Genomic DNA, 142,792 nt, shown 5'->3' with positions numbered 1-142,792 from the left:
ACTGAGGAGCTGTGGGATGCTGCAGCCCCTGTAAAGTGAAGGCCTCCAAGAGTGAAGGCAAAGTGGTTTGTTTGCAAAACTTTTGGGTATGGGCGGATCAGGCAGGCTTTTCCCAAATCCCTGAAACTGAAACAGCACCAAAATGACCTTACAAGGGGTCAAGGGATGCAAGGGATGGGGCTGAGCCCTCCTGTCCTGCCAGGCTCCTGTCAGGGCCAGTTAAGGTGCAGGAGCTGCCTCTCCTCCCTTCAATCCCTCTGTTCTCAGCTGCCAAGGGTTTTCTTTTGGGTAATGCAATAGTGCATGGAAGAGCCCATTATTTGCCAGTAGCAAGAGACTCAGCAAGCACTAATTGGACAAACGAGGCTCCAGGGATTTACAAACTAAGCAGATGAATATGCAGCTGAGGAAAAAAGGCAAATAAGGCTCTGAGCCTCCCTGAAGGGCACCTGGGACAGCGCTTTGCTCTGGAGGCAGAGGCATGCTGTGTGAGCTGTGAGTGGGATCCTGCCCAGAGAGCTCCTTCCTGCCCCATAAACCATCCCCCAGTGCTGTTTTCCTGGGAGCAGCTCTGAGGAGCAGATTTGTTTTCCCTCAGGGATGCAGTGACTGCACTCTGTGGCTGGTATTTGGAAATGTTTCCAGGTTCTTGGCATCCTTCCCAGCCCACGTTGCCCACAGGGACAGGCTGCCATCAGATCTCTGTGTTGGGGACTGTGCTGGGGTGAAGACTTTATAGCTCTTCACCTGTTCCCAGCCCAAAATCTTCCCTATGAAAAAGAAGAAGGGAAACATAACTCTTTATGGGAGAATTAAAAAAAAAAAAAATTTCCTCAAATATTCCCTTTGAAAGGATATCCTGAGCTGTGCCACACTCCAGGATATCTTTTGGAAGTCTTTCTTTGTGTCCCCTCATTCTCTGGGGTTACAGCTTCATCATCTCTGTGTCCCCACTTTGGTGTGTACAGGAGAACAGCTCAGACTGTGATTTCCAATACACAACCAAAGTCAGGGAAATGGCTTGAAAACATTGCTTTTTGACTGCTCCCAGACAGAACTCATGACCAGGTCACTTTTCCCTCCATTTCTGCTTCCCTTTTCAGGAACTCCCCCGTAGGGAGGAGCGTTTGTCACACCACCATCAAACCATGGCACATCCTCAAACCACAAAGTTTCTGGGAATGAGAGCTGCTGCTCTCCACATCTGGGTCTTGCTCCACGACCTGGGTACCAAGCTGCTGCCACAAAATGAGTAATAAGGTGTTGTGTTCAATCAGTGTCGGGGCTGAAGGCTCCTGCTCCTGGAGTCACACGGGGGATGTCCCTGAGAGGACGGCCAAGAGATGACTGATGGTGTCGAGTGAGTTACTGCAAGCCCTTCTCCCAGGAAAAAAAAGTGGTGCTGGCTGGGGTTTGGATGATAGATCACTGCCTTTTCCTGTAGTGCATTAGCACTTGATCTCAGAGGTCGAGGCAGAAAACAACCTTCTCCCTCTAATTGACATGCAAAGCTGCTGCTCTGTATTAACTGGGATTGGGGCTGAACTCCGAGCCCTGGCGCTGAGAGCAGGAAAATGGAGAGTGGGAAACCTGCAATAAATTGCTTGGGTATTTATAGGCTCTCAAACATGACATGTTTATTAAAAATAAAAAATAAAAATTGCAGTCTATAGGACGGCTTGGCTTTCTGTAAGTGGCCAGGGTCAAAAAGTCCCCAGCCCAGCGTGGTGGGAGCAGGAAATATCTCATGGCTTTAAGGACCTGCAGAGCTTTCCAGGGTGGAATCATGGATGTCCTCTGTGTTTTCATGGCTTTACAAATGAATGGCTTGGTTTCACTTGTTACACTGGGTGGTAGATGGGGGACCCCCAAAAATCTCCACCTTCTGGTGGTTAAAGAGCAGAAATTAGCCAGGTGAGGGGTTGCTTTAAAAGGAGAAAACAGCAATGAAGGGAATTATTTTCTACCATTTTATCCTTTTATTTTATTTTATTTTATTTTTTTTTGCTTTCAGTTAATGCTTTCATGCTTCCTCTGCAGTCCTGTGTCCAAAAATATGTTAGAAAAAACCTCTTATACAAAGAAACCACGAGAGCTGGTGTGGGACTGAGGGGTACAGACACTCAGTTTTTGGGACCATCACAGTTTTTGTGGTATCCAAACCTGGGAGACCTGCTATCAGTGACATCTCCTGCATTGGGGTTTTCACCATAAATAGGGCCTGGCAGCTAACCCAAAGTGCAAAAATGCCTGCTGAAGAGGCAACACAGAGTGATGAAAAAAAAAGTGATGTTAACACACCTTTCCTTTAGTCTGCCTTCAGAATTACCCAGTCTTATAAAGAAAAACCTTCCAGGCCCTCTCTGTGCTGTCTGGCTTCATTTTTTGCATGTCTGAAGCAGCTTTTCTTTACGTCCTCCAGAAATAATGAGAGAAGTCAAAATGAGAAAAACATAATGAAAAGGGCTGCTGTAAACAGAGCTGCATCTTCCTACAGGTCTCTGCAGTTAGAGGCCCTCATTAACCATCGTGTATCCAAGGGCTTATGAACTCCAATTATTATTTTCTCTGTGTGCTGTTCTTGCAAGGAGGACAACAATTAATTAAGTGGTCCTGGCCTTCATTAAGGCTCCTGGGTCTGGCAGGACTGAGCAAGGTGCCCGTGGCAGGCTGAGTGTGGGCAGTGGGTGGCCCACACACAGAGCTCTTGTGAGGAGAGGGGAGAGGACCCTCACCCCTGGGGTTGTGCTTCAGCCAGGAATCTGGGAGATTTCTGCCTTTTTGGGGGCAGGAATATTCTGGAGCTGATCTGGAGGGATGGATGTCATGGGTCCTCCTTTAGAGAAGCCATTTCCACCCAGGGACATCCGTGCATGTCCAAGACCTGAAGTGTGGCTCTGCTTGACCTATTTTTTAATTTATGACCTATTTTTTTTAATTTATGACCTATTTTTTTTAATTTATGACCTATTTTGCTCTTTTTCTCACCTGGCTGCCACTCTGATCACAGTGAAACAGGGGTGAGCACAGCTGGGACTGCCCCACACTGCAACACCACCACCATTCCCAGGGCTTTTCTCTCCCCTTCCCCTTTCACAATGCAAGCACCGAGCCTGGCTGTGCTGTGTGCTCTCACACAGCTCTCCTGCAGCCTGCTCGTGTTGGTAAACAAGGCTGCTCGAGCAGCTTTTCCCAACAGGCATGAGGTGAAAGCAGCCTGGATGCTTTTCCCTGCCTGGGTGCAATCTGTGCAGCGTGAGGAGTGCAGCTCAGGTGTCTCCAGCTCTGCTGCAGCAGGCACATCACCAGCCTGATTAATTGTAATAATAATGAGTATAACAACAACAGCAACAACAACACCTATTAAAATTATTATTATAACAACAATAATAATTACTACTATTACTACTACTACTATTATTATAATTATTATTATACCACCTTTCCTGAGCTCAGGAGCAGCTGCAGCCTGTTCAGACCTGAGCCCAGACCAGAGCCAGGCTGCTGCAGCACTGAGCAGATGCCAGGGCTGGCAGAGGGTGCATCAGGCTGCTCCCTCATTTCTGAATCCTGGGATGACTCCATGTCCTGCTGCCTGTGATTAATGAGCCCTGACTCCAGGGCAGCCAAGAGCGTGGGGTGGACAATCCATTGTGTCCCACCCCAGTCCCAAGGGATGCCTGGTCTTGCAAGAAACCCCAGGGTTGAATTTTTAGGGTCACTGTGGCTCCCAGCAGGTTCTGCTGCCCTCTGGAGCTCCCAGTTCCTCGTGGGTGAGGTCAGGGGGTGCAGCTGGGCTGGATGTGGTGTTCCAGGACCTGATGTGCATTGATTGTCACTCATGGGGGGCAATTCAGATGACGAATTGGCTCACGTTGAAAGGAGTCCACACTCGACCCCAGTAAATCAAGATTTTATCCAGGAGCCATTCACCAGCTTGCTCTGACCAGCTGAACCTAAGTTCAGACATTTGTATAAATTTGTGCCAATTTAGGCAGTTGCATAAGTGAGCAGTGGGCAGGCAACTCTCTCCACGTTCACATTGCAGCCTTGCTCTCACCCACACCTCGTTTTTCAAGGTGATACCACAGCAAAATAATTCCTGTAGGTGTTCCTCAGCCTCTGCCAACATCTGCTGCTTCCACCCCCAAACTGGGTAAATTTTGGATCTGAACTTCCAGGCTGAGGTGAGTTTGTGCATGGAGTTCCTGTTGTTGTCTGACTTGCTCAAGGAACAAGGATTCCACCCTTTTCCCTTTGTGAATCCTGCTGGGACATGACAGAGTATTTTAGAAAATGCTGTTTAATTAAAACACTAACAACAGGAATTTCTGGAAAAACATCAGAGGTTCTCATAAATTATCCCAGTCTCCCGTGTTTCACACTCCTAATCTTCTACCTTTTCTTTACTCCATATAATTTTGGCCTGTGTTCCAGGGGAATATTTATGGGTGAAGCATGTTCCTGGCTATGACTGGCATACTTACAAATTCCCCTTTAATCAACAGATTTGATATTAATTAATAATTCATAGTCTGCTCTTAGGATGAAATTGCATAATAATGTCTTTGATGCAGCCCAAAGTGTCCATTGTAGATGGCATAAAATGTTAATTAGCAGCAAAATGCAGTTAGGAGAAAACACTTTTAATTATGTAATAGGCCTCATTACAATGGGTAATCAACAGTGCTTCCAAATTAGCCCACTGACAGCATTTATCTATACGTGGCAAATAAACTTCTGTTTGCAGAAAATGCATTTGAATAGTCAGCCCAGGAATTGCTTCCAGGCAGTTTTTTAAGTCACTGCAGTCCCCAGAAGTATTTTAACAAGGGCCACGCTTCTCTCAGGCGGGCCATATGTAAAGCTTAGAGAATAATGGGGGAAATTGTTCACAAATATTTGCTCAGATATGCAAGCAAATTTCAGTTTGACCTTTTGCAAGACCCTCATCTGAATACTGGAGCGTTTTGCTGACGGTGGTGCCCAGAGAAAAATGTAAAGCACTGGTGCATGAATATCCCCTGAATTTCACATTGTGCCTGAGGTCGTGTGGCCCTCACTGGCTGCTTTGTTGGTGAGGGGCATAAATCACCCAGTCCAACAACTCCAAAGTGTGGGCAGGATGGCCCAAGGGGGTGTGTGCACAAAGACCTGGGTGGAAGGCACTCATAAATCCAGCTTTTCCTTGTGAAGGGACACAGGAGGAGCTCAGCAGATGCCTCATGGTGATCTCTGTCCCAGCTGATTTGTTTAAGCCAGACTGAAATTAAGGGTTTGGCTGAAATGAGCCAATTGACCCAAAGTCAATGACACAGGGTGGGTGTTTTTTTTTTTTTTGCACCCTGGAACATTTTGCTGTTTCTGCCTGGATTTTTAAAGCTATCCAGGCTTCTTCAATCCTGATTTCTCTTCCAACTCAACCTTTACGAGGTTCCATACAGAGATGTGTTTCAGCTCAGACACTTTGGGGTAGGGATGATGCATTTCTCACATCCTCTGTCCAGCCCAAGAAACCTTTCTGCCTCACTCCAAGTCATTAGTGGTGCTAATAACACCCTGCAGCCAGAGCTGCTAATGGCTGCTGGTCATCCTCAAAGGGACACTGTGAATCCTTGGGATACCAAGACCTTCACGTGTTGTCTGCTTGTAATTGTCCTTTTAATATTGTCCAGCCCTGATAACCCAAGTTTATCCATATTGTGGAACAGACGGACGCTCTGTTATTAGATTTGCTCTTGCAGACACCTCGCTGGATTGTCTGAATGTAATTTGGAGCCTCTAAAATCTGCGGGAACAGATCTCTGCCTCCTTCGCTGTCTGGTCATCTCTATTCATTTCATCTCTGGAATCTAATGTAATAAAATTATAAAAGGCTCTAACTCTTCAGCATTTAATCAGCTTAGTATGAGAGAATTACATCAGCAGCCCTTAGGTGTACTTTACCCAGCAAAGGAAATCTCACATTAGGAGGCAATCGCATTATTCTCACTACTGAGGATTGCAGGAATTCCCGAAGAGTTGCCAGGAATACAGAAGACTCGAGGCAAGCTGTGTCTTTATTTACAGCAGGTAAAAAGCAGGAGGGTTTTGCTCTGCCAGCGAGGCCAGCCAGAGCTGGGCCCTGCACCCAGAGCCCTCTGGATCCTCCACTAAGATCCAGAGTTCTACATCAGACAGGATTTAGGGGTAGGAGAAACTTGGTAGATTCATCCTCTTCTCTGGTCAAGCCAGTTTCCTGATTGCTGTAGATCAAATCTGTGTCCAGCAGAGGAGCTGGCAGGGAATCTGGTCCCTATTAATTTAGAGAGCTTTTTTTCCTGGCTAAAAGGATGTTGGTGCCTCCTCTCTCCTTTGTTTCTTGATCTCAGTTTCCAGCAATCCTGCTCCTGGGTTATATCTCACCCACACACCTGGGTTACTCACCCTGGCAGCACCAAGGAATTTACAGAAATTCCCTTCCCAGAAAGGTCCTGATGCCCTGACAGGTCCGTGTGTTGCTCCTTCCCAGAGCCCAGATTAGTTCAGTGGATTGGCTTGTAGGGCATTGGTGGGGTGATTCTTTGCTTGCATCAGGTCTGGAGAAAGCAGAAGCTTTATTTTCTTGGCTCTTTTCCTAGAATTATTGAATGGTTTGTGATGGAAGGGACCTTAAGGACCATCCAGTTCCAACCCCCTGCCATGGCAGAGACACCTTCCACAATTCCAGGTTTCTCCAAGCCCCATCCAACCTAGGCTGGGACACTTCCAGGGATGGAGCAGCCACAGCTTCTCTGTGCCAGGGCCTCACCTCCCTCACAGCCAAGAATTCCTTCCCAATATCCCATCCATCCCTACCCTCTGGCAGTCTGAAGCCATTCCCTGTATCCTGTCACTCAATTTTTTGTCTTAAGTCCCTTTCCAGCTGTTTTGGAGCCCCTTTAGGTACTGGAAGGACCTCTATGGCTTCCCTGGAGCCCTCTCCAGGTGAACACCCCCAGCTGTCCCAGCCTGGCTCCAGAGCAGAGGAAATCCAGCTCTCAGAACATCTCTGTGGCCCCTTCTGAAATTGCTCCAGCAGCTCCATGTCCTTGTGATGCTGGAGGCCTCAGAGCTGGCTGCAGCACTGCAGGTGGGATCTCACCAGAGCAGAGCATCCATTTTATTTATTTCAGCCTGAAAATTTCCAGCAATGGGTGTCATAAAGTGAATAAAGGGATGGTGTGAGGAAAGAGATGCTCCAAAGATTGATGTGTCCCACTCACCCACCTGCGGTTGCACAGAAGCTCTGGGAGGTGAAGGAGGAGATTAAACCCATGTCTTCTCTGGGTTATGCCTCTGCAAAGCCACAGTGTCCCACATCTGTTCCCCATCCCTGCCCATGGGAGGCTGGTATTGGAACAAAACAGGATTTCCAAGGTTATTTTTGGTGCATCCTGACGTAGGCTTGGCTGAGAAGCAGAGAAAGGAGAGGCAGACAGGGAGAGAAAGGAGCTGTTTGATGTAGCACAGGGACTGCACTTCTCTGGGTGTGCTGAGGCCAGGGCTGTCCTTCTCTCCTGCCTCACGGATCCATGCTCTCCTGACCCCTGAGATGGCATTTCTGCTCCTCTGGGCACCAGGGTTATTTTAAAGGAAAGCAGCTTGCTTGTTTTCCAGCCCAAGCTGGCTCAGCCAAGCTCAGCCCCTCTAACCACAGTCTGGGCATTTATTTTTGTCCTCCAGACTTTCCAAGCCATTTCTTGGGGTTGTTTGTCTGGTTCTTGCTGGGAGTGATGGAACATGATAAAAATAGAGAGGAGTCCCAGATCTGGGTTCTTTCTCCTGAAAAATTCACAGCAAAATTTAACACAAAGCTCAGGAAAGCCAGGCAGGGTCTCAAAGCCAGAGCAGGACATTTGATGTGTCTTGGAGCCATCCATGTGATCTGGGTGAACACAACTCACTAGGGTGGCTTCCAGCTTCCCTTGGGCATGTGTTCAAAACATTGATTTGCTAAAATATTCCTGTGTCTCCAGCTTCAGTGAAGGCATCAGGGCTAAAATTGGTCAAAATATAAATGAGTGGAGCCACCTCCACCACCACGTCGACTTCAGAACCTGAGGCTTTAATTGAAATACCAACTTGCACCTCAGCTGGAGGGTGGGCAGCACTGGGTGCTGTCCCCACCACACCTTTGGTGCTGTCAGTGTTTGGGGGAAGCAGTGCAGCCCAGGTTTTGCTCTGCCTGGAGCCAGGTGTCCGGCACCTGCAGCGTTGTGCTGTCCCCAGGGAGCGCGGGCGGCAGCTGCCCGTGCTGTGGTGTCTCTGCTGATTTCAGGATGTGTTGTTGTGCCTCAGCAGGTGCTCCCTGCATGCCACAGGGAGCTCTGTGATGGCTCCTGCAGGAGCTCATCCCTGTCACTTGCCTGGGAAAGCACCGCTAATGCCCAGCTGACCGCTGCCCCTCTCCCAGCAACGCCGCTGGACACTGGTCCAGCTGCTCACTGGTTTGCTCAGCTGCTCTGGAGCCTGACCATGGGCTGCTTCAAAGGTTTAAGTGGTTTCCCTCAATCCCCAGGGAGGACAGGCTGGGATTGAGGACAGGAGTTCAAACATCCTCAGCTCCCTGGGGTTTCCAAATTGATGAGGGCTCGGGCTTGGCTCTGTGCCTCAGCTGCGTTTCAGCCCTGAGCTGAGTTGTCTGTCATCATCTGTCTGTCTGGGCAGGGTGGTGTCTCCTCAGGGTGATGGGAACCATCACAGGGTGCTGCCAGGGTGGCTGAGCTCATCACGGATGGGAAATCAGGAATCTGGGAATATCCTGACTATGCAAACAGCAGCAGACTCCTCCTCCTCAGGAACTGCTCTGTTAAGGGCTACGTGGTGCCAACATTTTCCTTTTCCAGAACTTATCTGGGCAGGTTTTGAGCATTTCTAATATTCAGCTACAGCCTTTGGTGTTTGTGGAGTTTTGCATTAGGACTGACAACCCACACAGCACTGACCCAGCACTGCAGTGTTCACCACCAAACCATGTTCACAGCAGCCACATCCACACAGGTTTTGAACACTTCCAGGGATAATGATTCCACCACTGCCCTGAGCAGCCTGTTCTGATGCCAGACGAACATTTCAGGGAAGAAATTTTTCCTAATATCCAATCAAAACATCTCCTGGCATCATTTTTACCTGGGAGAAGAGACTGAACCCCACTCTCCTACAGCCTCCTTTCAGGGAGTTGTAGAAACAATCTCTGCACCTCAGTTTTGCTTTCACACAAATATTCTTTACACAGGGAATGAGCTGCTCCAAACTGGGTGCCTCAGTGGTAATGATGTCAGCAGTGGTGGTGAGCAGCTCAAGCACTGGAATAAGCTGAACTTTTCATCTGGAATCATGGGAACCCCTTCAGCACAATGCCTGGAAAAAAAAAAAAAGCACTGGGACACGCAGAGCTACTTAACCATGGATGTGTGGGGGAAGATTTCTCTTCCTGTTTGGCAGGAGGCAGCCAGGATACAACCAGTTGTGCTGCTGGGGAGCTGTGAAAGGAGCTCTTGGGAGGCAGGTTTGGGGCAGGTTTGGGACAGGTCTTTGGGCTCTGCCCTCCCTGGGACCTCACCACTGCCTCGGGGCTGTTCATCCTGCACCTCTTCTTGCTCCTGTGCAGGTTCTGCAGAGCCACGATTCAAACCAGAATTAACAGGACCTGTTTCCTCCTGGGAAGTGGCAGCACAGCCCCAGTGCCATTATTTTTGAATGTCCTTTAAGCAGAACTGTTCACACCTCTGGATTCAAATCACCGAGTGCCTCTCAGCATTCTCACCGCTTATCTAAACAGATCGTATTTAAAGGTTTATTTTGTGGTCATAAAAATTTGCTGTTGGCACTCAAAAGAAAGCTCTCTGCTGGATCTCAGCCTAGAAACAAATGTGTTGGATTGGCTTAGGCTGGAAGGAAAGAGACTTCAGGAGTTTATGAGAAATGGGTCTCCAAACTGGAATGCTTTAAGCTGATTTCCCAGATTTACCAGTTCAGACAAAACAAATGCAGCATTTCTCCTGGCAAACACCTCCTGTGCAGCTGGCAAGGCTGTGCAGCACCAGCCCAGGGCTTCGAGGAGCCTCTGAGGAAGATGTTTGAGGCACTGATTGAAAGCTGATTTTTGTTCAGCTCTGCAAAAAGGGGACACCAAACACAAGTGATCACCACCTGCGCTGACCCTGCACCCACGTCGTGTGCAGCTCCCTGTGTGCCAGGGAGTCCTGGATTTTGGTTTAAAATCACTCCCAGAGGCTGTGAATGGAGAGCAGAGAGATCTTTGCAGAGGGACTGAGTGGTCCCAGGGCTGGGGAGGGTGCAGGTTGTCCCAGGCTGTGCTGGTCCCATCCTGTCTCCTTGTTGGCCACAGAAAGTCACCTTGGGATGGGCTAGAAAGCCCCCAGCCTTCACATAGAAAAGGGAGTTGATGGCAGGAGAGCCTCATTTTGTTGAAATCAGGTTTTTTTCTCTCCATCCACTTGGTTTATCTTTATTCCTGCCTTCCTGCACTGCTGTTGTGCAGCCAATCCCCTGTGCCCCAAGCACACTGTGCTGAGTGTGGGCTAATGAACATCACTGGCTGTGGAGAAATATTCCCCTTCTGCTTATAGCTCCCTCAGCCTCTTCATTTTTTGAATTTTTTGAATTTTAAATTTTTTTATTTTTAAAAATTTTTAAATTTTTTTTAATTTTTTGAATTTGACTGATATTTTCCTCAGCCTGGACTTTCGTTGCCATGAGAAGTCAGAGCAGCACTGATTTGCCTGTTTTGTGGTAAGGGAACAAGAAAGGTAAGGAAAAGTTTGCAGAGCAGGTTGTACACTCTGCAGTGCCTCCAGGATGGGTGGAAGAAGCTCCAGGTGTGGTGAGGTGTTCTCCTTATCCTGGAAAGGTTCCTTTGAATGGGCTGCAAAAGATGAACTTCCAGTTACAGGGGAGAGAGTGGGAACAAGGGGAGATCTGCACAGACTCTCATCTCTGGGAGAGACAGAAGGGTGGAAAACAGCACCAGGATGAGGAGACTGAATGAAATGGGAAACAAACCTCCAGGAATGATGTTCTAAACAAACAAAGGGTGTTCTAACCAATTGGTTAAGGGATCTCTTCCCTTTCTTTGATAAATCTGGGTGCTTGGCATCTTGGCTGGCAGGATATTGTGAATTCCAGCCTGAACGCCAGGGAATTCTCTTTGTGCAGGGGGGCAGCCTCTTGCCAGGCTGGAGATCAGGTTCCCCACTGGTTTTCCAGTCAGGATCTGGGTGAAATGCAGCCATTGCTCAGATAAATATCGAACAAACCAAAGCTGCCCTGCCAGGTCAGGGCCCTGCAGTACAACCCCAGCTCCCAGTTCTCCTTACAGATTAATCCCCGCTTGGAAAGGCTCTGCTGTTAGCCTGCAGACTGCCCCTTAGGATTCCCAGAGTGTAGCTGGCCTGGGTTCTGCCTGGAGTCAATGGAAAATCCTCTGGACTCCAGTGGATGTGGATCAAGCCTGCCCCAGTGCTGATGCTCACACTTTAAATACCCTTTTATCCCTCTCTCATTCCCAAAGGAGTCAGTGGTGATGAGTTTGTAGACAGTAAGTCTTTACCAGATGGATCTTAGGCATGTCTCTCTCACCAGGAATGTTTTCCACCAGGGGTATTCCTTTTCCATAGTGAAATTGTTGATATAAACCCAAAGCCTAGCTTGTCTAAGTATCTCACTTGCAGAAATGATTCTGATGTTGCTGGTGGCAATCTAAGCTGTTGGCTCCTGTTTATCCCATTGGCTCTGGAACCATTCCTGGAGCATCCTGGCTGCTCAGGAAGGATCATTTCTTCCTGACAGCCCAGGAGGGAAGAGGAATGGGGATGGGGCAGAGCCATGGGAAGGGACCTGCCATCCACAACCTGCTTCAGAGGGAGAATTTTATTTATTTGCAACTTTCTGCCCATCCATGCGAGGCTGCCCAGTTTCTGCCTCCAAGCCCTGCATGTAAGGACAAGAGGTTTTCTCTTGTCTTGGAGCCACAAATCCAGGAAAGGGCAGGAGGAGAGAGGAGATGATCTTTGATGTCTCTGCATCCTGCAAAGACAATGATTCACAGCTGCCCTTGTTACCTGGGAATCTGTAAGACATTCGGGTGATTAATTTTAGATTTGCTCACATAAGCCTTTTTTCATCCAGGCTGTGAAAGGCAAAGCAAAGGAGTGAGAGCCCTTTTTGGAGATGCATTAATGATCAGGGATGTATCATTTTGCTTTTACAGCCTGGCTTTTAAATTGTGCAATGACAAGAGTTTCAGCCTGCTGCTGCACTAAGAAAATCTCTAATAAAAGACCATTTTATTTTAAGACAACATCGTGAAACTTTACCAGACAATGAGGCCTCTGCTATAAAGTGGCTGAGGTCACCTATTTTTTTTTCTGGCCCCTCTGGTTTCCCTCTGGGAACTTGAGGTTACAGTCCTTTCATCCTCCCTGCAGCAAGGTCTTCAGTCCAGGGGCCAGCCCTCTCCAGCATGGCTGGACACCAATTTTTGAGCCTCTGAATAGTTCTGTGGTGTGAAAACGTGCAAGGAACAGCTCAGAGATCTGGTTTAGCACATAGTGCAGATGTGCAGATGTTGTGCTGCAGATGTTTTCGCAATAGATGCCGTGAGGGCTTTGAATTTCACACATTTTCTCTGATTTTCTCAGCTCCACCAGCAGAGATGAGTATGGGAGGGAAGGGATAAAATGGGGTAGACAACCCTGGGGCTTCTGCCTTGAAAATCAGAGTGGACCAGACACCAAAGGCTCCTAATCCTCAGCAATGCACGAGATGGTTTCTTTTCCAGCCAGCTGGCTGTGAGGACAGTTTGGAGATCACTGTGGGGCTCTCCTTGGATAAGTCCTTGTCCTTAAATAACTTTTACCCTGGAGCTGAAGGAAATGATGCTTGTTCTTCTCAGGCTTTCACCCGCTGAGCTGTGTCTGTCTGACTCAGTCATATTTCACATCCAGCCCTGAGCAGGTTATTTAAACCCCAGTGGTGAATAAATGGCAGATCAGGAGCACTGTGGTAGGCTGCTTAACCCGTGCCCCATTCCCTCCAAAACAGGGAGGGAATTGTTTTTCATCATTGGGTGGGAGCAAAAATCCTCTCCTCTTTGGAGAGAAAATCTCCTCTGGTAGAACACAGCTGGCAGGTCCCTGCAGCAGCTCCATGAGCAGCTCCTGCATCCCTGCAGCCCTTCCCTGCTCCAGAGGTGCTTCAGGATCAGCTGCTCGTGTCTCCCCATCCATCATCCCTCTCCCTGCCTGTCACTTCCCATTCTGGTGCTGACTCACGGTGCTGAGCTCCTTCCCCTGCCAAGCAGCTTCCCCTGCCCCGTGGGTCACTTCCCATCAGCAGCAGGGACATCTCTGAGCTGTCAGCCAAGATGTCTCGGGCTGGCAGCCTCTGGTGACATCTGGTTCCTGGGAGTCTCAAAGGGCTGGACGTGCTTCTCTCTGGGAGGTTGGCTCAGGGTCAGTGAGAAGCCCGGAGGTGGAACTGCAGCCAGAGGTCCCCTCCAGCTGGCACGACCTCCCAAGGGGGCAAATCAGGGCAGGAGAGGATGGGCTCTTCATCCAGAGGCAAGGTTATTTTCAGAAGGCCAGATTTAAAGGGGATTGGTCTGAAAAAAATATATGAAGGCAACCAAAATAAAGTCACACAGCACGAGCAGAGAGACACTGCAAGGCTGATTGAATGGCTGAATGTTGATGCACACAGAGGAGACTTTCCTCTTGATCTGCCCCTGTGTCCCTTGTGGAGATGCATCTGTGACTCCTGGATGGGAATCTATGATGGCAGAAGCAAGATTGTAAAGGAAAGGGAGGAAATGGGTTGGTCTGGCTGCTGAGCACTGGTAACTTTGAGCTCTGATCATGTGGTAGAAAATGAGTGTTTTGGTGATGTGGGACAGCAGCTTTAGCCATTATAGTGGAGGAGATGACCCATTTCCCAGGGAACAAGTGGCAGGATGAGAGGAAACAGCCTCAAGTTGCAGCAAGGGAGGTTTAAGTTGGATATTAGGAAAGAATTCTTCACAGAAAGAGTGGGCAGGCATTGGCACAGCTGCCCAGGGCAAGGGTAGAGTCCCCATCCCTGGAGGGATTTGAAAGCCCTGTGGATGTGGCCCTTGGGGACAGGGGTCAGTGGTGGCCTTGGCAATCCTGTGGTAACGATTGGACCCAATGATCTTAGAGGTCCTTTCCAACCTAAATGATTTGTGATCATTTTTGGAGGTAAGAGAATGAAGGAATGCTCTCCTGTTCAGGTAAAATTTGCTTTTGCTAGCGTTCCCCAAAACCAGGGAAAAGGGCTGGCGATGCACAGGAGTATCCAGGGTGCAGAGCAGGGTCCAGGTGCTTTTTCTTGGTCTTCTTTGGGATACTGAGAGGGGCCACGGGGCCTTCCCTGCCTGGAACACCTTCGAGAGCTGATGGGTGCTCATCTCCTCCCAGCTCATGCTCTGGATGTTTCTGAAAGGGCCTGTGAGGGATATGAGGCCTGCTCCCACTACCTCTGATTCTTAAACAGACACAAAATGTGAAAGGCTAATCAGCCAGCCCTGTCTGCAGCTGATGGAGGATGTAATTTCAGCCCTATCTGCACTTGAGAACATTTAAACATTGCATTTAATCTAGGCAGAGGTGGTCTGAGGTAGACAAAAAGCCCATCCAAGCAAAAAAACCCCTACTAACTCCTCCACTGTCAAAAGGCTGAAACAGATCATTGCTTCTCCTCTGAGGCAAACCCAACCCTCCCAGACCTCACAGAGAGGAGGAGGAGGACGGAGCCCTGTCGGGGGCAGAGCAAATGACAAGCTGGCACACGAATGCTGTTCTGTGGTGGCAAAAAATAGATGGTTCCAGCCAGCAGCTGCCCCCGAGGAGGAGCTCTGAGCGGGCCTGGGCTGTGCTAATTACAGCCACACACTCTTAATGAGGAGCACTGCGGGAGAGCCAGGGCCAGGCAGATGGGGGCTGATTGCCCAAACCTTACAGTGTGGGGCATGGCCGAGCAGAGAAAAGAGGAAAACAGGCAGAAAAAAGAAAGAAAACAGGACCTCATCACCTCTGCAATTCTCTCCAGCCTCTGAAGCTGCTGCATCTCAATGAGCTCCCCACAGCTCATCCCATTAACTCTGTTTAAGGGTTGGGAAGTGATATGTTTATCCAGACACTGGGAGCAAAACATGCTCACTTTTTTTTTTTTTTTTTTGTTCCAGTCTGGGGCATCTTATTTTAGGTTAAAGAAAACAGCAAGGAAAGGCAGAGTAAATATAACTCCCCGGGAGACAGCAAGCCCACTGTGTCTGCAAAACTCAAGTCCTGCTGAGGGGAGAAGTCCACAACTACCCATGGCTATGTCACCTCCAAGGAGGGAGAGTTTAAAAGAAGCATTAAGCATAAAACAGGTCCCTGGACTGGGAACCAGGAGGTCTGACACTGCTTCTCCAACCCTGAGCAGAGCTGTGGGGTCACTGGGAACAAGCCCAGCTCCCTTCCAGGGTGGTGGCTCCTCATCCTGCTCTTTCTCTGGGCTGGCACTGCCTCCCTGAATGTTCCTCTATGTCTTAAGTTTGAGCTTTCATGTTTTTCAGATTTTGTCTGCCTAGGGATGTAGTTTTGAGCTCATATTAAGTGTTAGTGAGCTCTCTTCACAGAGTAGGCAGACAAAATAAATCCTTTTCCAGATGGAGACCAAAGACAACTTTCAGACCCAAAAGCATAAACAATGGTGGGCTGAAGGGAGGAACAAGAGGGATGGGACCTCACAACCTGGAGCTGTAATTGGACAATTAAACCCCAGTATGCAAATGAACCAAAATTTATAAAAGTGAATAAAATTTATTAAGACTTTGTGACGGGTTGTCCATTTTGTGACCATTCTTAGTCCACCTTGGGTGCAGCCCTGGCCAGGCTCTTGTCCTTCCCAAGGTGTATCCTAAAGGCCTTTCAATAAATCCCTACTTCAGCTCTGTCCAGTCTCTGTTTCAGGTCAGCCTTCCCAAGGCATCACCTCCACACACCTAAAATGCAAAGAATCCCCAGATCCAGCCATTTCCACCTGCTGTGAAGTGACCCTAGGCTGGGAAAGCCCCTGCTCAGCTCCACAGGTTCAGGGGCTGCTCTTGGAGCTGCAGCCACTTAGCACTTGTAGGAAAGTGGGGGAAATCTGTCGTCCCTTTGAAATTAGGTCATTGTTTTAGCCATCTCTAATGAGGCTGGTGGAGAACTCTGGATGTGGGTGAGGATGCACAGAGCTCCTTTTTCCCTACTTGAAAGGGTAACTGAGTAGATATCAGGAATAAATTCTCCCCTGTGAGGGTGGGGAGGCCCTGGCACAGGGTGCCCAGAGAAGCTGTGGCTGTCCCTGGATCCCTGGAGGTGTCCAAGGCCAGGTTGGATGGGGCTTGGAACAACCTGGGATGGTGGGAGGTGTCCTTTGGCAGGGAGTGGGACTAAACATGCTTTAATGCCCCTTCCAACCCAAGCCTTTCCTTGGCTCCATGATTCTGTGGAAGTGAGTGGCAGGATTTGTCCCCTGGCACCAAGGATTGCTGCTCAGGGGAAGAAAGTCTGCCAAGCACAGCTCCCCTCTGCCCTCCCTGCTCTGCTCCCTGATTCTTGCTGATGGACATGGCTGGGATTCTCCCGAGGGCAGGCTTGCTGTGGTTTCCCATGCTCATACAATGTCTAAAGTAATCAACAAGATTTTTGACGCTCCTCAGGGCTGGATTTTCAAGTATCTGGTGCTCACTGACATTTCACAGAAGTCTGTCTCTCATATAAGCACCTAATAAGGCTCAGAGGGAAGAGGGCAATAACACTAATAGCAATCACTGCTGCTGCTCTCCTCAGTAATTGCCTCTCCCCCGTTCTGTTTATCCAGCATTGACAAACCAATTGGTTTAAAAATGTCAACAGCAAAAACCAAGGGAATGCATCACTTGCAGTGCTGGGCTGGGTTTCCTTGTCCACCAGGAGGTGTCCAGCAGTGTCTGACAGCCCAGGGACTCCATGGGTCTGCCCACCCAGAATGTTTTCCTCTCTGGCTCCAGGTTTGGTTCCCAGAGGAGACAGAAATATTTGGGATGGTGGTGACCAAACACCCAGCACCTCCTGCCCACTGAGCCTGTGCTGTGCTGCTGCCTGGGGCTCTGAGCCTGCCCCCAGCTCTGGGAATGCCCTGGGCTATATCCATGAAAACCAGACTGATTGCTGGCAAAAAGGCTGCTGGGTGCTGGGAAAAGGGCATGGGAAAAGTGTGTTTAACAGGCACCTCTGCCACAATGCCTGTCCCAAAGCCACAGCGGTCCCAGAGCCTTAATCTGGGGGAAGAACAGGCAGGACCAGTGACAAAGATCTGAATTATTTCTTAAATTTCTTTCAGTGTCCATGACTTCCCTGACCCCCTGCTCCAGCCCCAGGCTTTGCAGGAATCAGTCCTGACTCTCCTCCAGCTCCATGGGGGTTTCAGACCCTTGCACATCTGCTCCCGGGGATCCGAGCATCCAGAGGGGATCAGAGGGTGGCTGTGCCACCCTGGGCCAGGGGAGCCAGCACAAGAGGGAGCCTGGGGTGTCACACACAGAGGTGCCACTGTGAACTGCAACAGAGCCTTCATTCAGCTGCAAAGGGCTCTCCCAGGGTGGCACTCGTGTCCCTGCCGACCCCAGGGTGGGGTTTGCATGGTTAAATAAATTCTGGTGGGAAAAACCCCCCACAACAATCCCCCCATGATTTATCCAGACCCAGGGACTCGATGCTCTCTGGTTGGAGTCAGAGGAGGTGTGTGGCCACTCTGTGCTCTCTGTGACAGCTGATCTGTGCATTTATGGCAGCAATGTGAGAAATGCAGAGTCTTGCAAGTGAGCTGCTGGATCTGGGATGAACCTGCTGGAAGTCATTAGAGAGGAGTCAGAACCTGCTGAGAACAGGCAGGAACTCAGCCCAGGGGCGGGAAGTCAGCTCTGTGATTCAGGAAAAAAAAAAAAAAAAAGAGGAATGAGAAGAGGAAAGGCTGCAACGGGTTCACCACTGAACCATCCTTCCAAGGGTAACATGCACAACCTTTTTGGAAACTTCCAGGGATGGCGATTCCACCAGATGTTCAACTCTAAGCAAGGGAAAGTCCCTTGGGCTCCACCTACCCTGTGGAGAAGAAGAGATTCCCAAGGTTCCAGATCAGAGTGGACAACATTCCAGATGTCACCTACCTCCTACAGGGCAGCTGCCCTGGGTGAAGTAGAGCAGCTTGGAAGCTGAGAAGCCCCGAGAGGCCTTTGCAGTGGCAGATGACATAAATCAAGGTCCCAGCTTGCTGCTGAAACCCCAAGGGTGTGTCTGTGCTGGGTTGATCTCCACTGGTACTGCTGCTTATCCCTGAATCCCCCAAAATGTTGAACTTGTGTTGTAAAAAAGTATCTCCCAAATGTGTAACTCGAGTTCACCTTTGGGTTCCAGCCCCCTGGGGTTTTTAATGCCCTGGCCTCTGGCCCCTGGTTTGGCCTGTGATGGGTCCAGGCTCCTTTTCTGGGCACAAACCCCTCATAGTTCTACAAGGAGCAAAGGCAATGCAACAGAGAAGGCAAAAATAAGGGGAAACAAGTTTCCCTTTGCTAGTTTTCCCCACTCCCAGCTCCACTTCCAGAAGTTTTCCAGGCTTGCATGAGTCTCTGAAGCTTTTTGACCTCCTTTTCTCTGCCTCTGTGGCAGCTTATACTTTATTCTCTGCCTTCAGAACTCTTCATAGCTGTGCAGGGAATGTTTTTTTAGCAGCAACTTCTTCCCTGGAAGCAGAGAGCTGCTGCTTGGCCGTAGCAGACACAGAAAATGTTTACAAACACTTGGAAAGAAACAATTTCAAGCCACAAGATCAACCCAAGTGTGAGGAAGTGAGGTTTTCATGAAGGAACCGTTGTGCAATTGAAAGTCCCCAATGTAAACAACAGCGCTCAGGAAAAGCTACAAAACCTGAGACACGGTGATTGAAGCCTTTGAATGATCCATCAAAGCATGAGATATAAAAATGTTCTTAGGCTCAAAACTGGGGGAGCTGGGAAAGGCTGCACATCAGAGGAAGGTGGTCATGAGGGGCCTGGAGGAGCTCTGTGAATTGGGAAGGAAGGCAGGGAGGTGTGGAGGCTGATTTGGGACAGCGATGCTGCCGCTTTCCCTGAGCATAATTAACAAAGAGAACATGTGGGTTAAAACCTGGTGACATGCAGGGAAATCACCTGCTGTGTGGACAGGTGAGAGGTGATAAAGTGCAGGTGTGAATGCAGATTTAGCTGTTTGAGGATGGAAAAAGAGCTGCAAAGCTCCCAGGCACGTTTGGGCATCCCAATCGTGTCCCACTCCTATCCTGGGGTTTGTCCACCAGCAACCAGAGTGTCTCTTTCTGCTGCCAGGAACTCTGTTGAGGTCAAGGAAGATTTGTTTCTATTGGAGTCACTAAACATGATCCATGGTATGGCTCCCAGTAAGTATTAATGCCTGCAGTGAACACAAAGTGGGTTGCAGAATTTAAGGTGTCCAACACCCCAAGGATTCGGGCTGGGCCCTTGGAGATGCACCCTCAGCTCTCAGTCTGCTCCCAGGAGTGCTGGTCACAGACTCAGGGAATCGTTAAGGTTGGGAAGGATCTCCAAGATCATTGAGTCCAACCTTTGTCATGTGAGGAAAAGAAGAATTTAAACTGGCTGCTCCAGGTGGAAGGGTCTGAGGCCAATTGTTCAGATCACCAATTCCTGTGGTCATCTCTCACCTCTGAGCTCTGTATCCTAAGGACAGTGGAAAGCATTGTCAGCCCTATGGAGAAATTGATGGACAAGATTGGTTATGTTTGAGCCCATTTAGGAGTCTTTCTGCCCCACCACAGATCTCTCCTACTGGAGGTTGAAGAGTGAACAAAATCATGAAAGTTTTCCCTGGATATCCACCATCTGAGCTTCACAGAAGAGTCAATTTAAATTCATCCCCTCTCCGTGCCCTTGTCTGATGGCTCCAGCCCTACTGAACCAGAAAGGGACCATGATTAGTGCTCTAAGCTGCTGCTGTGATATTAACACTGAGAACTGATGGTGACAATAAGCAATAAACCCAGCACTGAGGACAGGACAGGTCTCCTGGGGGGACCTGGAAAGGCAGCAGATGGCAGGAGGAGATGGGATCCTGGGAGGGCCTCCTTTGGAAAGCACCTTTCCTACCGTGTTTCCCAGCTGAGGAGCACAGGAGGATTTAACAATATTAACTCATTAAGGCTGATAATGTCCTGGGGGGTGCAAAAGCAGCGAGGGCATAATTTCATTTACATCTGCACCCCTGTTTTCCCTGAGGACTGCAGGTGATGGAGGCGGGAGAGGTGTCTGGGAGCAGTTGTGTCACCTCCTCCGAGGTTTTCCCTTCAGCCAGGGGAGCTTTGTGTTGGTGCTGGGTGTTGTGTGGCTGCAGCACACATCCCTGAGAGGGGAGATAAAACACCCACTGGCTGGAGACTCATTAGCTCTCCTTCGTGGGCATTAGTGGTTAACTGCATAATTAGTTTCGGTGGTAAAAGGAGGTTTTGCAGACCCCAGGAGAGAGAGGCTGGTAATCTCCTGGCATTTCACACAACATCAAATGTAGCAAGGTCTGTGTTAGAAAAAAAGGGCACAAATATCGTTTGCTGTTAAGTAACTTACAACTAAAACACTGACCTGAGGTGGTTTTGTTTTGTTTGTGAGTAATCCTACAGAACAGTGATTTTAATGGTGTGAAATGCCTTGTAATGGCAGTGAGCAGGCAGCAAAATATCCACCAGGATGCTGGGGTTCCTTCCCACCTGTGAATATCTGCAAAATCCTCTGTCCAGGCTCAGCCCCCGAGTCATCTCCCTGCTGTGGGCAGGAGGCAGAGTTTATAATGAGGATAAAGAGGCAGCTTTTGTTTGGTTAGGAAACTTTGACCACTTTCTGTGCCTTGGCTCTCAAGGGCTCCAGCAAGAACAGGCAGAGGAACACCTGAAGTCCATGTCCACATCGTTGGAAGCTGTCCAAACACTGTCTGGCGTTTGTCTATGACCCAGAGCCCTTCTGGTGCTGCTCAGCAGCTGAAGCCAAGCATCAAATGAATACTTCAAGGAAAGTGGGGTTTTTTTGCTGGTGGTGCTGCAGACTTTTCCAGATTCATGATGTGCTGGTAAAATCACGAGGAACAGCGGCTGCCTCGCATTTCCAGACTGGAGGAGGTCACTCACAGTTCAGACAAGCTTTGGGGAAACAGCTGAACTTCAGGATGTTTGTACGAACCCAACCCCTGACCTCCCCAGCCTCACATTTTACTGATTCACAAGTACAGATGGAATATTTACATGGACATCTGTGCGTGTGTTTGTGTGCGCCGTGGAAAGACACCCAAACTGTTAGAGAGAATGAACTTTCAGGGCTGTGAACACACTGCTGTTGTGTCCCAGCACTTGGCAGAAGGAGGAGAAGCACCTGGGATCTGGATGATGCCTCCAGAAACACATCCATCCCCGAACAAAGTGGGGTTTGTTACTGGTAGGGCTCGAATACCTCAACCCCTTTGAGGAAATGGTATGTACACCCCATTTGTGTCTGAGCACCCCTGTGCACCCCAGAGCAATTTAGGCACTGTGTGGAACACTGTGCACAATATTCCTGAAAACACATGGAAAGCAGGCTAGTTGTTTGAAGGAAGAAAGTGGATTTTATTCCTGTAGCAATGAGCTGTGCATGCAAGCACCAGAATGCAAAGGTGGCCTCGGGATTCAGCAAGGGCTCCAAGGGGTGCTGCTGGATTTTGAGAGGTTGTGACTCTCCTCTGGCCCTTTTCCTTCTCTTCTGAGGGCTGGATTCCCTTGAAAACAGAAAGCAGAATTACAAGTGGTTTAAAGGTTCTCCACTGCATGTTCATTTATATGTAAACCCCAAAGCATTGATGGATCAGGGAAAAGGAGTTAAAATGGAGTGAGATTTGCATTTCTGCAGGGTCCTTGCAGGGCACAGAGGGATGCTCAGCAGCAGGCAACATCCATGCCCAGGACCTGGAAACCTGAGGGCTGGGGACAAACCCCTCTGGCAGCATCCCCTGCCCAGCCTGGCTCTGCTTCCCAGCGGATTTCGGGATTCTTGGCCACCATCACTCAGCTCTGCAGGAAAACCGTGCTGCATCTGGCCCTGCAATCTGATTGCTGAGCTCGGTGAAGCATCACCAAATGTGCTCTTCCATCCCAGAAAGGGCTATGGGGCTGAGAGGAAGAGAGGTGCTGAAATACGGGAAGCTACAACAATTTCCGACGGGCCCCCTTTCCTGCTTTTCCACTCCAAAGCAGCGTGTGGAGAAGGGAGCAGCAGCATTTCCTGACAAGTCTCTTCTGGTAGCTATAGAAACTTAAAGCAGAGCCACAGTAACAAAAATACACCTCTTTGCTGGAGCTTCCTTCCTCTGTGGGTTGTGACTTTTCCCTGACACGAGCTGCCCAAACCCTGCCGGGCCCCAGGGAGCCTCAGCCCGGAGGCTGAAATGTTTTTTTTTTTTTCCCTCAGCTGGAATTGAGCAATGTCATTTTATTGCCTGGAAATGGAGAGATGCAAAGTCAAAGCAGGGAATATCAGGGACCACCAGGGATTAACTCAGGGCAGAGATCCTGAACATTGCATTTGTGATAGCAATGATGTCAGTGCAGCTATGGGTTTGCAGAGAGGGCTATACTGGAGCAGAAAGGCTGTGGGGAGGGCAGGGGTGCTGGGGAGCAGTGGATGCCAGGAGCAGTTTGTTGGCAGAGCCCTGGTGGCACCCTCCTGCCTGCAGGTCTGCCAGCCTGGGCTGTGGCTCGGAGCCACTCGGCTTCCTGCCATTCCATGGGCATCCAAATGGCTTTGGAGCCCAGCACGAGGCCTGGGGGCCTGCTGGGACAAGGAGGGGTTCCCCCCACCACTCCTGATGGGCTGAGACATCCACTGAGCTGATTAACAAGGACACAGGTGGAAGGGAAGGGCTTCTTTTTTTTTTTTTTTTTTTAGTTTTTTTTCCTGGCTTTTCAGGAAATGTGCACCCATGGTGTGTGGCAGAACCTCCAGAGACATCCATCCCAACACACATTTCCATGCTCAGATGTGTCCTACAGCTCAGCACCCCACAGTTTTTATCCCAGATTAGGGACAGGGAGACATCTGAGAAGTGTCAAGTGCCAACAGATTGCACTGCTTGATTTTTCTGCCCCCTAACAAATAAAAAAATAAGCAAAACCCACCAGACATGAGATTTATGAGCCAGTAGCTGACTCTGCTCTTGGTGTTGGCTGCTGCCATGTGCCAAGCCATGGTGGCTGTGGCTACTTGGGCTGCCTCTGCTTTATTTTCTCCCCTTGAATATTGTTCAGGGGGAATGATTTGGTTAAAAGGCAGCTTGCAGCTCTTTGGGGTTTTTGGTTGCTCAGCGAGGGCTAGCAGAAGAAAACTGGATTTTGTTTTTTGGTGGTTTTGAGGGAATAACAGGTGCCTTTCCCATTAGCAGGGACCTCCTTGGGTGGGCTCCAGAGCAGCACATTCCTGCACAGTGCCAGTGGCAGGGGGCTTCAGTGGATACCACCAGGCACCTCCCCCTGCCAAACGCTGCTCTTGAGAGGAGATGAAACCCCCACCCTCGCCCCCATCCACCTCAGTGCCTTGTAAAAACCCTGACCTTCTCCCAGCCCTGCAGGAAGGTGGAATCTTCTCAACCTCATACGGGGTGCTCAGTGTGAGAGGGTGAGACCCTGGAGCAGAGGAGGGATGCAGGGACCCCAGAAAAGTGATATCATGGGGTAGGGAGAGAGGGAACCCTTTGGAGAGGATCAGGTGTGTCCCCTCCCTGTGTATGGACAGCATCTCCTGCCAGGCTGCTCCTTAAAACCACGGCTGTTTCCTCCCTTGCCTGCGGTGTCTGTTCCCATACATTGCTCTGCTACTGCCAGGAAGTTTTTCCCAATGATTTTCCTCATGGATGTCTTTCTTTGCTTCAGATAAAGCCGATTTCCTCCCCTGGTAGCCTCGGCGGATGCAGAGAACAATGGGTGCCATGTCTGCTCTGCCCACCCCGTGTGAGGGGGACTCTTATCCCACTTCCTTAGGATGCCCAGACCTCCACTGGGAATCAAAAAAATTCAGAGAACCCACCCAAGGGAAAAAAAAACCCAACAACCAAAAAAGCACTACTGCAAAGAAATGCTTTGGGAAACAGCTGTGCAAAAAAAAAGGTGGAAAGCAGAAATTTAAAGAAAAATGTTTGTGGCTGTTCCAGGACACTTCCAGTGAAACTCACACGGGTGTGTGCAACTTTCCACAGTGCAACTTCTGTAAAATTACTAAAAATTAAAGAATCTCGTCACTGTGAGCTTCAGGGGTCAAGAAGCAGCCACGGGTGACCAGCACGATGGAGGAAAATTGTGACCAGGCTTTGTGTGCTGCGTTGCATTGCTGCAAAGGGAAGGTGCTGCCTGGGAAACCTCAGCCTAGGAGCCAGAGACCCACTTTGGGAGCCAACCACTGCTGTGAAGCTGCTCATTGCAAAATAGGCAGCTGAATGTATCCAATTATCACCCTGTCTCCGGGTAAAGCAGACAAAACCTGAGCTTGTTTTCTCTCTCTCTTTTTCTTTTTTTTTTTTTTTTAAATAGCAGATGGTAAAAAGTCTGCAGCCCCCAATTCTTTAATCCCTTCTGCGTTGGCTGTTGTTTCCAGACCATGTCAGGTTGCTCTTTCCTGGACCAGCTCCAGCTCATCTGTATTATCCCTAAGCCTTGTGGAGCATTGCCTCGTGCCCAGGGAGAGCTGTCACCTCTGTCACCTCCCATGGGTGCACCCAAAGGTGGCCCTTGCCCTGCCCTTTTCCATCCTGAGCATCGTCCCCAGCTGGGGCCCACCACAACCTCCTCAGCTATTTTATGGTGTTTTAGACCTGTCCAAATGCTATTCTCCAGTCTAGACTTGGGTGTTATTTATCCATCAAAAACACAGCTCCTTTCCCTCTTTGCTCTTACTGAATCTTGTGTAGCTCACTCAAAAGAAATGAGATGAATTTATTGTTTCGAATTATCTGCCTTCCAAAAAGCTGGCACTCCTCACAGCCCAGGGTTGTCCACACACTTTCTAACACACTCTATCATTGAGTTGCTAATGCAAAAATTTTGTATCTCTGGGGATTAGGTGCCCCTTGCAGCCTGGCAAGGATCTTACCTGGATCAGGTTTCCTTTCTTTGTTTACAAAGTCGTGCCAGGAGCCTCCCCTGAGTGAGGCTCTGTCACAGCTACAGCCTCCCTGCATCCTCCCCTTCCTCCATCCTCCTCTTCCTCCATCCTCCCTTCCTCCATCCTCCCTTCCCTCCATCCTCCTGGCCATTTTTCCTGTCAAAGAGTGGGAATGATTGGCAGGAATTTGCTCTGACAAGATCCCTGTTGGCAGTTTCTCTTCCCTTGCTTTCCCTCTGATCTAATATTTCTAAATTCCTTAACAATTTGCACCCGTAGCTTTCCAGCCGCAGAGATCCAGGCCGTGGCTGGGATGCCCTGGGCACTGCCTGGCCACTCCACTTTGTTTCTGTCCTGTCCTCTCATTGCTGACCCCAAACTGGGACCAGTTTGGCACATCTGATTTGCCAGTTCTTTGGTGGGTGAAGGCTGGGTGGCACCAAGTCCTTGCTCCCAGTGCACCCATGGATTTGTCCAGCTCTGGAGAGCAATCCTCCAGGTGAACACTCCAGGGATGTTTGGGAGCAGCTCCCTGTTCTTTGAGGCTGTTGCAGAGCCCTTCAATGTGCTGTCAGAGGTTAATTGTGTTTAGGTAGTTGGCGCTTGGCAACATTTAGGAAGGACAGAGAAAACATAAGGGACCGGCGTATGTTCCCAAATGCTCCGTAATGATGTCAGCCGAGGAAGATTTCCATAGGAGCTGGAGCATATGGCAAGCTTTAGCACTGCAATCATCTGCCAGGACATGTGCTGTCACCTAATTACACACCCACATTTGGTCTCCTCTGCTTTACATTTCTCCTGATTCCCTGCAGAGGCATCAGCCACGGGGTTTTCAGGCAGAGCGCCGGGTGCTGCTCCCTCAGAGCAGTGGGACATCCCAGACAAGGACAGTGGTGTCCCTGTGGGCATCCCCTGGCCTCTGACTCCTCTTGTGCTGGTTGATGTCTGAGAGCTTGCTGAGGAGCTAATGCACCTCTTAGCTCCCATGTGGCTGAAATCCAGCTGGACAGACTCCTGTGGAGATAAAATGCAGGGGATAAGAGGAATCAGAGCAAAGGGAGGTGCGTTTGACACATCAGCAGTTCCAAGGTGACACTCTGCTCCACATCATTCCAACTTGTTCTTGAAGATTTCCAGTGACGTGGACTCCTGTGCTTCTCCAGCTAATCTAGACCCCTGCTTAATTAACCTTTTAATCGGAAAGATTTCCTTAAGCCTTCCTCGAATGTGCTGCACTTTAATTCACCCCTCCTTGTCCTGCCTGCAGTGGCTGTGGAGAACTGTCTCTGAAGGACTATTGTACCTCTGAGGGCTGGTGGAAGCCCTTCCCTCAGCCTTTTTTCCCCCAATTCCTTCAGACCTCAGGTTTTCCTGACCTCTGATCACCTTTGTCTCACCCCTTCAGGCTCTGATCAGTTGGTTTGCACCCTTCTCCTATGGTTGCACTTCCAGTGGTGAGCCTTGCTGAAGGAAGACCTTAAACCCAACAATTATCTCAACTCCTCCCTTTTTAAAATGGCTTTTTCAGGTAAGGAAATACCAGTGGCTCTCACAGCTCTGTCACAGCAGTGAAGAGAGGGGACAGACATTGTGATGGAGGAGATGATGGGATTTCACAGAACCCAGAATGGAACCCCAGAGTGGTTTGTGTTGGAAGGGACCTCAAAGCCCATCCAGTCCCACCTCCTGCCATGGGCAGGGACACCTTCCACTAGCCCAGGCTGCTCCAAACCCATCCAGTCTGGTCTGGAACACTTCCAGGGATGGGGCAGGCACAGCTCCTCTGTGCCAGGCCCTCCCCACCCTCACAGGGAAGAATTTCTTCCCAATATCCCATCTAAACCCACCCTCCTTCTTAATTTATGACTCTCTACAACTGTGTCCTTCTAGTATGGAAAACAGCCTTTCCAAAGTGGGGGAAAAATCTCTAATGATCCGAATGTTTTGCACTTGGAGTTGGATTTCAATGATATTTTCAGGGCAGCTTTGTTTTTAGTGTGCCTTGTTTTGAAAGGACGAGAACATTCTGTGCTGATGAAATTGTTTGGCTTAATTGCATGCTAAAAGCATGTTGATGTTTATGTTGTGTGAGTATTAATTTTAATCTCCAGTATTAATCAGCAGCAATGTAAACAATGTATCAAGTATTATCTTTGCCAGGTTGTATTTGTATATAATTTAATATTTACAACAGGTGTTTAATATTTTATATTATGTGATAATGTTTCTCTGTTATTACTCATCAGGGACATGAAAAGAAATAAAGGCTCTAAATGGCAGCCAGGGAGTTTGGATTAAACATCTGGAGCATTTTTTCTTATGGGAAGGGCAGTGAAGCACTTGGGCACATTTTTAGGGGTGGGGAGAACTTGGTGTGACCTCAGTTGTCACAGCAGTTGGTTGTGCCCATCTGCCCATCACTCCAAAACCCTTTTAACCCCATTTTCCCAATGGGAAACTCTAGAAGCCTGTGGGATGGACTTATGACAAAATAGCTCTGAAAACTCATAAATTTGATTGTCCTGATGGAACTATTATTTTGCAGGAAACAAAGAAGATTAAAGGCAAGATCTGGTCTGGCCAAATTTTGCTTTGATTGGGAAAATTGGGGTCCTTGAAGTAGCTTATAAATGAACTGCTCAGAAAATCATGGTCTAATTTCTCCTGCTGCCAGAGTCAGATAAAATTTAGCCATTTAGTGAAGGCCACAAATCCAACTTGATTCCAGATCAAGGCTGAAAACCTCTGCTTAAGAAATTATTTTTTACCTGTAAAACTGGTATTTATCCCTCAGGTCTGCTCTGTGCCTGCCACACCCAGCACAGGCACAGCGTGGCATTTTTACCCCAGATTTCTAAGGCAGAAAGACCTGCTGTGATCCAAAATACAAAATAACCTGTCTCTAGTAGATTTAGTGGAGATGTGCTCTTCAAGACACGGCTCTTGATTCCCAGCACTAGGGAAGACCAATCTACACTACTTCCTTCCAAAATTATTTTGAGGTCTCATGGAAAGATTTATGTAAGAGCTAAACAGCATTTTTATTTTTCATGCATGAACCACTTTGACGTTTTTTGACTTTTAAACTAGAAAGGGCTTTTTCTATTGTTATTATTTTCCAGGAAGCCATTTAGTTAAATTATATTTTAATAGTGTTTCAACAGACTCTAGTACAGGAAATAAAGTAGTCACAAGTTATGCATCTAAGCATTGATTTGCATTATATTTCCTCACCAAAAAAAATATATTTGTTGTTGCTATGAAACCAGAAGTTTTGCTGACATCAGATGATTTTGTTCTCATGTCATGGATAGAGGGGCTGCATGAACAATGTGCTCCTAATGGTGCTCATGTTAAATCTCATTAAAGGAAACTTTCACTTCCCACACTTCCCAAACAAATAAGGTCTTTTTAGAATGGTTTTGGGTAAGTTCAGTGCTCCTGAAAGTTCCTCCTGAGAGAGGCAGTGAGAGGAGGGCTGGGCTGTGTGTTGGTGAGGCAATCTGAGTTTTGCAGTGATTTATGTCTTGGTTAAGTTGAGGTGTGGTTTTTGCTGATGCATCAGTTCCCTCCTTCAGTAGAAGGGGGTCCCTTGAGAATCCTCCTGCTCCTGTTGGGAGTCCAGAGTGGCACCAGGATGCTGATGGTGAGACGTTGATGATGAAAGAATGGTAATGAGAATATAATTTTTGATTAAAGAGCTTTTTCCAATTGCCTTTTGGAAGAAAACTGTGGTTAGAAAAGATTCACTCGATTCCTGGAGCTGGGTCTTTAAGGGGAAAAAAAAGAGGTGAAATTCTGGGATAAAACCTCCTTTGGGTGATGATATGTCAGACCTTGGGCAGGGCAAGCAGGTTCTCTGTTTCTTTTGGCTGCTTGTGTGTATGTACAGCGTGCAGGTATCTATAGAATCTATATATCCACATCTATATCTAAAAAAAAGATTTATGCATTATATATATGTAAATGTATACTTATAGTGCATAGCTTAAATTTTAACAACATTTCTTGGATATATGAATATACATGTGTGTGTATATATATGTCTGCCTGTGTCTGTAGATATATTTATATTTACAATAGCACAGAAACCCATATATATTTTTATATATATATAATAGCATATATAGCTATATAGATATGCATATAATGGCATGCATATTTATATATACAAATAACATACACACAGAGACATATATATATAAAAATATATATAAATATATATATATGTACATAGTTCTGGAAAAGGACTCAAAGACAGAAACTTTCTCTTGCCCCTGCCCTCATTTATTCCTAATTGTGCATGATGGATTGCATTTATGTGGCTCTCTCTAATCTCTTTTCTCAAATACAAATATATCTCTGTAAGAATTCCTTGGGAAGAGCTGTGGGCAGAAAGCTAATTCATCCTTCGTGCTGATTCATATTCCTTGCTCGCCTCAGCCACAACAGTGATGGGCTTGTGGAAGTTGGTGCTTGCAGAAACCCCCACCTGTTTGAGGAGCAGCCCTGGGGTGTCTCGTCCTTCCCCCCTTATCAGCACGGGGTGGCTGCAAGAATAGAGCCTGTGTAACAGCCCGGGAATGGGAAACCAGGCACAGCAGCCAAAATGGGAATGAAAGTCTCTTTTTAGCTGCTGAACACAAGATAGGAGCTAAAATATGCAAGTCCATGAGGGAGCCAGGAGAATGTGTGCTTTGTTAAAATTAACTGGTGAGGGCTGCTCCCCATCCTTCCTCCTCAGCCACTGAGGGAACACCGTGGCTCTTCTCCAAACAGGGGCTCAGTTTTGGGTTCACCTCGTGCCAGCTTCCACCCTTGGGCTGGAGGCAATGGGTGCTGTAAGCTGCAAAAACCTAAAAATTCCCTTGAATATCCATCCTGAAGATACACATTTATATGTGTGTGCATGCACATATATAAATATATATACACACACGCACACACATGTAAAAATAAATACATATATATATACATTTACAAGTCCTCAGCTGCTCTGTTTGCAAAATAAACTTCCAGTCCAACTAAAAAAAAAGAGCATAAAGATCAACAATGAGTAAAGCTGGAGCTGCTTGGAGGGAAGTGATGCTGCCTGGAAAATCAGTATGTTTTTAGGGTTTTTAGGGCTGCCTTTGCTGGTGTGGCCATAAGCCATGACAGGAGTTACCCTCCAGCACCCGTGGCAAATTCACTCTCTTGTCTTGGACTGAATTTGCAGAGAGCCTGAGGGAACAGCCCCGAATTTTAACCTGGTTCCTACCCCTGTTGCATTGAAGAGGAGAATCGTTAACTACAACTTAGCTCATTAAAGGAGGGATGAAAGGAGAGGGCAGCTCAGAGCGAGGGGAATTAACTCAGCAGGGAGCAAGGCAAGGGGTAGAGATGGAGGGGGATGGAAAATCCCACATGTGGGGCTCCAGGAGCTGGCTGGGATGGCACATTCATAGGAAGCCTTTAAAATTTGGGGAAATGCTTTTTCTACTCTGGCTGCAGGATTTTCCATAGTGGAGGGATACCTGAGAGTAACTTGGGTAAGCTTCATGCCACAAACCCACAAATCCAAATGGGTTTCTTTGAGGCTCTTCAGAAACTCTGGCATTGAGCTTCCAGTAGTTTTACTGGTTAAACTGGTGATCTTGTACAGATACTGAGCAGACAGCTAAGGATGAGGTGCTCCCCTTCCCTTTTGCATCCTTGAAGAAAACCCCCTGTAAGAAAATGTCCTCAGCTTTTGGGGTGGGAAAGGAGCAAGATCCATGTTTTTCCTGTGAGACCAATGCTAATTCCTGGCTGCTTTGGATGGGTGCAGGAGAGGGATTCAGGGATGCATGAAGTGTAGTTTTGTGATCTAAGTGAACTTTTGGGTTTGTTGCACTGGGCTGTGACACAAAGGGTGGCTGTTTATACCTCCACTAGGTTAAATCAGCTTCATTATCCCTTTAGGAATCCCTTTCAACACACTGCCTCTTAAAAAAAAGCAATTACTGCATCCATTGGGCAGTTCATAAATTGACACCTTTTAATTACAGACTAATTTATCTCTGAGTGAAATACATTTAAAATTTCCAGTGTATTATTCCATTCAATTGCTGAAAATCTCTGTCCATTTGCTGCCACAGACGAGCTGGGTTGGCAAAGCTGGGCATACACACCAGCAAACACTCAGTTTTTACCCCTCTCTTTCCTGGGGAATCAGCTCCAAACTCAGCCTCAGCAGCCTGAGCTCTGCCTCAGAAATTCTTTTTTCAAGGATTTTCCAAGCTTTAGTGGAGGTGGGATGTTTTCCAGCCATTCCCAGGGCCAGGGAGGTCAGGCCTGGGGCCAGCAAGTGAATCTCAAATCAAGCTGATGTAGAATTTGGGAAGGGGCTGAAACATCTTTATGGGATGTGGGATGATCTCCCAGCCTTACTGAGGTCAGAGAGGAGTTGATGACCGTGGTCCTGGGATTGGGGTTTCTCCTGGAGCCTCTGGTGAGGTCTCCAGGGTAAACCTGGAGTGAAGCCAAGCTGAAATCCAACCATGGCCCATCCTTTTAGTCCTTCCAGCAGAGCTGCATCATTAATCCCAGAAATGGAAGGGACCTTACAGACCCTCTTGTTCCACCCCCCTGCCATGGGCAGGGACACCTTCCACTATCTCAGGCTGCTCCAAGCCCCATCCAATGTTGCCTGGCCCCAAAAGCTTACATTTCACAAAATTCCTCGTGTTTGCAGCCACAGAAGCTCAACAAATGAAATAATCATGGGAGGATTTGCCAATCTGGCATAAACTTGGGCAGAGAGAGCTTTCCAGCCAAGGACAATTCTCTGTCCGTGCTGCCAGCCAGTCACAAGAAACGTGACTGTTTGATGAGTCTGTGACTAAAGACCACTAAAATAGGACTTTAAAACAAACAAAAAACCAAATTAATTAATTAATAAGTAAATGAACAAACAAATATGGCCATATGCTCTCTAAGCCCATCCCATTCCAGTCTTGCAAAGTGCAGTGGGAGAGGAGGTTTTATTTTGTTATTATAATTGTTTTCTGTTATATTGGCATTTTCTGAGCAGCCTGAAATTGGGCAGGAAGCTCAGGGGAGTCTGGGAAACAACACAGGCAAAATTCCTGCTGCTTTTGCTCTAAGCTACAAATCTCTCTGTGTTAAATATGTTTTCTTTAAACACAGATGCCCTCACTACTTCATCCTGGGGCTATGAAATATTCAGGCATTGAGAAGAGAAGGAAGACAACCCCTTTTCCAGGGACTCTCCAGCTCTGTGGCAGTAGAAGCTCTGGCTCTAGAGCATGGATTGGAGCACATGCTGAAGTCCCAGTGATTTCAGCTTTACTAAACAGGTTTTCCTTAAATATATGTTTAAGGTTAGGCATTTTCTAACCAGAGATCTAAAAGATAACTTTGTCCCAATCCCTTTTGATGGGCAAGGACATTTTCACCTATTCCCAGGTTGCTCCAAGCTGTGTCCAACCTGGTCTTGGACACTTCCAGGGATGGGGCAGCCACAGCTTCTCTGGGCAACCTGTGCCAGGGCCTCCCCACCCTCACAGACAAGAATTCCTTCTCAATCTTTAATGTCTTTGCACTACTCGCCAAGTGTGCTTCCCTGCAGAGAAAAATGACTTTTCATTCCAGGTTAAGCAACACAGTTCCTTTTTTTCCTTCAGCCCTGCAGTTTCTTTTTCATTATGTCTGGGAGAAGGGAACACAAATAGAGACACAGGAGAAACCTGACAGTATTCAGCCTAATAGGGAATATGGGACAGCATTTTGCTTTCAGATCTGTAGCGAGCCTCTCATCTTTATTAGAGAATTTGACAACTGAGCTTATTTCTCTGTGTGATAAATCCAGTGTAGTAAAAGGCTGTTTCCAGATGGCAATAGCTGGCACATAGGAGTAAACACAGATATAAGCAAAACATCAATACTCCCAACCAAAACTGTTGGCTGGTCAAAAATTCTTCAGTTTTAATGGTGTGCGAAATGCCACATGAAACACATTCCCTCGATAAAAATCGTGGGGGATGTTATTTTCAAACGAGCTCTTTAATGAGGAATTTTTTCTTTAGCCTCAAAAGTTTTCACTCCGTCCTGGATCAGCAGAAAAAAATCCAACACGGCTGATTTATCGGGATGGCACGGGAGTATTGGAAAGCTGGGGGTGGGTGGCGGCAGGGATAATTCAGGTTGTAAAGTGCTAATTACCTGCTGGGATCATCAGAGCGTTTGTCTGGGTTCCTTTGTGGAGGAGGTGTGGGGGGAGCAGCACTTTGACCCCCGAGGTAGGGACAGGGAGCTTTCACAGCTGGAACAAGTTTTTCAAAGCGAGTTAAATCTCCTGCTCTTTGTTCCCGTAGCATCCGTGGTTTTGTTTCACGCTGGGATGGTGATCATTCCCTGCCTGGATGGGAGGTGGGCAGGTTTGGGGATTTGAGCTGTGTCCTCCCCTTCTTCCCTCTTGCCACGACTTTCTCCCGCTTCTGGCTGCAAGTCTAATAAAACACAAACCCCGTGCATTATGCAAAGCCTTTAATTTAAAATGCTGTCCATAAATCCGGTCAGTTTTATTTTGCCACGGATGGGGTTTTAGCTATATTTGCTGTTTTGCCTTTTTTTTTTTTTTTTTTCCTGGGATTTCTGCTCTGAATCCTCTCAGACCTGTGGTTGGGGTTTGCTCTAGGGAATGTCTGCCCTCACCCTCCAGCCTTCAAACTCCTTCCCTGTGTAAATCCTCCCACGCAGCCACAGAAATTTGCTATATATTATGAGCTATATATTGTTTTTGTGCTATGTATAGTTTTTGTGCTATATATTGCCTCTGTGTTGTATATGTTCTGTCTGCTGTACACTGCCTGTGTGCTGTGTAGCCATATATTAGCATCCCAAACACATTTACATTCCCTAATTGTTATATAGACTCCTACAATGGAAAGGGAATTTAAAGCTCATCTTGTTCCAACACCCTTGCCATGGGCAGGGACACTTCTCACCAGAGCAGGCTGCTCCAAAATTCATCCCCCTGGCCTTGGACACTTGCAGGGATGCCAATTTTTGCTTAGAACCCCCAAGTTTGGTTTATTTTATGAAGGAATCCCACCAGGCCTGTCCTTGGGCACAGCCCAGCCTCCCGCCTGCAGCAGGCCGGTTTTTCCAAGGAGAACACTCCAATATCGGCCCTGGCTCCCGCTCAGAGCGTATTAGTGTGTGGATTACATGTAATGCAACCCATTATGCAAGGCAGCCGGGATGGCAGCCGGGATTACAGCCCGCTAACCCCCTGGAAATACAGGTTTGGCAGCCCTGGCTGAGAGCCGGCCCTGAGGCCGCTCACGCCTCAGCCCTCAGGGTTCAGCTGCCACCGAAAATAAAGGAGGGAGCTGAGGCTCCAGAATTCCCTCCCCAGGATACCCCTCAGAGGCATCTCATGGGATCACAGAATATCCCGAGCTGGAAGGGACCCACAAGGGTCAGGGTGCAATTCCCAGCCCTGCACGGACACCCCAGCAATCCCTCCCTGTCCATTCCTGGTGTCCAAACCCTCGTGGAGCTCTGGCAGCCTTGGGGCTGTGACCATTCCTGTTCAGTGCCCAGCCACCCTCTGGATGAGGAATATTTTCCTAACATCCAGCCTAAACTTTCCCTGACCCAGCTCCTGACCCATTCCCTGGGGTCCTGTCACTTGTGAGAGCGAAGAGCTGGTGCTGCCCCTCTGCCTCCCCTTGAGAAGAGGTTGAAGGCTGCAATGAGGTCTCCCCTCAGTTGGTGTTTCAGCTCCTGGTGCACATCCCGGCAGGAATGACGTGGGATTCATCCCTGCCATGGGAGGCAGAGCCTTTTTACAGCGTCCTCGGGTCCTTGGTGAATACTCTCTCTGCTCAGCCCAAAATTACGCAGCTGGGACAAGGTCTGCCAAAAGGTTATGGTGTCTGTGGGCCTTTTTTCCCCTCCAATCCAAATCCACTAACTATTTTTATCCCTGAGCTATCATAGCTTTGTCCTTTGCCTTTTTGGAGTATCATGCTAATTGGGTTGGAACAGAGGCTTTCATTACCAAAAGCAAGAGCTCACAAACAGAGCGGCACCAATTATCTCTCAACCAAATGAAGGATTATTTAATCCAAGGGTGGATTTTGAAGCCAGTGGCACAGAGGGATGGGGATACCCCACTGACCTGGCTATGGAGTCACAGGGATGGTGATAATTATCTGAGAGAGGGACATAGGCAGGGCACTGAACGCTTGTCAGGTCGGATTTTGGGGGTTGAGGAGGTGTCAGATTTGATGAAAGGTGACTAGCTGAAGAATCCAGCTGATGTCAGGATTTCCTGAGGCTGAGGTATGACCTGTTCAAACCTGTGTGAGTCTGTAGTGGAAAATTAGAGAACCTGGAACTGCAATGGTTATAGGTAATGGAAGAGCTGGTGGGGATATTATTCTTCTTGCTTTCATAGAATCATAGAATCCTGGAATGGTTAAGGAAGACCTTAAAGCTCATCCAGTCCCACTCCTCTGCCATGGGCAGGGACAATTTCCACTATTCCAGGGTGCTCCAAGCCCTGTCCAACCTGGTCTTGGACACTTCCAGGGATCCAGGGGCAGCCAGAGCTTCTCTGGGCACCCTATGCCAGGGCCTTACCACCCTCACAGCCAAGAATTCCTGTCTAATATCCCATCTAACCCTGCCCTCTGGCAGTGGGAAGCCATTCCCTGTGTCCTGTCCCTCCAGCCCTTGTCCCCAGTCCCTCTCCAGCTCTCCTGGAGCCCCTTTAGTTCCTGGCAGGGGCTCTGAGCTCTCCCTGGAGCCTTCTCCTCTCCAGGTGAGCACCCCCAGCTCTCCCAGCCTGGCTCCAGAGCAGAGGGGCTCCAGCCCTGGGAGTTTTTCCATGGCCTCCTCTGGACTGGCTCCAGCAGCTCCATGTCCCTCTTGTATCTGAGGCCATGGAGTTAAGCTTAAGGGTAAGCTTAATTACATCTCTCTGCTAAATGTCAGGATGAAACCTCTCAGGAGGGATGGAGCACCTGAAGGCTGATGATCTCCAGCTCCAAAAGCTGGAGAATGGGGATTTTTTCCAGCCTGCCCAGTCAGCCCAGCAGCACTCGGCCCTTCTGTCTCCCCTCCCAAACTGGGACCAGAGGGTGCACATGGTACAGTCACTAATGCAGAGAGGAGAACCAAAATATCCTGAGGAGGAAGGATTTGGGTTGCCAGCACCTCTCCAGGTTGGCACAGAGGAGTGGAAGCTGCGGAGCAAAGGCTGTAAAATATCCTTGATCCAGGGGAAACACTGTTCTGAGCTGCTGTGGGCATTAGGAGAGTACAAAGCCAGGCTGTGGGGTAGGGATGGAAACCTCTGGGCTGCCTGGCCCCTGCAGAGCCTGACCTTGGCTAAACCCTGACCCCTGTGCAGCTCCTGCAGGTAATCCAGGGGGCAAGGACAGATGCTCTGCTCCTGCCGGAACACCTGACACGTTGGGTTTTGTCCTCCCAGAGAGCTGCTCTTGGAGATGGGGAGAGAAGGAAAGCAGTGAGGAATCATCTGTGACTGATGAAATCAGAGCACACACGTCCACAGGGATCAGATCAGCCCTGGACAGGGATTGAGCCCCTGTCTCAAGCCTCCAGCACCTTGCACTGATGCTGGCCACAGCCAGATGTTTCTGAGGAAGGGGTAAGAAAACTGGGAGCAGGCAGACCCCCCCACCCCCAGGTTTTTCCCTCCTCTGCTCTATTTCACTGCCAAGCAAAGGGAACTGTGATGGGTGCTGTGCTCTGGGCTGCGGGGTGAGCTCTGTGCTGGAGGCTTTCATTATTTCTTTTTGTCTCTGAGCAGCCAGAAGATGCTGCCTTTGGGGCTGGTGGCTGAGGTTGCAATATGACCCATGACACTGGGGACATGGTGGGGACAGTGGGCCCTGAGACCCTGGCTGTGCTGCTCACTCTTGGGGGCACCACATTGGCCCAACCTCCTGTCCACGAGCATGGACATAGACTTACAAAGTCCAGCCAGCTCAAGGAGGGGATCAAGGCAGGGAATAGAAGCACTTTTCTGCATTTACTTTGTGTTTGAAATTCTCCCTGGTAGCTCATACTTGGCAGGTTAAATCCCTTTCCCTCTTTCCCTTGGCACTGAGCCCACTGGAGGCAGAGCTGCAGCCCCAGCCCTGTCCCCAGCCGTGGTCTCAGAGGACATGGATTTTTCCGAGTCGTTCCCTCCAGCAAAGGCAAATGACGGGTGAAGCCCAGGCTGGGGACAGGCACGGGGTCTGCCCTGTGTGCTCCTGCCTCCACAGATAACCTGAACACTTTCCCAGCCCCAGGGCAGGATCTTGGCTCCATCTGCCCCTGTTCCCCCCTTATTGCCCTCCTTGGCCCCGGGACCCTGCCACTCTCTTGAGGGCAAAGAGCTGCTGCTGTTGAGCCTCCTCCACTGCAGCTTTGCTGTAGAAATGCTGGGTTTCTTTTTCCCTAGAAAAAAGATTCATATTTTCTTAGATCTGCAAGGCTAATTGAGCAGAGGAATTGATTACCATGGCCATGAAAAATGTCTTATCACTTTAAGTCTGTAAAGGACTCACGCTGATGTAGTTATGAAATACCCGTGAAGTCCCTGAGGTGTGTTCTGCCAGAGACCAGAGCTACTGGTGGGGTCCCTTTCCTTGAGAAACACAAAATCCAGGGAGCTCTTCCCATTGCCTGATGCCTCTCCAGCAGGCAGCCGTGATTTCTGTCTCATGTTGCTCCAATCAGCAGGACTTGTCCACAGTGGTGGAGAACACAGAGGCAGCTTTTAAATTGCTGGGGTGAGGCTGATGCTGATGTGCCTCAGCTCACCAGTGCTACAAAATTATCCTTGTTTCACCTCTGCCCCTTGCCTGAAAATGTGGAACTTTCCAATCCTAAACATGCTGGAAGCACTGAGGTACTGAGACACTCAGATTCACAGCATCACAGAAGGGTTTGGGTTGGGAGGGATCTCCTAAAGCTCATCCAGTTCCACCCCCTGCCATGGGCAGGGACACCTTCCACTATCCCAGGGTGCTTCAAGTCCCATCCAGCCTGGCCTGGAACACTGCCAGGGATCCAGGGGCAGCCACAGCTTCTCTGGGCACCCTGTGCCAGGGCCTGAACACCCTCACAGGGAAGATTTTTTTCCAAATATCCCACCTAGACCTACCCTCCTTGAGCTTAAAGCCATTCCTTACTGTCCTGTCACTCTATCCCTTGTCCCAAGACCCTCTCCAGCTCTCTTGGAGCCCATTTAGGCATTGAAAGGGGCTCTGAAGCCACTCTGGAACCTTCTCCAGGCTGAACAGCCCCAGCTCTCCCAGTCTGTCTCCAGAGCAGGGGGGCTCCAGCCCTGTGATCACCTTCATGGACTCCTCGTGGTTTCTGAGCTCCAGGAGAAAATGCAGTGAGAGGCACCATCCCCTGGTGTATTCAGACAGCTCTGATGTCCTAACTCTGCCTTTTGCTCAGAACCTCAGCATCCCTTTCAGACACACACACCTGCGCAGAGCCACATGGAGAATTACAGACACCAAATATTACACAGCCAGACTTTGGGACATTCTGTGTGTTTAGGATGAATCCTGGGCCATTAGCAATCGCTCCTTTCTTCTTTCTTCTTTTTCTTTTTATTTTTTTTTCCTCACCAGGATAATATCAGCAGCCTAAGTGGATGCTTTCTATTTAATATTTTTTTTGTGTACTCTTTGTGGTGAGAACCACGTAGTGAGCAATCCGTGTGCTCCAAACAAGATAATGCAGAGATACAGCAGACCCCCTGCTTGGCTGGAGATTGCTGGATAATATATGGCATTCTGGTGAGATAATAACCCCAAATGGAGTGAGTTTTTCTCCCTGCAGCATTTACATCAAATACTTAAGGTAGCCTTTTGTGGACAGAGAAGTCAGAGGTGGTATCATCTGACTGGAGAACAGAAAAGACTTGAAATAGAGGGATAAAAAGAGCTAGTCATCGAGATGATTTCATTTTCTTGAGCTTGCAAGGTTTGGGAGGCTGTGGGATGAAAGGGGCTGGAGGGAATAATTGGAGTTATGAAGTGTGGGCAGCGAGCTTGCTGCTGGGGGAGTTAATGAGCTCTATGGAAATGAAATCCCCAGCACGAGAACTCACTAGGAGGATGCTCCCTCTTGTTGTTTTTTTTTTTCCCTGCTGGCTGCCAGCAGGTACTAGAAAATGGGATTTTGCCATAGATGATGCCAGGCCAACCTGCTGTCACCAGATTTGTTTCTTGGAAAGGGAGCAGAGTTTCTAGGCAAGGCAAATGCAGTGTGTGGAGTCTGCCTGCCTTCCCTAAAGCACTGACCGTGTGCTGGCAGCAGATTGCAGGGGGAGTCTGAGGGTCAGTGCTGCTGCTGAGGCCTGGGGAAGGGCTGTGAAAGCAGGGGGGTGGGTTAGTGGTGATGTAAAACAGGGCAAGTGCCATATTGCAAAGGGTGGGCTCAAGAATCTGGGAGATGAAGCAGATTTTCTGCTCGTGAGTGGAAATTAAAAGGAGAACAAAGACCTTGGTGCATTCCCCATGTGTCACTGATATGGGATGCTGCTGGGAAAAAGGCAAATGGGATCCTAAAGCATAATAAGCAAAATAAAGATGAGGAAATATTTAAGGACTCTGGTAAATGCTCTTTGGGAATGTGCCACAGGGTTCTGGTGTTTACTCCCCAAAAAGGGTGAGTTTAAATCACAGCAGGTGCAGCACAGGGGTGTTGGGGAGGGCAGGGGAAAAGGGCCTATTTTAGGCAAGGAGCTGAAAAATACAATCTGTGTTTGGCCAAGGGTGTTGGGAGAGGACGTGATGCCTGTCTATAAATACAGAGGGAATGTAAACACCAGGGAGGGAAGCAAACTGATTTAACTGGAAGGGCTGTGTCAGCAGAAAACCAAATCGCTCTGAACCGGGCAGGAATAAATCTGAGAAAGGATCAGCACATGGCTGGGGGATCCTTGGGTGGCTGGGCTAATAGGATTGCTGGGGGTGAAAGACCTCAAAACTAATTTTGAGGCAGAGCTTGTTAAACTGATGGAAGATCTGATGGGGCCATTCTCTGCTGGAAGCAGTGTGGGGGCTGAGCTGGGAAATCCCATTGGGGGTGAATTACTGGGAGCTCTCTGATTTGCATCCACAACATCCCAGTGACCCTGAGCCTATGGTAACAGGAGTAGGCACTATTCATAGCCCTACAGGATTCTTTATTTGTATTTTCCATGCCTTTCCCATGGTATTTGTAAGGAAAAAAAAAAAAAAAAAGAGGAAGAATATTTGAAGTTAATACAAGAATATCTGAAAATGCCTCCTTGCACCAGGCTGGATGGATATCAGGATTAGCATGGGGACTGTAGGTACAAAGGAGCTTGTGAGGGTCCTGTGCTGATGAGCAGAAGATGCTCGTGGTGGGGGATGCTGAGCCCTGCTTGAGACAAGGATGTGTGGGCACAAAGCCACTCTGAGCTGCTGCATATTGCTCCTATCATGGGAACCACAATATTGCGTTAGCACCTTATGGTGGCAGACCAGAAATGGGCAGAAATGTACTTTTTTCTCAGTTAATCCCAGCATTTCCTGCAACCTGAGAGCCTCCAGACAGATGGATCATAAAGCTTTTGGTATTTTTTGGGATAGGCCCTCACAGGGAGGTTTGTGAGCTGCCAGCCACGCTTGAGATTTTGGAAAGGGTCATGTGAGGGAGGTGGGAGAGGCTCCCCTGGGGCAGAAGGGTGTTTGTTCTGCGGCAGGAACAGACCCAAGAATGATTTCCCTATTTTTTTTTTCCCTAGGCATTTCAGTTTTGTTAATCAGACGAAGCCCTCAGAACTGTTAATTCGTTGGGCTGGAATTAACCTCGTGATGAGGGTGTTTGGATAAAGCCTCTGGGAGGCTGTACTGTTTGGACACAAAGGGGGTTTGCTGAAGCTTATGTGGGGTCACAGTGGCCTAATTAGGATTTAGGGGAAATGGTGTTTTTGTAAATGGGTTTTTAGGTAAAGGAAGGAGGTGGCTGGAATGTTCTGTTAGATGTGGAATGTAGCATTAAATGAGCATGTAAATGAGATGACTCTCATTAGAAAAGGGCAAGTTTGATGAACAGTTCCTGAGAGCTTTCCCTGGAATGACGCCTTTGACTTCTGCCTCCTGCCTCATTATGGCAGGACAAGGAGACTGGGAGGGTGGGAGGGATAATGAACTGCAGGGAAGGCTGGGAGAGCACGGCTTTGATGCTGGAAATAAGGAGCAGTCATTTCACCTCTGAGCCCAGCACTGGTAAATCTGAGCATCATCCCATAATTAATCTGCTTGGGAATATGGCAAAACCACCATCAGGCCTTGGGGGCTGAGGTTTGGCTGAAATTTATGGTCAGTGCTGGTGGAGGTTCCTGGCAGGGCTCATGCCTAGGGCCCTGCTGGTGCTGGCAGGGGCAGGTGAGCCTCTCCTGGGTGTGCCTATGCTCAGGCCCAGGGTTATATGGGAAGTTCTTCCCAGCATCTCCCCAAATTCTCCCCAGGATCATCTCAGCACCCAGGCCTGCCACAGGCCATGGTGGAGAACAAGTCCAGAGTTACCTCCTGCACTTGAGATGAAGCAGTGCTGGTTTTCCTGCCTAAAATAATCTTAACTCTTATGCCTCGAGCCCTAGACCTTCTCAGCCTGACAATAGCACTTCAAGATGATTCCCCGTGAGCTCTCTCCTTGCTGAAACAACTTATGTGTGCTGGCTGTGTGCTCCAGCCCAGCCGAGCGCAAAGGCTCCAGGGATGAAAGCAAAATCCCATTTGTCTTCCCTGAATGCAAACAGTTGGAGGATCAGAGATGTCCATCCCATTTAGAACTAATTCTCAGGTGCAGGGGATGCATTTTGCTGAGTAAGGTGGGTTTTGTTACCACTCCTGCAACTGGAAGAAGAAAATCTTGTTTCTCATCAGCTGCCTTCCTGAATTTGGTGATCACCTCCTTTGGTTTATTGGAAATAGGCTGACAGACATGGGGAGAGCCTAGGGGATTAATGGAGTGGAGCTGTCCTTATGGAATCTCTGCTGGATCCCCCAAGTGAAGCTGAAAAGGATTTTCTGAGCTGCTCAGGACTCCTGGAGGAGATTTTAAGCTCTGAGACACATCTCCAGTCAGATATCCCCAGGTGATGTAGATGTTCATGGTTCTCCTGATACCATTCCTTTGAGACAAGGAGATTGATGCCCTGAACATCTGTGAGACCACCAGATCCAAAATATTTTCCTTCTGGGCCCATATTCTTCTGGGCCAGAAATGAAAGCTCCTCCACGCTGCTTTTCCTCATCTCTCCTGCATTTTCCCCCTATAACTGTGGGTTTGTAGGGCCAGGATTACCCCCACAGCCAGTGCAGGTTTATGCACTGAGATCCTGGTGTTGGTTACACCCCTCAGCAGGAACTGACATTCCCTAGTGCTGGAAACTACACGAACCAACCCTCCAATTCCAGCAGCTCCCACGCTGCTCCTCTGACTCTGACTGCAGCCATTGGCAGCCCTGTAATTGTCGCTGTAATTGCAGGGGACTTGGAAACCCTGAGCCCTGCCAGAAACATAACTTAATCTTTCCTGAGCTGCTGCTTTTGAGGGCTGAGCATGGGGATTTGCTCTTCTCGTGGTGGCAGGGGATCAATCCTGATCCCAAAGCTGGCAGGGAGGGTCTGGGTGCTGCTGCTCCCTCCCAGAGCATAACAAAGAGCCCAGGTAAGCTCGTTACAGGGGCTTATTCAGCAGATGGACGAGCTGTTGCCAGGTAGATCTTATTGCTCATTAATATGCCATTGGCCTCATTTGTGTGGCCTGCTCACCTCTGGCTGTATCCTCCTCTGGTGCAGGGATTGTGTTTCCAGCCCAGACTGTCCCTGGCATCCTATTTCCATTGTTCCTCTCCTTCCCAGATGGAAATAACCAGTGAGGGACCTGGGTATGGCCATACCCATTCCTGGGGCTGGAGAGATGTCCCAAATGTGGCACTGGGACTCAGTCCCAAGGCTGTAGAGAAATGATGCCCCATCCCTGGAAGTGTCCAAGGCCAGGTTGGACAGGGCTTGGAGCAACCCAGGATAGTGGAAAGTGAGATGAGCTTTAAGGTCGCTTCCAATCCAAACCATTCTATGAACCTATGATTTGTCTGCAAGAAATATCAAAGGTTTCTGTACCTTCTCCCGCTGTGCTCTCCCAGTGCTGCAGAAACCCCTGGGGAGGGTATTTTTGAGCATGTTGACATGAGGACAGGTGGGTGACACAAAACACCTCATCCTGCAGCACAGCAGGGAGAGCCTTGGGGCTGGGAACCTGCTGCGTTCACCTGTAGCATCTATCAAAGCTCTCACAAAAAACCAAAGCCTGGCAAAATCCCTCCTGCTGTGCCATTCTTTCTGAAATGTTTGCCATCAGTACATTTGGTTCTCCATTCTCCCTGGTACTGAAGTGAGAGATTTCAGAATGATTCACACTGTGTTCTGCTGAGCAGCTTCAAGCAGCAACTGGGGAGTCTGTTAAACAGGCATCCAGCCCGGAATATTTTGTACACTATCTAAATGCAGCGCTGTAATTAAAAGACATGCTTGAAATAAATGACAGAGGGCTTGGAGTTTGTGGTTTTTTCCCTCCTTTTATTTTTTTCCCCTTCCCCAAGGGAGGTAGGAAGGCGGGTGGAAGTTGCACTGAAGTACCAAAAGGCACCACAAGCACATTTGAACAAATAATATCCAACAACACAGGTTGACGGGATTGCTTTCAAATGCTGCATGTTCAGTTATCACCCAGGGAACTTTCTGTCTGATTAAAAATAATTATTGCTGGCATTAAATCTGTTCAGAATTACTCAGCGCAATTCGTCTCCTACCGCACGCCGCTACCATATGCCTGGTCTGTTGAGTGAAAAATGTCTCTTTTATTCAGACAAATAATGCTTTGTAAATATTTAGAGATGAATGTTCTGGATCACTGAGCGGCTATTTTTTCTTCCTGATGATAAATATGTGCAAATGAGCTTGGTTTTGGCGGCGGCTCCATTTGAGGCAGGCACTTTGTGGGGCCAGATTAATCCCCATGAGAGCGTGCAGGGGCTGTGCCAGGATGATTTACCATGGGGGCAGCAGAAGGGTCACAGAATCATGGAAGAGTTTGGGTTAAAGGCCATCTCCTTCCAGAATTACTGCAATGAGCAGAGATACCTTCTGCTAGACCAGGCTGCTCCAAGCCCTGTCCAACCTAGCCTGGAACACTTCCAGCGATCCAGGGGCAGCCACAGCTGCTCTGGGCACCCTCACAGCCAGGAATTCCTTCCCAATATCCCATCTAACCCTGCCTTCTGGCAGTGAGAAGCCATTCCCTGTGTCCTGTCCCTCCATCCTTTGCCTGTAGTCCCTCTCCAGCTCTCCTAGAGCCCCTTTAGGCCCTGGAAAAAGCTCCAAGGTGTCCTTGCAGCCTTCTCCTCTCCAGGTGAACACCTCAGACTCTTCCAGCCTGGCTCCAGAGCAGAGGGGCTCCAGCCCTTGGAGCAGCTCCATGGCCTCCTCTGGCCCGGCTCCAGCAGGTCCCTGTCCTTCTGTTGGGGGTCCCAGAGCTGGATGCAGCACTGCAGGTGGGGTCTCATGAGAAGGAAAGAGAGGGGAAGAATCCCCCCCTGTCGCGGTGCTAGTTTTGAAGCCCCTCGGCCTCACCCCGTGCCAGCCCAAGCACCGGAGCAAGTGTAAAAAGAATTGCCCCTCGCAGCGATCGGAGAGGTCAACTCCGCAGGTTCTTTTGCCCTGAGCGAAGCCTGAACACCAGCTAGATGTCCCAAGCGACGGAGCGGAGTGTAAGAAAGGAGGGCTCAGTCAGGTAACAGTCGAACAGACTCTTTACTTCGTCAACAGCAACTGAGGGCCAGACCGAGCTGAGCCCCGAACAAAGGAGTGTAACAGCTTATGAACCCTTGGGAAGGGGAGGAGAAATGGGAGTTCCCTCTTTGTGGTATTCAACCAGCACATATCACTGGGGAGACAAGGGGAGGAGTTGCAACCTTCAGGCCAATTGGGAACAAGGGGAGGGATAACACAACGGCGGGAAAAGGGGGTAAAGTCACATGTAACTAAGAGGAGCTAAAAATAGGGACTTGTAGGGAGGATGTATCAACCCATGCATAACAATTAGGGGAGGGGGTACAAAGAACATACAATATAGAACCCATCATTTTCAAATTTTTCCCAACTATTCCACTTCTAAGTCCACACCACTTAGTAAACCACTCTTATGTCTTTCATCTTTTCTCTGTCTCAAAACTCTCTCTCTTATATCCTTCTTTCAGCACCCTCTCCTTCTTTCTTAAATCTCTCACTAAATCTTCTCCCTCGTCTGTCCTTCTTTTCCTTGTCACAGTCCTTCAATGCACCTGCTTTTCCTTCTCTCACAGTCCAACTCTCTCTGGGGGTTCAAAGGGAAAATCATACAGCAAATGGGGAAAACCTAACAACCCACACCACCACACCCCCCTCACCTGCTGCCTGAGCTGCTTTGGATGCAGCTCAGGACACTTTTGGCTTTCTGGGCTGCCAGTGCACATTGCCAGGTGATGTCCAACCTTTCATCCACCAGCAGCCCAAAACTTTCCTGGCACAGCTGCTTCCAATCCCTTCAACCCTCAGCTTGTAACACTAAAGGTTGACCCAGTGCAGGAGCAGAAACTGGCTCTTGGTCACTTCTGCTGCTGAGCAAGTGGGGAGAAAAATTCAGAAGATTTTAAAATCTATTAAGATATCTGCAATACCTTCCAGCCAAACATAGTTGCAGGTACCTGGATGCTGGGCAAATGCCATGGATTTCCCTCATTCCTGCTGCTGAAGTCCCAGGAGGAACCACAGGACATGGGCAAAGGCACAAGAGCTGGATCCCACATTGTGTCTGGATCTGACCCTGCTCCCCAATATGCCTGGAAGGAGGGTTTGTTTAAGAAATGGGACACATGAACCTCTTGGCATGCCCAGACTCCTGCCTGGTGCTGAAAGAGGCGTGTGGGACTGGATGGGCTCGTGGGTTATAGCTCCTGGAGCCGTGTGATGGCAGTGGAGCTGACACTTTGCATCTTTCCCCTTTTACACTGCAAAAGTGCTGCAGGGAAAATGCTCATCTCGGTGCCAAAAAATGTATTTACTGAGCACATACAAGCTCCAGGACAGCTGCTCTGGCTGGGTCCTGGTGATTCATGCAAAGGGAACATGGCTGTTGGAGGGTGCACGGAATATTTAAAGCAATGCAATTTTCACATTATTTGTCCAGAGGCGTTAAACGAGATGAAATCTCTCCCCCAGGTGAGATAACGGGCTCTGAGAGAGGTGAGAGTTCAGCCAGACACATCCTTCCACTCCCAAAATGCCTCCCAGGGAGTGAAGGTGTTGGAGGGCACGTCCAGAAGATGAATTTCTTTCCCTCAGGATATGCACAGGAAGAGGGATGCAAATTCCCAGGCCTCTAAGTCTGTCACCTCTTCACCTCCGTCGCCTTTCTCCCTGGCAGATTCCAAGTGGCCGCAGATCCTGGCTCGTGCTGCCGGCCTCAGCCAGCACCCTCTGGATGTATTTGCTCTGTATTCCATTAAAACACGGAGGCAAACAATGGGCATTAATGAAATTCCTTCGTTTATGATGACAATACATTTTTGAGTCCTTCTATTGATTTGCCAAGCAAGCTGATAAAAAGAGCAAACCTTGCAGTATTTACCGCTCCGAGCCTAAGTGTGATGTCTGAATCAACACAGCCTGTTTGCTTTTCAAAATTCAAATGAGGACGAAAATAATCTCCTTTTCAGGAGGCCCCTGCAGGAGGGGTTTTGCCAAATTCACTCAAAGAAGTGTCACAGCTTGAGGCCGGCCTGAAGGGCCTGGTTGGTGTGACTGGGATTTCCCCGAGCTTTGGGGTCTGTGCTGATGCACACAGGGGCGGATGCTGGGTCAAGCTGTGCAAACTGGAAAGCAGAGCAAAAAAGCTTTTGACAGTCAGCTGAGTCATCAACTCCACGTGGTTAATTAGGCATAGTTCCTAATCAAAGTCATTATTTACCTTGGAAAGCAGGAGACTGGGCTGCTCCAGCCTTAGCTGAGTGCAGGGCTGGGCTTTGATGTGCTTTCTAGGGAGGACAGTGGGAAATGGAGGCACGTGGTTCCTTTGGGTGCATGGAGACAGGAAAAAACCCATGAAATGAAGAAATTGGAGAGACTGGGAGGGTCAGTGTCAGGTGCTCTGGGTTTCTTCCATGTTCATTGGGAGCTGCAGGATGGAGAGGGATGGGCAGTGTGAGCCCAGCTGACCATAGGCTGGATCAGAACCACCCAGCTCAGATTAATTACAACACAAAAACAAACCAAAAAGCCAAACAGGATTAAAGAATTTCCTTTCTCTCTCTGGAAGACTGGAGCCCCAGGCCATGCTTCTGCTTCCATGCTCGCCCTTGAGAGCAGATGGAGCAAACCCATCCTCTGCTTTCCATGCCAAAAAGCAGCAGCATGCTCAAGCCTTGACCAAAGAGGCCATTACAAAGGCAAGTCAAAGCCTTGATTTAAACCAGCTTGTTCAAATATTTTCATGCTCCTTGTGGTTGGATTCCAGACTTTTACTCCCTGATTACTTTAGCCTGGAAAAAAAGGGAGAAAAGAAAGGCCTGATTCAGTGATGAGGGCACAGCGCTGCTGAGCACAGGGTGCTACAGTTTCCCTGGGAATTCTTTTGGGTCTCTCAGAATGCCCCGCAGTCAATAAAAACAACCAAAGATTGAGGGAAATAGTTTTGCCCATCTTAAAAAGTTACAGGATGCTTTCTGGGAGAGTGAAGTTTGGGAGATATTCCACAGGCACTATTAACAGTTGTGGTTATTAATGCATATCTGGGCTTTTGGCACCATCAAATTGGTTTTGTTCAGGATCCTGAAGGGACTTTGGGTTTCCTGGACACCCCATGGAGAGGGGCTGTGAGGACTCTTCCCATGTTTTTTGTTCCCCTGAAATGGCAGCTGTGGGAGGGCAGGGGAAGCTCTGGGGCTGTGCTGGCTCCATCCGTGGCTCCAACTTCACTCACAAATTATTTATGGTCATTTCTGCTTCTCATTCTCGGTGTTATGGAGATGTTCCACAAGCACAAACCTCCCAGGGAGCTCCTCTTGATGTCCAGGTTCATATATACATATACATATATATTTTTTTTTTTTATTTTATTTTATTTATTCTTTTTCCCTGCAGCAAGGAATGTGCTTGCAGGATCCCCTTCAGAAGCCAGGAGCTTTGACATCCAGGGGGGACACTGGAAAGGTCTCCCCCATACCCTGCACTTGTGTCCTTGTTCCCTTTGTTGGAGAGTTTAGACTTGGAAAGCCTCTCATGGCCACAATCATCTCCTCAAGGCCACAGTGTAGACACAGGATCCATGGGGTTTCTTTTCAGAAGACAATTTTTAGGAGGAAGGAAGCAGCTGATGGTGATGTGTGCTCTTCCCAAACAAAGATAAAGAAGGGTGCTCCAAATAACTCTGTTCATGCTGGCAAAGGGTATTTTTAAACAGCAACATGACACAAAAATAACACAGACGGCTGGAAAAAAAAAAAAGGAATGACTGCTTTGCTGGGAGAGGAGTTTGCTCTCTTTTCTGGGGAAGGCAAGAAACATTTATTTTGCAGCCCTCTCCCAGCTCCCCATCAGCCATGCCATTCCCAGGAGGTGTTACCCATGGTGTTTGCATGGACATGGGTGTTGATTTTAAATGGCTGCTATAAAGTAATAAAGGTTGAAAGGTCAGGCTTGGGTATAGACAGCCCCCAGGAGCCTGTTTTTACACCCTGAACCAAGAAAGAACTGGTCAGCTTTATGAGCTCCTTCCTCCTCAGACACTTTGGACATCTGGGTGTTCTGGTTAACGCTGTCAAAAGGCAGAAAACACAGCTGTGACTCAGTGCCAATGCAAGAAATGACCTTTTCCCAACACTCCTGCCTGCAGCCTTCCTTCCCCATGTGCTGCAGAGCCAAGGCTCCCCTGGACCCTGCTGCGAGCAGGGAGAGAGCTCCAGCACGTCCTTTAGGGTGTCCGGGGTTTTCTAGCTCTGAGAAGAGCCTCCATGGCTTTGGGGCAATTTCTGTACATGCTTGACAGCTGCTTTATTTTCCCTCAAAGAGCAGGAAATGAGCTGGGGTAGGGACGGGATGTGCAGTGCGTGGGGGAAGTTTTGGAAAGAGGCTCAGACCCCAGGGCCATGCGAGGCATGCGGAGACTCCCGGGGATATCCAGGTGGAAAAGCGGGAATATCCCCTTGCAGGTACACGCCCACACACGCAGAGGGGAAATTAAGAGTTCTCTGGTGCTTGTTTGGGGAGAGCAGTCAGGAAAAGGAGCAGCTGTGGAGGAAAATCCCGGTCTGTGCTCATGGAGCAGCCCCAAGGCTCCAGTGTCTCCAGCCCCTCTCTCTGTCGTGATGTGAGTCAGGTCCTTCCCTCTGCCTTCCCCTCTGGGATGAGTAATGGAGCTGGGATAACCTTTAACGCATCCTGAGGACTCTCCCAGCTCCTTATTTTAAGTGTTTTATTAGCAGGGATCAGCATGGAGTAAAAGTGCAGGGGTGTGAAATGTGGAGCTGTCTGCTGGGGGTTCCAAGGGGATACCCCAAAAAATGCACTCAGTTCCTACAGCAGCAGCCACATTTGCTGGGGAGGGAGCCCCATAACTCAGTTCCCCTCAAACTGCAGCAACACCCAGTAAATTCTATTTGTGTTTTAAGGTTTAAAAGCTCCAGTGGCTCCAGGAGCCTCTGCCCAGCTGATCCTTGTGGTGCTGGGGCTGTGCCTGGAATGGGGTGTCTGCCCAAAGGCAGCACAAATTCAGTCAGAGTGAGGACCAAAAGGCACCTTTCTGGCTCAAAACTGTGCTTTGAAGGACAGGGTGATTGCACAGAACCACAGAATCGTTTAGGTTGGAAGAGACCCTTAAAGCTGTCCAGCCAATTGTTCACCCAGCTCTGCCAACCCCACCACTCACGATGACCCCAAGTGCCACGTCCCTGGCTCCATTTATTTGTACAATGGCTTGGAGAGGTAAGTCCTGGCCTGTGAGTGGGACATTTTTACCTTCTGGGGTGCAAATAATGACCTCAAGCATGATGGGCTGATCTGGTGGGTGCTAAAATTTTCATAAATAACTCCTTTAATGTGGGAGAGGGGAGTGTTATTCATACCAAGCTCTCTCCCTTTCAGGCTTACAAATAAATTGCATGGTGTGATTTTTAGGGTTGTCCTGTGCCAGGAGCTGGACTTGATGATCCTTGTGAGTCCCTTCCAGCTGAGGATATTCTGGGATTTTTTGATAAAGAATCTCTTCCCCATAACCAGTGTGCCAGAATTGCACTCAAGTCAGTGAATCAGAGGCGAGCAATTTATGTCAAGATTTCCCCTCTCACAAATTATAATGTATTATATTGTCATTATAGGATTATGATTATGTCTAATAAGCAGGAATTTTGGGTCTGGCAGCTCTCTGAACTTCTTTGCAGTGATTTCTTTGCCTGTCCCCAGGCAAAGGCAGGCGGCAAAGTCACGCGGACGGAGAGGGCTCTGTGGTGGCCCAAAATGAGATGGGGTTTGGGGTGTCAGGATGAAAGGGACCATTGTGGGGGCTTGTCTGCTGCCCAGCATGTGAAGGACCTGGTGCTCAGCAGGGCTCATCATGTGTCAGTGACCATGTGTCATCGCTGACCTTTGATTTTGGGACCGAGGGTGATGCTCAGCCCATCAAACAGCCCAGGATGCTCCAGGCTTTGAAGTCGTGGGGTTTGGCAGAAGTGTGTGATCACTCAAGGCAGCACAAGGCTCGGGTCAGGGGAGGTTTATGTTGGAAATTAGGAAAAGATCCTTCATCCAGAGTGTGCTTGAGAACTAGAACAGGCTCCCCGGGGCAGAGGTTGTGGCATGAAGCCTGTCAGAGTTCTAGAGGTGTTTGGACACTTCTCTCAGACACATGGTGTGACTTTTGGGGTTACCCTGTACAGGGCCAGGAGCTGGACTTGGTGATCCTTGTGGGTCCTTTCCAACTCAGGATATTCCATGATTTTATGATTCTGTATGTTAGAGAAGCCTTTTGGGCACCTGAGCTAATTCAATTCTTCCACTATCTGCAGAATAGTCCTGCATGGGGTTTTTAGTTGTATTATTAATTTCTCATAGGTACTGAACCATTTCAAAAGATGAAATCACAAAACACCAGTGTCAAATTAAAAAAAAAAAAAAAAAAAGTTGAATGCTTTCTGTGATTTGCTGATCTTTCCAGTGTCAGTCTTAAGATTTTGGGGGGCTTGGTGTAGACTTTAATAACTGCAGTTGGTAAGACTGGATTTAAAGGGCTATTATTTGGTATATTAAATTTCTGGTATTTAGTTATGTGTCATTTGTATGAAAATTGAAGCCACCTTCTCCCTCAGATCTCCTGCTAATAGTGTTGTTTTAATTTAGGCTTGTTAATGGGCCGTGTAATTTAAGGACAAACCCCTGTCTTTGAAGCATTCCCAATCACTTCAAGTCCCTCATCAGCACCCAGGACCTTCCTGCCTTTGCAGAAGGAGGCAGATGGAAAACAAAGGGGCCTCCAGAGGCAAACTACAGGTGGATATCTCCACCTCCATGAAAGGGTTATGTACATGTATGTGTGAGTGCCCAGGATATCGGGGACCCATCCCTGGAAGTGTCCAAGGCCAGGCTGAACAGGGCTTGGAGCAACCTGGGCTAGAGGAAAGTGTCCCTGACCATGGCAGGGGCTTGGAATGAGATGAGCTTTAAGGTCCCTTCCAATCCAAACCATTCTGTGATCCTGTGAAGGCATGGAATGTCTTTGGGAAGGTCTGTCTCCTTGTTGGAACAGCCCTCAAACCTCACAGCGCTGGGATAAATTGTTGGGACAAGGGATCCGGGTAGTCATGCCCAGCTCAGCAGCTGATGCTCCAGCTAGGAATTCTTCTCCAGGATTTCATCTCCTGGGCTTTTCCTTCCACTGCCTCCCTGAGGGTCTGCTGGGCTCCTTCAGCACCAGGAGGAGGAGGAGGAGGAGATGATGGAGGAAGGCTGCCACATAGTACTTGCTCTTCTGAGGATTTTACAGCACCCATGTCTGCTGCTGAACTTCTCACCACATCCTTGTCCTCTGCAGAAGGGTCTCGTGTTCCGTGCTGCTGTCTGGTCCCATTTCCTTACCATAGCTCCTGAACGGGAGGCTCTACATCTCCTGTGGCTTTAATTCATCCACCTCTCACCGTGCAAGACACGAGAGCACCGTTAAGCACATGAACATATCTCTGATAATTTATGGTCCAGCTTGGGAACTCCGTGGCTTCTGGATGCTGCTAAGTGGTTCTGCAAGTGAAATAAATATCATCCCTTCAGGATTCGAGCTGATGGCTTTATTTTAGGCATTTTTCCCAAGGGGAAAACGTAGAATCTACACTTTAATTCTTCACTGGTACCTGTTCCTCCTGAAAAATGTTGCTGGACTGAGTCACGAGGAGAAGGAATGGGTCTAGGTGCAGAGCCAGTTGCCACCACCTGGGATTTATGCCATGGAAAACACCATTCCATCAGGATGTAGCTGCCATGGGCACCTCATCAGCATGATGGGAAGTTGCATTTATCCTGTTGTGTGGCTGCAGGATGGGCACCTCCACGATAAATCCAGTGCCAATGCCTCACTGGAGAATTTTGTGCCTGTGGTGGTAGGAGGAATCTCATTAACACGAACTTCAGAGGGACCCAGCCCTGCCAGCCAGAAGACAAATGCAGCAGCACTATCGTCATCTATCAAATGGAGAATGACCTTTGCTATCCATTAGGATGAAATGAAAAGCTTTGGGCTTTAACTCGGTTAAAATGCACATGGCTGTCTTTTTAGATCCTGGAGCAGGCACATTGCTGAGATTAATCAAATTGTGCATTTTGCAAGTGCTTAAGCAGTATTGTTATGTAACTCCATCTCTGCGTGGCTTCAAGACAGAAAGCAGAATAATGACACTGAGCCTGGCAGTGGAATCATCCTGCTGTGGTCAACAGCTGAGGAGGCAGGAGGGGTTTGGAGCCAAGTGCCAACCCCATGTTCTTAAATCTCAAATTCAGCTTTTTTTCTGGTCAGAATTAAATATCTGGGTCTCTAAGGCTGTGTGTGTGTCCAGCAGGGCTCAGCTGAGGGACATGGGGGCATCTTGTGGTCTATCCTAAATCTCCCCACAGAAAGGGGGTGTAGGAGTGGGTGGGTTTTTTTGGTATTTCACTTTGAAAAATGCTGATGTGCCAAGGAAATGCAGCCATGCTGAAAAGAGGAGAAGAGAGCATTGCTCTGTTGGCATTGGCCATCAGAGAGAGGACCCAAAGAGGGGATCAGGGGCAGGTAGGAGTCTGTGCCTCTGGGTGGCTGGGGAATGGGCTGGATGCCAGTGAAGAACATGCCTGGAAAACCCTCTTTCCACCAGCAATTTAAGCAGGAGAGCTCTGACCATGGGTCCCTCCTCTCTGGTCACACCTTGTCTCTGAGACAAGCACGTTCCCTAAGAGAAGGAATTACCCAGATCATCATGTCCAAGGTGTTGTAGTCAATGCTCACTGTCCCAATGGAGATCATCCAGTGGTGTCTCCCTCAGGGGATGGTATTGGCACTGGTTGGAGCTGGATGATCTTTAAAGGTCCCTCCCAGCCAAGCTCACTCCACGATTGTAAATCCTCACAAAATCTCCTTGTGTGTGTCTTCCCCTCCCTTTCTCCCCTCAGGCTCTTTCTCCTGGTCACAATGAAGCCCACCTCCATCCTGGTGCTGTGTGGGCTGATAATTTGGGACCATCTGTGGCATGGGCAACTCTTGGTGCTCCCGTACCAAAGATGAATCTATTTTTCTGCATAACCTCTCAAGGATTTCTATTTTCTTGTCAATTCTTGTTGTAAGGTGCAGACAGTTCTGCCAAGCCATGCAGGCAAGGCAGTCAGATGGTGACTGATACCTTCTTGTCTTCACCTGAGAGCTGCACCCAACTCTGCATCCCTGGATTTTCAACCATTGCTGCTCCATGGGAAGTCGGATCTTGCTGTACAGCCAAATCCCACTCTCTGCTGACTTGAGCAAAAGCAGGAAATGCTTGGAGCAAACAAAACAAACCCCAAAAGTCTGTGCAGCTGTGTGAATTAGGTTGGATGGAATCAGTCTGAGGTGTCACCTTACAGTCCCTGGTTAGATAAACTGCTGTGTTTATAGGTTGTAACCCCACCTGTATTTATTTCAGTGTCAGTCTAAGCAGATGCCTTACTTAAGCCTATAAATATCTTCTTTTTGCCTGCTTAAAGTATCTGCTTATTTACAAACAGAAATTAAATCCAGTTTAGAGGATATGATGTAACAGGGTCTTGTATTGAAATAACGACAAGCTTTGGGTTCCAGCTGGTGTAGCTCAGCTGGCAGATAAGACCATAATACTACTGCATATAGACAAGGCTAGAAGTAAACATATATTCTTGTAGCTTCAGTGCAAAAGGCAAGAAAAAGTGATGATGAGGAGAGCTGGAGTCTTGTAAATCATTGAAGCACCATCGGCTGATCTGACAGGAGCTGAACAAAGAGGAGCTGATACCTCAGTGGAAATCAATCCCTTAATGGACAGTTTCCCTTGTCTGTTCTGGAGCTGGTGCAAGTCTCTGGGAGGATCTAAAATGATTAGCTGGAAATACATCCTTGTTTGAGCAGGGTATTTGGGAAGTGTCTCTTTGGCTCAAGTTGTGTGAACTCTCAGCCTGATGGTGACACCTGATAAATCACCTCTAAAGTGGGCTCGATCCTGGATTTCTATTACACCAAATCTGGAGGAATTTCCTCATGGAAAGGGTTGTTAAGCATTGGAACAGAGTGCCTGGGGAGGTGGTGGAGTGCCCTTCCCTGGAGATGTCCAAGGAACTACTGGACGTGGCATTCAGTGCTCTGGTCTGGGTGACAAGGTGGTGACAGTCACAGGTTGGGCTCGATGACTTCAGAGGTCCTTTCCAGCCTAAATGATTCTGTGATATAGGATGTGCTATTTATGTCTGTGTGCTGGTCATAACCAAGTTTGCACCCCCCAGTTACAAACCCATATGCAAAAGCCATTTCCAGTGTGGCCCGTGAATACCTGGAGGATCCTGTGGCACCGGATCCACGTCCTGCTCGGACCCCGCTCTCCCCTGGGAACGCCTCTGCTCTGAGAAACTGAGCTAGCAGCCTTGAACGGGAACCAGTGACTAAATATTAGCTCAGGAGAAACAAAGCCCCCATTCAGATGTAAATGGAATTGTGGGGGGAGAGGGGGAAGCGGGGGGGAGAAGAAGGAAGGAAACAGAAATACATAGGAGCTACAAGCAGAATTATTTCTTTGCAGATTCCGTTTTCCAGACTTCCCTCGGCGAGTTGTCAGCAACACTCCACATATTTGTGCAGCCCGATAGCTGCGAGGCACAAGCACATTCTCCAGGAATGGGGGGTGGAACTGGATGATCTTTCAGGTCTCTTCCAATCCAAACCATTCCATAATTCTGTGGTTGCAGATCTGAGCATGGACATCAGCACCGGGTTGCTCCTGAGTTAGAGCAACAGGAAGATGTAGCAGGAAAATCCTGCAAATCTACCAGAGCAGTTTCCTCTTTGCCAGTAACACGAAATGCACCTTGCTGGGAGGTGTCAACACTTCAGCATTTCCAAAGCAGGGTCTGTCAGACCTCTCTGCATGAACGCTAATTGCTTTTAGTGGTGAGGCTGCTCAGCTCAGAGGACAGAACCAGGTGCCTCTGGCCCTGTCTCAGCTCCTCTGTGACCAGCCTGTCCTTGGAAAGCAGGTTGTCCATCGGTGCCACCCATCTGCCTTCCTTTGGGTGGGGAGCTGTCACCCCTGGGTCTGAGAGTTTGCAGCTCCAGGAAAGGCTGCAGCAAGCTGGAGATCAGATCTGAAAAGGCAGCGCTCATTTGTCTCCCTGCCCAGCAGAATGAGTGCTCAGGATGTGCAAAATGAGGTTAAAACAATGTCATATATATTGTTCCAGCTTTTCTCCCCTCTTCTGTTGGTGTCACTGGCACTGACCAAGAGGGAGAGGAGATCCAGGAGAGAAGGGAAACTCCACGCTCAAGGTCAATGTTTTTTCTGAGCTCCAGTAGGAAAATAAAGAGCAAAAAGTCAAACCTCTGCCACAAAACCCCGAGCCCACCAAATTCACACCTCTAAAAGGGTTTTCTCCAGTGCTGCTCACATCAGTCCAAGTGTTGGCATCACACCTGTGCTTGCCCAGCTGGCTTGGCTGCAGGTGTGAGGAGTTATCGTGTCCTACCCTTGACAGAAGCAGAAACACCCTCTTTTTCTACCCTTTTTTTCCCACTTGCTGGGAAAATGAGGGCAAATCCAAGAGTCTGTCATGCAGGTGCATGGGATTCAGCAGCTGCTCCACACTGGGGGCACCAACATGAGAAGAAGGTGTTCAAGAGCTCTGCCAAGGGACCCTGCTCTGTCAGGGCTCCCATCAAACCTTGTTTCTTCCCGCCGTGAATTTTTCCTGCGGATGAAGAGCACGTTATCCTTGGAGACACAGCCCAGAGCTGTGCTTGCAAATTGAAATCCTGGGCCCTGCATGCTTCCTGGGAAGCAACAGATCAGTGGTGAACACTCACAGCACGCTGCCCTTCACAGGGGCACGTCTGCAGGGGCTTTGCTGCTTGCAAGGGTCTCCTGCTCCACGGTGGGGGAAAGCGTGGTTTTCCTCTGTTGGTTTGTTATTTACTTATTTCTTTTTTTTTTTTTTTTTTTTTTTTTTTTTTTTTTTTTTTTTGTGAAAGGCTTTACAGGCTGGGATTTGGAAGCATTCCCAGTTCTTGCAAATAAAACTGTGAGTCTGTCTGAGAGCGTTGGAAGAGGAATCTCAGGAACGTGGGAGCGTTCTCCCCGGAGCCGCTCTGGAGTTTCTCCTCTTGTTGCTTCAAAATATTCCTAAGGCGGTGGTTGTTCTGCACATCTCCAGGTGCTGGAAGCAAAGGAGAAGTGAGACCTAACAGCAAGTTTGTTTGGCAAGAAATAAAGGCCAAAATTAAAACCAGGATTTGCCCCTGTTACAGAAGTTACAGAACCAAAAGAAGGAAATATCAAAGTCTGATTCTGCACGAGTGGGGACAATGATGGAACAAATTCCCTGGAGAATTCATGAATGCTCCAACCCTGGAAGTGTCCAAGGCCAGGCTGGATGGGGCTTGCAGTGACCTGGGATAGTGGAAGGTGCCCCTGCTCATGGCAGGGGGTGGAATGAATTGATCTTTAATGTCCTTTCCAGCCCAAACCATTCTGTGACTCTGTGACAAAATACCAGCAGTGGCCCCTGCGTTGGTGACTGCAGTTTGTGAAAGACCCTCAGCACATCATTTTGCCCCACTTTTCCTGTCCCCACACAGCTAAACAGCTTCCACACTCGGATGGGACTTGAGGAAGCCAAGACATCCAAGGAGCTGAGATAAAAGGCTGCAGTTGTCTCCCAGGCTGTCTGCATCAAAAGGAAAGAAACGTTCCTTGCTTGTTGTTCCCCAGGAAGGATATGATGACTAATCATAAAATTTTATGGAACAAAAGCTCACGGGCATTTATTCACTTTTCTGTGACTTAGCAGTCACAGACAGTTCAGGAATGTGATGAACCCTGAGAAGAAGTTTTATCTTCTTAACCAAGGACTGGAGCCGTGCAGTACCCCCGATGGGATAATCTATTTCCTCCAGGCTGCTGCCTTAAAAATGTCAAAAAGTTAAAGGGATTTGAGTAAAAATAGAAAGCGACATCCTGGATGATGGGGAAGGCCTTGTGTCCGATGGGAAGCCAGGGAAGGCAGGAAGTCACCAGGCAAAGCCCAGCACTATCGGGGAGGCGGGCTTGGATGGGGACCCACGGGCTGGGATGGGAGGAGGGAGTACAAACCTCGTGGGAAGTTTGAAGAAATCCAACCTGGCTATTATTTTTTTGGGGGCAATGTTGGAGTTTCTGCTTGTTCTTGCTACTCTGCCACGTGCATGAGGCCAAAATGAGATGGGTGCCAGGGCTGGGTTGGCTCTTGGGAGGACAAAACACCTTCTGCTTCCCACGGCAGTACCGGCGTGAACAGAAAACCCTGGGATTTATTGCTCAAAGGCCATCCCAGCAAACAGGAGCTCTTGGAATTTCCATCAGAGCAGCAATGGATGGGCAATGCCAGTGATCCTGGGACGGAAATGTGGAGTCATGGGGAGCTGAGGGGTGGCCTGTTTCCAGGGCTTGGTGCTGAAATGTCGTCTTGGTATAATTGAGTGAAGAAGACGCAGCCTGTCCTCTAACAGCAAATTAAACACAACTTTGTGGGTTTGGTGGTTTGCTGCCAAGTGCCAATGCAGCTCCATATTAATGGCTTATGACAGGATTATTCTCCCTGTTTTTGGCAGGAAGCAGCCCTTTGGCCTTAATCCTGCTTGTGGGTGAGGGAAGAAACCCAGAGTAGCCCATGTATTTACCAATGGTGTAGCTCCCAAATACTGCTTAAATCTCAGATTTTCAGAGAGGAGCAGAGCAGAATGGCCCTGCTTCAACCCAAAAATGCTGCCAGGAGGCAGAGAGAGGTGAGAACCCTTCATGCACATCCCAGGGTGAAACTCAGTCTGCCCCATGAACAGGAATCGCCCTGTGAAGCTGTGGGCATCCGTCCTCTCAGCATAAATATAATGCATAAACACAATAAATATCAAAAGATACAATATTTTATATAGATATAGAAATATGATATGTCAAAGTATATGTGTGAGGTTGTTAAATCAGCAACCTCTAAAAAGTTTTTAATACCAGTAGTGAGCTCAATATTTAAATGTCTGAAATAGGGTAAAACCCCCAAACAACAGGGTTGTAAATGGGAAAGCAAAATGGATTTGAAGAGGTAGGTTTAGGAGGGCAAAGTACTCAGCACACAACCAGGTCAAAACCTCTTTGGAGGGCATCTGGATGAAGGCTCCCACAGCAATAATCCTTTTTAAAATTCACAGACTCCAGCCAGGGACCTCAGTGGTCAAAGAGAATCTATTTAAGTGAGAATCTCCACATTTCACACCCAGCATCCCACCCTTCCCTGTGCTTGCAGTGATGAGAGACTGGCCAGAGAAGCTTCAAGGGCTTGATTTTGGGAAAAGCTGAGTTGTCAGCATGGGCAGCTGAGCTTCACTGAACTGAACTGGCAGCATCACTGGAAATAAAAGCAGGTTTTTGGGGTTATTTTTGTCGTCCAAGAGAGAATTTTCAAAATTTCTCCCTGATTGTTGAAGTTGTGGCTGGGTCTGTGAGGATTTGCTGGTGTGGGCAGCAGGGCTGGGCTGGGCTGGAGGCTGCTGGACTGGTCAGTGCTGGGGGTGGGGGCAGGACAAAGCTACGTGTGTGCAAACCACCAAAACCTCCAGGAAAAACGAGGACAGGCTGGAATTTTTATAAGGAGGTCAGCACAGCCCCGGCTTTGTGCTTCCCACGGACCTGCGGACAATGTCCCTTCTCACTGTTACACATTTGCAAAGAGGAGGAGGGGAAAGAATAAAAGTCAAACTTTGTCTCCTTGGCCTTGCCCGTGCCAGCCATGCCCCGTGGGCATAGAGGAGGTGACAGGGTGGCTGGGGTGGAGGTGACACTCCCCGGCACCAAGCTGCCATCGCTGCATCCCTCAACGAGGCACAGGGACAATGAGAATTTTGGGAGGAAGAAATGTTTAAGCTGACTTCATGCTGGAAACTGTCTGGAGTAACTAGGAGTAATGAATAGCTAACTACAGAGAGAAAAAAACCAAACCAAACAAACAAACAAAACCAAACAAAACCCAAACCAAATCAAAAATCTCCAGCAAAACAACAAAACAAACAAAAAAACAGAAAGAAAAGAATCCCCAAAAAACCAAACCAGAAAAAGAACTTCCCCAAAGCCCTCAGGACGCTTCAGCCTGCTTCAAAGTTCTCATGTGGCACAAAACAGAGACATCTGCACTTTTCCTGTGTTTCCTTATCTTCCCCAAAACAGAGGAGCATTTACCCACATGCACACAACATTTGTGAGAGGATCCAGGCGCAGACACGCTGAAATATTTAAATGTAGCACCACGCTCAGCCAATGACCTTTGCATAATTAGCAGCTCTTTCTCTTTCTGATCATGGAAATGGCCTGTGGCTTCTGCCTTTGTGTTGCCCGCTATGGTCTCCATATGCTCCATTTGCATCCTGGAATTATCGATCGCCCTCCAATGTAAAGATTTATAAGCAGCCGTGGCAGGGTTGGGGATCCCAGGTTGAGGTCACCGAGGCTTTGGCTGCTGCAGATGGGACCAGCAGAGGGTTTGGCTGTGTAGGGCCTCTCTAATGAGCTGCAGGTTGGGTCAGTTCTTGGATGAGGAGGCTTCCTATGGCTTTGTTCCCATCTCTTCCCCAAAACCAGGCGGGCAAAACACAAAATAAATAAAATGATACGTGAAATGAACCTTGTGAAATGAAAACTTTTGGGGCAAGGCCAGGTTGGATGGGGCTTGGAGCAACCTGGGATAGTGTCCCTGCTCATGGCAGGGGGCTGGAACAAGATGGGCTTTAAGGTCCCTTCCAGCTCAAGCCACTCCACAACCCTGTGATTTTGCCACCACCAGATTTGGATTTATAAGGTTGCTTTTGCTTTCCTGGATGCTTGGGTTTCACTAAAACATCTGACCCGAGAACTCCTTCACTCCAGAAGGCAGATGGTGATTTTTATTAGCAAGTGGCTTCCTGTTCTTTCGATTCCTTCAGTAATGTATTTTCTGTTGCTGGGGTTGGATGCACTCTCTGTATATGATTGCTAACCCTTAGCAATGAATTCATGTTGATTTTCTTTCAGCTCAAAGGCTTTCCTCATTCATCTTCTGTCTCTTAATGGCAACAGCAGGTATATGTGTACCAAAAAATGTATCACACACTTTTCACAGATTCTTCTGGGGTTTCCATACAAAAATCTTCCCACAAAAATCTTCCCCTCATTAACAGGGCTGGTAAATCTCAGCCACGCCAGTGCCTTTTCCCTGCCCAAAAGGTGAGGAGCTCCCAGCCTCTTCCACGATAACTCAGCTCCTTTGTTAAGGAGAGGCATTATTGGATGAGGTACGAGGCATCTCCATCTCCTGAGGATCCCAGGAGCAATCAGAGCCCGCCAGGATCGCATTTCTCAGCCATTACCAGCTGGCTGTGGAGCCCAGTCCATCTCCTCAAGAGCCCGCAACAAAGAGAACTCGACCGGAATCAGCCTGGAAAGATAATGACTCACTAATTACCCAGACGGAGGAGAAGCGAGCATCTCTGACCTTGCAGCGCAAGCTCCCACGGCCGGCAGGAAGGCAGCGCTCCGGATTTTGGGAGCCGCCGCTGCCGATTTTAGGGATGCTGGGGGATGCCGCTCCTCCTGCCGCATCCTCCCGACATCTGCGTGCCCATGGTGGCCGCTGCTCTTCGGTGGTGCGTTTGTTGTGGTTTTTTCCTTCCTTTTTTTCCCCCCCTCTTGCTCAGATTTCAAGGATTTGGGGGCTGCAGCAGCTTTTTTCTTTTTTTTTTCCCTTTTTTTTTTTTTTTTTTTTTTCTTTCTTTCTTTCTTTCTTTCTTTTTTTTTTTTCTTTTTTTTTCTTTCTTTCTTTCTTTTTTTTTTCCTCCCTGAGTTTATGCACTGTCTGGCTGAAGGCAGCCTGGAAGCCTGCCAGGGGCACCTGGCAATGCACTCAGTAAATTACAGCAGCGAAAAGAATGTCAGATGCTGGGAGAGAGTTCTAAGGCTTTGCTGGTGTATACACTTTGGAGGCCAAATGTTGCTTTTATAACATATTCGGGTATGACCTGGCATCTCTTTACCCTAACAAGATGTAGAGGAGGAAGTGATGAATTGCCAGGTCTTGCTGCCCATGAAGACAGAACCCCCCGGTTGTTGTTAACCACAGAATGGCCTCACAGAGGCTTTGGGCTGGAAGGGACATCTTAAAGGTCATCTTCTCTAAGCCATCTGTGATAAAGAGTGACATCTTCAACTAGGGCAGCTTGCTGAGAGCCCTGTCCAACCTCTAGGCCCTGTCCAACCTCTGCCTGGAATGTTTTCAGTGGTGGTCACCCACCACCTCTTTGGTCAACCTGTTCAGTGCTCCACCAGTCCATAAAACCTTCCTCAAAGAACACGAGGTCCCACCACGATCCCACAGCCCTTTCTGTCTCACCAAGTCCCACAGTGTTCTCCTTCTCTTCCAAAATCAGCGCAGCAAAGGTTGCCAAAGGTGGTGATGAGGAATTTGGGGAGACAAAGGGATGGGCTCCCACGGGCTCAGTGCTTTTGGCTGTGGAACAGCCCAGGCTGGATCACACTGGAGATGTGGAGGAGGTTTCTGTAACCTGCTGATTATCTGCTGGCCGAATGGGAGCCAGGGGAATGTCTCTCGTTTCTAATATGCAACAATTTCTAAAATGCATTTCATTCTCCGTAGCAGAAAAATGTGAAAGTGTTGTTTGATTCTGAAGTGTCTTTGTGGGTGTTCATGCCTTGCTGGTGGGTGAGATATTTTGGCACCTGCAGACTAGGGAAGTTTTGGGTCTGAGGTTCACGGTGCTGGTACTGATGGCTCCCATCATCCTGAAACTCCTTGAGCATCCCCTGAAAAGTGAATTTCTTGGCTGATAAAAATTGGTTGTGTGATACCAGCAGCTAGAGGGGGTTTTCAGGGATTGGTGCAGTGGGATGACAAACCCTGACCTAGGTTCACACCAGAGCCAGGCTGAGACCACAAAGCTGTGCTAGAGCCCCAGTGCTTGGAAAACAGAGCTCCTCTCCTACCTCATATCAATGATTTGGGTGTTCTCATTACGTCTGACTGGGGGAAGCCTGGTTGATTCATGGGATGGCTGAATTTCTCTGTGGATGGGGACCCAGCCATCTGGTCTGGAAGTTGCTCTCGTGGGGGATCGGGACCATCATTGCCAGGGATGGCTCCTGCAGGAGGATGATGATGCAGTCCAAGCCCAGGGATCCACATTCACCAGCTTTGTCTGCTGGGGTAAAAGTCAGAGCAGCAGAATTCCCCCTAAATTAGGTACAAGTAAATTAGAGGGAAGCTGTGCCCATCTTTTGCATCCCACCACCGTGTTTATGTTAGCTTTGCAACAGAGCCAAAATTTAAAAAGAAAAAGGGGCAACATCTTGAAGAGCAAAAGTCCGTGCCCAAAACAGCAGCTGGGACAGGATGGAGGGATGTGGTGATTTGAGAGGGGACTTGTCTCTGGGCTGCAAGGTCCTCAGCAGGATGTGGAGCTGTGGCTGGACCTGAATCCTCCTGGGAAAAATGTAATAAAGGCAACACCAAGATTTGGGATGGCAGTGTTCTGATTCTGGCAGACACACATAAAAGGTGTTTATTTTTATTCCCCCTTAGCTAAAACAAGTCCTTCAGGAATCGAGGTGCACAGTGAGTGCACAGTGCTGGTGTTCCAGGGAAGGGGGTGGGCTGTGGGGCACAGGAAAAGGGACTCAGAACACCCCTCTGGAATAACCCAAGACGTACAGACCCAGCTGGGCACATTCTGTGTTTTAGATTTAGATCCCTCTCTTTCAAGAGAAGGACCTGTAATGCCTGTAACACCCGGGGATGCCTTTCTGGAATGACAATAGCTCAATTACAGCCAGCCATTAGACAGATATGGCTAAGGTCATCTTGTATCTACTTTACTTGGACATTTTCTTGCTGGGTCCTTCTAGAACTCCTTGTAGTCAGCTTAAATTTTTTTTTGGCTTGTCAGCAAACTTTCCTATTAGAAGTCAGCAGCCTGGCCAGGGCCCCACGATACCACAAAATCCCAGCAATAACCTCTCCCCACTGTGAAAATGAAAACTGATTTCCAGCCTTTGGTTCCTCTTGTCTCAGCTGCTAATCCATGCAGCCCTTTCTTTATCTCATGCAACTTTTATCTCTTTGACAGCTCTTGTGGTGCTAAAGCTTTGCTGAACCCCAGGTATGTGATACACATGCAATCACCTCCTCCAAGATATTCACTGACTGCTTTAAGGGGTGTGAATGCGTTATAAACTTTGACTTCTTTCTGCAAAAACTTCCTATTGCCCTGTCCTTGGTGTAGCAGATCTTCCCAGTGCATTCCAGGTATCCATATTTACCTGAAATTCATTCAATTTTCGTTTCTGTAGTGCAGCTCAGACTTCGACTCTTTAAGTTCTTAAACTTAACAAACTCGCCAAGTTTGTTATTTCTCATCCTGCAGAAAAGTGCAATCCTTCACAGAATTGTACAAATGCAAATATATAATAATACGTTAATAATATATATATAATTATAATATACGTTAATAATAATATATAATAAAACATCGTTTATACGATGTTTTAGAGACTATAATTCTACAAATACCATTATACATATTGTTGTACTTGAATTTCTTTCCAAGTCTTGGGCCAGTGACGTCTCACTCTGGAAATTCCCTCCTCTGTCAATTTACCTTTTTATTCCAAAATCTTCTTGGTGATACTTATATTTAAGAAGCTCATCAGAGCCACTGCAGAAAAGGAGGGTTTCTCTGTGGGAGTCTCAAGCCCAGACACATGGGGAGCTCATTTACTCGACCCACCAGAGTTTTATTTCACCCCAAACTTCTCACTTCCACTGCTTGCTGGTCCCACTGAATCCCTGGTTGACTTTCTCTCTCTGCTGTGTTTTTATGAGCATTTTTATGCCTCTGGTAAACTGCTTTGAAATATCATCTCCATTTGCCTTGCTGTGGTTTTATATTTGCTAGTGTTTGTGCTATATTCCATTTCCTTCATTTTTGACAGCTATCTTTTTTGCTCCTAATAGCCTTCCCCACTCTGCTGCTTAACCTCTTTGCTTTTAAAAATTCCTTCAGGGTCTTTATTAGGGAGTGTTACATATTAAGCTGGAGCCTGTACCATATCTTTAAGCTGCTGCCAGGGTATTTGAAAGTATTTTATCCTTTTAGCTCTTCCACTTATTTTTTAATGCAATTCTCCTCTCTAAATTTTAGGTGGTACTATGAATCAAGAACATTACATGCCGTGGTGGAAAATTAGGGCAATAGGAGAGATTCTCAAAAGGAGTAAAGGAAAAGGAAATCTGTTTTAGCCTGACCTAAGTTAGGCACTGAACCCCTGAAACATGGAGTGAGAGGCTCCCCCAAACATGCTAATCTTGGTATTGCATCACTATGAGCAATCACATCTTGTTTTTCCTGTAATTTATTTATCAACTCTACTTTTAAAACACCTGCTGCTCTTTCTTCTGCTATTTCTACTTGGTGGCTGCTTGAGAGCCTCACTCAGCTGCCAGCTCGAGGCTTTCCAGCCTGAAGGTATCACCCACCCAGGTGATACCTGCTCAATCCTAACCTTAGAGCTGAGAGAGTTTTTCTCCTTTCCTGGGGTTTATTCCCCTCTCTGGAGCACCAAATCCAGTCTGTTGTGACCACAGAGTTTAATTTTCCCAGCCCCAACTATCCCCATGGATAAACCTGATCATAAACCTGAACATAAACCTGATCCCAGTCCTGGAAGGGACAGTTCAGGACTGGGAGTGGAAAGTTTTATCCCTGTTTGTGCTCCAAAGCTTTATCACGTTTGTGCTCACGTGCCGTGAGTTCCAGGTGCAGTGGGAGCTGCAGGTGAGATTCAGGGGCTGTTTAGACTCAGAGGATCCCAGGATGGTTTGGCTTGGAAGGGACCTCAAAGCTCATCCCATTCCACCCCTGCCATGGGCAGAGACACCTTCCACCATCCCAGGCTGCTCCAACCTGGCCTTGGACACTTCCAGGGATCCAGGAGCAGCCACAGATCCTCTGTGCAGGCCCTCCCCACCCTCACAGAGAAGAATTTCTTCCCAATATCCCATCTAAATCTCCTCTCTTTTACTTTAAAAACCTCTTCCAATACTTTTGAAGCCCATCCCCTAAGCCCCGACTCATAAAAGCACTGAAGTACTCTCAGAGTCCAGCACATCTGGAAGTACTTTGCTGAATTAGAGCATTATTAATCTTCCTGCATTTAAAATAACTTTTTATTACATTTTAAAAATAAATGGGCATGTACTATTTCTTCATGTTTGGGACGTTTTTTTTTTTTCAAACATTGATTTTTAATGCTCGCCTGGCTTGGCTGGATATTCCTCCATCCAGCCAAGCAGCTGCTCGTGCTAAACCTGGGAGCAAAATCCCTCTGCCAGTGTTGATGCAGCCTAGAAGGAGCTCCAAATTATCCATGGCTCCCCTTTTTAGTGGAAAATAACCAAATCTTCCTTCACTACCCTGAAAAGCCACCCTGACACATCCCAAATCCAAAAAGGAAGGATGTTTTGAGCTGAAAAGTGGCAGAGTGCAGCTGTGGGTATATTTCTCAATTATTTCAATGGCTTTGGGGGAAAATGCCAGCCAAGTGTTGCTTGTACCAGTTGCAAAAGGAATTTTTTTGAGCTGGGGGAAATAGAGGGGCTGGGATTTGGGGTTGGGATCTGTGTGGGACATGGAGCTGTGTAAAGTGTGGCAGAGCTGCTGCCTCCTCCTAGCTCTGCTTCATCAGCCAAAAAAGTAGAAATTTTCAATAATAAACAATTCTAAGCAGGTTTCCAGTGTTGGCAGCTATTGGTCCTTGGGAATTGAAATGAGAAAACCTAAAATTTGAAATGAGAAAACCTGGAAAGACTTAGCAGCCCTCAGAACACCTTGTGGGGCTGGGGCTGATCTTCCCTCAGACTAAAACACCCCGTGGGCAGAATGAAGAGATTGGAAGTGGACAAATGAAGCACATTTCCAAAGAAAAAAAAATAATAGATCAGCCCTAGCTCAGGGTTTATGTCACAGTCTCCCACCACAGGTGCATGGCAGGTGAGTGCCCCTCACCTCAGCACAGCTCATCCTCTCCTACGAACACCCCAGATGTAAATATTCCCCTGTGAATCCCACTGGGATCTTTTTTCCCCTGTACATTCTTTTTTCAGCAACGCCAAGAAGAGCATTTTCTGTATTTAATAATTTATTTTTCAGCGGTGCAAACCAGTGCATTTTCTGTAGTCGTGGAGTGGGAGTCACTTCTGTGTTTAATGACAGCAAATCCACTGGTTTGTGTGCTAGGAAAAACAGTTTTGGGAAAAGGGTGCAGAGCTGCCCAACTCCCCCCTGCTTTCCAAAAAGAGCAGTGTTAGAAAATGAGGAAGTGGAAAAGAGGGGCAAAATGAGACCTCCAAGGTCCTTCCTCATCCCTCCATCCCCAGAGGGAGCAGTGAAAGATGCTCCAAGTCCAGACACAGCGCTGGCTTGTGGAAGCCCATCCGAGCTGAGCTGCTCGGGAGCATTTTTTTGGAAGAGTATCGGAGTTTGTTAATGTCATGTGAAATCCAGGCTGCTGCTTTCAGGGGAGAAATGCAGAAGTTGAAGAGGATGCAGCCGGGAGCTTTGTTTTTCACGCTGTTTTTGGGAATGTATTTGTTTCCTTTGACAGTGACTTACAGCCCAGCTTTCTTTTCTATTTTGTTAGAGCAATAAAGAAGATAAATCTGTAATAATTCAGCTGCCTGTCTTCAATAAAATCTTGTCTTCTTCACACGGCCCCTGGGAAGATCTCCATTTTGCAGCCCTTCGAGATTGGTTGTGTTTTTCCATTTCACCTCTTCACCAGAACGACAGAAAAATAATATTACCAGTAAAATTAATAGCTAAATACAATTTCTGGCAGAGGGAAAGGAGGAGGAGCTGAATCCTGAGTGTGACTGTGCCGGGCCCAAGGATGCTCCTCAGCAAAGGTGGATGCTCCCATTTTGTCTTGGATAATGGGTTGGAAACCTCAAATATCAGCTAATGAGAATTTCTGTCCTCAACATGGATTAACATCAAGCCAATCTTTGTTGGCTTTGGGTTTTAGTCAGGTGCAGAGGACAAAGGAGGAGAGAAGGGGACGGTGGTGGGGGAGACACCGAGGCAGAACAAAAATCCTTGGAAGTCACAGGATGGGTTGGGTTGGGAAGGACCTGGAAGACCCCTACAGAACAAAGGGGGTGAGGGCATTTCTGTGCCGTCGGAAGAAGACGGGACAGAAGAGGCTGGAGCGTGGGCTCCACGGCTCCTGACACCTGCAAGGATGGGAGATGGCTCCGGAGAGCCCATTGCCACAGAAAGCGGAGGGGACGGTGGTGGCTGAGCCCTCTCTCTGGGGCAGGAGGTGACCCGGGCGCTCTCCACAGATCTCCAGAGCCCCGGGACCTGATTCAGAACCCCCATCCCTGTCAGGAGGCCGCGCAGCCCCGCAGTGACCCAAACTGGGGCAGCTGGGGTCTAGAGACACCCCGTGGAGCTGGACACGCTCCGGGGACAGGAGGGGATCTAGAACCCCACAGGCGATGTGGAATCCCGGGGAGCTGGCCCGGAGGCCCCCGCTCGGGACCGCTCGGTGCCCCCGCGCCGCGGCCGCCGGTGCGCGGCCCCTTTAAGAGCGGCCGGGTCCCCTTTACTCTATGTTTACATAACACGGCCGGGCCGTACCACTGCTGCCCGTGCCGGGGGGGCGCGGCGCGAGGGAGGGGGCGGAGCGCCCCAGCGCCCAGCCCCGCCCCGTCCGCCGGCAGTTAATGGGCACACGGGGCGGGGCCACTCGCAGCCTCGCGGGGGGGAGAACGGCGCCGGTTGGCTCCTCCCGCCCCCCCGCGGCGGCGGGTTGGTCCGTTCCCCCCGCTGGCTCCGCCCCGCGCCCCCCCGCGGTGTAGTGGCCGTTGCCGGTGGCCGGCGGCGCAGAGCGGAGCGGAGCCCGCTCGGGACGCGCCCCCGAGGCGGCGGCGGCTGGGACGGGGGGCTGCCGGTGCTACACTGCGGCGGCCTCATGTTTTCCCCTAGCCAGGAGGAGCTGTGCGCGCTGAACAAGGAGCCCGTCAAGTACGGGGAGCTGGTGGTGCTGGGGTAAGCGCCGGGCAGGGGCTCCGGGGAGGGGGGGGAAGCGCGGCGGTCCCGGGGCGGCGGGAGCGGCGGGGGCTGCTCCGCTGGCGGCCTCCGGCTCGGCGCCGGCCGCGTCTCGGCGCTGCGGGGCAGCGCTCGGAGGGGCAGGGGGGCGCGAGGGGGCGCGTGGCGCTTCCCGCCTTCCCGCCGGCCGAGTGCGCGGCGCGGCCGCTGCGAGCGGGGGGGGTCCCGGTGCCCGGGGGTCCATGAGGGCTGGGGGGTCCCGGTGCCCGAGGGGAGCAGGGAAGGATGGATGGGGGAGGCTGTCCGGTTGTTTGAGGGGAGTAGGGAGGGATGCATAAGGGGTCCCGGTGGCTGAGAGGAGCGGGGAGGGCTGGCGGAGTGAACGGGGGAGGTCCCGGTGCGTGACGGGGCGCGCGGTGCGGCCGTTGCGCGGTCCCGGGGCCGGCGGGGAGCGGGGCGGGATGGAGCGGGGAGCCGGTGCCTGAGGGGAGCAGGGAGGGGTGGGTGGATGGATTGATGGACTGATGGTGGTCCCGGTGCCGGAGGGGCCCGCGCGGCGCGGCCCTTGCGGGGTGCCGGGGGGATGGACGGGCGGACGGAGCGGGGTCCGGCCGCTCTCGGGCACGGAGGTGGCGGCGGGGCTGGGGAAGAAACTTCTTGCGGGGCCGGGGATGCGGGGTTGTGGCACACAGACCCCCCCGCTCCGCGCTGCGGGCCCCGTCCCTCCGCCGTCCCTCGGCCGCCGGCTCCGGGAGACGGCGTCCTCCTTGCAGATGGCAGGGAGATGACTTTGGAATCAGGAGCCGAGGAGGAGGAGGAGGAGGGGGGGGTGAAGCACTTATATTCAGATTCGTCGTGGAAATGTTTATTTTCTCGGCTTGATATGGATCTTAAAGTAATCCGCTTGGCATTACGCTGTTGCCCTGCTGTTAAAGCTCGCAGCCGCTCTGCTGAGCGCCGCGGAAGCAGATGAGGGAAAAGCGTCTAAGCCGTGCTTGCTGAGAGCCCTCGCGGACCTCAGGAGAGATGCTTAATTTTGGTAGTTTAATACGTGGTAACATACGGTTAATGGAGTAATTTTTCGGTGTTAAACACAACGGAAAGGTTTGGAGCCGGCCGCGAAGCGGCACAGTCACAGCCTCGCTGCGTTACTCAGCCTCCCCCAGAACCTGGTACATATTTGCTGCAAGGTCGTAGAAAACCCTCTTCTGGTTTCTTAGGGGTTTTTGTATCGGGGCTTTCCTAAAGAGCCGCGTTCACCTTTGCAGAATAACTGTTTGAAAAAGAGCAGTCCAGGCTGGGTACTCGTATCCAGCAGTGCACCTTTTTTCCTTAAGGGATGCTGAATGTTTCCTGTCACGAGTCTGGGTCAAGATGCAGTTACCGTGGAATAAAACACAGCTGCTATCGCGAACTGGCGTAGCTGGTACTTGAAATCCTTGAATTTAAGTCCCTTGATTCGTGAGAAATACCCATATCACAGTAAATTTAATAAAGGAACGTTCTTCCAGTTTCAGCTGTGGAAATGGAGGGTGAGCTCAGCTGTGCAACACTGTCTCTGACAATAAAGTCATAGTATAATGCAGAATCTTTAATTAAATTAGAGTGCATAAATTGATGTTGTGCTGCAGAGGCTCTTTGTGCACAGCTGGAAGCATTTTCCTTTCTGTTGCTTTACTATTTTTAGCAGCAGTTGAAAGTACAGAAGTATGAAATGTTTTGGCTCTGATCTTAACCTGGCAAAGTCTGGTGTGCTTTGCCTTTAATAATGGGGACGCATTGATCTCAGCTTATCGGTTCTGCTGTGCTCTTGATCCTCACTGTGTGTGTTGAAACATGCCAATAAAATCTAAATAAAATGTATCTGGCTCAGTTTAGGTCCTGTTTGAGTTGCAGCCGTTCTCTGAAACCACTGAGGTTGCGTCTTGTAGGTGTAAGATGTACTGAAAATGCAAACAGATGCTGTCCTTGCAGTGCAGCTAGGGACAAGAAGGGACAAGAAGTCCGTGCCGGGAGCTGGGTGTCTCTGGTCACGGTGTCTCCTCTCAAACAATGGGGCACTGGCTGTCACCGTCACACAATGTGCCTGCCAGAGTGGTGTGGGGATAGGTGGACGTGATGGAAGCGCTCCAGGAAATCTCATGACTTCAGTGTCTGCATTTTTAATTTTTAGAATGAAGATTGTTGTTTCAAGACCCGTTTGCCCACGTCAGGAGTTCATTACTGCGTGTCCTATCAGAGGTGTTTTAAATGTTGTTTGTAGTGGCACAGATAATGTAAACGTCCCTCTCTTTTCTCTGGTGACTCAACATTTGTGACTAGGAACTCTTGGAACAGCTTAAGCTGTTCAGTATGCTTAAAAAACCTCTCAGTACCTCTTTTGTATTAAAATCTTGTAATCTGGGGTTCCATTTAAATAAAACAATGTAAATCTGCTCTCTTCCCTGTAGTGAAACTGAGACCTGGGGAGCAGCAGAAGCACAGTGTTGCAGCTCCTGTTACAACTGCCTGATTAAAATTGATAGCGCAGCCTCGCAGCTAGATTAAAAAAAAAAAAAAAAGAAAAAGAAAAAGCTGTTTTGAGACACTGTGTGGGTTGTTTTTTTTTTAAAAAAAAGCCTTGATTGTGATGTTGATGAATAACTTGTGTCTTGAACTGTGAGACTTTTAAATTAGGTGGTGAAAAGGATGATGAACAAAGGAATTGGCATACCTGGCAAACTGCTGAGCTCCTGTTTTTAAGATGACAAAACTTTCCCTTTATCTTTTGCTCTCACTCTGCCTTAGCAGTATTAAAGTGGGATTGCTGTACCTTGACCTTTAAATCGAGGGAAAGGTGTTTTTTTGGCAGGGGATGGCTCTCCCAGCAGGGCACGTTCCTTATTGTGTCGCAATAGTTGTGATTGCTCGATCTGTGCCTTAATGTGAGCCCCAGTAAATCCCGAGGCGTTTCGTGTCGGTCGGTGCAGCAAACACATTTCTAATAACCTTCTCCCAGCGCTGGGCTACGTCTGTGCTGCCAGTGATGTGGCAGCGTGTGTTTGGTGAAGATTTTGCCGAGGTTTACATAATCAATGTTGTAGTGAATAGAAACAGTTTATGTAAATCGAGCCAGACAGGTCAAGATGGCTGGTAAAGAAGAGATCATCTGCTTTATTGTGAATCTGCTTGTGTACATCTGCTCGTAGCATCATCTGCTCACAAAAGGCTCTGGATTTCTTGGTGAAGCAGAAACATTCATATTCTAATTCTTTTTGAAGAAAAAAAGAAAGCAGCTTTGTTTGAAGTCCTGTCAAAGTAATGGCTCATTATATATTTCTTGGAACGTGGGGCTGGAGGGAGTTCAGGAGATGCTGAATGCAGCACCAAGTACCTGAATAGTGTCAGGGTGTTTGTTACTTCCTTTGTCAGTAGCTTTTGTCTGACTTTATCTGGTGCCTTGTTAACGTTTTGAGGTGCATGTCCTGGCCCCTTTGTCCCTTAACTTTGAATTGTGCCCTGAAGATTTTATTCCAGCAGTTGATTCCAGCCAGCCTGGCTCTGCTGAATGCTGAAGGAGCTGGTCCCTGGCTGCAGGGGTGACTGTCCCTGAAGGCAGGTGTGGGTGGCCTGGTGCCCTTAAATCCTTTGGGACTGCACGATGGGGATGGGCAGCTGTGTCCTCTCAGGAAAGTCACTTGATTAAAATGTAGATTGAAGGAGGAACAGCAAAGAGACGTGAGCTGTAGGCAGTGGCTGAGTTCTGGAGCAGTGGAAGATTTGTACCTGACATTGAATGCTTTGTTGTATGGCAGATTTTGGATGGGGTTTCTGGTAGTTGTGTGCATGTAAATGGACTATTTCTTATGAACCAAAGGCTTTCTGGATGTTTGCTATTTCTTAGCAAGGAAGTGCATCCTCAGCTGAGGAAGACTTTGTCATACAGACTTACTGGATTTTGCAATATCTAATGCATTTATTTAATTTAACCAGACCAAACTCTAAGGGCTGTCCCTCAGTGTTGTTACAGTAGTCATTCTGAAATTGCTGTCAACATTTTACATGTAAATTTTCCATTGCCTACCATAGAAATAAATGAATTGGTTAATTTGGAGGCTTCAGTGCTGAAAGAAGCCACTGTGAGTTATGTGAGCATTGTTTAATATGGACTATTGGATGTCCTTGAATAAACAGCCTACAGTTTTGCTTAAATTTAACCTTTTGAGGAAGTAGAATGAAAGGACAGGTCTTGGATCAACCTGCTGTAGTGGAGGATGTCCCTACCCAAAGCAAGGGGTTGGAACTGAATTGTCTTTAAGGTCTCTTCCAACCCAAACCATTCTGGGATTCTACAAAAATTCTCACTTGTGTTTACAGTCATACATTTTTGAGGTAATTTTGGGGAAGCTCTTCTCATTGATGGACTACTTTATACGTGAAGCAAGTTTAGAGCTGAAACAGGTTTTTTTGTGTTAATCTGAAAGGATATGCATTTTTTTATTCCTATTTTTCATACTGGCTTTTTCTAACTGATCAAAGTTCCTACTACCACTACCTCCCTGCAGAGTAAATAAAGTTTCTGAAGTGTCTTCTGCTTACAAACATATTTCCATTTTTTAGCTTACCTGTCTGTCTGTCTTTTCATGTAACTCTTGTTCATCTTTTGCTGTGCAGTTCAGGAAGAAGCCAGTGCAGGTTTCCAGTGGTGTTGACAAATGCAGATACAGTGTGGGATCTCTGCTTGTCCTTGAGTGCTGTTTGCTTCTGTGTCTGGACTGGAGGAGGAGGGAGAGTTATCCTGGCTGTGGAATTAAACTGGAGACTTAGTTTGCACACAGATAGATTTGCTGTCTGATACCAGCCCGAGGCTTGGTTTAATGACTTGGTGATTTTCTGCACTATCTGTGTAGATATATTGGGGAAACTGCTTAGGTGACTTGAGTTCTGCTTTTAAGCCTTATTTGAAAATGTACTTTAGGTTTCATTTAAAGGAGTGACTGTAGCACATAATGGGAGCTACCAGTTAAATGTGTTCAAGGTCATGATTCTCTGAGAATCATTGGCTCCAGCAGTCATAGCTGGAAGACTGCTGTTCTGGAGAAACAGATTTTGGGGGTTTTTTTTGTTTTTTGTTTTTTTAGGGTTTTTTTTTTGATACTGACAGTGGCTTCTTGGAGGCCTTTATGTCTTGTGCTGGGTTTATGGGGGATTTTACACGTGCATATTGCAAATGTGATCAGGGTCAGTTCACAACTTTTGCAATGCAATTAATAAAACACCACAAGAATTGTATCTCAATAGAACATTAACTGCAGTGTAGGAAAACAGCAGAAAGGATTATATCTGAGGAAAGGTCTGTGGATTTTTTTTAAAGGCTTGTGTATGGCTGGATAGAGCAAATGCTTTGCTTCATTTAAGCTAAGAAAGAAAACATACTTGAGTTGGTTTTCTGCAGCTATCCTATTCCTTGGAGTACTTTTGACTTTCTCAGAGTGCAGATTTGTATCCAGCTGTAGGCTTTATTCACAAGGTCTCAGTACCAATGTAAAATCAGAGAGCAGAAACGTCAGACTCCAAAATCTGTTTATTGAAGCAAATCACAGCATCAAACGTCTGCATGTTTAATGTTTGTTATAAAAAGCAAACTGAGTGCATTCTGGAAGTTAAACTAATCCCCTTGGTGTGTACAGGCAGGAGGTCACACATGTGGAAGTGGAAGACTCAGGGTTTTTTTCCTTAAAATATGGAAAGCAGTTTACTCTGAATAAACAAGTCTGGGAAATGTAGGACTTTGCCTTTGATGCAGTTCTTGTGTAGAACCAAGTAGCTGTTCCCCTTCGGTCATGGCAGAATCAGGGATGAATAGTTCTCCATTTTCAGCTGAAATTTGTAAATGGGTAAATACTGTAACAGTCCGCTTGGTTCTACTTTAAAATATGCATATAAACCAAGAAGTTACTTTCTGGGTTGTTAAGGTTTGTTTTTTGTTGCTGAAAGCGGTATCTTACTTCAGCTATTTCATGTTCCTTCTTAACAGCAGGCTGTTCTTGACTGTGATTACAAGGTTGCCTGAGAACAGATTATTCCTAAGAAGTCAGGAACTTTTTATTATCCAGTTCAAACTGAAATTATGGCTGGTTTATGCTTACAGAACTAATACTGCTCTCTAACTTAGTAGTCATAGAAGGTATAAACTTGGTACTTGCAGATAACCTCCTTCTTTGGTACCCTAATGGGAAGGTGTGTGAGTGTAGTACCGAGCCTATGCCTTGCTCTAGGTGGGGTTTGTTAGTTCAGGGTGCCAGCAGAGGAGTTTTATAACTGTTTGCAGAGTCCTGCAGAAGTGTTGTGTTTCCTGTTGGTGTCGTGTGCACAGCCTTTGGTTCTCAGTTTGTCCTGAGCATTTGTGACTGTGTGGCTGTGAAACCTTCCAAAGAGGACTCCTCTGGCGTGTTGTGCTTCTTGTGGTGTCATCTCAGTTGTGGCTGGTTATTCTGCACTGTCACACTTGTGGCTTATTTGTCCTGTGGTCAGCAAGGCAGGTGAAGTAGAGGAGGATTTGATCTGAGCTCCCAGCTTGAAGCACGATCTCGAGCTGGTTTCCAGTGTACTTTGTGCTGTCAAATCCTTTTTTGCCTCTACTGTTTGATACTCTAAATCTCATTTGTGTTGAGGATGCTTTTCCTTTTATCAACAGAAATCCTTATGTTTATTCTCTCTCTGTCCCAAGGTCACCACTGAAGGCTTGCATGTGACTTGTCACGAGTGTAAACCTTGAGGGACAGGAATGAGGATGCTGGCATAGGGAGCGTGCCTGCTTCCAGAGACTTCGGAGGCAAAGCTGCTCGTTTTGTTTTATGAAGACATCACTAAATGGTGCCCTTGCATTTTTCACTTCACCTGCATAGACCAATATGTTGAGGGGCTCCTGCTTTTCCTTTAGAGGGCTTGTTTCCCTCTTGATAAGATGCAGTTCAGAATTTTATGCCCCCCTTATCTTTGCATTGTATTTGTTTTTAGGCGTCTCGGCATAGCTTTATGCGGGTTAGTCCTGGGTCTTGAGTTCACAGTGACATTCCCATACTTTGGGGGACCAATTTGTGACTTGTCTGACAAACTGTAAGTAACATCTGGGATTAGACTGCTTTAATCCTATTACTTGCTAGCCTGGAATAGTCTTGGTGCTCATTTTAAGCAGAGAGTACAGTCGAGAGCAGTGGGGGTTCCAAAGCAGAGATTAGTGAGCTCTGAGGGCAGGAGCAGCAGCAGCGCTGTCCCAGCTCCTCGGCTGTGCTGCACACGGAGCACCCTCTGCTCCACCAGCCATGCCCCTCTGTGCCGGCTGCTCTCTTTGACCTTGTAATGTGACCTCCTGTGCAAACACTCTCCCTGGGTCTCTGCAGTGTGATGAGTGAATAACGATTTAAAACCAAACAGAGCAGGGGAGGACAGCACGCAGCAAACTGTTGGTAGGGTTTTCTTGAAGTCTGAGTAGGCATCGTGGTGCTGGGAATGCAGCACTAGGAGTAACCTGTCTTTGGGTTTGCCTAGAGATAAAAATCTCTCCTGCCCTTCCCACAAACAGCCCTTGTTGGTTTGAATTAAAAGATCTTAGGATTCAGGAGGACAGTCCTTGTGGGAAAGCCCTGTGCAGTGAAACTTCAGCAGTTTTAAATATTTCATATTTGAAGACTTGTCACGGAGGGGCCCTGTGGCAGGAGGACACAGCATTTTAGTGTGATGGGGTTATGAGTGATGTGTGAACAAGGTGACACTGGACTTGCATTGTCTTCATGTAGACAATGCTTCTACAATTACTCGTTCTGATTAGTAGAACCTCCCTTCCTAAAAATAGCGAGGATCAGCTGTTCTGCAGTGAGGTTCTGCTCAGTTCTTCATATTCCAGCCTGAGGAGTCCTCGTGTGAGGTCACTGGGAAGCACGCACACATCTGGGTAGTACAGCAGTTATTGGCTCATGGAGAAGAGAGAGTAATTCAGCTAAAAGCTTTCCTCTGTTTCACAACAGAAATGTCATCTGGAGGGAGCACGTTATAAACAGCAGTTGTGCAAATGGATGCAGACAACGTCGACAAAGCTGAAGAGTTTGTTGTGTTAAAAGCAGAGTGATTAGGAGATGAGCTCTATTTGATGAGGAATGATATGAAGGTGCTGATAACCAAAGGACCTGTTTGGGCATCCTGCTTTCAACAGCAGTTTCTGCTGGAGAGAGGGAAAGCAAGCAAGCTCTGTTTTGTGCTTCTGGAAGTGATTTACTTCAGGTCATTAACAGTTTAATTTTAAATATTGCACACTGACCTCGCTGTAGATACAACTCATGTGTTTCAGGGAGGTTGGAGTAGATGTGGGCTGTACCTAATCTGGGTAGCACAAAGCTTCCTGTTCTAAGGAATTGGCACAAAGGCCACACCTGCCCTCACCGAGTGTTTGTCAATAAAGACCTGGTGCTCTTCTGACATACTTATTGCTTATATTAACTGTGATATAGCTACGTTGCTGTGTAGCAACTAATTGTATTTACTAGAAGTGCTGGCAGACAGCTGCACAGTGAGTCAAGTACTGTGTAAAATGTCTAATAAAATGTTGTGCTGCCTCCCCAAAGTAGTGGGGACAGGCAAGAAAAGTTGTGAGACAGCTGGCACATAGTAGGTTAAAAGGAGAAGGCCGAAGTGTTGTGGTCATCTCCTTGAGTACTGTAATGTTAACTGACCCCTGTTGTTGCAGAATTATTTTTTTTTTCTCTTTACCATCAAGGAATTGAGGACAAAAAGTTATCAGTCCTTTCTGAGGAACGCTTTTTAACTTTTTGAAGCACTTCCTGAACAGTAATGATGTGTTTAGTGGGCTTTCAAATTACTGTTCACCCAGAAAAGTGTGCTGTCTTTAATTTAGAATCCAGTTCATAAGCTGTCGTGAAACAATTTTATTTTTCAAACTGGCTGGCTTTAGTAGTGCCTCAACACACAGGTAGGCTTCACACTTCTGAGGTGTCTCCTCTTAAGGCATGGAAATGTCATGGGTGAGGACAGAGTGGGACTGACTGAGAAGACATTTAGTCACTGTGTGGAAGTAAACAAATTGAAGTGAATAAAAGCTTAAATCTCTGCTTGCCTGTTACAAATAAACTGGAGCCCAAATGTGCAAACCCTGGAGCACATGCTCCTACGAAGAGTGAAAGAACTGTTTAGTCTGGACACAGAAGTTAATGGGCTGAAACTTTGATCCAAGCACAGCTGTATTTCTTCATGTGCAACAGCATGAATTCATTTTGATTGTTGGTGTCTGATTTAGTGCTGGTGGAGGCACAGCCTTTGAAACAGGAGTAGTGTGTGTGTGTGTCCTCCTTTCACAGGAGACGCCGCGCTGGTGAAAGATGGCGAGGGCTGTGTGGTTCCTGCTTCCCAGCACATCCTGTGGCAGGGTTCAGCACCTCACAGATCAACTGTGTTTTTTATGGAACATTGACTAATACACCAAAATGTTGCTGTATTTTCAACTTGCCTTTCTCCTAGTGCATGTTTGACCTCTAAGAGCAAATAGCTGTGCAGCTCAATGCTTGGATTCAAAATCATTTTGGTGTTGAAGAAGAATCTTTCAGACTTGATAGGATTCATTACCTTGTGCTTGCCCTAACCTTCCTGCTAACATACCTGCAATACTTACTTTGGATTACATTCTGAATCTTAAAATTTGCTGGAGTAGTTTCTCAGTGCATTGGGGAGTGAGTTTTGATTTGTGAGTATGGTGTGTGGCTTTCTGTGCTGGGCAGTGGGGCATTCCCTTTCCAGAACCACGTGTGTGATGGGAGAGGTGGCAGTGCCCTGCTGCAGGTCTGCACCTCCTCTGGCAGCATTGCAGTACAGAGGAATTCTTCCTAAGTGTTGCCTCATCTGACTCTGCCAGAAGATTTAATTAAGTGGGCTGTCAGTACCTTGGTGGCTTTTGCCAAAAATCTACTGGCAAATTAAGCAAATGGAATGATTTGGTGTTGGGGCACATCTGTGAGGAGGCAGATGTTGGTTCATGTGAGCAGCTCAGTAACTTCTTCCATCAGGGCAAAAATTGGAGAAGGAAGTTTGGCAACAGCCAAATGGACAAGCCTTGCATGGCTTCTTACTCCACTTTTGTTTTAGGCTGGGCTTCACTGGAAGAATGAATAGAATGAAAGATGAGAGATGCCTTGAAACACCACTGGTGATGCAGCTGCCCCTGGGATGGCGCTGGCATTCCAGGAGGTTGCAGGATCTGGCTCCATGGGCAGTGGCCGTGGAAGCTGCAGTGCTTTGGTCTTACTGACTGTGCTCAGATTTGTTCCCTAGGTGAGATCCAGGTGCCAGGGCAGAGACTGCAAGCTGCTTGTTTGTTGTTAGGGATGTACACTGCATTTTTTTCCCTGTAATTTCCACAAATATTTTCTTAATGCCCAAATGTTCTTTTCTACCCTTTTTGGTAATGAGTCCCTGCGCCCATTTAAAAGACTTGGATGGAGCTTTTCCAAAATCTCTAGGTATGTTCCATCTTTTGCCTATGAAAGATAACTAAGCTGTTTTTTTCCCCAGTATTTTCCAGTCTGCTTGCTGTCAGAGCAAAAGAGCTTTAACTTTTGACTTGTGTTTGGTGCCTTTTTCCATGTTTGAGCACAAAATGCTGGAGTTCCATTGCTCGTCTAGCTGTGCCTTATCTCTGCTTGTGCAATCCCTCTTCCAGCTGCAAAACTGGAGTGCCATATATCCAGTTTTATTGCAAGTTTGGAGCTTCCAGCATGCAGAGACTGGTGTTATCCAGCAAATAGCTGTCCATGTAAGGATGCAGGAAGACTACAGCAAGTACAGTTCCCTCTGTAAGCAAAGCTGGGGTTTAAGTGATTAGCAGGGTCTAAGTCAAGCTCTGTGTACCCTCCTAGTTTTTAATGTGCAATGTGACTTCAAATTCAACTCAGGAATTGGCCTCTGATCACGTATCGCTGGTTTGCACCTTTAACTCTTTGAAGGAGACTGGTTTATGTTATGGCTTTACCTGCTGGAAATCTCTTGGTGTAGAAGGAACAATGGTAAAATGATACTTTGTTAAAGGGTAAGTGGATTCTTGAGGCAAAAGTGATTTCCTCTTTCACCTCTGGTCATTTTGTAGCCAGTGCAGGTGGGAAGGAAGGAATTGGATTTGGGGTTGGCTGGGGTCCAGTTCAGACTATTCAGATCCAAGCCAAAAGGAGTATGGGCTTATTTGTAAGTTTTGGGCAGAGAGGACAGTTGAGAAAAACCAGCTGGCTCACTTTTGTGAACGGATGAAATTAGTTATGCATATGTCAGGTGGTAAAAGTGGGATGCTTTGTGCTGTGCAGAGATTGAGAAATGCATTAAAGATCAGTTTGTCATGCCTAAGTCAGGAGACCAAAACACTTAGCTGAGTTAAACTAAAAGAGGTAAGAATGTATGATGCTCTTTAATATCCAGAAAATAAGTGTATTCATTTGTAAAAATGACTCATTTATTGTAACCATGAGTACAAAGGGATGTTCTCCCACCCCCTGCACCATTCGTACTTGTGCATGAACTAAGTGGAGCTTGTGTGATTGTGAGGATCCTTGGTTTACTTAGGCATTATTAAATGTAAAGGCCGGTCTGGTTAGGGATAACACACATTTCATTTTCTTCCTGCTTCTCTTCCTAGACTTTACTCTGTATTTGGAGAAAGATGGAGTTTATTTGATGTACAGACAGCTGTCACAGTGTGACAGTGTGACAGCTGTTGGCAAAATTTAAAAAATGTGGTATAGCAAGCAGAATTTGACAGGACTTTTCAGTTTTCTTATTTGTTGTTTGTTTTGGAAGAACAAAAGTCCAGATAATGACTGTTCAGATGGGCAATTTGTGTTGGCATAAACGAATCCTGGTTAAAATCTGGAGAAGTTCTGAACAAGTGCTTGTTTCACACTGATGGTCAGAACTGCTTGTAGGCTCTAGAACTGCTGGCGTTTGGGATAAGCTGTTTAAGGATCTGGTGTTGGGACAGAGCAAGACAATCAGTTTTGGGATGTTGAGCAGTCACTGCTCCTGGCTGTCCAGGCAGTTTTCTTGCAGGAGGACCCCGAATCCTGAGCTCTGCTGGCACCACTGGCTCCCTGTCCCAGCCATTTTCCATCTGCCCCTGGTGAATAGGCTGTGATTTACTGAGAGATGTAGTGACAGGTGAGGTTGTAGTCTGTAACTGGAAATGAAGGATGTCACTGAACTGATTTTATTCCACAGCCTCCCGATGCTGTTTGAGCTCTGGTGAGGAGAGGCTGTAAGATGAATGAGATTCCCACCCCCCTCCTTGTTAGACATCAGGGAATCCATGTGACTGATTCTCACCTCTGAGAAAAAGCTTCAATTGGAGCTGTCACCTCAGTAGACAAAGAAGGAATCCAACTGCAAGACATGTACCCAGAGGAAATCATGCTTTGCTGGTTCCCTGGCTTATGAAACTCCTTGTTTTCTCATTGTTCTTGTCACTCCTAGTGCTTCACCTCTGCTACCTGCAGTAGTAATAACAGTGTTGGGATGTCGGGTTTGAGTGAGTGGGAATGGACACAAATATTCTGCTACCCCAAGTAACTGAGGGGTGGATGTAGGAGAGGTTTGGGTGTAGAAGAGAACTCTGAATGTTGTCTTTTCTTGGAAAAACAGCTTTTTGGAGTCATTTGGAACACCACCTGAAAGTGCTTTGAGAATTGTCAGCAATGTCTCATAGTTCAGCAGCCTCATATTTTGCCTCATGTATGAGCTCAGTTCAGAGCTAAGAATAGCATTCTGTGTTACTCAAACATTTAAATTTTCTGGATGTGGAAAGTCTACTTTTCTTAGTGGTTGTGAAATAGCCTAGTGGAGGATTTTTGTCCTTGGCTAAAACTCCGAAAGGAAAAATTTGGGATTTGTCCAGACATGAATGCCTCTCCAGTAGATTTCAGGCTTGTTCCTTTATAATGGGCAATTCCAGGAGATTTGCTTCTGAGTTTTACAAAGATGCTGAAACAAACTGATGGGCTGTGAGTATTTCAGGATGTCATTCTTATCTTCTCCCCCTCAAGGTGGTGCAGACTGAGAGATTTCTACAAATGCTCTTTTTGGATAGGGCTGTAGGAGGAAAGGAGAACAGTTGTGTGAGACCCTTAGAGATATTCCTATGGGGATAATGCCAAAGAATTGACAGCGTAGCAAGGGAATGTGTGGTTTATGTTCTGAAATGCACCTTTAGCAGGGTAAGGAAGGACAAGAAAGAATTTGGTATCTGCAAAACCCACATAAAAACGAGATAATACAGGCACAATCTGAGTCTTGCCTGTTTTCATGCACTGCAGTGGCTGCAAAGCTCTTTAGCATTGTACCACTCTCCTCTTCAGCTGGAAGCAGTGCAGCACGGCCAAGGTGCCCTTATGGAGAGTGATGTCAGGTGTAAAAACTTGAGGGCACCAGGGAATCTCTGAAGCCAGGCAGCTGTAATCAATTACTTGATTTCTGTGTCTCTGAACTAGCTCCTGCTGTCATGCTTTGCTGGGCAATGCACTTCCAATTTCAGTCTTGGGCTCATGAGCTTTATTTCCACAGCTGAATTTCCATTTGGCTTGCAAAAGCTACTTCTGAGTCCTGTAATGTTGTTTGATATTGTGGCCTGTACTTGGGGAAACATTGCTTTAAACAGAACCTCTGTTTTCTTGGTCTGGTTTGCCCCATAGGGCGTCCTTGCCTTTAAAATCAAAGGAGTCTAGAGGAACAGAGGCAAACATATGGAGTGGCTTGTTTTCTTGAAAGTTGGTGAACAAAAATAGTAATAGTATGCTGTCTGTCTTTGTGGGTGTTGGCAGAGAAAAAGAGCTGGATTTCCAAAGGAAAAAAAGTGAGAGAGAGCTATCTGTGGTTTTAAACTTATTTTCTGTTCTACAAACCATTGTGCCACTTGTGCACATTACTTAACGTCTGTTGGAATGAAAACTCAGCTTGCAGAGTGTAACCAGGAGTAGGCAGGCTGGAATAGCCCTGCAAATGAGCTGAGTGAGAATTTTGCTCTAGGAAACTTCTCTGCCGTACAGCCTTCAGTGTGGCTTCGCAGTTTCAGAGCTTGCATCTGTGTGTAAACACAGCCTTGTGTGCTTGTCTTGCATAAAAGTCTCTTGCTGCTTCAGTGAGGGGAGATGCCTTCCCCTCTGTAGAGCACAGCAGTGCAAGATGTTGTGTTCAGGCACTGCTACACAAAGCTCTATAGTGAGATTCTTCAGAGATCAGAGTCTCTAAGCACTGGGATGTGGAAAAACATTAGGAATTCATCGTTTCTGTTGCTTTGATTCATTCTTAGTAAGCGGTGTTTTCTGAGGCCTCTGGAAGGTCAATGTTTATTTTATGTAGCATTTTGGGAAGCCCCCTTAAGGGAAGCAAAATCTCAAAATTCTGTCAATGAAAGTATGAAGCTGAAAGACTTTACTTCATGAAGGTACACAGATCAGAATTCATTCTGCTGATCAGCAGTAAACACTTAATGGCTTTGCAGAAATCTTTTCCTGTCTAGAGGTGTCTGATTAACTTTGTTATAGATTATGATAAAAGCAAACACCCAAGGTTGCTAGGAATTAGTAAGCTGTCAGTGTGTTTTCAGTCTGAAGAAGATATATTGAAGTCTAGCTCTCTGCACTGCTGCACTGTTAATTTCTGGTTTATTAAGACTCTTTAAAAAAGCCCCACAGTTACAGCAGTGCTGTGATGCCTCTGTACTTGAGGTCCACACATGGACCCTGTAGGTTTCAGGTAGTTCTTTCAGCCTGGGTATGAAGAATAATTTATCTTTTGTGGATTTTAGGGCACGTAACACACTTGCTAACCAAGAACAGGCAGAAAGGTAATTCTGTGCTTTTTCTCTTTACTTACCCACTCTAAATGTGCTAGGAGCAGGCAGTGCAGTAGATTATCTTCCCTTTGACAGCTTGTGCCAAGGAGCAGTTGATAAAATGCAGAATCAGTGATTTAAAGGAAGCTACTGTGTTCAGAGGCAGCAGTGCTTGCAAGTGCTACAAAGAAGGAAACCCAATTCTTTATTTTCTGTTTCTGAGGCAAATATTTGGGATTCTATTCAGCAGTTGGGGTTGAGCTGGGAGCTATACATTTGTAAGGGTGTCTTCTTCCCTGGGAAACTAAAAGGAATGTTAAAATTGATAGAATTAGACTTGGGTGTTGCAGCTCAGGATGCAGTCAGTAGTTGAGTGCCTCACTTTCTACTCAGTGCACTGCTGGTGAGATCACCTATATTCACAAAATGGATGCAAATTTTCTCTCTTCCTCTCTGCTAAATGGTACTGAAACCAGCCTAAGAAGATTCTTGTCATGCTTGAGTGTTTGAGAAAGCTGTAACAGACATCCTGGAACTTCTTCCACTGTCTGTGAAATCACAAAAATGACATTGCCACTGCTTGTATTTGGAGGTGAGCTGAAGTTATAAGAAAGCTATCACCTTTTCTTATGGAAATGTGAACTATCAAATAGTCCTTGATAGGGCCAGCACTTGATTTCTTAGGAAATTACTGTTGGGACTGTGCTTTTATTTTCAGTGGCTCAAATGGTCCTTTGAGTGAAATGTAGTTTCTCTATAATGTTTAATGTAGCACAGTTTCAGCTGTAACATGGTGTTATTACTGTTCATTCCTCAGGCTAAAATTTGAGCAGTTTGCTTTTGCACCTTTGAGCGTGTGGGAAGTACAAATAGTTTGGGAGAATGTTCAGAATGTCAGGGCAGGTGGGTTTTGAGGTCTCTCGTCCCCTTGCATGCTATGAAGCCCAGTTTGTCTCAATTTTGAAACTTGCAGCCTTTTCTTGATCTGATGTTTAAGAGCAGGTTGTGAATAGTTTCCAAACAAAGCTGTGTGGTTCCTAAGCCTCTGCTGGTGTGGATCAACAGCCTTCCTCCTTCCCTTCTTTCCTCCTGTGCACCAAAACCCAGCTGTGCGTAGTACTTTGCTTTGAAAGGGATTTTGTATTTTTCTGACTTGTTTTGAATGCACTCAAAGTCAGATCTTGCTTTCTGCTGTGTCTGTGTGTATTTAACCAAATGCCATATCAAACAATTCCAGTGGCATTTTGTAGATTATAGATCCTTCTCAGATGAGTAGCATTTCCTCTGTGCTATGAGAGGTTTAGGGTTGGAAAAAGGATTCTCTAAACATGGTGCTTTGCCCACCTCTTGTGCTCTTTTAGCTGGAATAAAAAGCATGCTTTGAAATGAACCTGATTAGTTTATACCCTGTATTTTGCTGTGCACTAACAGTGCTGGTTTTATGCAGCGGTGAATGGTTTTAGCTGACAGCTTTGGAGATGGGCTTAAAGCACTGAATAAAATTGCCTCCTTGTTAAATAAATGCTGGGGGGAGCAGTAAAATGTTGGAAATAAGGATTGTTAAGGAAATCATTATGTGAAAGAAGAGGTTTCCTTACCCCTTACCCTTTGCTTTCTAGAAGGGAAACCTCTTGCATTCTGATGCTCTACTGGCATATTACTACTGGTAAATTTGCTATAATAATACCTTAAATGTGGGGTTTTTCTGTTAAAGGTGCTACCTTTCTTTTTCCCTGATCATACCATGGTTATGGATGACTTCAGTGTTTTATGTTGTGAGACTCAGGTCATTCCTGCCTAGAGAATTTTTAGCTATTAAGTTGTTTGGAACTGTCAGGTTGTTTGAGTGCTTTAATTGAAGCTCATCCTGATGCTCTAGCAGGCTGCATCAGCATGTTCCTTGGGTTCTTCCAGTGTGTCAGCTTTTAATCAAACGCTTGTGCTACTTATACAGCTGCCTTTGATTTCACAAAAACAAAAGTAACAAATCATTTTCCACAAAAATAATCTGGGACAAGTAACAAGCCACTTGCTAAATCAAGGAGGATAATAAGAAGTTTCTGCAGAAAGTTTCTCCCAGCCCAGAAGAAACACCAGCTCTTTTGTATTCCTGACTGGGTCTCCCTGGTCTTCTGTGCCAAGTAGCTGCTGTAATAAAACCCTGACTCCTGTGCCCCTCACTTGGGGACTGGTTGCTTCTGCCACTTCTGTATTTTCTTACTCCAGCATTTCTTCCTTTGCCCCTCAGTGAGGAGAAGAGTTTCAACATAGCAAAGAGTTTTGGGAATCTTGGAGGAAGGTGAATGTGTGGTGTAAATAAAGCTGATTAAAAGCAATTCTTACACAACCCATTTGGTATTTGCAAGCCAAGAGCATCCTTTAACTTTTTGTATAGAGTGAAGTTAATACAGATCAGGTGTGTGTTTCTGGAAGTGTTTGCGTTACGTAAGCTAAACATACATGAGGATTAGTCAGCTGTATTTTCTGTAAATATTCTTCCTGAAACAAACTCAATTTTTTATTACTTTTATGTCACAGCTGTTATAATAGCAGGGTAGTCCTGCTGGAGGTGCTGGAGGGGGATGTGTGGAGTGAAATAATTAAAGAAATAGTGAGTTAACCTGGTATGTAGGTACCAGATTATTTCATCTCTTGGTGGGTGGAGGTTGGGGGGAACAGGAGGAGGCCACAGCAGCCAGGAATAGCCTTTCCCCTCCAAACCAGAAGAGTGACCAGTTCTGTTCCAGAACATGAGGGAATAATTAAGGTCACCCTGGAGAACCTTGGCTACTGCACATGTGACTTCTTATGGTGTTTCCAGTAGATAAGGTTCTACTTAATTTGTACAGCCTGTGAAGGAGGAGAGTAGGTTCTAGCTTATCTGATCTGCAGTAGGTGCCTCTGAAAGCTTTTTTTCGTGGTGTACATAACCTTTTACTGAGTGCTCAGCTAATCCATGGGACTGGCTGGGTGGGTGTGAACACAAAAGCTCTGTGAGTGTGGCATGAGGCTTTGGGGCCAGCTCACTGCTGGGTTCCTGATGGTAGGAGCAACTTTTGAGAGGTAGCTAAAAAAAGTAATTAAAAGTAACTTGTAATCATGAGCCAGTGATGCAAATCAGTCATTTCTCTGAAAAATGTGGGGTCATGGCACAGATCAGGTCAGGCTGCTTTTCACTGGATCACTGCAGCCTCTTTGAAGGCTTGAGGACAGTACAGGGAGCAGTCAACAAAACAAGGAGTACTAAAATTTGGTGCTGGGGAGGAGAAGGCTTGTGGTGAACACACAGGACAAATGATCACTGTGCCAACAAGTATTCCAAAAGTGCTGGAGAAGGGAATGCTTCCTGGAGTGTTATATGATAGCAAAATGACTGCACAAATGCAGGTTGTAAGAATAAACACTTGTCTCAGAAGCAAAAAAAAAAAAAACAAACAAAAAACCTCCCAACAAAATAAAAACCAAAGCAAACCCAAACTGATTATAGCCACAATGAATAACTCCAACATACCTTTCTTACGGATAATCAAGTTCACAGATGCAAAAACATTGCTTTTAATTGGGTAAAGAGATGAGATTATTTGGGACTTTGGAACTTGTTGGTTTGGATTTTCTTGCTCTGCAGGAAGACTGGCTGTGTTGAGCTGTACGACTGGTCGTGATTAGGAAGCATTTATGCCTCTGGAGATGTCTTAGCCAGCAGAGTCTGAGGTGGGACTGTGTCTTTGTCTGGGACATCCTCCCAGATTGCATAAAGCAAAGGTCTTGGATCAGCGGCCTTTTGTAATCAAAGGATGGAAGCCCTTTGGTTATCCATGAGTTGGTCATTGCTGTGGCCTTTCTACATAACTACTTAAAACATTTTCCTTCAGATGGAAAGCAAAATGTGATGGGAATTAATCTTTTAGCACGTGAGCCTGCTGTGAGAAGGAAGAGAGGTTGTTTCAGCTCTTTGGTGGGTTTGGCAGGAAGTGCAGGACACTTGCTTGACCTGGATCTCCCTTGCTGTGTGCATGGGGAAAGTTTTAAGTCTAAAGATGTTGAAACACAGTGAAGGGAGGCCTGGATCTTCCAGGCTAACTCAAACAGGCGTCATGGATCCACTAGATCAAGCTTTGAGTTGGGGAAGGAGCAGGTGACTTTGCCAGCTCTGATTTCTGTCATCTGTGGTCAGAAAGCAGCTGTATATTTTCCTGAGGTGTCTGTGATGCAGTGAGGAAAGGGAACCTTCTGGTCAGTCAATGCTTGAGTGCCTGGAGATGAGGGCAACAAGGATAAAACAGTATCCTCCTGGCAGCCTCCAAGAACTTCAGCATTAAAGGTGTTTGTTGCAGTCTGTTGTAGTGATCTGTGAAGCCCCGCACTGTTCAAGGAGCAGTCGTGTGTTCACTGCCAAAACTCCCCGACAGGAGTGGCATTAGCAACACCTCTGGTGGTGGAGGCTGCTTCTGGAACAGCCACTGATGCACGTAATCAGCTGGAGACAAGCTGAGACCTCAGTTCATACTGAGTTACTATCTGTGACACTGATACAGCACCACAGAACACAGTTCAAGGGAGGAAATGAACCAGGAGTATCCTGTTGGTACAGAGGTACTCCTCAGCTGTGCTCTTGCTATTTGGCAACTCTTCCCCACAAGATTAAGTTTGAAAATAACTTCACTGTTTCACTGAAATTCTCAGATAAGTGGCAGACAGCAACTGCTTGTTTTCTGAAGCTGCGATGCAGAAAAATGTGTTTGAAATAATTCTTGTCTTTTTTTAAAAAGGAAATTCTTAGCCATTCTTTTGCTGCAATATTACTAGATATAAAATGAATTGTTGAGGTTGATACAGGGGAAGAGGGTGTGACGACTATGAAGTACTGGCAGTGATATTATATAAAGACACAAATATGCTTATTTTGTTGTCAGCTTTGTGTATGTTGAAGCTTTCTGTTTGTATTTTGCTATAAACTATAAACATGTGACTTTCTCTTTTAATGTGTGTTCATGGGAGGGAGTGTGGATGCTCCAGCAGCAGAGGGTTTTCCAGTTAGGCAGGACTTGAGTGTGGAGCAGTGAAAAGCTCTGGGATGGGTTGTTGCAAAGGTGAATAATTCTCTTTAGCCTTTATATATGGTGGATGTCATGATCCAGCACATATAAAGGCTAAAGATCATGAGCTGTAGACTCACAGTACCTCCAAGCGAATCTCTCCTGCTCTCTGCTGTTTTCCATGTTGCTGATACAACTGCTTCTGTGGCTTTGCAGTGAGCTGGAGAGTGAGGAATGTGGTTTTAAAACTGAACTTAAAGCATAAATCCAGTTTTGTTTCCCCTCCATGTGAACCAAGGAGAGAAGTAGTGGGAACAAATTAACAAACAGAAGGTGAGACTGCTGCTTTTGGCATCGGTGTGGGACCACACTGGTTCAGGGATGGTGAAAATACAGTGTAAGCACAAACTGAATTTTGCTATGTGTGGAGTATGTACTGCAGGATTCTACCAAATATGGGATCAGAATGCACTTACAAGGGAAGATTTACTCAAGTCTGATTTCACTTCTGCAGCTTTATTGTTTAGTGAGCAGAGATGTGCTGTTTGACTCACTAAAGCTATGGAAACAACTGAACTGCAGCATCTCATCTGTTTATAGCCAAGCCTGTCATTTGGGATGGTTTTCATCCAAAAATGATGAGCTGTGCTGTAGATCTGTTAGTAATAGACAAGGAAAGCAAAGTAAAATCACTCCTTTTTGTCTGGGGGAAATATTACCAGTGAAAGTCAGGAGCTGTTCAGTTTTAGTCTTTTGGGAGGTAGTTTGTATAGGTATGCAGAAGTATTGAAGTTTACGATGGCTTGTATTTTGATAGTATTGTAAAAAAAAATCAGCTACATGCAGCACCTTCAATGTCAGCTAGTGGATACCTTAATTCAAAAGATGATTTCTCTGAGTTGAAGTCAAACATTCCAAGGTGCAGGTCAAAATTTAGAGCTCTTGTTCCAAGTAACAGAACTTTCATTTACTCTTTGCCACTGTCTAGGCTGGGCTTTTTAAAAAAAACAAAACCAAAATAAACATAAACCAAAAAAGCTTGTGTAACAAGCCTTCTGACAAATAGTTCAAAGCTTGTTGCTGATGTCTGAAGTAGACAAGTCCTTGTAGTAGTACAAGTAGTACAAGACTTGTAGAGAGTAGGAACTTGCCACAGTGGACTGTGGGAGAGAGCATGTGTGGTCTTGCTCTCCAGACAGCCCTGAATCCAGGCGGAGGAGAGGCTTTCATTACATATCCCAGCCATGGGAAAAGCTTAATTGGCATTTGCAGTTCATTGTATACCAAACTCTTCAAGTGTTTGATGTAAATCTGTAGGAAACTGGCTTTGATAATTATGGTGCCCATAGCCCATGCCAGCACCACTCCCTTATTTGCAAGGAATAGTGCTATCAACTGAGATAATTATCCCAGGAGGTTTCGTGATGTGGCTTGTCCCAGTACTGCTGTCACTGAGAAACATTTGCAAAAAATACAGGACTGCTCCTTCCATGTGTGTTTGTCTGGTGAACATCTGGAGAACTTCCAGAGTGCCCCATAGATCTGTCTGTGGGCAGGGTGCTCTCAGAAATGATTGCTCTACCCCTGTGAAATTGATCTTTTCCTGGTTTATTAGTTGGAAACAACATTTGTTCCAGGCTTTTTGGTGCAGTGAAGGAGAGTCCCAGCTGCAGGTTCTTCTGGTAGTACCCCCCTCTTTGTGAAGCAGAAACTTGTGCCGGTCTCTAAGCTGATCCTGGAGCTATTGGAAGAGTGCAGAGAAGGGAAATGGCTCCTGCTGGTGGAGTGGCTTTGTGAGAGGAACTCTTTGGTGATGGGGAATTTGTGTCCTCACTCCTTGTCCCTTCCCCATCTGTGATCCTGTCGCTGCTCAGAGGGAAGCACTTGTTGCTCGCCCAGGCACTGCTCAGTGGAAGAGCTGAGAGCGATGGAGAGGAGAGGGCAGGGCAGGTTTTTTTGTAGTTCCTGGTGCCAGTGCTTAGAAAAGCTGTCCCAGCAAGGTGTGGGCAGCTATTCCTCCTGCTGGGTGCTGAATCCAGCTGTGTCCTGTGGGACAGCTCCTGTCGGGAAGGCAGGGACAGCCGAGGCTGTGGGGCTGCTGTCTCAGGAGGGTGGGAGGCAGCAATCTTGGCAGGATCCCAGGGCGTTACTGCTGGGTCACCAGGATATGGAGTTTTTTTGGGGGGTGGGAAGCAAAGGTGTGGCTGCAGTGCCATGGGGAGGGTTGGTTTGTGGGGAGCAGCTTGAGAGGCCCGGTCTAGGAAAAATGAAAGCTGGCTGTGGAAAGAGGCAGCTTCTCATGCCCTCTTTTTTTTTTTTCCCCCTTCTAAAAACATGTGTGTACCCCTAGGAATTCTCCCAGCTCTTTCTATCGCTGTTGGATCAAAATCAAACTTGCAGGTCTGTAATTGAAGCATAACGAATCATCAGTCTACCACTCAATTCCTCCTGCCCTTTGTGGAAAGGAATTGTAGAAATGGGCACAAGGAAAACCTTCATGAAAATTTGTCAGTGCTAATCAGGATGAATGAGCTCAGTGTTCACTTTGGTTGTATTTCCTTCCTATTTGAAGCCTCCAAGAGGTCTTTTAACTTTGAGCTTCTTTATTTATCTATTTTAAAAGTAATTAAACCCCACAGAGACCTGAAGTGAAATAGAGCAGCCTTCCCCAGTTAAAATTGTGTTCTGAAAATGAGGGAAAAAAACCTCAAACCCTAACAATAAAACTCCACTTGCCTGGTTTTAACTTCCAGTGGAACTACTTTAATTCAGTACTGTTTAGCAGTTACACAAGTACAAGAAAAATCAGTAATTGCAGGATATAAAGCTAGCAGTAGTAATATATAGTAGTTATATGTTATTTCTGAGGGAATTGTTACTTTTTTAGGTTTCCAGATAAAAATACTTGTAGAAAGAGTGTTGTCTTCAACAAGTTAAAACTTGCTGGCATATTCCTGATAATAGTGTCTTGGAAAGAAAGCATGAGCATATACCCAGGGAGATTCAAGTGGAGAATCAAACAACTCCTATTTTAAGGGCTGGTATTTAAGCTGCCTATGGAACATTTTGATGTATCTTTCTAGAGATTGGCCTCTTGTGATGAGAATCCACAGACTGCACTTCTCTGGAGTAGAGTTAATAACAAATTTCCAAGGTGCAAGTAGGCCTGGCATGAAATAGTAGTGATTATCTCCTGTTGGTTTTGTGCTGTGTTAAGGAATCTCCTTTAGTATTCCAAAAAGACACAGTAGTCTTCCATATGAAAATGGGAGTAGGAGGATGAGTTCAGCTGGAAGTCTCTCAACTTTCTATGTGGCTTTTGCATCATGTATTAATTGTGCATTTTTAAATGTCTGGGGTTTAAGTTCTAGAACAGTGAGATTTGAGATAATTTTTATCTTAAATCTGTTCTTGCTTGCGCTCAGTCATTGAGCGGTCCTGCCTTTGGGATTCCTAGAAGGGTAGGAGGCTCTCCAAGTGCTTTCTCCTGTTATACAAATAGTTACATATACAGGAAGTAATGATTAAGAAAGTATTCCAGGTTCCTGCATTGCTGCCTCTTTCCTTTTCATACTCTTTTTCTGCCTGCAGTGTTAACCTGTAATCATAAAGACTGTAGGGGAGGGATGTAGGAGATCAGTGTAGAACAGACCTCACCAGTGAGACTGAGGAGATTTATCAGTGGAATAACATCTGTAGTTTCTTGGGCAAAAGTCTGAAATCTGAGGATCAGGAGTAAAAGAGTGAAAGAGGAGTGAAAGAGTAAAGGCTGAAAGCTCTTCCAGCTGAGAGTTGGCAGGAATGATGGTGAAGCCTCTACCTGACCTAAATCCTGGGGGTGAGATGATGGTGAATTCCGTGCTTGTGCGCTGCAGAGGAATTTCCAGTTGATCCCTTCCCTGGGGAAGGAGCTCTGTCCCCTTGAGGCTTCAGACTTCTCTGAATAATTAATCCATTGGGTCTGTGTCCTCAGGGAGAGATGAAAGAACTGCGGAGGGCTCCTGTGTTACACCTGATAAAGAAAGTCATTAGTGAGGCTTCAGATAGGCACATAAATTAAAAACACTTGCATCCTCTTTCCTTAATAATAGATGAAGCCTTTAGGATTAAAGTTTTTTTAAAAAATGGAGGGGGCACAACTAGCAAAGCATTCTGTGTGAGTAAAATTCCTTTTCACTGTTTATAGTTTTACTTGCCCCTAAATTACTTTGGTTTTCCATGTTGCCCCTGTTTTTCCTCCATTCCTGCATGACATGTGGGCAGATGGATGGTAGGGTGAAAACATCTTAGAACTCCTCATGTTCTGAAATGAAAGTGAAGGTGTAGAGTCTGTTTTTCCAAATTCCTTTGATTCTAGAGGTGAAAAAGTGTTTCTGTGGCTGAAAAACGGAGTATTTAATTTGTAGTTAATTACCTTTTTAACAAGGACAAAATTTCAACCATTGGTAGGTGAAGAATGTTTGAATGCTCAATTCAGGAAGCAAAACTTAGCCTGATGGTTACTTCTTTTTCTTTTCCCCATGCTTTTGATGATACCAGAATATTGTGGCCAAACTACCTCTGTGTCCTTTGCTGTATTCCAGACTGGTGGTGTTTTATGCTAAACTCTTTTCCTTTCTTTCCAGGTATAATGGATCCCTCCCTAACGGTGACAGGGGCCGCAGGAAAAGCAGATTTGCCCTTTATAAGCGATCTAAAGCAAGTGGAGTTAAACCCAGCACTGTTCACGTCATCTCCACTCCTCAAGCATCAAAGGTATGTGACACTGGGCAAATCCTGACTTTTGATCATCCTGAGTGGGGAATAACTCAGGTATTGCTGCTGATTTACCTTATTGCCAGTTTATTCTGTACTTGGAGGATACTTTTGTTTAATGAAGGGACTGAGGTGGATTTGCTTTCTGGGGTCTATAGCTTTAATCCAGTTACTTGTTTAGAATAGTCTGTAAGCTCAGGTATGAGATAATCTGACCTTCCTGCCCTTGTCAGAAAGCTGACTGTCAATGCTGACTGTTTTACCTGAGCCACAGAGTACAGAGGGGATAAAAACACAAAAAGTATTTTAGTTTCTTTCTCACTGGAGTGGTATTTCCTTCCTCTTCAGGAAGATAACTGACATGCTATAAAAAATGTTCTGATCCCTTTGAGCCTTTTGTTTTTCTTGCTAATAGTGATACTGCACAAATTTGTACCTGAAGTTTAGTGTGGGTGAAGGAGGAAAAGCAGCAAAGTTAATACATTAACATAGTAACATATTAATGTGTAGGACTGTCCAGGTCAGAATTCTGCTGGTGGAATGTATTTCAGGATGCTTCCTATCTCTCTTCTCAAAGCCTTTTTCTTAGAAGCAAGGAGTGAGTAGAGTTTGTGCTAAACTGGAGGGGGAGTTAAGTGGTGGCACTGACACAAGAGGATGGTTTGTATGAAATCTACCTCACTGAAATATCTCTTGGGACAGAGAGAGAGAATTTACACTGTGCTCAAAAATTGTCTGCCTTGGACCAAGAGAGGAATGTTGTTTAATACGTAGTATGGGATTGTTTGCTTTTCTAATACACACCATACACAGTATATGCCTAAACTTATCAAAATACACAATATCAGAGCTTGTTTCCTTTGAACATTGTGTAGGGCTTGCCTGTTGCAGATAACTGTGGAGTCTTTGGGATTAAAAGTTACAGTAAATATTTTTCAGTGTTGCTGTTATCAAAATGAAAGCTTTTTTGAGTTAAATCTTCCTGATGAAATCCACCTTCAGAATAGACCTGTGGTAATGTTGGTAATTCTAGTTTGTTGCTTAAAATTAACAAATGGGGGAAAAATGTGTTTTACATAGTGGATGAAAATATGCACATGTTCTCACTGGATGATCTTAAGCATTTAGACTGCAGATAGTATTTCAGCATTTGAGTTGTAGAATATTTAAACACCTGGCAGACACCACAAGGAATCTGCTTAGTGTTCATCTGTGGTGTTATTGTAGTGCAGATAAAATATGTGTGCTGTACAAATTAGTGCCCTTATAAAGATAGCAGAGGATCTGTGAGATTAAAGCCTTTCCTCTGAGCGGAGAATTTGGGTAGATGTGTCAAGTTGAATGTATTCTGCACTTTCTCTGAACCCTTAGAAAAGAGCTTTTGTGTATTTGTGCTGCTGTCTGGGGCAGGGCTGGTGGATGTGTGCCAGAACAGTGGTGCAGTGGCCCTCAGAGAGGCTCTTTCCATGCACAGAAAGGACACTTAGAGTTTAAAGATGCTGTCATCAGCTTTTCTTACAGCTTAGGCACCAGAGCTTGAATTGTTTTACTGAGAATTGTTTCTGCCTGTAACTTGTGTAAATGGCTGAAGAAACATAGACTAATAAAGAGGAAGCTGCTTAGAAAATGATGGGCAACTTGACCTCAAAAGTTTAGTTGTGCTCTCAGTCTTTCAGTCTTGTATTTAAGAAAGATAAACCTGCAGAAACCTGTGATGCATAGGATGTTGAAAAGTTTCCTCCCTTTACATCCTTCATTTTAACTTTTCAGGTACCAATTTTCTGTTTTGTTCTGCTTGTCTGTCACTGCAAATTGAATCTGTGAGTAAAAAGACAAGTGTAGAGTACTGATGCTTTTTGGGTGGTGGATTTAGCAGAGGTGGGAGAAGCCCTGACTGCCTCTGTCTCTGACAAATGGAGGCTTGAGTAAAGTGCACGGCTGGTTTTGTGCTGATTGCATTAATGCAGCAGCTCAGGAACTGTAGCTGTTACCAATTTCTGGTTGGTGTGGCAGCTTGAACACTGCAATAGATGGTAAGAGGATGCTTGTCATGTTCCATTGTCCCTGCTGTGCAGGTGTCAAGGAGAGCTGGAGTAGCAATGGCTTCAGTAGTAAATTTAGCTGAGCTAATTGCATATGAATCACTGCCTTTTGTTTTTTTCCACTGAGCACTTGTTTTTTGCCACTCTGCCTTTTGAGGTGCTGAAGAAAATTCAGAAATATTTGGCCTTCTGAGAGTATATGGGTGTATTTAGGGGAAAAGCAGTGCATAGGGAAGTAAGTTTCAAGTTTTTTCAGAGTTGTTGTCATTGTTAAAATATAGAGGCATCTCTTCAACATTATGCACTGGACTTGAAAACTTATTTTATTAACTCTGTACTTAGGCACCATTCAGTAAATTTTCTGGTGTCCTCTATTTGACAAAAATCAGACCATTAGAGATGGACTTTTTCCAGCATTGTCAAAATTGATTTTACTGTAAGAAAGCGCTTAAAACTCCTCTGCTGTCCTAAGCTTGTCTGTGTGGACATGTCTGGGGTAGGGGTTTGGGGAACGGGGACTGTGAGTCTTCATTAACTGAAAATGGATCTTTCTCAAGATTTTAATAATCCCCTTTGCTGAATTAGAGGGTTTCTTTCAAACTCATCACATCACAGGAGAGGCCATTCCTTGCCTCTTGACTGGGGTCTCATGATGAAGAGGAAGGTTTATCAGTCATGATAACAGAATTTGTGAAAAGCTTCCTCTGACTACCAAACTCAGGGTGTAAGTTTGCTGTTGGCTCATCATAACAGAGTTAGGTTTGGTGATTTTTGCTTTCAAGCTACTGGAGCTGTTTAACAAAGTCAGAAGTCAATTGTAATGTTTATTTTATTTAGTTGAATTGTGTTAACTGTTGTTTTCATGCACAATATTTAAGGCTGTGAAACTCCAGTCAGTGTCTGCTGGCATCTGAAATGATTACAGGGTTTACTTGGGCAGAAATTTTCCAGTAAGTGCTGAACTTCAGCTGAGAGTGGGATAAAAGGTTTTCTTTAGAATAATCACCTGGGAATGATGGGATGCTGAACAGGACTTCACTGGGTTTGGGGAGGAATAGGGGAAGTTTTCATAAGGGTTTTTTTGTATTTTGAGGGTTTGTGACTTTTTTTTTTGGTTAGGGATGTTTGAGTCTAACAGGGAAAGAGGTGTCTGACTGAAAAGAAAACTGGCTTAATATCACTGTGGAATAATATTTGAGTACAGTATGTTTTTTTACAGATCTTAAGCAGGTCAGTAATATGCTGTTGAAATGTAACTGTATGATCCCAATTTCTGCAAAATGTGCATGTTGCTGTTGCAGTCCACATCCAGTCTCTTTGTTCAGTGAATCACTGGGTTAATTAACACTTTGCCCTGACACAGGTGAATCTTCACTCCTCATTGCTCCTCTTCATGACCTTCCCTGGCTTCTTGCTGGTTGTTGTTACCTGGGATTCTTTTTGTGGAGCAGTGGGAGAGAACACCCCCATTCCCATATGAGAGGGATGCTTCATTTCTGTTGGCTTCTGATGCTTCAGGATTATTTCCATGGGTGTGAAGTTTGGAGAAATGAAGAAGGGGCTTGATGTACATTTGAATTACTTGAAGTTTGGCATTAAGAAGCAGAATTGTTGACAGTAGCCCTCCAGGATTCCTTACTCTGGAAACATGACTGAATTCCCTTGTTACAGTGTGGATGGTAATTGAGACTTTCCAAAGTACTAAGTCAGTGGGCAAGAGCATATAACTGCTGAGCCTTGGAAGTATTCCTTTTTAACAAGGGAATATTGTGCTTTCCTAAGCGATTGCATGTGCAATAGTGACTCCAGAAAAGATTCCAAATGCCTTTTGAATTGCCGAAGACTTGAAAAACCCCACCTTTTATGGTGGTGTGTCTTGGTATTTATTATGTCTATCTTTCTTAGGATCAAAGTTTTCCTTTGGTAACCTGTGGTAGATAAAGGCAACCTATTTTCTCCCCTATGAAATTACTATTTCAAGCTGACTGAAGAATATCTCTCTGACTTCCAAGTCCAATTACCTGCCGAGTTGGCTTCTGCTTGGTGCTATCACAGCAGCAGCTTGGATAGTCACTGGCTGGGTTCCTGCAGCTCTAATCAAGTTTCCTGCTGCTGCTGGAGAAGAACAAAACGCAGCCATACGAATAATTATTAGGTCGGGGAGAGAGCTGCAATTTGTGCTTTTGAGTGACGAGAGAAAATGAAAGTATGGGATTCTTGTGATTAGTTCTCTACTGCAGATATTGCATCTGCTTTGACGTACTTTGAATTGGGAGTAAAAAGGCCACAAATCCTTTTGGCTGACAGCTTTTTGGTGTTCATTCTGAATGAGAGCTGTAGAGCTCAGCTGCTGTCAGGAGGATGCTGTGTCTGTCAGTGGCTTCTCTCTTTCCTGTTGGGCTTATTTATGGTCTAATCAGTTCATGGAGCACTAATTTGTTCTGAAGTAACTTAATCGCGTAGGTGTCTCGAGAGCCCTGGCTTGTGCAGAGGCAGCTTTTTCTTGGCTCATCAGACTGAGTCTGCTTGAATAATAGTTTCTTTGGTGTAATGTCCTTTTCTTCTATTAAATGAGCATCATCTTAACATGCTAACTCCCTAGCCCTGTGCCCTTGCAAATAGCAGGGAATGGTTAGGCAGGAGAAAATAGTTACACCAATTTCACTGGTAGGGCTGAATAAATAACAACCTTTGCTTGGTTTGAAACCATCCCTCCTGAGCTTTTGGGTCCTGTTGAGCAGAATGCATGTCAAAGGTTTTGGAAAATCATTTTATAGTGTTTTCTAACAAAACCCAGATGTGTAGTGAAGGAAGGGGAATTAAAAATTGCTGAGGTCTACAACAATTATTTTTTTATGACTTAATGTTGCTTTTTGTTTTCGTGCTCTCCCTTCAGAGGATAAAAAAAAATCAAAAAATGCTTTCCTTGTAAACTCTCTTTAAACTACATCTGCTCTAAATCAATATTTTAGGGCAGATTCTACTTGAATGTGGTGCCCTTTTGATGCAGTGATCACCAGGCCTGGTGTGGAGAAACTCGGGAACATTTTGTTTCCCCATACGCTTCCCCTTGGCTTCCCCCAGGGAGCCAGGCTGTGGCAGCTCTGCTGTGCAGGATCTGTCACTTTGCAGCTTCCTTGACCACGTCAGAAATAACCTGGGGGGTTTGGGCTTGTGATAATGCAGAACCAGGGAAAGGAGAGGCTGGATCTCAGCTGAGGTTTAAATGCTGCAGTGTAAGGTCAGACTGCAAATCTTGCTGCCCGTCACAGAATGTCCTCAATTGTTGTTTGTGTTGTTTTTTTTTTTTGTGCCACAGAAAAGCGAGGAGTAGGATTTGTACTGGAGATGGAAGAGCCACTTGTTTCACTGGCAGATGAAAATTTCACAGCTTGAGCTTAATGTAGCATGACTTGTTCAAAAGTGTCTTGTTCCAGTTTGACTGGTTCCTGCATGCTTCCCCACCGTTCCCCAGAATTTAGAGTGGAAATTTTGGACCACCTGCTGTAGCAGTGAAGCTCTGTCCTGTTCCATATTTATTCTGTTTGGACTCTAAATTAGCTGGAATGGATGTGGTCTTAGCAGTGCATGTATCCTAAGGGCTGGGCTGCTCTGAGCTTCCTAAAAGTCAGGAAAACTCCGCAGTCTGGTTCTGGATCAAATGAAGCTGGATGGCCTGAGCATAGCATTTGTGTCAGTGTGCTGGTACTGCCTTTGGAACTTGTTTGGGATAACTCAGCCTGCAGGCTGGCAGTGCTGAGGGTCTCTTGGGTGTTGAACGGGTGGGGATGTGCTGTGCTGTTCCAGGTGTTTGGGTGGGCTGTGCTGGAGCACAGTTGGGAACACCCTGGTGGCTGCAGGGGCTTGTATACAACTATTAGAGTCTGGGACTGTCAGCATCTGTAATACAGGAATTCTTCTCTGTAGAGGTTGTTTCATGACAAGGGGAACATGGCAACTGATGATGGATATGCTTTTCCTGTTATCTCAAACTAATGTCCAGAAGAAATTGTCTTGAATGTATGGAACAGTGTGTTTTGGAGAAGTCAGGTAGTGTGTATCAGTCAGAGAGTATGGAACTGCTCTCCTGGAACAGGGGATTTGGAACTGCATCAAAGAGGAGATGAGACTTCTCTCTCCAAGGTTTTGTTGAGAGGGGCAATTATTTTGAAATCACAGAAAGCAATTGAACATCATGGGCCAACAGTAACTTTCAGAGAAACAAACAGCTGCTACTCCTGTTTTACAAATTAGAAAATACTTGTTTTTCAGAGTGCTTAGAGATTTTGTTGATGGAAAGAACAAAATCTAAATATTTCTCTTTTTGGGAGTCTCTTATGACTCCATCTGTAAAATGAGCAATGTTATCTGTTTGCCAAGAGAAGAACTAAGAAGGGTGACTCTCTTGTGACATTCAAAGATTCCCTTTTCTACTCTGTAGGTCTCTTGTCTGAGACATGTTTATGCTTTCTCTTAGATGTGGATTTACTTTGTTTTGAGGTCCTTCTGGTGTGCTCCTATTCAACACCAAAGACCTCACAAATATTTTAGGAGAAAACAGGGAGTGCTTTATCCTGATAATCTCTTTTGAAGGGATGTATCCCCAGCAAAGTGCTTGTGGTGATGCTTCATTGGCTGGATGCTCCAAGCTCTTCAGCTCTGCGTGCAGAAATTCTCTGGCAGTCATAAAGCAATTCAGAATTCTTTAGCACTGTGGCTTTGCTTCTACAAGATCATTATCTTTTTTTTTTATCATCCCTGAGGTGTCCTTCCATGAAAACAAACGACTCCAGCCCCTGGACCTACATCAGAGCTTGTACTTGAGTGACCTCTGTGTCAGACTGAGTGCCTTCTGTACAGACTTGCCTTGAAATTCTACATGTCTCTTGTCCACAGTGATCCTGCCAGTTCTTCAGGAAGTTCTGGACTCTGCAGATGCCTGCTGTGAGATAATGTTTGTGGTAATCTATACTTTGACTGCCTAATTTCAGTAGCAGCAGATGCCTATCGCTTTGACTTGAGGAAGCTCATTAAAGGCCCAGCACTGCCAGCTTGCTCTGTTCAGTTCTCTGTCTTCCCCCAGTTCTGAGGGATCTCTCTTCCACTGAGTTCACCACAGCCAGGGCATGATGGATGCTTTCTTCTCTGCTTCTTGATACCAGCAAGCAGGGAGGGGTATCACTCCTGAAAAACTCAGGATGTGGTGCACTGAGCTCAGGATTGCACATTTCCTGGGAGTTCTCACTCTGAGGGCAACGGCCTGAGAACAAGGCCAGTGTCTGAGCAGGGATCTGTCTCAGACTGGGGTCAGCCTGAATTGTTGCACTCTCAGCCTTGGGTGTTGACAACAACTACCACTTTTGTGGTCCCAGAGATTTTCCTGGGAACCTCTCCAGTTTTGTAAGTTTAAGATACTGAGAGACACTTTTCTTTCTCTTTTGCTCTAACCCAGGATAAAAAAAGGGGAAGCCAGTACATGTTTGATTTCTATGTATTTAGTTTTCTTTCATGAAGCTCATGTGGCCAAAGAAACTCTGGTTCCAGGACCTGGAGCTGCTCATGTTTGTTTTTCCTCCTTGACTTCACAACTGATTGAAGGCTTAGGTGACAAAGCACTCCCAGTTTGCAGCTTGGATAACTCTTGTGTCTGAAGCAATTCTGTTCAGCATTGGTTAGGGGTGTTCTTGAGCAGGGAAATCTGAAAAGAATATGGAACTTCCCTGATGAGATAAACCACATTTTATACTTGCACTACAGCAATGCAAATTTCTGGGTTTTATTGCTAACCTCAAATTCCAGAGAAGTTTAACTGAAGAAATGCTTTGTTCTGTAGTATAAGATGAGTTCTGAAAAACCGGAATTTGTGGGCCCAGAGCATACACGTTTACAGCCTGGATGACCAGGGAATTTCTGAACCTGTAGCAGCTTGCTTGTTCTCCAGCTCTTTGGGAAATTCTCTGGAAGCTGTTCTTTGGGTAGTGAATTACAGCCTCTGAGGATCAGAGCTTCTGTTCCCTTCCACAGACTGTGCTCTTCCTAACAGTGCTGTTGTTGAAACTTTATTTCAGCTGAATGAGTCCAGAGTTCCAGAAGAGGTAATTAAAGAGATGATATGGTTCAGAGAAGCCGAAAGAGAGGTATGTTTTTGTGCTTGAGGTTTTGAGAGAGTTTGTGAGTATTATTAAACCAAAACTACTTCTATTTGGCATAAATGAAAATAAGATTGTGTGAATGATCAAAAAACCCTTCAGCAATTACGGGCTGATTTCTGTAGTTTGCACTTTTGAGGCACTGCATTATATATATATACAGAGCTTACTAGTTTGGAATTTTCTGCAAAGGTTTGGAGGGAATGTTGAATAGGACAGTGGGAGCAAACAAAAGCTGGGAGGGGGCTCGAAAGAAATTTTGGGGAGGCTTTGTTGATTGCTTTTGACTCCTAGCCCTCTTATAACAGTATTTACCATTATAATCCTTGGACAATAAGCTACAGTGTAAAACATGCAGAATTTTTTCTCCCTCCCTGTTATCTCTGCATTGGCATTTGGTTTTCCACGCTTCTGTCTCTTCAGCCCAGCAGAGAATCTCCCACTGCTAAAGGTCAGGAATGAGGCAGTGCCTTGGTGGTCCAGGTGGAGGCAGGGAGGGACAAAGCTGACCTTGCTTCAGCGTGGGCAGCTGCTCCCAGTTTGTTCCCAAAGAAAAGCTGGCCTTGGAAAGCTGGATTGTGGAACTTGTAAAAGCACATAAAGTGTTCTCCCTAACGCATCCCTCCTCCTCCAAGCTTTCTCAAATTGTTGTCTGGTGTTTTGTCACAAAATTTGACTCTGTTGCTACTTGAGCGTAATAAATAAACTGCAGAAGTCAAAACAAAATGTTTGCAATTTTGTTCGAGAGACAGCCCATGCTGAATGTCTTAAAATATGCCTGTGTTATGATCTTGCCTGTTACTGGAAACTAACTCTCTTCTTGTTTCCTTGGTTAAAAATACCTTGGTTATTTAATGTTGTCTCTTGGTATCTTTGCACTGTAGTAGCAAATACTGCCAGGGTTGAAAATATTACAGTGTCATTATGTGATAAAAACAAGGCTCTTTCTGAGGAACTTTTTGTCATCTCCAAATGAAGGTGTACTTGGTAAATGTAGAGGTAGGGCTCTGTTTTTTCTCTGACTGCTGAGAAATTCTGTGTAGAAATCCTCTGATTAAAATGGAGCCATAATGGTAAATAAAAATCTCTATGTGCATGCCAAATACAGCATGACAAGGGAGAACACCATCATACAGTGTGGCACTATGAATGCACTGAGGTTTTTCCAGGCTGAAGTAATAATTGATTTTTACTTGGTGCCAATGAGTTTACCTCATTTAGCCTTAAAAACACTAAACCACTTTGAAATAGGAGTATGAAGGCACCTTCCTCAGTCAAAGGCTTTGATGGCTTCAAACACATCTGTGAAAAGGAGAGGAGTTTGAAATTTAACAACTGATACTTCTGCCTCAGGTTGGACTGGGGCAATGCAAATGCTGAGAGGTGATAGTTGCCTCAGCAAGTGATGTTAGAGTTTCCATGGAGCTCTAATCCATTCTGTTCCAGTGTTTCCCAGGTAATGCTTGGCTGCAGCATTGGTCATGGAGCAATAATTGGATGATTTCTAATACCCAAAGAGTCTTGCTCCCTGCTCAAGGGTAACAGTCCTGCCTAGGTTTGTTCTGAATAAAGCACTTTGCATTAGGTAAAACCCCACACCATGCTCAAGGTACAGCAGTGCAGACAATCCTTCCCTGTGGGAGGCAATTGTGGCAGCATGTGTAGAAAGCTGTGTCAGGGTCAGGAGGCTGAGGCTGGAGCCTGTGTTGGAACATTTGCTCCATGTGGGAAGATGCTGAAGGCTTGGCTGTGCAGGGTCACTGGAGGCTCAGCTGAGCAGCACGTGCTGCTTTCGAGCACATGGATTTGCTCAAGGCTCCAGTGACTCAGATATGCCCAGAAGGTCGTACCAATTTTGGTATCTTAGTTGCTGATACAACCCTGGCTGAAGGTCGTTCCAGAGGGAACTGTAGCCAGTTTGTGTACATGGGTTGTTTGACAACTTGGGAGCCTCATGTAATCCATTGTCCTTCAGTTATTTTTCTGCCAAAACCTTGAGTGTCTGCAGAGTCATTTTCTGAACTCCTGCCAAGATTTGGGTACTCTTTGTTTTGAAGTCAAGGAAGTTGTCTTCAAGGAATTGTCATATCCAGAATCATTTGTTAATTGTGCATAAATGGTGCATAGGCTGTCTTTTAGCAGTGCTTTCCCAGCTGTCACTTGCCCACTTGTGAAATGTGTTGTTAGCACCAGTAAGCACCAGTAAAAGTTCATAAATCCCAGATATAATCTGTGTATTTAATCAGCCTGTCCAGTGTTCCAGGATTATCTCAGTCTTGTGTTTCTCAGGCTTGATTAACAGGAAGGAGAGAGCACTTAGGACACTTGTTACAGGTACATGATGTCTCCTCGTTATCACTTAAACTTTTTTCCTGTTGTGTATCAATGTGTATTTGAAGAACAGTGAAGATAAAAAGTAGATTTTCTTTAAAACAGAAATCTTCCTCATTCAAATATTATGTACTCACGGTCTCCAGACTGGTAAAAGCTTGCACATTTATTTGCCATGATGATTTGCTGTTTATGTGCTTTCTTTATTTTGTTTTTCTTTTTTTTTGTTTGTTTATGCCTTGATCTAGTTACCCTGTGTTCCTCTTATTAGTGGAATAGATGAGCAGTGTTAAAAAAGACATACAAACTATTGGCAGGGGGAATGTAATTTACAATTATAATTCTTTCTCATGAAGCATTCACTACTTTTAAATCTCTTTATTTAGTGCCTGCTAACTATAGCCAGTATGAAGATGATTGAATGCTTTTTCATGCTGGCTCATGGAGACTTGAGGTGGAATAAGATTCACCTTTGGAATTCACTGAGATAACTTTGTCAACAGCAAAAAATTGCATGCAAAGTGGAAAGGCCAAGAATGTGCTGAATGTTTTGGCATCATCAGTACTGTATTAATCTAATTTCTGATTGTGCCTTGCTGTACTAGTTCTCTATTAATAGTTTCTTATACCGAGGGTATGTTTTGCTCTACATTGGGGAAAAACACCTTGCCTTGAAAATAGGGATTGTGGTTATATTCAAGTGCTTTTGGCAGAAACTAAGATTAATACCTGTCTAAGGCACGTTGTCTCTCCTTGTGAAGAGGCAGATGGATTGGTTGTCTGTGTAAACAGTGAGACTTGCTCTCTGATGTGGTGTTCTTGCTGCAAAAGTGTTGGGCTGGGACTTAATTCCAACTTTACCAGGATTTTAAAGCATCAAAAATTGGGACGGAAGGGGTTGAGTTGAACTCTTTGACACACAGAATCTGGCTGTGATGTAATTGTGGAAGGATATATAGTATGAACCTTTTATGATGATATTTATTGTGGAAGTAGACTGATGCAGAAGCTTGTGCTTTGTCTGCATCACCTCCTGTGCATCTCATAAATGCAGACATAACACAGAGTGTAAAGAAGAAATTGATTTCATGAATTGGTTTGTAAGCCTGGGTTAAAGTCCTGCTGTTATTTTGCTTCCCATCAAACCTTCCCTCTCCTAGCTCCTGCCACTGACCTTTCCTGTGCTGCTCCTTTCCTCTGCTCTTTTGTCCCTGGGAAGTGAGGGATACCAGCAGTCTAGACGTTGGTTTTTGCTTTTTCTGGTTGGCCTATCAGTGAGATGCCTTTGAGCTTTTTAGAAAAACATTGCTGAACATTTTCTTTTTGGAAAGAAAAATGTTAAAACTGTACTCATGGGGCTTTAAAAGAGAATTTTCCTTCTCATTTTGCATTTAATATATAAAACATGTATACACTGTGCTTAGCACTCACTACTGGTGTAGAGCCTTGCTCCTACTGGAATTCACATAAAGTAAAAGCAGTCTGGTGTGCTCAGGAGTTGTGAGATTTGATGTGTCCCAGTTTTCACTCGTAACAATCACACTTGCACTGTGTTGGTCTGTCACTCCATGTTGGTAATATTTTGATTTTATTTCTTTTCTCCTGAGCTGGCAAAATGAGAACCTTGTTTTTGCCACAGTGAGTTTTCTTTGCTGGTCTCTGAACACAAATTGCTGCACTGCATTGACAGAATGGAGTAGATGTATTGACAGGATATTCCTTATAACATTAGATTCAGAAAAGATTTTTAATAACGTAAAAATGTAGAACTACAAATTCGTCTCTTCATTATTTGTTTTGAATGTTTGTGTTCATGAAAGTAGTTTAGAGCCCTGATGGTTCTGGCTTAAATCCTAAAATCTTCACTGACTCCTAGGTTTGAATTTTCATGAATAAACAGATCTTAACTTTGTAAAGCAGGAAATGATAGGATTTTGTTGCATTGCTGTTTGTTCACGTTTTTGTGAAGGGGAATCCTGGCCTAAGAAGCGTGATTCTGTAATTAGAGTATTAGTTACACTAGATGACCTCTTTCAGCTTTACTGAAAATCAGTGCTTTTCACGCTTTGCTAAGTGCGATGCTCAGAGACAAGCACTAAAAATTACACGTTACACTTCAAACTCTTCTGCTCTCTTGATATTTTCCTTGCTACTGAGGCCTTTTGCTGCTGAAGGGAAAAATGTAGGATACATGCTGTTCTTTCATAGCTCTCGTTTCCTCAAAACTATTATTATTTTCCTTGGAAGCCAGTCTGAGCAGAAAGTGTCAGTCAGGGATCTGCGTGTCTGGCGGCACAACACTGATGTGTCATCTCCCAGTGTCACAAATAAAATGAATCTTTCCAGGTCAGGACAGAATTTCAGCTCATTTCTCCTGGAGTGTTTGCTCAGGAGAAGCCTCACAGTAACAACTCAGCTTTTTTTTTCCTCCAGGAGGAATGTCTGCCTTTTGTTCTTACAACTCTAGCGCATTGTTCTTTTGTGAATGCCTTCCCCATAAGTACCGTGTGGGTTTTTTGTTTGTTTTTCACTAAAAATAAAAAAAATCTTGAATTAATTTGTGAAATGGTGTTTGAACTTCCTAACAGAAGTTAGTCAGGCTGATGTGCAGTGAGACAAAGCTGCAATTATCTCTATCTTTGTACTCCCCAGGGGCTTCATTACAGCGGCTCCTCTCTCCCCGCGGCCGTGTCCCAGCAAGGTGAAGTTCAGGATTCAACAGACACAACAAATTATTATTTTCTGTGTCTGTGTGGTATTTCATCCCTGCTGATGGAACATTTAACTGGGGGTTTGTTTTGGTTTTTTTCCCTGCTGTTGTTGTAGTAACAGGAGAATGTGTGTGGGTTCAGACATACCTTGTGTTATTGAAACCGACTCGTTTGATAGTGATGTTCCAAAAGTATCGACACTTCTGCTGCATCAGCTCCTCCACTGCTATCAGCCAAAGACAGGGCCACTTCCAGCCCCAAAACAGCTTTAAACTGCTCTAATTCTAATATTGCTTAATGCAATTTGACAGGCACGTAATGCTCTAACTCTTAAAGCCTCACGCTCTAACAACAATTTCATGATGGACTAGTGTTGGTTTAAGTAGGCTTTCCTGAAGTTTTAGATTCACTGATCCAACCCTGAGGGCAAGTACTTAATGCTTCAGACCCTCCAGACTGTTAGTTACACTTCAGAGTAACACGTCCTTCTTCAGGTAGTGCTTTGTCTTTTCACATCACACTTGAACCTCCTTTAATTTGACAATTACAGCTATCAAAGCTGAGGCTTGGGCGGCAGCACAAAACTGTAATGAGGATACATTTGACACAAAACAGACACAAAATTGTCTTACATTTATACATTCCACTGCAGGAAATTCTGTTGCACACCTGTTTCAAGACCCTTTAAATAATTTTTTAAACAAATAAATGCCTCTTTTTTTTTTTCCCTTATGTGTTTTAGTAGGACAGAGTTCTTTTTTCATAGTGATATCTTTGCCAGCATTGAAGTATTGAGTGCAAGTCAGGAACTGAATAGGTTATTCATGCATTTATAACTCCTTGTTAAGGGAATGTCTGTAATATTTTGAAGAGAATGTACTTAAGTAGCTACCTGCAATTCACAGTGCTCAGTGCCTGGAAAGTGAGCTTTAGCTATTGTTCAATATTTATTTTTAGAAACGGTGGTAATGTGGAGAGGTCTATTCAAAATATTTTACTTAAAAGAGTATGTCAATATATAGATTTGGCAGGATGCAAATCCTGGCTTTCTCAGATGCTCTCAGCACGGAGAGGGGGGGAAACAAACGTACCAAGAGCAGTGAGAATTAAATGCTCTGGTGTTGTGCATTATTTTATTGCATTTCAATGGAAAATGGATTATATGAAGGATGACCCCAAGCTTTTGCTGGTGGGATTTGTCATTAGGGTTGAAGACAAGGTAGAGTATCCAGGTGGAGAGGCTGTGGTGAGTGTGGTAAGCAGCAAATGGGAGAGAAACTCAGCAGGTTCTAGTCCCAAGAATTCCTTGCTTGCCCACATAATAGTGTGAGGAATCTGACATTTCTGTGACTTGCTGAGTGTAAATGAGATGTTGGTATAATAAAAGACATTTTGAGAAAGTGTATGAGGATGCAGTAAAGAGGAATGAGGAATTCTAAACTATTTATCCTGTTGTTCATGAGGGAGGGATCAGTTCCTCGTCCATTTGGGTTAGATTGGATCCCTTTTCTGTAATGAGGCATTTTCTGAGTTTGCTGGGAGCAGGAGAGAGCCTGGCTGTGCCTTTTCCCAAAGGAGGGTGGGCATGGCAAAGCTTGCACAGCACCTCCCCACTGCCTTTCATCCCTCTGCTCACATTTTTTCCCTGTATTTGGGGAAAACAGCAGAACAGCAGTGTCTGTTCACTGCAGGGTTATAAGGTGAGTCCTGCTTTATTGAGGACTTCCTAGAAATACCATTTTCTAAATGAGTGTGTTCCCAAGGATCCTAAGTGGCTAAAGAGAGAGGAAGAGAGCACCTGCTGGCTTGGTAATTGATTGCTGGAGTGAGAACAGTGGGGAATTCCTGAAGAGCTTTAATGGTCCTCTAGGAGCTGCAAAGGGATAAGGAGGGACCAGATCCCTGTGCAGGATGGGAATAAGGCACCACTGAACAGTGGTATGAAAAGTCAAAAAGAGAGAAATGGAAAGGAGCTTTAGGTGATATTATCTTCACTGTTATCAGTTGGCTATTAATTAATTTAAATCCCAGTAAATTATTTGTGAAATTGAATTCCTGAGCTGGTTACTAATGGGATTCCATAGTAGTAAGCAATTTTCCAGCATTAAATGCATCACATGAAAGAAAACCTTTGAAAAACAACAAAGAAAACCCTAAATAACAAACCCCATAAATTTCATTTGACAAAATTGCTAGCAGTTGAAGTGTCAGAAGGGTAAATGAAACAGAACAGCTGCATGGAGTTGTCCAGATGGCTTGGTGATACAGGTTTTTTAAAAAACCACATTAGTTATAATCAACTATAACCAAAATACTAGCAAAGTGAAATATTTGGAGGATTTCAGGAGGTCCTATAGCTATTGCAGCAGGGACTGTGCCTTGGAAACAAGAGTTGTCTCCAGTTGGTAAAAATGTAATGGATTTCTGGACTGGGATGAGCAGGGAATTGTGGAATTGAACAGTCTGTGTTGATGAGGCTGCTTTATCCAATACAGATCTGCTGTCAAGTGTTCAGAAAGATTCTGAAATACTGGAGAGGATTCAAACAGGAGTAGCAAAAGTGATTTGAAGGAGGGAATGGAGAGACTCTGCCTGGTACAGCAGCAAATGAAAGCTGGCAGCTTAAATGAGCTATTCCACAAGTTACTCACCACAACTACCCGAGAAACCCTGGCAGAAAGTGCCTCACCAATTTGATTCTGAACTCCAGCAGCTGCCTAGGAATTTTCACATGCTGCTGTATGAAAACTGATTGCTTTGAAGAAATCTGGCTTGCTTTTGATTTAGTATATTTTACACTTCATTGATGAAATCAAATTAGCATGAAGCAAATTGACATATTTTAGCCAAATGTGATGCACTTAAAGCAGTATGGGGGACAACAGAATGACTTTGGAAAATACCTGATATGGGGAAAATTTAACCTGATTAGGTAATTTTGTGTAAAAATCTAAATTGTAATTTCTTGGTGCTCTTTTGGAGAAAATATTAAGTGTGCAAAAGTATTTGGTTATTCTAAAGCAGGTGTTCACTGTTGTCTTTAGGTTCTGGGTGAAGGATGAGGTGAGTTGCATCCCAGTAACTGCAGGGTTTTGAAAAGGATGGAGAATGTTCTTGTTGTAGCAGTCACTGTGTGCAGTGTGTGGAATGGGAGGGTAATGGCTGTTGTAAAAACAGATTAGGGCTGTTAGTGAGTAAATGCCAAAATGGAGCCTTTCTTTCTCTTGTTTTTTTTCTTTAGGTGTAGAAAATGATGATGCTTTTAGTGAAAGTCCCTGTGTACATAATGTGGGGAACAAACAAACCTGGGAAGCATTAGTGTGGGAAGATTAAAGGAAGATCCCATCTTTACAGCCCAGATGTGATTTGTAGCTCTAGCTCTGCCTGCAGAGACACCAGGGTGCAGGGAAGGGGGTGAGAGCCCTGAGCCTTGATGGATGCAGGGAAACCCTCCCAGCTCTGGGAGCCTTTTGTTCCTGGTGCTTCATTAGGCAAAGCAGATGTGAGATTTAAGGGATTATTTGCTTCTCTTACAGAGGCTCAACAACAAAATCCAATACCAAAAGGCCTCAGACTGGAGTTTATATTTCGCCTGGGGAATTGTAAATTTGGAATGATACTGTATAAAGTGTAAAATGTAGTTTATAATCAGCCACAAATTTGGGTTTATGGATTGCGTGCCATCATTTTAAATCCCTGTTATCCACACTCCCTGACCTGACTTAACAGTCAGAGGGCAAATCTCCTGAGTGGAAATAATTTTACATCAGTTGCCACGAACAGAAATGAAAAGGTCAAAATGAGATACTGTGATAAAAGGTGTTCTGAATTTCCTATTAGATGTAATAGCTGTATTAATAATAACAGCAGAGGTTGAGAGAGCAGGATGGGTTAATGCAGCTGAATAAAACACCTTTTAGGTGTGAAATATTTTCTGCATATTACCTTGCTTGTTAAAGAATACATGTCATTATCCCAGAGATTTAATAAAACATTGGAGGGTCAATGCAAAAATGAATGTTTTGATAGGACAAGATAGACTGAGACTGAGGTAGTTGGAAGTCATGCTGCAGGTGAGTGCATTCAGCTATGGAGACACTCCAACTCTTTCCTTCAATGTTTATAGAACCCAAGAGAGATTTTGCTGCAGTTTTCTGAAAGGAATTTTTTAAGTAAAGCCAACTATTTGTGTACAATTTGTATATAAAAAGAATTTTTGTGTTGGCACTGCACTCTGTGGTCTGCATTTCTTCAGCGTTGCTGTGCTATTAAGTTCTTGTTTTTAAGGATCAGTGAATCTGCACCAGCTTGCTGGGTGGTTGTTAGAAAAAATGGGTTTTTTTCAGTTATAATTATATTAAATGTGAATTTGAATATACTCTTCATTTATATTGACTTTGAAGAGATTATCTTTTTGGATTTCCATTTATTATATTTGCTCTAAAAATATGTAAGCTCTTAATTATTTTTTTTTTAATCTGGCATTTGATCTAGATTGCCATTTTCATCTGTTGTCTTTAATTAGGCTTCCTGCTGGGTTTTGTAGCTTTACAGTTCATACCTTGTGAAAGAATCAATTGATTTCAGTGCAGATTCCCATGGTTACTATTCTTAAATTGCTTTCTTAGCCCAGCAGAGTGGTGGCAGAGTTCTTGCAATTTGATCTTCACAGCCACTGCTGCTTTTTAAAAAAAAAAAAAAAAAAAAAAAAAAAAAAAAAAAAAAAAAAAAAAAAAGACTACTCATGATTTTTCTAGAGCCTGCATTAGATGATTTGATAATTTATTTGTAGACAGTGTTTACTCCAGGGAGTCACTAGAGCTGCTTCTTAATTCACTCACCCACAGCTGCCTTCACTGCCAGTTACAGCGTGTGTTGGAGCTTCCCCTGGAAACCTTCCAACTGTTCCAAACGTGCTCAGGAATGTGAGTAACATTGCACCCAAACCATGTCATTTCAGTGTTTTTAATTTTAGATATAGATATAGATAGAAGTATATAATATATGTTTTCCAAATCATGTAACAACTGTGACTAGATGTTCAGTCAAGAGAATGTAAAGGGCAGGTAAGTGCAGAGGAAAGAAACAGTGGAAATGATTTAAATAATTCTGGGCTTTGTGGGGCAGCTCTCTGGAAAGTCAAAATGGGGTTTTTGGCAGAGAGTTGCAGAAGGGAAACTTTTTTCTTCTTATCTCCAGCATAAAAATGATGGGTGAGTAAGCAGTGATCTCTTGAGCTGTGTGAAATGTGTAATGGCTGTTCTAAGTCCAGCTCTCACTAAACCTGTAAAACTGTGGCTAGTGAAGTGGTTTGAAACGTGTCAAATACTGCTCTTAAAGCTCTCAGAAACATGTGTGTAAATTAATGATTTTTTTCTTAAATTAAGCAATAATATTGAACATGTTTATCATCTTTATTATGGGCAGCCTGATAGTGCTGTGTGCTAAATACCCTTAATTGTCATGAGATTGGGATTCAAAGCTCTGCCAGGAGAAGAATCAACACACAAAGATTTTCCTCCTTGTTAAAACTGAGCTTAAACAACTGATTTAAGAAATCAAGTTGTTTAAGACACCAAATTAAATTCGTGCCTTAAATCAGTTAATACTGAGAAACACAAATAATTTTTATGTAAAGAACTTCTACCCAGGCATGCTGTGGGCAAAAAAAAAAGGTCCTTGAAGTGCTTTTTGCTGTGTGCAATTTCATAAACCTGTTCTCCACATAAACGTGGGCTGCTTTATCCTAGGAAGCACTGCATATTCTATAACCCTAATTAAAACTGTGTCTTATTTACACTGTGGGCCTGCTAAGTGCATTGTGTCATTATTTAAGACTGTTACTCAGACTTTGTTTCATTCAATATAAAGCCCCAAATCCCACTTACCACTGGGTATTGTATTTCTCATAGAAATAGTGATATATCCCATAATTTTGCTCCTGCAGCTCTAGTCCTGTGCTCCACATCTTTATTTTTAAAATGAAAATATAAAAATAAAATATAATTTTAATTATTATAGTCTTTCTGTCTCTGTGTGTATGTTCAGATAATTTGGGTCTTATTACTAAAGGTACATCTGGGGAAAAATTGTTAATATGGGATGGAGTTGTGCCTTGCTTCTGTCTGAGCCAGCCTGTTTTGGAGAGGGGCAAAGCAGGTCATATCAGTGGTAAAATCATGTTGTGTGAAGTGCAGAGCTTCTGATGAGCTGTTCTCTTATCTGACATTACATATGAATAGAAAGCAAGCTGCCTGTAAAGCTTGCTTTAAATTTTAATAAACTGCAGAAAAGATAAGTGGTAATTTCCTGATGTGGATGCATCTAGTACAGCCTGCTAAACCCAAATTCCTGGATCATAAATTTTAAAACAAATCTTTGTGGCTTGAATTTTTAAGCTGGCATGATAGATTTAAATTTTAGGGAAATAAATTTCCCTTCCTCTCTTCTGTGTGTATCAGTCTTACTGAAAAACGACAGAAGATTCGAATTTGAGAACACAATGAAAATAACAGGAACGGAGAGCAATAGAGGCAACTAATCCTCTAATTACTTTCTCTGAACACTGGGAATTGGGCTGCAGAATATCCTTCACTACAATCTAGAGTAAGCTAAATTTATTCCATTCCAAAGCTGTAAAGGGAGGGATTTTGCTACCAGCTCAGAATAGTAATGGGCTGTGGTGGTCTTTATCTGATGGGAGCGAGGCAGATGTGGCTGCTCTGTCAAACTCCTGTCTACAGATTGGAATTTTCCTGCCTCTTAATTGCCCTGTGCTCGCCCTTTCACACCCCGGGGTTTGAAATGTAACTAAACAATTCCGTGATATTATAAACGATGGGGCAGAGCCTTGTGCTCTGGCCATGGGGGCTGAGGATGTGGCACATTTACAACAGTGGCTGTTTGTGTTGGACTCTGCTATTAAAGTTCCCTTTGGCTCCACGCTGATATCAAAGCTGTTTAGTGGCAGACGTGACCTGTATTTTGGCTCAAGTGCTCTCAGCCAGTTCTTTTGTGCTTGCTTTGCTCAGGAGCGTGCTGTTGGTATTGAGAATTTCCCCAACTCCTTATTCCACACTGAAGTTGAGTAAATACACGAAGATGCTGAAGTTAAGTGTGTGGCTTTGAGCTGAACCTCCCTGTACTGGTGTTACTTGTGTTTTGTGAACCTGGCTGGTATCTTGGACACTGAAAGTTCTGGAGTAACACTCAGGGACAAAACATTCTGGGATAAATGAATCCTAAATTTGGTTGTAAGCACTTTGTTGTAGTTCTGGTGAGTGACTGAGAATGGGATTTGCTTTTTCATTGTCTTTCTCAACTTGCAAGATGGAGAGTCAGTACTGGTCCCACATCCTCCCAGAGCTGTGACACCTCCTGGCTCTTTTTTTATTTTTTTTCCTCCCTTGGATAATTTAGAAAGGTTTGGGAATCTGGGCCAGCCTTGTTTTCAGTTTTGCACGGATTCAGAGACAGCACCAGAGGGGTTTACAGTCGCTTATGTTTTGAGATGAGCTTGGCAACTGCACACGTGGAGAGGAAAGCTCCTTGCTTCCCACTTGTTAGCAACTTGATTTTTCAACTCCTGTGCAGCACGTAAATCAGGATTTAATTCCGACTGCTGTTTAATGTATTATCTTGTTGACTTAAATCACTTAAGTAGCTCAGTTAAACACAGTTCAGAGAGTGTGTGTGTGTTTTTAAATACACTAAGTTCTGTGTAAGGAATGTGAGAAAGCTCTGAACTTTGCCCAGGAAGATGCCTGGTAGTGTGTCTAAATGAGAACTGGAAAGGTTACAAGCACTGTGTTCACTGTGCACTTGTAGGGCTAAAGAAACCCAAAGTGATGTTTTTCCACATGCAAGATGTGGGGTATTAACTTGTGTTTTTGAACAGAGAGGTCAGATGCTATGGATTTACCTGTCTTGTGCCTTCTGCCCTCAGAAATCCCTTGCAGTCAGGACGCTCTCCTTGAAAGGTGGACTTAACATACTTTTGCCAAGAGCTACTGTCAAGTTTGCCCAGCTTGGTTCAAGCACCAGTTGAACTATTCTAGAGGATATTTTTTTGTTATTGAAAGCCTCCATGGAGGAAATTGTCACAAAATCCAGTTTGCAATGACTTATTGCAGTTCCTGTAGCAATCCCAGACCAGTAAAAAAGAACTTGATTGTTTTTGTGTTTGTTCTGTCAGAGTGCCTTCTATCAGGACAATATTCCATAGTGTGATTTCTAGAAAGCAGCTTCTGTCCCTTGATGGGCTCTGTAAAATGTTACTGCTTTCTAGAAGCACTGAACGGCTTTTTGGCAAGAAGAATTTGCTTTTTTTCCCCTCCCTCTTGAGAGAGTTTTGTGCAGCTGCTTAACAGATCTGTTAAGGTAACTGTCTGGAGAGTCTCTGGCTGTCTTAATGTAAAACTGACTTGTGTGAGATGCAGTTTATGGTTTCTGGGAGCTGTGGAATGATCTGCAGCTTCTCCCAGTGTCATTATGTGCTCTCCTTTGGCAGGCAGGCACAGCTTGGTGCTCAGGGGTGCTTTGATTCACAGAAGCATTCACTGCTGATGAGCCGAGTGTACAAATCTTTCAGGCTATGTATTGATAGAAGCCCTTGAGGGGACATTATCACTATATTTTGTTTTTGTCTGGCTTTTAGTTAAGGATTCTAATTTGTGGCTATTTTGTGTGCTTGGCATACCCAAATACATGAGTGTAGCCAGGCATCTGCTGCTTTTGTTCCTGATGTGTATAAAGGAATTGTAGACTGTTGGCACCAGAATGTTCAGTTACAAACACTGTTGCATCCTTCTCTAATTACTGATATTTTTGTGGGTGTGTCAAGAGTTTTGGGGATGTGATCCAGCTGCAGTGACAAAATCATGTTTATGCCTTCATGTTTAAATCTGTAGGCTTGTAGTCTTCCTGGAGAAATCCTAGTCTTAGGAAATTAATGCCAGAAGGTTTGGGGTCAGAAGTTTTGCTTTCCGGTAAGTCACACATGAGGGAAGGTCTCACTGGCCTCCACAAAATTATCTTAATTTGATTGTAAGCTATAATGACAGGAATATGAAAATCTAACCTGTAATACAATAGGGGATCCCCATATAGTCTGTAGTGATCAGTTAAGACAATGAAAAGAGAGTCCCTGCTGGAGTAATTAAGAAGTAGTGGGACTTTTTTTAAAGTATGGATAAGTTGTTGTTGACTGCAAATATAAAAAATGCAAAACTTCCAAAAATATGCATATGACAGTCTGATACAACTTAAAGTCTTCTATCAAACAGATGAAACTCTGCACAGGAAGTGAGAAACAGAAATGTCTCCTGAGGCTCCAAAGCAGGTGGACAGAAGAGAATGGAAGAAGAGAAGAAGGATCTTAAGGGCTGGAAAAGAGAAGAGTTGAGATTGGGAGGAAAATGATTCATAGGTTCAGGAAAAGGGTTCTGTAGAGTGTTGGTTCACAAAAAGTTGGTGATTTACAAAGCGACTCCTGAGCTACTGTGTCATAAAGTTGGTGTTTGTTGCTATAAACTGGTGTCTACTTTGAGCTGCTTTTACTTATTAGGAGGAACAACTGGGCTTGCAGAGCTGGTCAGGAGTCCTAGGAATGAGGTGGGACTCTGGTCTGGTCAGTGGCTGCAAAAATGATAGTTTGGACCCCTGACTTCAATCTGTGCAATTTCACCAACACCCTCTATGCATTGTGAAGATTTTTTGAATACTCCCTTTTGTCTGCGGAGTAGCCTACTCTGCATTCTTGTGAAAAGCAGAGTGTAGCCAAGTGTCTTATCAGCCCTGACACAGCTTTATAGTAGCTTATCTAGGAAAACTTTTACCTTTGTGCCTCCTCCCTTCAGCAATACCCATCCAGAGAATTAGGGAATGGCATGTTTTAATGCTGCCTCTCTAGAGAGGGTGCTGTGTGTGGTATTGGCTGGTTGTCTAAAACAACACAGATTCAGCAAATGGAGAAAATGGTTTAACATCTGCCTGTTGAGTTGATAAATGGTGAAGTGCTCGAGTGGCTACACACAACCCCACATGTGCACTTGGAGCAGATGGCTTTGATGTGTGCCCGAGACAAATGGGCTGTCCCTGCTGCCCCCTCCAACCTCAGCAGGAAAGGATGCATAAAACAAACCTGGGCGTGCTTCAAAAGCCATGGAAACGTGAAGTGTAAATAAACCTCACTGTGCTGACTTTGCCCCTGTGTAGTCACTGAGCATTGAGTTTTGGGGAGTGATCTGCATTCAGTAGATTGAGGTGGGGTGGGTGCCCTGCAGACAGTGCCACACGTAGGTCGTTTCAAAGTGACAAAATTTAATTTCTTTATGGTGGCACATTTCCTTCCCTACATGCAGTTATTGGCTCTTGGTCTTTTTTTGGCCATTTCCTAACACTCATTTAGTTGTCAAGAGAATATTGACAGCTGAAGTATTAGAGATAGACAAGGTATTAACACTGGTATTTCAAAAATGACTGCATAGGTGTTGTTGCAGCTGCAATGTTTATAAGGAAAGGGAAAACCGTGGAAGAATGGGCTTGTATGGAGCTGTGCAGGAAGCAGATGCAGAGTTAAAAGAGCTGGACCAGGGGTTCTGGTTGATAGAGATATTTCAGCCTCTCCTACAGGCACATGAAACCCTTAAGTTTTCCATAATAATGTGTCTTTCTTTGCAGAAGGCTGTGGGAAAATTACAGTATATATATAGTAACTACATCAGTAGGCAGAGGTCAGTGTAAATTTATTGAAATGCTGTGTTAGAGAAGCAGTAATTCTGGGCAATTACTGTTAGGTTTGAGATGGAGTAAAATTGCAAACAGTCTTTAGCTAATGTTCTATGAATTGGCATTTGTCTTAATTTGCTGGGAAAATTCCCAAGTGGTGGACGTACTTTTCTGATGTGGGCAAATATCAGTGGCTCATGCTCATGAGCTTTTATTACGTTTCCTTATGATAACTCAGAGTCTGCTGGCTCTGGCAGTCAATCTGTCCAAAAATCCAGTGGAAATGGGATGTGTTCTTCATTTTTGAAGGCTTCCTTCCTTGCTGGCTAAAGCTTCCTTTTAAGTTGCAAGATCTTTTGTCTGACATCCCTGAGTGTTTCTTGTGTTCTCTTTTTATAAAAGCAGTGGAAGGCCGGCAGCCAAGTCTGAAAGCATTTAACTCATGAAGGCTCTGCTGTCATTAATTTTAAACACATCACTGTGGTGTCGGTCAGCTCGACTACCAACAAAGAAAACTAAAGTGTTCCCATAAATCATTTTATTGTCCTAATCCAACCTAATTAACTAAGCTAAAACTCCTATTCTGATGAAGCAGCCCTTCCTGTGAGACATCTGCCTCTTTCTTAATGGATTTTAGCTTTTATTTCTGCTGTAGTGCACAAGAGTTGGTGACCGTAATAACGTTAAGTCCCTCTTGCCATCTTTGGGGAGCTCACGTGGCACCAGGGAATGGTTAATTTTAAATTTCCAAATGCAGAGATTTTTTTTTTTTTTCATTCCTTGGAAACATGGTTTGCAAGCCAGGAGGAAGCAATAAAATCTCTAATTCTAGAAGAGGATTAGACTTCTTCCCTGCAAGCTTTGCAAGCCGCAGCCTAAAGGCTCTGAGAATTTTGGGATCGGCTTCCGTAGTTCATTGACACGATCCTGACACGGAAGGTTTGACTTAATAGCGTTAAGTTGATGTAATTGTGCCGTGAGCTCCTGACCTGTTCTTGAACTCAGGGGCTGGAGGTGACTGAGGGGAAGCAGCAGCACTGGCAGTGTGCAGGGCACACCAGCACATGATCCTGGATAGGGAACATCTGGCTGAGCACAGATGTGCATTCAGTGTAGGAGAAAAAGGTGGAAATTCTGACTAAAAGAGCCATTTCTGCTCTTGGGGATAATCTGTTGAAGATTTGTTAAGTCCTAATTTTGTTCCCTCCTTTTTTTTCTGTATCTTTGCTAAAAAAAGCAGAGCACCAAGAAACACTAGTTTTAAATATAACCCTTATATACTCTCATTCCCTTTATCTATGAGGTGAGTTTATGTGGGGTGAGGGAATTCTATTTTCTCACTTCCTGAAATGATGATAAAACTGATAGCATCCACCTTTCCAGGGGAGTGAGTGGAGAGCAAAGAATTCAGATGGACTGAGATTTCCAGGGGCTGGCAGAGTTGCAGTGTTGCTGCTGGGAAAGCAGACTCTGTTTGATCTCTATTTGATCTTGGCTCCTCTGAGACCTGACAGATTTGTAAGTCATAGCCTTTAGCTGCTGCTTTGATTGTGAGGGCAAAGTGCTGGAACGAGGTTTTGTTCTCAAAACGGAGAGAAAGGAGCAAGAATGAAAAAGTGTGTGTAAGGAGGCAGGGGAAAAACCAAGGCCAAATGTAGTTCCAGCCAGCAGGAAGGATATAACTGGAAACTTGAGCTACTAGCAAAGTTGAAAAACAATAAATAAAATAAAAAAAAAGAACATTTGCTTGCACCATGTTACCGTGAGGTCATGAGCCTTCTCCTTTCAGTGTCTGTTAAAACGGGGCGGTTTTGATCCAAAATCACCAGAACACAAATCTTGAGGTAGTGGGGGGAGCTGTGGGGTTTGCCTGGAGCAATGGGAAGGAATCCTGCTTGCCTTAGGGGCAGGCTCAGCTTACAGTGAAGCTTGGAGCTTCCATCTGGGAAACCCCACGGGGATGGATGGATGGATTGCTGAGCCAACACGAGCCCTGTCTTGGAAAAGTGCTGGGCAAATCTGTCCCTTCATGCCACGTAGAATATGGCACTCAGGGTTCCCCTCCTGCTTTTGTTTGGTGTTTGGACTTACAAAAATCCTTCAGCCCCACTGTGGACATAGTCACTAGCAGTGGAATTATTCTGGAAAAATCTCTTGCTGCTGTTTGTTCCCCCTATTCCTCCACAGGGTTTTTGTCAGTTCATCTTCACTTTGCTCTCTGTTTCCTCCAGAGGGAGTTACTTGAACTCAGCACCTTGAGACAGTAAAATGTATAAAACCAGCTGTTATGTAGGCAGCTGAATTCACCCAGCCTCTGTTCCCCCACCAACATTCCTACTGGACAAGAGGTGGGATGTGCTATGAACAGCCTGGAGCCACATGGATTGGACTAGATTGGCTTGATAAGCTCAGCCTATGGATGTTAGCGAGGTTTTTCCATCATTTGTGTCTGTTAGAAACTAATTCAGCATGGGTTTTTCTTTTCCTGTTCAATTGCTAATTTTCACTGAACTTTTAAGAACCTGAAAAAAAGGAATGAACAGCTCAAAGTAAGTGTAGGGAAGAGTAAAGGAGCCCAAAAGGATGGAATCACCTGAAGGAAGACTTCACTTTCACGATAACTCAGATGAAACCACAACCCTGGGATTTATGGTTGGATTTGATGATCTTAAAGGTGTTTTAAAACTCAAATGATTCTACAATTCCACTCACTCAAAAGCTTAGTGAATTTTAAGACAAAGCTTTGAAAATACCTCGTATTGCTCTGGTGGATCTTGGCAGCCTTGGGGTGGAGGTGAAGAGACAGAGGTGTAGTTTAGTGCCAGGTTCTTGTTCTTGTCCTGTTTCCTGCCTGGAAGCTGGACATGGTGTTATCGAGCCTGAAATTCTGAATTTATCTGCTAGAATTTGTGAAGCTGCTGTAATTCTTGGGGGAGTCAGGGCTTTTCTCACTATTTCAATTGCTACACCAGGGCAATTATGTGACAGCATCAAGGGGGTTTGAGGGGGAATCCTGCTGACAGGAAAGACAGTCTGGAAATTGGAATGCTAAATCACTAAAAAGGCACACTCACTATCTTGGTTGCAAAAAGACCCAGATTTGTGCAATCAGTCTTCAGACTCTTTTGGGACTTGCAGTAGTGTGGTTCTGTATTTCCTCAAGTAGTCAAAATCCTTCATGATTTTGCCTGTGTCTGCATTCTACTCACAATAGTGTTTTATTAGGAGTTTTAACTTCCACTGTTTTGTGTAGTTCCTAAAATAATGTTGCTTGTAACTTTATTTTTTTTCTTTTTTGACTTGGAAGTGGCCAATTGCTTTGAGACCAGCACTTAAAATACCTGTAAAATGTCTTGAGTTGGAGCAACTGCTGGTGCTGAGCACGCTGTGGAAAGCACACAAATTAAAACATTTCTCATAACATTCTTGGTTTTTTCCAAAAATGATTACACAATTCCAGGAAACTAAATGTAGCATTTCTTCAGTGAAAATAACTGGGTATAAACAATGGAAAACAAAGAGGAGGGGAAGTAGATGAAGAAGGAAAGTTGGGAGGGGAAAGAAGCACACACAGAAAAGAAGATTATGTCCTAGCCTGGAATTTCAGAGGACACACTGACCCTGGTCAGTATTATTAATATATCTAAGCCCTGAGCTCTGTAGGCGTAGGGCATGACCTTACTCAGTAATTCAGGAAGTCTTTGTGTTTCCCTCTGTGTTTTTTCCATCAGACCTTAAAACTTTCAGCTTGGGTTCTCACCAAAGCTCCCCTGTGATCCAGGAGCTTGTCTGACATGAGCTGGAGCTTGGCCACAGGTCCCTGCCTGGGAATTCTGCCTGGGTGCTGGTGGCCAGTGCTGGACAGAATGGCTGGAGCTGCAGTCAGGACTGTCACATTCACAGTTTGTCCTCTGCTGTGTTCCAGCTACAACAGAGTTTTGTGGAAACGAGTGAAATCTTGTGTATGAAGGGTATTGCTTTCTGATGTGTGAAATGGTGATATCTGATGAGTATGGACTGATTATTGCTATGTTAAGCTTAACACTTAAAGTGTAAGGGTTCCTGTTTATTACTTTATTTCTTTTATATCCTAGGAACACCTGAGACCTGCCCAGGGTTTGAGATCCCTTTCTTAGTTGTCAAACAGGCACAGAGGAAAAACTTTTGAGACCACAGCTCAGTGTCCTGGCAGGTCACAGAGTGTTAGTGACTTAATCCCAACTGCATCTTGGTGCCATTTCTTCTTGCAACTGTGCCACTGTAGTGGTTACTACAAAACACAGATTATTTATAATCTAGGGAATTCAGAATCTGGCTATTACTGATTACCAAATGTGTTGACATCACTTTTCAGCTGTTACAATTCCTAGATTTTGTCTGAAAGTTTTGTTAAAAGCTTTATTGCAGAATAGAAGTACTGGGAAAGGTCCTCTTGCCTAATCATGGGATGGTTTGGTGGGAAAGGACCTTAAATATGATCCAGTCCCAGCCCTCTGCCATTGGCAAGGACATTTTCCACTAGACCAGGTGCTAGAGCTTCCAGCAAGGGGCACATTATAAAAGCATTGTCTGGTTGTAAATGCATGAGGTTTACAAAAAACAATTCTTCCATTACGTGTTTTCAATAATTCTGTGTCAAATACTCTTGCTAACCCTTAGTAGGCTTTTAGTATGCACATAGATGTTTTTAATACCTCCAGCATTCAGAAGGGGTTTTAATGATTTGTTCAATAATTGATGGAGCTTTGGCATAATTTAGGCTTTTGTGAGAGATGGCAGGCAGATGAGTGGAATATATTTAGTTGTTTAGTTTAATCATCCCTATCTATGAATTCTTTAGGTGAAAAGCAGAACGAAGGAATGGAACAAGTGAGAGAACCTCTTGGAGAAAATTATCCCCTTAACTGAAAACTGGAGAAAGCCTTAATTAACCTATTAATTCATTGCTTAAGTGTCTGCAAAGTGTTTTCTGAGCAGTAAGAGTCATTACCTTCCAGAACTGAGTGTGGTTATATGGACCTTTATATTTACATCTATTTCTCTCTCTTAGCCAATAGATTCAGTTTCTCAGCTCATTTCCCTGGGTCTTGGTGAGATAAAACAGAAAACAGGAGCTGTCCCCTCCTTGTCTTCTTTTAAATACCGAAATCCTGTTTAATCTTTGATGCTAAGTCCACATCTGTAGACACCAGTCTGCTTTGACAGGTAGTAAGAAGTATCCTTTAATGAGGAAAACCACACTGAAAGTGTTTGGATTTTGTCACCAGTTATATAAAATCGTTGGGCTTTTTCTGATATAACCAGAAATTTACTTAACCCGAGGTGCTGGCTTTTAACTGGAGATCAGTTCTATTGCTTATTTACTTCAAAAACAATCAAGCCCAAACACCCCCAACTCCAAGTCTTTGCTAGGGTACAAGTTGCTGCAAAGGTTAGGAATTGAATATCATTTCAGAGAAAAAAGGTGTTTGGAGTCTAAACTGTAAAAATGATATGTACTGGGTACTTCTGAACTAGAAACAAACAAATGCAGCTTGGGGTTTTCCATTAAGAACAAACAAAAGAAATCCTATTGTATGTGTTTAGCCAACCTTGTAATAACATGTTACGATACACTGCTTTTCCTGATCATAGCAAAGGTGTTTATGTAGCAAAATGAATTTGATTACAATATTTTTGTGAGTAATAGACATATTTTTTTTTATCCACCAGGCAATCAGCTCAAAAGGTCACCACAGTATCTCTTACACGTTATCCAGAAGCCAGACAGTTATAGTGGAATATATTCACGATAAAGATACAGACATGTTTCAGGTAAGGCTCTAAAATACTTGGATTGTTTTTTAAAAGCAACACGAGAAACCCCAGTTCTGCGTTATCCTCTGGGTATTCTCTGTGACCCGTGGGATTTCCACAGTCTGACCCAGCTGCATTAGTATGGCAGCACTTTAAAATTTTGCATTATTCTGCTTTTTGCAAACCCACGCCAGCATCTGTTAATATTCTGGCTTACTCCTTTAATTGTACTCTGCCTTTTCTCCAAAACCAAACAGTACTGGAGAGAAATGTGTGCTTTGTTTGGATTCAAGAATGAGCACAGAATTACACCCACCATCCTCCAGTTAATCACGTAACTGGAGTAAAAAGGAAGTGAAGGAGTGGGACGTGGGATGGGGAAGGAGGAAGGTAAAAGGAGCTGGGCAGTAGGGGAGACAAACCAGTGATAAATGATGAACTGTTCCTGAGGGGTGTGCAGATCTTTCAGGTGCTGTAGGGGACTGGGCTGAGTTTCTCTGAGCTCCCATCTGTTGTCCAACACATGCTCAGTGTCCCCTGTCTGCATTTTTGTTTTTCTGCATCATTTAACATTCTGGTAACCTCAGTGGTTTTCTTGTGCTGTAGTTACTTTTATGTATAATCAGAGAGAGCAGAAATTCTGTTCAAACTTAGACTCCAAACTTGGGGAACCCAAACATGCCAAAGAACCTTTTTCATTCTAGACTGGTCAGGTCTGTGTTATCTTTGACCTCTAATTAGAGCATCTCACCAGAAATTGTTATCCCTCCTCATCCAGCCTTTCATATTTAGAAGGCTCAGCAGTTGAATGCTGTTGACAGAGAGGAAATAACTCTTTGGAGATGTCATTGCTTCTCTTGACTCCTGTGTTTTGCTCTATATTAAATTTTCCCAGTGTGACTGAAACTATTAGGTCCAAATAAAAATTGATTAAAACCCAGTCTTATTCATTTGCTGTAGAATGAAGGATTGAACAGCCAGGGTGAACTGAAATAGGTTTTTCTATGTTGACTAGTGAAAGAAAAATGTAACCCATCCATTGGAGTTACTGTGTGATGCTTGTTTAGCTCTTGAGGAGCTACAGTAATTTTTTTCCTGCATATAAGTTTTGAAAAGCCATTTTTGAAAGCTGGATTTTTCCCCTTCTTGAGTAGAGTGAAAAATGAATAAAGATTTGCAGAACAGCTGCTTTTTCTGGGCATGCTGTAAAGACATCTACTGCATCATGTCCTAGTGGTGGGTGCAGCTTTTTTGGGGGAGTCCTGGGGTGTGTGGGGGGTCCTGCTGTGACTTGATCTCAGTGTCACCTCGAGGGCTGTGTCCTGGTTCAGGTTTCTGCTCTCTGGCTGTTCCCTGAGGACTGAATTCCATGCACTGGCCTGCAGGGGCTCCTGGCTGGGCAGAGTGGAAGCAGGAGTGGTCTGGTGGACTGTGGCAATAATTCCCCACTGAAGCAATGCCAGAGCAGTTGAAGAGGTTTCCATTATTTATATGAGCCATTAGATTTTAACTGTTCTCATGAATCTGTTGGAGGAAAGTTACTTGAGGCTGTTTAGTGCAGCCCTGTGGTACGTGATGGCAAAATTCATGTCTGCTGATCCACAGAGTAGAATTTCACTGTTGGTCAGACAGTCCTTGGAGTTTGATGTTTCCTTTTCAAATGTGTGTTCTTGGCTTGTGTAGGATGTGGAAGTTGAAAAGGGAAGGATAATTCCTGCACCACTGGATTATCCTGAGCTGTGAGGCCCCACTTTGACATGTATTATCCAGAGCAAATCACTTGTCTCGTTGTTCTTTATTCCCACTGTGCTTCTTGAGCTGTTGTTCTGCTTTCTTGTACGTAGTTCTGTTTTTTGGATTTTTAAAATCTAACTATATTATGAAATCTGTGTGCAAATGCTGCTATGCACCTTTGTCTTAGTGACATCCAGGTCAGATTTCTCCATTTAGTTACAAAAGAATGTACAAATGCGTTCCTCTGTCATCTCCCAGAGTCTGCATGCTCCAGAATCCATGTGCTGCTATAAATGAAGATTTTCTTCAGCGTTTAACCATTCTGTTGATGATGCATTAGGTGATGTTGAACCTGTTCATTCATGGTTTCATGGGGTGAGAATGGGTTGATTACATCTCTTCATGCCACCACAAAGAACCAAAATATGCAGCTCCTACCCTAAATAACTACAAGTTTATACATGAAGCAGGTACATTCAATATGAAGCATTGATTTTTTTCTGAAGAACAGCCCTTCAGAAGGTGCAGAATCCAATTCTCCTTCTCACCAGAGTGAAATTCCATTGAAGCCCAAGAACCTGCAGCTGTTAAATTGTGTGCTGGCAGCTTTGCCTTGTCAGGAGCTGTGTTCTACTGACAGCAGACAGCAAACCCAGGGACTGCCTGCCTCTCACACAGCTTTTAATAAACAATCACCTGCAGAGGGGACAGCACTCGCTGCCTCCTGCCACATTTATGGGTTCTTGTTGGACATATGACACAGTTAACAAAAAGGGTCCCAAAATGCAGCCAGAAATTTCCTAGAAAGAGGAAGGGTAGTCTGTGTTGTGGAGGAAGACGGGGAAAAAAAGGAGTAATGAAGTGTGTAAAGAGCAGCTCTGAATAGCAGACTCTGTCTGTAGTGACTGTAGTCTGACTGTAACATCAGATGAGCTAAAAGTTTTGGAAAGTGGATGTTGATAGCATCAAGTTTTTAATTTATTCCTTAGGCATTTGCTTTTCAGGGAATCTCAACCCCAAATTCTTGATTTAATACAGAGCTTGAGAAAGAGCCAGATTTTGAAGGCCACTTCTTCAAATAAATTCAAATGCTCAAAAGTAACACAGTACATGAGACTGATCCTCTGGAAGGGTTTCTCAACTGGAAAAGGGAAGAAAAACAAATATTTAAAATATTTGATTTTGCATAGACATACTTGTGACACAAATGAGATAAGTACTTAAGTGTTTATATAAAATACTACATATCATTCTAGAGATTTGAACAAGCACATAGATGCATTGTTTATAGATCTTAATGGTTATATCCAAACAAATTTGAATTTCATGGGGAATGATTAGTGTGATGTAAGAAAGTCTGGGAACACACACTTGTGTGCTTTGTCATCCTTTAAGGAAAAATGAGGCAATTTTTTCTCTAATTGCATCTAAAAGCTTTGAGAGAATGATCTATTTCAGAGACTGCAAGAGGCAGAAACTTGTTATGAACAAATTAATTTCATATTTGTTATTGATTATCCTTTAAGAGACTCCATGTACAGATACAGAATAGTCAAAAGTTATTCATGAGGTTCCTGCTGCTGCTGCTTAGTGCTGACTCTTAGCTGGAATTGCTTTGGATGGGAAATAGAAGCCTGGTAGAAATAATACTGTAAAAGGAAGAAGAATATTGCTTTGTAAGATTTAGCTTCAAGTTGTCAAGTTATATAAATCAGAAGTATCCCATATTAAATAGTTTCTAAACTCTGTCTCCTGGGTATTCTGGTAGACACTTTCTGTGAGAAACCGAAATGTACACTTTTGATTAGGCCTTGGTGAGTATTTCCTGTGCAGGGAGCTCATCCCATTTTCTACTTGTGCTGAGCCCTGTGATAGGGAGACAGTAACTGGATGTGTCATTGGAGACATGAATTCTGACATGTGTTAGAGTGGAACCCTGCAAAGCAGAGCTTGAAGCAGGAGAGAGAAGTACAGGAGAGATCCCTGCACTATTTCTGTCAATCCAGTTGTGACAAGGCTTAGGTGTGGATAATATTAGTTTCTAATATATGTTCCTTTAAAGCGGGTTTCGTTTGCAGAGATGTTTGTTAATGATGGAACCATACATAGCTGGCTTTCAGGAGCAAGATCTGAGCAGAATGGAACTTCTTGGGGGACAATGAGATCATGTTTAGTGAGGAGGTTATTTAATATCAACGTAGATACCTGATACTGAAGGTAGTTTCATGTGAAGAGTATTCCTAATTCTGTTTGATCATAAGGTGTCTGTAAAATTAATATTCTGTTCCACTTCTTGTTCCTCAGCTCCGCTTTCCCTGTTAAGCTCAAAGTTGTGTAACATTAATTTGCCTGTAGAAATATTGATAAAGCCTCACTATCTGTCTGGCAGTCAGATCCTTCCATCCATGCAGTCATGAAGTTTTCTGTCCCAGATGTTTTCACATTTAGAATTAAAAATTTTAGCTGAGAAGACAAAAAAATCTTCCTGTCTACTGATAAGTGTGTTTCATTTCTGCTCAACTCAAGAAAGTTATTTAATTCTGTTAGTCATGCATGTGCATGATTAGGAATAAGTTTCATCATATGGTGGGTTTTGCCTGAAAACTCTTCTTTCTGGGACTACAAATCCTGGAAACATGAAGGTGGGTGGCTCTTTGTTATGACATATCAAAATAACCAAGTTCTGGGTCTGAAAAAAGTCCTTTATATTCATAGCAAATGTATTTGGATCTGGAAATTGTGAATAATACTTGTCAATCCAAGCTAGTGTTGTCTTAGCTGACAGAATGTAGTGGCAAGTAATTTGCTGTGGTTGGATGAGGAAATAGCAAGGTGATAATACTTCTTTTGGTGGCAGTACTCTTATCAAACAGATCAGCTGTGTTGATTGATTTCAAACATGCATGAACATCACTTGTGGTAAGCGAAAATTTGTCATTCCATGTCCATGATGTATTTCTGTCCAGGACAAATGTGGAAATACAGGTTAGTCTCTGCTTGGATCTTGCCATCCAGAAGTTCAGTAAGCAGAAGTATTAACCTGGTGAAACTGTGTCCTCAATGCTTCATTATTTCTGTGGGTATTTCTAGTTACACCATTATCTTAATTCTTTTTGCAGGTTGGGAGGTCTACAGAAAGCCCCATAGACTTTGTAGTAACAGATACTATTTCAGGAAATCAAAATAATGATGAAACCCAGATTACCCAGAGCACCATCTCCCGATTCGCCTGCAGGATTGTTTGTGACAGGAGCCCACCATACACAGCAAGGATCTTTGCAGCTGGCTTTGACTCATCTAAAAATATATTTCTTGGTGTAAGTAGTGCTAATAATGATGTTACAAGCAAGCTCTGGTTTATATTCTGTTACTTTCAAGCCCCCAAATCTCCTTGTATTGGTTGATAACTGCTACTACCATTAGGCTTTTATTACTCCACTGCACCAGCTGCAGCGTTAAGTAGAAACTGCAGTTTTATGTGCCTGAGTTATCACCAGCACAGAGTCGTGGTCATAATTGTCTTTAACAATGAAGCTGCACTTTAGTAACCGTGAGCGGATTCTCTTTAGGTTGGTTTGACGTATTTCTGATGCTGTCACACGTAGGAAAAAGCGGCCAAGTGGAAAAACCCCGATGGCCACATGGACGGACTGACAACCAACGGGGTGCTGGTCATGCATCCCAAAGGAGGCTTCACAGAGGAGTCCAAGCCCGGAGTGTGGCGGGAGATCTCCGTGTGTGGGGACGTGTACACGCTCCGGGAGACCAGGTCTGCTCAGCAGAGGGGCAAACTGGTAAGTGGGAACAACTCAAATTGATCAAGGGGTACTTGTTTGCCTGGCTCTGAATGGAGGCATGTTTCAATGGAGGCTTGTTTGCAGAAGGCATGTGACCTTCTTATTAGAGGGTAAAAATGAGCCGAGGCACAGACTCTCGTTAAACACAGCATAAAAAGGGTCCTGGTTTATTGCTCTTCACAGCTTTGCTATCTTAACTCCAACCATTCCCTGACTCTGGCTGCAGCAAGCCCCTACTCGAGCTTTCCCTTGCAGCCTCTGACTGCTGGTTATTTCCTGCTAAACTCTGACTGCAGGATTAGTGTGCAGACTCTGACTGCAGGCTTTTACCCAGCTAGACTATGGTTGCTTGTATTAATTTGCAGACTCTGACTGCAGCTTTTACCCAGCTAGACTGTGATTGCAGGCTTTACCAACAGGCTCTACTTGCAGACCCAGACTGATCTCACAGCAGTGATTCTCTTCCCTCAGAATTTTAGTTCATGAGTCTCTCCTTCATGCTCCTCAAGGTTTCTCCTCCATGCTGATTCCCCCCCCCTCACCAGCTCACCCCCTCTTTTCTCTCACTCATCCTTATTGGATGTAGCTGTTACTCATCAGGGGCAAGGCTGTATTGGTTAATTATCAGAGCTGTTACTTACCAGGGGTGAGGTCACCTGTGCTCCCTTCTCCTACACAGGCAGGTACAGGGTGACTGTCCCTGAGCAGTGGGCACTGCAAGCATCTAAATCTCTGTGTTCAGCAGATTTTGCACTGCTGTTCTGTTACTGATTGTATGGGAGAACACTCAGAACTTGCTGCTAATGCCACTTTTCCAACTGAAATAGCAGAGAATATAAAAGCTAAATAAACTCTGCTCTGGAATCTCCATCTCTGAAATGTTCTCCTGGGACATGGGGATGTCTGGAAGTTGCTGCATGGGGAGCTGTCTTTTGCAGTACTGCCAGAAGAGTCTGCTTTTGTGCAAAAGCAGTTTGGGTAAGGCAGCTTCTGTTTGATTTGCCTGCCACTGGGAGGATGAAAGGAGCCCTGGAAGTATATTCCTGTTTTCTCCTGTGAGGCACGATGGGCTCTGCCTTTCCCAGAAGTGAGAGATTTCAGCTGTCAGGGACCTGTGACACATAAAACCAGGAGAGAAGTCAATGAACTGACTTTGCAACTCTGCCATTGGCTTTGCAGAAAACTGACTGCTGGAAGAGTTAGGGGAATGGAGTTGGGCTGTTCTGCTTTCAGCAGACACCCTGCAGGACATAAATTGCTTTGTCACACGGATGGTGGCAGGCACGTGTTGCCTGGGGACCTGGACAGATGATGTGGCAATTGCAGCCTGTGTACATGGTTAGTAAAACACCTTTTTAGTGCTGCTGAAGAGAGGTACAGCAAAACAAATGAACCCCCCTCCCTGCATCCACAATGAGTTGAATTCTCATTTAAATAAAATTGCATGGCACAGTGGTATTGATGTGATCAGTATTCGTTGATTGGGTTCATAAAACCAAATGCAGGCTGTATAATGAATTGAACATGTTGCATATGAGGGAGCTTTTTGCTTTGCTGTTTGGGAAGGAATTATCTGAAAAGAACATCAGATCAAGGCTTCTCTCATCTCTACTTGAACCACAACATTTTTCTGCTGGAATTACTTTGGACTGGTGACCTCTTATCTGAGTCTGTATTGTACCACTGAGGTGTTTTGTGCAAGGATGATCCACAGTTAATCTGTGAATTTAAACTGGATTAAAATGTAAATGCTAAATTGGTTGTCATTCATAGTATTCTTAGGCAGATGTGATGATTTCATGTGACCTACTTAATGTATGTGTTTGTATTTTGCTATTTGTTCTGCATTAATGGTATTTTCTGCATACTTTCTGTGCATAAAGCCAAGCAGTAGGTCTGTTTTTCTCTTTAATTTTATAAAGAGTCTTTTAAATATATATTCATCATTAATGAACTGATAGCAAAAGCACGGGTTGCTTATATGTTTGTGACATTAAAATAAAGACTATTTCACTCAAGTATAATGTCTGTTTGGCATAATCCCTTGAAAATGTTTTAAGTACATGCTTTTAATCAGAGAGAAGCCTTCAGGCAATGCACGCTGGGGCTGTGTTTGCTTGGAATACCTCATTAAATAAAAGGCCTAATGAGTGGGGTGGGTAATTGTTTGTAAGCTAAGCCTGTGTGGCTTCAAATTTGTCACCTGAGAAATTCAGCTGGTAATTCTGTCTGCTGCAGTGCTGAGCCATGCAGGTACCTGTGCTGCTGCTGAGGCACACCCTGGGAGCTCATGCTTCTGCAAAATGCTTGACCCTTGCCACAACCCCAGAAAAAAATGGTATCTGAGAGGCAGGACAGCTGGCCTGTCCTTGGTAGCAGTTTTTAGTCCAAAAAGGATTTTTTTTTTTTTTTACTCTATGAGCAGCTTCTGTCAGTCTACATGGGCAAAGAATTCCAGGAGAGAATCTGCTAATGCAGCCCTCAGGGAATGGCATGTCTTTTCTTCAGTCTATCAGGACTTACTGAGATACGACAAAGGCACAGAGAATCAATATTGGAGGAAAAATATGCATGCTCAGGGGCCCAAAGACTGTGTATAATAATTTGTATTGCAACTGCAAATGCAAATCCCCTGTACAATCAGAGAATAAGAGACCAGTGCTCGTTATAATCCCAGATCTAGGTTAGGAGGTGAGGTGGATTCAGGACAGCAACGAGACAGAATTAAGTAGCATCAGTGGAGGTTAATGCTGAGAAAGGCGCTGTGGTGTCTGTGACAGCTCTCAGACTAAACAGCCTCCCCTTGTGTCCCGCCACCAGGTGGAAAACGAGACCAACATCCTGCAGGACGGCTCCCTGATCGACCTGTGCGGGGCCACACTGCTGTGGCGGACGGCGGAGGGACTGCTGCACACGCCCACGCAGAAACACATCGAGGCGCTGCGGCAGGAGATCAACGCCGCGCGGCCCCAGTGCCCCGTGGGCCTCAACACCTTGGCCTTCCCCAGCATCAACCGCAAGGACGTGGTGGAGGAGAAGCAGCCTTGGGCCTACCTCAGCTGCGGCCACGTGCACGGCTACCACAACTGGGGCCACCGCAGCGACACGGAGGCCAACGAGCGCGAGTGCCCCATGTGCAGAACCGTTGGCCCCTACGTGCCTCTGTGGCTGGGCTGCGAGGCCGGGTTTTACGTGGACGCCGGGCCGCCCACCCACGCTTTCACCCCCTGTGGACACGTGTGCTCCGAGAAATCTGCCAAATACTGGTCCCAGATCCCGCTGCCTCACGGGACGCACGCGTTCCACGCCGCCTGCCCGTTCTGCGCCACGCAGCTCTCCGGGGAGCACAACTGCGTCAAGCTCATCTTTCAGGGCCCCATCGACTGAGAAAAATCGCTTGGCAATGACCACAATAAAAATTTCCTGTAACGGTTTACTGTGAAGATTTTTGCCACTAACTCTAGATTTTACCTTTTTTTATAATGTTATTAATAGGGGCGGTGAGGGCGGGGATGGGGGAAGCGATGAGGAGATGGAGGGACTCTGGTGGAATTGGGATACATTGATACCTGGAACTTGACAGATATCAGTGGTGTTGCATGCTCAAAAGCAGCATATTCATGGAGTCTTCTTGGTCAAATTGTAGTATATTTGTAATCTTTTTATTAGTACCCTGGATCAGAAAAAGGTGTCTTAAATGATTTTTTTAAGCTAAAATTTTTTAATGGAAAGGTTTTTTCTTCTAAACTTTGACAAGCCTTTAAAAGCTATTTTTCAAATCTAGAAGGAACATACAGAATGTAACTGTCTTTAATTTGCAATATAATTTAACTTGAATAGTTTCTCAAGGAGCAAATACAGAATGTGTGGACAACCATAGGTGAATGTTCACTAGAGATAATTGGATACGTAAGAGAAAAATTAGCTGCCTAAAGTGTAGAGGATAAAAGCTGTTAAAATATCTATTATGGTATAACACAGCTGGCCAAAAAGGCATCAAAGATTACTTGAAACTGAGGAAATCCTGTTTGCATTGATTTCCTTTCAGTGTAATAGATATCCACTGGCTATTAGGTATGGGAGATGGCTGATTATTTTCTGTCTTTTTTTATTTTGTTTTCCATTTAACCTGCATCTGGTGAAACCACTTTGCTCTTTTCCATACTTAGCTCTGGGGTTTAAGCTGATGTCCTGTGTATGTGTAGTCTGGACTTTTTATTTCTGCTTTGCTTGCCCTCAGTGCTGCTTACCCAGGACCTTTGGGTGAGTGGAGGCCACAGATTCCCAAAATGGTCTGGGTTGGAAAAAACCTTAAAGCTCATCAGTTCCACCCCCTGCCATGGGAAAGAACCTTCCACCATCCCTGGGTGCTCCAAGCCCTATCCAACGTGGCCTTGGACACTTCCAGGGGTCCAGGGGCAGCCACAGCTTCTCTGGGCCCCCAGAGATGTGTCCAGGCTTTACTGCAGTGCTGAAGGGGTGGTGCCACAGCAGGATACGAGGTTTAGGTACAGCTGGTACAGAATTTATTTACATAAACCCGAATTCAGGAAAGCACTTAGTCTGTGTGCAAATATAAGCCCACGGCTGAGACTGTTTAGATTCTCAAGAGCTTCAGTGCATTGCGGTTACTTGCTGTTATGTTTTGAAATAAAAAAAAGCAATTAAAAATAAATTATTTTTTAAACTCACTTTAAAGCATTTTCACTAGAAGGGAGAGCATTATTTCCAGTTCTGAGCATTTTTGTTCACTTTTCGACTTGCTGCCATCTGTCACCTTTTCTTTTGCAGATTGAGTTCTGTTTGTGTCTCTTTTTTTACCCCCAAATGTTTGCAAATCAAACAACATTCAAATGTAATCAAATACATGCACCAGGGTGGTACATCTGAAGTGGATCACTTGAAATTCGTGACTTTTTAAGAGAGCTGATAAATGTTTACTATGGAAATAATTAAATCAGAATTTCATATGAGGTGTACCCTGCCCACTGTTAGACCCATTTCATGCAGAATGATAACTCTTTGATTTGTGGGGGTTTTTTTCTTTATGCTTTCTGTACTCTTGGTATCTGAGGTATCAATCTATCCAGGTTTAAAGAAAAATTTGGGAGAAATCTCTAACGTCTCTAGATGAAATTGATCATTCAAGCTCAGTTCTGTCTAATCAACTATAGCTTTTTGCTATATTTGTGCCCTTTGTATAAATACATAATTTATATGATTTTAATATATTCTGTATATATATATACTTGAATTGGCCTGTTCATATTTTGGTTGTAAAATTGTTTTATAGTTAACCTTATAAACATTTTACATGTCCCTTGCCAATGGTGATGGGATGGACTTTGTCTGCTGCTGTTTTTAATATAATTTTGCTGTATACATGTTCAGCATTTTAATAATTTGAAAATAGCTTTACTTTTCTTTTTATGCTGTTAAAAAATATATATATAACTCTGCAGCATTTTTTTCCTAAAAGCCCCGAACCGTACAGTTTTTCCCGTACAGTTTTTGTCCCACTCAGCGATTGGAAACAGGATAAACCTTGTTAACCTACAGCTCTATGCTTCTTCCTAGTGCCTTTTCAAAGAGATCCTCTTGTGATTCCATATTCCAAGTCCTTACTCCCACAGGGCAGCCTTGTGGCTCATCCTTACGGAGAGTGGCAGCCCGGCCAGATGGGGAAGAAACACCTTTGGCCTTCGGTTCCGGACGCGGAGGTGCCTCTTCCTCGCTCCTGAGCCCGTGCAGGTTCTCAGGTCCCGCCGTGCAGCGCTGTTCCTGGTTAGCAGATACCTCACCTGGGAGAGGCAGCCTCACTCTGCCCTCCCTGCTGTCCTCTGGAAATCTTCACCTGCTCCTGGACTCACCTGCAGGAGCTGCTCCCGCCTGGGTTCAGCCCCTGGAGCTCCGTGTGCGGCATTCCCGGCTCTGCCGGCAGCCCCGAGGCGGAGCTGAGCTGGGTCTGCGCATGGTGGAGTCTCCTGTGAGCCCCCACGGATTGGAAACACCTCACCAACACCTCACCTCCCTTCCCCAGCTGCTCTCCTCCTTCCCTGCGCCGGTGCAGTCTGGTTGCTGCTTCAGAGCTTCAGATCCCTCCCTGTTCCCTGTGGAAAGTGAATGTGAGGTGTTGGAAGAATCCTCATGGAAGCGCAGCGCACCGTCAGGCTCGGTGTGTTTGGCTTGTGTGAAGCAGAACACTGGATAATGGTTTGTATCCAAGGGAAATGTCTGTTTGAAACTGTTTAAACAAGGGGTTTTTGGGTTTTTTTTCTTTTGCTGCTGGCAGTTCTATATAAAACAAGGAATACTGCAGGAAGGAAAACTCAGAATCCCAGAACAGGCAAGGCTGGAAGCGACCACAGGGGCTCATCTGGTCCCACCTCCCTGCTCAAGAGGGGCCATCCTGGAGCTCAGGGCACAGGATTGTGTCCAGACAGTTCTGGAATCTCCCCAGCAGGGAGACTCCACACCCTCTCTGGTCTCTGTGCAGGGCTGGGTCACTGCACAGGGAAGTTCCTCCTCATGTTCAGGTGGAACTTGTGGGCATCAGTTCCTGCTCATTCCCCCTGTCCCACAGAGCAGAGCCTGGTCCATCCGCTTGGCACCCCCCTTTAGATATTTATACACACTGGTAAGGTCCCATCTGTTCTTTTCTTGGGCTGAATGTGCCCAGCTCCTTCAACCTTTCCTGCTGAGAGAGGCTCCACTCCCTTCATCCTCTTGGGGGGATTTGCCCTCTGCTGTTCTCCTCCAGCATCTCAGTGTCCCTCCTGTCCTGAGGAGCCCAGGACTGGGCACAGCACTCTGGGTGTGCCTCAGCAGGGCTGGTACAGGGGCAGGATTCCTATTTCTGGGAAACAATTTTCCAGCATTCATGTGGAATTTCAGGAGCTTTGCTGTTCAAATCTAGGGCGAATCCCACAGAGTTGGATTTGCTGAGGAGGCAGAAGAGTTTGTAACATGATTTTCCTCAAACTGCTCTGGTGAAATGATGGAGCATTCAGCTCTTAGCCCTCACCTTCCCTCAGCTCCAGAAACCCCTCATCTGCTCTGGTACCTTGACAGGAAAAAGGAGTTTGTGGATAAATTAAACGGGAGTCAGTAAACTTGAGAAGCACCCTCAAGTTCATTATTTCAGTGTTAGGATGTTCCTTGCATCCCATTTCCTATGCTGGCAATGTATTCCATAAGGATTTTTTTTATCACCTGTTAGTGTTGATTCTATTTGAATGCCGCAAAAGCAGCTTTGACTGCATAACTTAGAACTAAAAGTATTTTTCTAGTCTGGTTTTTTTGTTTTTTGGTTTTTTAATTAAGATTATATCTGTCATATCCATACATGCTGGAGCTGAAACACTTCCTTTTTTCCCTGGCAGTTTTTTAGGAGAGCACTGAAGTCTAAACAGAATGAGGGGTGAATGCTGTTCTTACTGGGAATTGTTGTCCAGTTGTACAGGAGAGTTCACACAAGATTGTTTTACTCATTAATTTTTTTCAGATGTGATAATTTTGTGCATCAGGGTGCAGTCATGGTACTGTGCAGGCTGAGTAATTAAAGAAGAATCTTTCTTTTCCATTTGAGGTGGGAATGGGGATCAGAAGAGATTAATGCCATAGTTGAGCTGGTTCCAGTAGAGACAGATCCACCTTGAAGCAAAGGTGTGCCAGGAACTGCTTGGAAATGTGACTGGAGCTGTTCATCCATGGCTCTGAAAAGGATTCTCCTCCTTCCCAAGTTTGTTAGGAAGCTTTGGGATGCCATGGAAAGCCCGTGACCTTCCCAGTGAGACACTCCTTGGTGTTCTAATGGCACCTCCTGGAATTTGAAGGTTTGGCTTCAGAGCCTGAGCGAGGAGCCAGAGATGCTGAGTGTGTCATAGTGAGGAACTGCAATGGAGCTGTGAACAGAACTTAATTATATTTTAGTGCTCACAACATTCAAAGGAAGTCTGGTTTGCCTGTGGTCACTCTCCCTTTAGTGCTCTTCCTCACCATTTTTTCATTCTTCTGGAAGTGGAAGGAAACTTCTCCAAGACCACGATGTTTCTGTTCCTCCATCCCACAGCCTTGACACTTTCCTGGGGTTGGAGAAACCATTGGTAGGGACCTGGCTGTGGTGAGGACTGGCAGGCATTTAAATCCATTTTTAGCCTGGTAGGAAAACTGACCTGGCTCTCCCTCCTCATTTCCTCAGTTTTTCACCCTCCTGTGGGTCCTTGGCTGGTACACAAATAAATACAGCTTGGAAGGAAAACACAACCCGGGGTTGCAGTGTCTTTCTACAGATTTTTCTCATGATTCTGGGTTTTCTAAGCACTCATCACAACTCTGCACACTCGGTGCTGTGAGGTAAAAGGACAAATGTAGAAGGTAAGGCTGGTTTGGGGGGTGGGGGGTGGAGAGGGGGCAGTTTCTAGGATGGAATCACAGTGGCTCTGCAGACTGTGACCCGCTGAGTGCAGTGGATGTTGGATCTTGGAGAGCAGTGGAGACACCCTGGACAGGAGTAGAGATGGAGCTTTACTGTCTGTGCTGCTCAGTTTTCGTTCTTGGGCAGCAGAACAAAACCAGGAGCTGCTTGGACACCCCAACTCCAGAAAAAACCAATGCCTTTCCAGATTCCCTCCTTGGGGGCACATTTATACCTTCCTGGTGGGCAAGCAGTCTGCAAGTCAGCTAAAGTCCCTCGTGCTGGTGTCCTGGGGATTAGGGATGGGAATGGCTCTGCCCTTGGATTAGATCCGTGGTGGAGAGCCCTTGGGAGGCAGCACAGCCACAGGAAAACCTCTCCCACAACAAACCCTGTGTGATGGAGGGGTGATGTTTACCTTAAAACAGTGTGAGCAGCTGTTCAACTTCTGGGTGTATTTGTAAAATTGGTCTTTTTATACGCTGTGTGAAATGGACTGGAATAATTTTCTTTTGCTGTTGTACCTGTGGAAGTACAAGCCATTTTACAGGAAAAAAAAAATTATAAAACAAATTAAAGTATTATCTCAGTATTGCCACTGACTCTTTCAGTTTATTTTACCTGCTGGTTGGTTGTCAGAGCTTGACTTTAATTTGCAAAAAACCATAAACAACTTCAAAAATAAACAGTTTGTTTTCTACTTTCCACTCAGCAAACAAAACCCGAAGCCTTTGATTGAGGATTCTTAAATATTGGAGTTAGTGGAGCGTATTCAGGTGTGAGTGCCCTGGAATTTCAGTTAATTCCCTTCCCTGATTTTTAAATTGAACTGTTTGTTTTCAGTGCCAGCTGCCTTCTTGCAGTGTTAACGTAATTGCTAAATAAAAGCAATTTCCAGGAATAATATGCTTTGTGACTCTTAAAATTAATTTCCATAATGGGAATTCAGTGGTTTGTTTTCCATCTGTGTATTCTGTATCCCTTTTTTGCAGGTGGCCCCTGTGAGTACAGGAGCTTCATTTTTTTAAAAGGAGCTAAAATGAATTGTCAGCTATTTTGGGACTTGGAAAAGAAAGTGTTGGCGTGAGGACAGGGAAGGGAAATAAGGATATCTGCAGTGTTCTCGAGATGTGGTCACTGCCAGCTGGCTCTCGTGCTTCCACAGAAGTCAAGAGTGCTAAATCCTTTCCAGGGAAGATGCTCTGGGTTAACAGGGAGCTTTGGGGTGTTTGGGTGTGACTGTGCCTGCCTCCCAGCAGAGGAGGGAACCCTTTTTCCTATGGGATTGCTCTGCCCAGCTTCACTGGAGGACACTGTACATGCACTCCTAATGGCACAGATGTCCTGGTGGATTCCTGGCAGGAATTCTGTGTTTGGAGAAGGGCAGTGCACAGGGGAGCAGAGACAGGCAAGGTCCTGCTGGTTTAAAAGGGTTTAAAAGGGTTGAAGGTTGGAATTAGATGATCTTCAAGGTCCCTTCCAACCCAAACAAACCCAGCACTGTCAGGCAGCCTCGGGCAGTTCTGCTGGGAACTGGGGTGAGGGAGGATTTTCTGCTGCTCCTCAGAGGAGAAGGGAAGAGCCTTGAGGCAGGAACAAAGGCTAAGAAGGAGGAACAAAGAGAGTTCAGAGCTGAGCTGCTGCTGCTGTAGTCCCAGCCTGGGGAGAGGGCTCAGGGAATCACTTGTCTCACCCCCAGGGACACCTTCCACTACCCCAGGGTGCTCCAAGCCCTGTCCAGCCTGGCCTTGGACACTTCCAGGGATTCAGGGGCAGCCACAGCTGCTCTGGGCACCCTGTGCCAGGGCCTGCCCACCCTCACAGGGAAGAATTTCTTCCCAATCTCCCATCCATCCCTGCCCTCTGGCAGTGGGAGCCATTCCCTGTGTCCTGTCCCTCCAGCCCTTGTCCCCAGTCCCTCTCCAGCTCTCCTGGAGCCCCTTCAGGCCCTGCCAGGGGCTCTGAGCTCTCCCTGGAGCCTTCTCCTCTCCAGGTGAGCACCCCCAGCCTGGCTCCAGAGCAGCAGAATATCCCAGTTCATATCCTAAAGCAATCCTCAGGACCCCTCAGGACTGACCCTCTGTGAGCTTGTTACACAGATTGTGTGGATTTTGTATCAGTTCTGTCACAGGTTTGTTTTTTAATTGAAACCTTCAGCTTTCAGCCTATTCTCCAATCATTTCATGCAAGACAACAAGACCACACATCATCCTAATGATCCCATTTCCTTGCTGCTTTTCTCCTCATCCCTCCAGCTCTCTGATTAAAGATGTTGTGGTCTTTTCTTTCACTCCTCTCTGAAGGGAGCATCAATTCCTATCTGTGCTACCTGTGTAAAATTTCACTACTTACTCACTGCAGCTTGTGCTGCTGGGAAATCATCTTTGTGAGAGGTTTCCAGGGCGCCTGTGACTCCTGCTTTTCTTTGCCTTTCAAGGCATGGCTGGATGGATGCATATTTTTAGGAGGAACTTAAGAAATCTCTTTCATGTAAAACTGAGGCAGACAGAAGTTTGACAGAGGAGTCTGAGCCTGATAGTTCTTTTCTTTTCCACTCACTGAAAACTCCTGTCTGAAGACAGGCTTGAGATGAGAAAAGACTTCACAGCAGAAAGGAATTCAGAAGAACCCCAGTTACATCAGGACTTAAAACATAGATGTGCCTGTAAATAATTAAATAATTAAATATGCAAAGAAATTCTCTTTGGGGAGTATTGGCCTTAAATGCTGTATTTTTAAAGGAGACTGCAAGGCCTGGCCTTTGTGCTGAGCCAGAATCTGTTAATTCTGGTAGGAATTGCCTTCTGCAAGGACAGGGAACAGAAATGGGCTGCTGCCTGTGCTGGTGGGAGTGTGGGTTTCCTCATGGATGTTCCCTGTGTCCCTGCCAGGCTGCTGGGATCCAGCTGTGGCTCTGCAGAGCCAGCTGTGTGAGCAGGGACAGGAGGTACAGCCTGGCCCCAGCCCCAGGATTTGGGCTGAGGTCCCTGTTGAACAAAAGCCACAAATCCAGCTCAGCTGGGCAGGGAGGGCAGGGAGCAACATCTGGCACATCTTGGGCCTGTGGAGCATCCCCTCCCCTCGTTATTTCTCCCTGATTAAATGGAAGTGAGGAGCCAGGGAAGGGCTGGAGGAAGGGAGAATGGGCCACAGTAATTCCCCTGATGAGAGGGTGCAGATGAGGATTAAGCTGAGCTTTGTCCAAACTCTCTCTGTGCACAGGGATTTTGTTTTGGCTTTAGATGTGGTTTGGCAAACCTTACCCGTGAGGGGCCTGGAGGGACCATGGAATGCTTTGGGTTGGAAAGGACCTCAAGGATCACCTCATTCCACCCCCTGCCAAGGGCAGGGACACCTTCCACTGTCCCAGGTTGCTCCAAGTCCCATCCAACCTGGCCTTGGACAATTCCAGGGATCCAGGGGCAGCCACAGCTTCTGTGGGAAACTTGTGCCAGGGCCTCCCCACCCTCACAGCCAGGAATTCCACCCCAATATCCCATCTACCCTGCCCTCTGGGAAGCCATTCCCTGTGTCCTGTCTCCCCATCCCCAATCCAAAGTCCCTTTCCAGCTCTCAGTGGCAGAAAGGCACCAAGAGGTGCTGCCACAGCCATCCCATGTCACGGGAGCTGCACGGGCACCTAAAGCCAGAAGAATTCACCTTTCCCAGAGGAAGGCATGAGCTAACAGGAGGGCAGGTTTGACTTCTGGCTTTTCCCTGCTCAGCCCTTGGGGTGGCTGTTTTTCATTTCCTCTTTCCTATCCAGAGCACAGGAACTACAGGGCTACCTGGCACTGCCTGAAACCATTTGAGATTTTTCTAAAAATAAATCTGGTTTTTCACAAAATGGTTTTACCCCTTCCCTGCAAGCAGATAGTAAACATGTCCCTTTTCCTCAGTGGGAATGTTCTCTGCAGAATCCAGTGCCTTCCGTCAGGTGTTTGTTCTTCCTGCACTCTCTGGGTGCTCCCAGGAGTGTTGTCCCTTTGGCAGGATCTGTTTTCTCCCTTCCCTCCCTTCCCACCAGGATACCCCCCCCAGCCCTGGAGTCCTCCTGCCTCTCCCTGGGCTGGGGAGAGCTGTGCTGGAGTCCCTGCAGTGCCAGGGGAGATCTTCCCTCCCCAGCACACATCTCTGTGGGACAGATGTTGGCGCTCATGGACAGGCAGTGGTGACACTGAACTCCTTCCCACTGTGACATTCCTCATCCCTCAGGACATTCCCGTGACCAGGGAGTGCAGAAAGGGCTTGGACACTTGTGGAGCAGCAAGAACCTGAACTTGGGAGACTCCAGGTCTGATGTGTCCCTGCAGGATCCAGCTCTGGGGTTTGTGTCCCACCTACAGACTCATTGCAAGGCTGAGATTCCCAGCACATGGAAGCACACAAACATCCCACCCCCTTTGTTTTTTCTCTTGGGTAGCATTTTCAGGCAGAGGAAGAGGAGGTTCCTGTTTAAATGTAAATAGTTCAAAGCCCCCAGTCAAGAGGCAGGATCTGCAGGGTGTTGTATTCAAAGGAGCAACTTGGGTCTACATCCTAAAAGTTATCCCGTCCAACTCCAGGGAAGGTAATTTTTGTTGGTCTTTGCTCACAAATGTAAAGCTCCACCGCTGCAGATTGCTTTAAATAGAAGAACTTTGGATCTGGATAAAGTTTTCCCAACTCAGGAAACTTCCACCGAGTTGGGTGTGAGTAAATTCCACAGTGAGCATTGTCCCTCTGCCATCATGTTCCAAACGCAAGTGTTGGGAGTGATTTGTTCTGCAGCAATTCGTGGCATTTTTACATTTATCTCAAAGAACAAAATCCATTAAAATACCCAAAACATCCTTAAGGTGACATTTACAGAAAAATTCAGGGGTTCAATGACTCCCCAGTGGTTCTGGTAAATGGAGACATCACAGGTGCCAGCAAACACACCAGAAATTCCCCCTAAAGCCCCAAATACTTTCATGTGACTCAGGGTGCCAGAGTGGCTGGGAGCAGAGCCCAGACCCTGTTTGCAGATGTGGAGAATTTGGTATATTTTGTATTCAAGGTCTGCAATTGATGAACAGGAGCCTGGGAGGAGAGAGAGCCCAGCCCCAGCTCAGCACATGGCCCTGCCCTGCTGCAGGGGTGGGTGGAGCTGCTGCATTTCACTGCTCTGGCTCTGCCCTTTTTTAAGGGATTTTTTTGGAA

General features: G+C 45.7%; 1 protein-coding gene across 8 annotated transcripts; it reads left to right on the top strand.

The window, feature by feature from the left end:
• The first annotated feature begins 68,983 nt into the window (after nt 1–68,983).
• On the top strand, nt 68,984–134,515 carry PELI2 (pellino E3 ubiquitin protein ligase family member 2). 8 transcript variants are annotated; one of them, XM_063399621.1, is made up of 8 exons: nt 68,984–69,259; nt 93,775–93,904; nt 102,015–102,083; nt 111,985–112,062; nt 123,578–123,679; nt 128,515–128,712; nt 129,001–129,189; nt 132,013–134,515. In XM_063399621.1, the coding sequence occupies exons 1-8, from the start codon at nt 69,183–69,185 to the stop codon at nt 132,577–132,579; spliced, it is 1,410 nt and encodes a 469-aa protein (XP_063255691.1). In that variant the 5' UTR covers nt 68,984–69,182; the 3' UTR covers nt 132,580–134,515. The 8 variants fall into 8 exon arrangements, with proteins under 8 accessions (XP_063255691.1, XP_063255692.1, XP_063255693.1 ...); XM_063399625.1 differs by lacking the exon at nt 68,984–69,259 and adding an exon at nt 100,843–100,907 and having other exon boundaries at nt 93,786–93,904; XM_063399622.1 differs by lacking the exon at nt 102,015–102,083.
• Nucleotides 134,516–142,792: the final 8,277 nt, after the last annotated feature.

Source organism: Prinia subflava, chromosome 5, assembly GCF_021018805.1.
Source record: "Prinia subflava isolate CZ2003 ecotype Zambia chromosome 5, Cam_Psub_1.2, whole genome shotgun sequence".
In the NCBI taxonomy this organism is placed as follows: domain Eukaryota; kingdom Metazoa; phylum Chordata; class Aves; order Passeriformes; family Cisticolidae; genus Prinia; species Prinia subflava.
Note: the sequence above shows the minus strand (reverse complement) of the source record. Positions and strands in the feature narration are given on the sequence as shown.

Excerpts from the sequence above, each read along its gene's own strand:
- PELI2 (XM_063399621.1), top strand. The coding sequence starts at position 69,183 with ATGTTTTCCCCTAGCCAGGAGGAGCTGTGCGCGCTGAACAAGGAGCCC. Across the intron at positions 93,905-102,014 it reads CCACTCCTCAAGCATCAAAG|CTGAATGAGTCCAGAGTTCC; the intron begins GTATGTGACACT and ends ACTTTATTTCAG. Across the intron at positions 128,713-129,000 it reads CTAAAAATATATTTCTTGGT|GAAAAAGCGGCCAAGTGGAA; the intron begins GTAAGTAGTGCT and ends TGTCACACGTAG.